This window comes from Talpa europaea (assembly GCF_964194135.1).
Source record: "Talpa europaea genome assembly, chromosome: 11".
Taxonomy (NCBI): Eukaryota; Metazoa; Chordata; class Mammalia; order Eulipotyphla; family Talpidae; genus Talpa; species Talpa europaea.
The window spans coordinates 84,486,710-84,622,288 of record NC_140078.1 but is presented as its reverse complement, the minus strand read 5'-3'; the positions used below and the strand labels follow the sequence as shown (position 1 = coordinate 84,622,288).

Here is a 135,579-nt window from a genome sequence, read left to right as displayed (position 1 = left end):
GGTGAAGTAACTGCCCAAGTTAAAGCCGGCAGAAAGTTAGCTCTGTGCGAGCAGAGCTATATTTAGCTCATCATTGGGTCCCCGACTCATCATTACATGGAAGTTGCTCAATAAGTACTGGCTATTGAAAGAAGAGTAGCTAGATTAGCAATCAAATCAACCCCTGACTCTGAAACCTAAAGAAGTCCAATCCATTAGTGAACAATAGACCTGCTCTACACATTTACTTCACTGTTCTATTCAGCATTACTTCTCCAGCTCAGAGTTACGTTCCAATGGAAAACACTTTGGAAGGCTAAACTGTGGCTGAGCCTTTTAAGAACTCACAGGGCAACCAGGTTAATAAGGATTGCAAGTCTTAAAAGAAGCGAAAAAAAAAATCATTTAAAATATCTTTGATTTTAAAATAATACACCAAGTACAACATTTTAAAGACACTGAATAGAATTTCATAAATCTTAGATTAGTAATTATTACTGAAAATGTTAATTTAGTATTTCTTACTTGAAATAACATTTTACTGCTTATAGTCAGTTACTGTTAAAAATATTCTGACTGAATAAATCCTGTCCACTTGGTTGAGTTTTAAGATATTATAAACCAGCTGAATCCATGTTTCATTATGCCTACTGTTCTCTAAAGTGTCTGCTCTCCCTTTTCTGGATTAATCAATACTTGTAAAGTTCTGCTTTATTTCAGATAACATGAATTTAGGGTTTTGTGCATTTTTCTAGGTCTAGTCTTCTATCATTGTATTTTTGCTTTTCTGATTTTATAACTGAAAATTTACAGTTGCTTTCTTTTTCCTTTTTTAAAAAAAGATTTATTTATTTATTTATTTATACAAGCACCGGGTATAGTCAGAAGCGCGGGAGGGTGAGAGAATTCACCAGAGCCAGAGCGGGGAACAGAACAGACAGACTTGACGAAGCACACTGCTGAGGGGAGCAGTGGGCATGGCAGGAGAGGTCTGTCTCCTAATAATGGAGAAAGAATTTAAGTTTTTTCCTTACAGGGGTTTGCTTTTCCTATCTGGATTCAGTATATTCCAAAATAATAGCAAACTCCACTTATAATACTGCTATTTAAAGTCCATGTATTTCCTTTTCAAAAAGGAAGTATGGGTTAGTCCTATACTGTAAACTACCAGTAATTATATGTAAGTCCACAGAAGACTCTTTCACAGACATATGTGAATAGCAGAATAGGTAAACAGTAGATAGCCATTAAGTGGTCCGATGCAGTTTTTGAAAGAAGATTAAAAAAAGGTAAAATTGTGCCTATCTTAGCTAATTTATATCCTAATACCCAAGTGAACAAGACTTATCCAGCTAGAATATTTTTCTAAATATGGCTAAAAAAACAAGAAATAAGCCTAACCTGCCGTACACAGTCAAAACAGATGTCCCAAAGTTTATACAGTTCAAGAACCAAGCCTTATGATTTTGCTTTTTACTACCTCAGCTGTATCACTTTCTATTCATTCATTTTTATCATGAAAGTCATTACTCAGCAAGGAAAATTCATTGTGGGAAGAATATTTACATAACATTTGTAAAATCACAACCAAGTGAACGAAATTATTTAGTATTATATTAGTGTTTTATAAATAACATACTACTTAATTCTCATAACTGCCTACAGGCAGAAAGTCTTCATCATACCCATTTCACAGACAAGAAAATTAGGAAAGGTTAAGTTTAGCCAAGACTAGGTAATGATTACATAGTACAAATGGTTGGGTATCAAAGCTTGAGTACTTTTTCTCCCCAAAGAATCTTTTACACACTGAAAATTCATCAAAAATTATAAAACTAGGAACCCCTTAGATGAAAGGGAGTATTCAGAAATAACAATGTCAAATTTTACACAATATACTAATCAGTCACCTAAGACAAAATAAGTACTCAGACTGGCTTATGTATTTATATTAGCTCTCCATAATTATGTAACAGCCATAGCTCTAATGATAAAAGAGAAAATCCACTAACGTCAGAGCCATAATTTAAAAATAACTAGCATTTAAATTTGTTGTAAAATTAAAATTTTAGTGTCTGTGCTTACAAAATAAATATGAATTATGCATTAGAAATGTTAATTTTTATATTAATACTCTGTACAAAGTAGACTTCCAGAGATTAAAAACTGCAGGGTTAGAAAAAAAAAGATCATAGAGAGGTACCAAATAATACAGTGCCAATTATATTGATCAGAATAATGAAAGGAAAACTGCTGGCAAAGTAACAAAGTAGCCTTCGGTTTTATTGTGTATGCAATTTACCTTTCCTCAACCTTATTTCTATAAAGCGAGCTGCAGTAGTCGGCTTTACAGTAAATTAAAATTTAGTTATATAGTTTTGTTGTAATGCAAATGTTTCTTCATAGGTACCAAAGTATTTGGCCTCAGAAGTTTGATATTCTGGATAAATGATAAAAGCCTGACTGGCTTTTATCAACAAACTACATGAAACTGGTTTTATTATTTTAATATTGGCAAAAACATACTCTACTGTCTCTAACTTCATTTACCGTAACTTAAAATAACAAACTTTTGTTTACATTGTCTTTAAAAAATGAGTACCTTGAATGAAATATTTCTAAGATTAGAACTGTCAAAACACTAGACAATATTTTAAATAGTCTGGCAGGAATAACATTTGTTTTTAAAACCTAACAAATGTCAAGACTATCCAAAGACATAACTAAGTGGGGTTCTTTCAATTAAGAAAATCATTCTACGGGGACATGCCACAGAAGAAATCGTTTTCAAGAATATTCTAAGAAACGGGAGATGACCTAGAGTTGTATTTGACAAAGGTGTGAATCATTGTCATAAAGCCCGTGATGGCAGAAAGGGGCTTGTTCTGAATAAGACACCTGTTTCACCTTCATGGTTCTGAAAGAATTTCAGGAACTGATGACAAAAGGCCAACACAAGACTAAATATTATAAAAGATGCTCCTATTGCTCAGGAATTGCAAAGGCTTGGGGAGCTGTGAACCAGGCAACATTCTTAAAGGCCAAATACATATGAGAAATAGGTTCTGTTCATCTGGATGACCTCAGACTACTGAGCGTAGGATAGTGACATAAAGAAAAATTCCATCACACAAGCTTACCTGTTTTTTCATTATGTTCTACCTTTACTGTTTTAACATGTTGCTGACAGACTCCTTACCAGCAAAAAGATTATAACTCTGAAGGCTCAAATGATGGCTAGCATTTTTTAGCAATAAAGTATTTTTAATTACAATATGTAAATTATTTTAGACAAAATGCTAACACATTTAATAGGTTATAGTCTAAATAATTTTTTATATGAAAAAAATTGTGTGCCTGGCTTTATTGCATTATTACCTTTATTGCAGTAATCAGGAACAGAACCCACAATATTTGAGATGTGCCTTATTAATCAGAATTATTTAAAAGATCTTAAATTTCCATCTTTGGTACAATCAACATTGAGAGGACCCTAAGCTGAGATATGCTATATACTGGAGTATGAGATACTAGGAAACATAGGAGTATATTTTGCCATCAAGTTAGTATTTTTCTAGGAATAGGTATGATTGTGCTGTCATATTTTATCTTCATAATGTCTATGAGTTATAGATCAATTACCATAGGCCAGTGAATAATGCTTCCCAATGTGTTAACTAATTTATAAGCAAAATCTTAAAAAATTAAACACCTTATCTACAGCTGTGTAAGTAATGATGAACAAAGTTGGAATATGAACCCAGATAACTTGCCTTCTGTATTTTGTGCTCTATCTTCTAAAGACAACAGAATTCTAATTTTCCCAAGAAGAATAGGGATAAGGCAGAACTCACTGGTAGAACATGGCCCTGAGAATCAGAAACAGGTATTCCAGTCTATAATGTGCCACCTTAACTATTGATTAGTTTACCTCTGTGTGTAAAATTTTCCATCAATAAATCGAAAAGGTTGAAAACATCACCAGGATGCCATCTTCCTAAATTATGAGGTTATAATTTTAATCTCAAAACACAGTGGCAACTTAAACCGAAAAAAGGGAATTGATATTTTTGCCAGGAACTAAGTAAGAGTACATACATTATTAGAAGTCCATACCAAACTTGGCTAGACAGGTATCTCCCAGCATAAATGAGGAAACTTATAGCTCAGATGTGTGTGGTAAAATCTGTCTATAATCGCACTAGTAGGATGTAAGACATCTAGGGTTTGAATCAGACATACTTGGTAGGCTAATTCTGCATTGCTTCATGATCATCTTTCTACTTCTGTAAAACTATTACTGTACTCATTTCATAAAATCAGTCAAGATACTATGAAGCAAGGATGACATCTTATGGAGGTCGACAGACCAACATTTACTCCTCTTTCACTATTTTTAATAAAATAATTAAGAGCAGGCACAATGTAACTTGTTTAAAGAAAGGGTCATCAGTGCCTTTTCCCCCCAAGATACTGTCACTGAGCCTCAGGAGAGCAATACCTGATAATTTAGTGACTGCCCAAAACGTATTCAGTATTAGAATACGGTATGAAAAACTCGATGTTCATTGTTTTATGGTCCTTCTGAGTATAGAAATCAGTTTGGATGGCTTCTTCAGGGTTGGCATGGTTCTTTTTTTTTTTTTTTTTTAATTTTTTTTTTTTTTTATAGAGGCATGTTTATTTATTTATTTATTTGTTTGTTTGTTTTGTTTATACATGCACTGGGTACAGTCAGAAGCACGGGAGGGTGAGAGAATTCACCAGAGCCAGAGCGGGGAGCAGAACAGGCAGAAGGACCGAAGGACACTGCTGAGGGGAGCAGCGGGTGGCAGGAGAGGTCTGCGCACCATGTGGGACCCTCCTCCGGTGGCCGGGGAGCAGCCGGGGATCGAACCGGTGCCGCTGAGGCTGCGGGCAGCTTCGCAACCCAGCGCTCAACCGCTGCGCCACCAGGGAGGCCCGGTTGGCATGGTTCTTATGAAGAGCAGTCTAGTGCTTGTTATTCCTTTTCATAAAGCAAAGCATTTCAATGTAACTGGGAGCCTTTTATACACAAAGTGTTACTGGTATCATCAGTAATTATTTCCTAATAGTGACAAGACAACTGCACTTCAATGCAAAAGTACCCTAAGAATTTTTTTTTAACATTACAATGGCTGTGTTACTTCCTGGATTATGAAAAAACTTCATAATTGTAACTATGTTCTGTGTTGGTAATTAATATTTACTCACTCTTCATGGCATGCCAGGCAGTGTGCTTTGCCTTTTAGAAAAGCTATCTCATTTGCTCCTCATAACAACACATTAAATCTACATAAGAACACTAAGGTAAGCAAAAATTTCCTCATATCACAGGTGGGGCAACTAAGGCTAGCAAACTTGGTGCCTTGGAGAAAGCATTGCTCCCATTTTTGAGAGGAGAGAAATGAAGATTTAGTCTCTTTAGACAGTGTTATGTGAAAATGTGGAAACTCAGCAGTCATACTGATTGTTAATATTCTGACTTGATCCAATGCCTTTCCCATTATACTGTACCAACATTTTAATATTAAAACTTCACATTTCTATATAGTTTCCCTTTACAAACATTAAAATTTAGTAATGACTGAGGAATGCAACATTCCTAATTTACAGATGTCTGGAGTGATCACGAGTTAGGTGACTAGACAGGATTTGCTTTGAGAACCGGAACTTAACGATGGCTCGAGATCTTGCTCAATCCAATTTAAAATTCCAACAGTGAAAAAGAAACTTCTGTGATTCTGAGGCAAGGGTCCATTTCGATGCTAGGCCATCCTGGATCGTTTGTGCATATTTCCAACACCCTGGAGTATTTTATCACCCATGTAAGATTCCACTTGCAGTTTTCGTGAGCTTTTTCTACCCCTTGGAGTACTTGACTTGAGTTCCTGCAGGTTCTAAACCTACCTTGCAGAGAGTAGCCACTAGACCAACGATCAAAAAAATCACAAGATCACACAGGTTAAACACTGGAGAAATGAAGGATACCTGCTGTTCGCACCCGATAACGCACGGAGCTCGGCTTAAGTCCACTGCTCGGATAACCCAAGAAAGCAGAAATAACATCACGTTCCCTCTTTCGTTTCCGATATAAATGCCGTCTCAGTGAATGAAAGTGAAAGCGCCCCAGTCAATGAGGGAAGAAAATGAGCAACAGGGAGAAGAGAAGTGAAGCCTCCCCGCCCCCTCCATGGGCCGGGACGGCCGGGGCGGGGGTCACAGGGCAAAGGCCGCCCCGGGTGGGCCTCCCTCCAGCCGGCGGGAGCGCGGGTCTGTGGGCAAAAACGACGCGTCTCCTCGGGTCAGCAACAGCAGCGACGGCTGGTCCCAGCCCTGCCCGCACCCCCAGACCAGCCCAAGCGACTCACCCCGAAGACGGGCTCCGTAGGGCCGCCCCCCAGACCGCCGAGTTTCGGTTCCCCAGTGTTTGCAAACGCACGGAAAACAAACCGGGTCGCCAGGGGTCACCACGGGCTTCCGGTTTCCTCGAAGACGCCGCCGCGGCCCCAGCGCCCGCAGCCGCTCCGGGGACGGCGCGGAGGGATTCCCATTTCCTTCGCCTCGGCCACGCCGGGAACGGCGCGGCCCTGCCAGTTAGCGGAGGCCCAGAAAGTTCGGGAAGGAAGGGCGAGCGGTCGCCGGCGAAGGCCGGTTACCCAACAACACGCGCGCGGCGGCCGGGCCCGCCCGCCCGCGCCGGCCTAGTCCGCAGCCGGGCGCGTCGCGCGCCTCGACGGCGCGGCGGACCCGAAATTCCGCCGCCGCCGCCGGCGAGCGGACTTCCGCTGCCCGCGAGCTCGACGTCCGGGCGGTGCGAGCAACCGGAAGTCAGGCCCCAGGAAGCGGGGGGGGCGCTCGGGAAGGCGCCGCTTGGGTGAGAGAAGGTGCGCGCCACGTACTACGTGTCCCGTGAGCCTCCGCGGCAGGACGGGGCGGGGCCTCGGCGACGCCGGGAGGCGGAGGCGGCGCTGGGTAAGAGCGTTAACCCTTCCCGGCGTGTGGGCCGGCGGCCTTGCTCCGGGCTGACCTCGGGCGCGTCCTTGTCATTCAGCTTCGGGTCGGCGTCCCCGCGCCTGCGGGGGGCGTGCTGGCTGGGACCCGTGGCGCCCTTGCGGGCCTGCGGCGCGGTGGTCTCACGGAGCTGGGAACCGGGGAGGGTGCGCCTCTAGCCCCGCCCCTGCCAGGTGTTCGGTTCTCCCGGGCGGACCGTTAGGTGAGCGTTGGAGACGCGAGCTCGGCGAGTGGCCTCAGGTCCCGTGGTCGTTAGTACGCTGCTCTCTCCAAACATGTGAGATCTGTAGAATCCAGGGCAGAGCTTTGGGATTTGGAGGTTGTAACCGGTCGCCTGGGAATTGCTACCTCGGTTATTCCCAGGTGACAGGTATCCCTGAGCTAATTCAATTTGTTGCCGTCTCTAGGATCGCAAACGGGGTAGCCCCGCAAACTCTAGGACGAGTTTTGGCTCAGGGAATACAGGAAAACAACAACAACAACAACACGGTAATTATGGAGAATTCATCACTAACCACCAATTAGCAGTAATGACCCCCATCTTTTTGCGTTGTATTTTGTTAACCAAGGCCTTAAGTACTACTTAAAGTGGTTTTACTTATATTGGGAGATGTTTTCGCCTCGTGTTTTAATTTATAAGCCCAACTTGGTGGACTCAACCCAAGAGTTTGAAGTGTTTTTATTGTTCAGCCTCTCTTTTTGGTTGAGATTTAAGCCAATGAAATCTTGTTGTATGCTACCACGTCGATGATCTTTGAAGGACATCATGGTAAGATTGACTAATCACAGATGATCAAATACTGCCTGGTTCCACTTATATGAGGTATCTACAAAAATGAAGCTCATATGATGGTTGTTGCTGACAGTTGAGAGGAAAATGGGGAGTTGCTATTCAGTAGATTCAGTGTTTTAATGGTGAACTATGAAAAATTTTTGAGGATCTGCACAACAGTGTGCACATAGTTAACATTGTATCCTACACTTAAAATTTGAGTGGAAATTTCGTGTAGCCTGAAAGATGACAGCAGAGTGAAGACACCAGCTCACCTCCGTTTACAGACAAATTCAACTTTTGATGACATGAATGATTATTGAATACATCAAGAGCAATAGCACAACAGAAAGGGAGAGGAAAAATTAAACCGTTTAGAATGATACGGGGGCAATACAACTCACGAGAGGAAAGGGCACTTGCCATCAGGATCCTCTCTGCTGTTAACACACACACACACACACACACACACACACACACCACCCCACCCCACCCCCGCATTGGGGATATAAAAGCCAGAAGTTCCACTCGAGAAAAGGGTGCATAGACTTGTGCAGCACAGAGGGTTCACCACTGGAGAACTATAGGAGTAAGGGTGCTGAGTGGTGAATACCAGCTTAACTTGTCCCCCTCAAATTAGAATAGATGAAAGTGATCTAGTGGAAGAGCAAGATCAGCCAGATCAGGTCACCTGCATTTCCTCATAGAAGAGGCTATTATTTGCACACCTTGGCTGTGATATGTGAAAATACTTCCCTACTGCCACTAGAACCAAACCAAGACAGTAATTGAATGTTCTTGTTAATCAAAGATTGAAACACCTAAATGGTAACAAGAGGCACAAGGAACCCAGGGTAAGACTCCATGATCAAAAAAACAGAGAAAACCATTACTGACTTGTGACCCAATCTCAACTGTCATCACCACATACCACTCCATGTTGCTTAGTCACAGCCTGGAGATCAAGGGTGGCAGGAGAGTGTTCATGACATTTTGGAGTAGGAGTGGGCTTTGGGGAGGGAATCACTGTGGAACCCCACCACACAATTTGGGTACCTGCAACACTTAAAACTAGGAAGCTTGAACCTTTGATGCTTACTGGAGGTAACCTTTCTGTACCCTCGTTCCCTGGTTTCTTCCTACATATTACCCCTTCCTGGCACCAGTAATCTGGCAATCTGAACAGATGCAAAGGCATCAGTCTATGAAATAATAAACATGTAAAGAAGGGTAGAAAACCTGGGATTATGCCCAATAAAACCAATGTATCAAGATAAGAAAACCCCCTGATGCAACCCACAGAAACTAGAAGTGAAGAGACAGAAAAACACCACAGATGTTGGAGGAAGCAAAAATCTGAGTGATGACTCAATCCAGCAAAAGTAGAATATACCTGATGACTTTAAATAACAGTTCTACCTATGCTTGCTGAGTTAAAAACAATGGGTGATAAAACAACACAATATAGAGAAAATATGAGACTTGCAATACCTAAATATACTATAGACAAATTTAAAAATACAATAAAAGCCCTCAGTAGTATACAACAGCAGGTAATGGAGAGAAACTGCAAGCTTGAAGGCACAGTGGCAAGAGAACACACAAATAGAACAACATGTAGAAAAATATTTAAAAAATGAACACTATGAACTCTTTGGGGAAACCTAGAAAGAAATAACACCTGGGTCGTGGGGGTTCCAGAAGGAGAAGAGTAAGACCCAGGCATGGAAAATTTGATTAAAGGATTTATGAGAACTGTTTAACCATCTTGATGTGGAAAATGAAGCAGATGTCCTGATCCAAGAAACCCAGAGTTCCAAAGTAATGTCAGAATGTCATACTCTAAGACACATTATTATTAGTATCATACCTTTAAAGTTAACATTCAATTTTAGTATATGTGCTGCCGAAGCGAGCACAAAAGTTAACATTCAAGACAGGAGTAAGGAACTTCACTGAAAAGCAAAAGTTAAAAATAAACTCATGCTATGCCAGACATGAAAGAAGTACTAAAGGGGTTATTAATGAGAGGGGGAGGGAGGGGGGGAGAGAGAGAGAGAGAGAGATATCTTAATAGAAATGAGAGAGGAGAAATTACCACAGATAATATAGATATGTAGAAGACCATAACAAATCACTGTGAACAGCTGTACAATAAGAAATTTAATAGCCTTAAAGAAATCGACAAATTTCTAGAATAAGTTTACCAAGACTAAGTCAGAAAGAAATAGAAAAGTTGACTAAACCTAACACAATCAGAAATTAAAACAGTGATCAAAAATCTTTCCCAAACAAAAGCTCATACAGTTCTATCAAATATTTAAAGACTGTGTGTCCCTTCTGTTTAAATATTGCTAAAAATCCAAGAGAATGCTCCCTAACACACTTAATAATGTCAAAATTATCCTAATACCAATGCTAGATAAAGTCAGCACGAGAAAATTACAGCCCAATATCCCTGATGAATATTGAGGTGACATTTTTCAACAAAATACTAGCAAATCGAATTGAACACTACATTTCAGGGATTATACATTATGATCAAGTGGGATTTATCCCAGGAATGTAAGAATGGTTGATAAACATGCCAATGTAACACATCAACAAAAGACAAAAATCATATTGAAATATCAATAGATGCAAAGAAAGCATTTAATAAGATTCAGCACCCATTTATGATTAAAAAGTCCAAACAAGACAGAATAGAAGGCATCTACCTCAACATATAGAGGTAATATATCACAAAACCACAACTGGTGTAATACTGAATGGTAAGAAACTCAAAGCTTTTCCTTTAAGATCAGGGAAAAGAAAAGGATATGCACTGTCACCACCACCTTAGTTTAATATGGTAGAGGTTTCAGCTAGAACAGTCAAAACAGGAAATGAAAAGAATCCAGGTTGGAAAAGAAGAGATGAAGCTACCCATATTTGCAGGTGATACGATACTACATATAAAAAGCCCTAAAGTTTTCACCAAAAAGCTATTAGAATAAATGAATAGAGCAAAATGACAGGTTACAAAATCAGCATATAAAATATATTGCATTTTTATATATCAATCATGAATGAGAAGAAAAAGAAATTAAGATAAATTCATTCACAGTCACATCAAAAAGAACCAAATACTGGGAATAAGGTGAAGGACTTACTCAATGAAAACTACCAGACTATTAAAACTTCATGACATAAGGAAATGGAAAGATATTCCATACTCCTGAATGGGGAGAATTAATATAGTTGAAATGACTATCAAAAGCAGTACATAAATTTAGCACATCCCCATTAATAACCCAAAAATATTCTTTTAAAAATTGAAAAAGATACCTTAAAATTCGTAATGCACCATAAAAGGTTTTATTTTGCTTTTAAAGTAACCCTGAGAAGGAAAGAAAAATGGAGACAACCTATCACCCTTAAAGTATACGCTAAAGCAACAGTAATTGAAACAATATGGTGCTGGCATAAAAATATACACAGGATCAATGGAACAGAATCGAAAGTCCAGAATAAATTCATGTATATTTGTGTGTGTGTGTATGTATATATATATATATATATATATATATAATCTCAATACTTAACCCTTTGCACTCCGAACCATTCTGGACATTGGCTCCCAGCTACTCGACACTACTTTGTGGCAGAAACGTGCATTTACAGACCCTCATATTATTTAGTATAATTTTGGAACCAAGTAACGTATTATACTGATATTGGACTTATATGAATTGGGTGACATCGAGGAATGTATATTTGCAAAAAAAACACAATATTTTATTGTTTATAATTTTGTACTGTATGATAAGTTTTTTAACACTCCCCAATATGCGTAAACAATATCACTATCACTGCTGTCGTTTTGTTCTACAGTTAGTCTTTCTAACGTGTCTGTATAGAGGTCTATCTGGAGCTCATCTTCACTACTACTTGTGTCATGAGAGTCATTCGTGGTTGGACGCTTTGCCATTGTTCTAATAAAATATGAATAAATGCATGGGTTGAAAATTTCTAATTGTTATTACTAACTGACAAAATGATATTTACCAAAATAGCTTTCACCAAACAATTTATTCACTAAGAAAAGAATCACTTTTCCGATTTTCTCCTCGTTAGATCTATGTGCACTGCTCGAAGCTTCAAACCAAAATGAGCTCAGCTTTGAAAATCTCTTCCTCCAGATGTAGACTTGTTTATTTGTAATTATATATCTCACTATACAGTGCGCGCTATGTTCGAAAACCGACCTTTCTTCTACAAACTCCCCTTATCGCTCTTTTCAAGTGGCATCGGGAAGTGCTCGGACTGTCGTGAGCAAGCATCTCACGTTCTCGTCCGACACAAAACCCGCTAACATTTCTTGTATATATCTTAGTAATTTTACGATATTTTGATTTAATTTCTTGTGCCATTTCAAGATAAAACTTCAGGGAAACATGCATGTCTCAAAAAGTTGCGTTGAAATAACTCAATTCCCCATAATCACTAATAAATTGCAATGTCCCCTGAGAGGGGACATCCGAGTGATTATGCTAGAATTCCGATGTGCCCTGAGAGGGGACAGCGGAGTGCAAAGGGTTAATTCATCATAAAGCAAAGGAGACTAACAAATGCTGCTAGGAAGACTAGATGCCCACTTGTAAAAGAAAGAATGAAGTTGGATCATTAATTTCATACACAAAAATAAATTCTAAATGGTTTAAAGTCTTAGATATAACATACTTAGATTAACAACAACAGGATACAGTAATAAGATTGTATAGAAGAAAACATGATACATTTTATGACATCAATGGTAAAGATGTTTTTGGAGACTGGACTTCTACAGTAAGGGAAATAAAAGCAAAGGTGAACAATTGGAATATCTTCAAATTAAAAAGTTTTGACACAATGACAGAAAATACTAATAGGTTAAAAAGACATACTAACTAGTAGAAAATATTTACACTCTATACAACTGACACTTTACACAACTCAGTCTTAAGGAGAGATGAAATGTTACCATTCACAGCAAACTGGAAGGAGTTCAGGGAAATTGCATATAGAAAAGCAAATCAGAATGGCAAAACAAATACTGGACATTATAAGGGTCATTTCTTACTGCATTGAGCCCTTAGTCGTAATGTTATCTCTTATTTTATGGAACTCTTTTATCTGATATCAATTTAGTTTTTCTTATTTTATAAAACTTTTGATTGTTGTTTTTATGCTTGTCTTCCATCCTTTAAGTCCGTGCTTGTCTTCATTGATAAGATGGGTTTCCTAATAAACAGCGGGATATTGAACTTTGTTTTGAAATCCATTATATCAATATTTAAGGTGATTATTGAGACAGAAGTCCTCTGCTGTTTTGTTATTTTTTTGTTTTGTAGTTAGCTTTTTTTTTTTTTTTTTGATATCTTCCTTTTGTGTTTTGTTTAGGTTTTATTTCCGTTGCCTTATGTGTTTCTTCTAATGATTTTTGTTTGGATGTTCTGCTGACCTTACTTAGTATGTGATGGACTATTTCTATGTGGTCCATTGGACATGTGGTCTCATTGTTATGTTCCTCTTCTTCCTCTGTGTTGTATTATTTAGGTGTCTGTTAACACTGTATTTGTTGTTCTGTTCTTTGTAATAAAACCCCTTTAGCACTTCTTTTCATGTGGGACTTGGTGTTGATAAATTCTTGGAGTTTTTACTTTTCACTGTAGTGCCTTACTACCCTTCCTTCTGTTTTGAATGTTAGTCTTGCAGGGTAAAGTCTTGGAGGCTGGAAAACATTTTTTTTGAGTTCTTTAAGTATCTCCTGCCATTCCCTTTCCGCCTGAAAAGTTTCCAGTGAAAAGGTCACAGACAATCTAGTTGGTGTTCTCTTATAGGTTGCTCTTTTTCCTCTCGATAGTTTTAGTATTCTGTTGTCATTGATTTTCAACAATTTAATTAGAATGTGTTTTGGAGTGTGTCTGCTTAGTAGTATTTTGTTGGGCACTCTTTGGGCCTCTTTGATCATGATGTCTGGTTTGTTTCCCAGATTGAGATGGTTCTCAGCAATTATTTCTTTAAATAAATGTCCTATGTCTTTGTCTTTTTCCTCTTCTGCTGCTACCCCAATGACATGGATGTTATTTATCTTAGGTTATCTCAAAGGACTCTTAGATGGTTTTCTTTTTTTTTAATTCTTTTTTTTCTTTGTTCTATTTATGTGTTCTCCCATGTTGTGCTTTCAAGCTTATTAATTCTCTCTATCACTTGCATTTTTCTGCCATCGAGGCTCTCTGTTGTATTTGTAAATTGTAGATACATTAGTTTTAATTATAAAAATCTCACATTAACTCATTTTTTTTGTGCACCTGTTTTAAACGCAGCAGCATCCCCTAAACTCATCAGGCACCTTCTGCAGTGTTGCTAGATTGTCTTCTCTACAGGCCCTTTGCCCCAGCATTTGTGATATGTTTCTTTGTCTTTCCGTTTTTAGTTTTTATGGGTTGTGTTAGGATAGATGTTCAGGCTGTTGACTTTTCACCTGCACAGGCTGCCGGAGAACTGGTACTGCCAAGGGTCAACAGGTAGAAAGGATCCAGGGCAGTAGGGCACCAAAGGATCGCCTCCAGGGAGCCTCAAATAGTCAGGCTTCCAACTGTGCTACATTACCAGGGTCGGGGAGCCTTCCCTGGGCCAATTCCTGGGCCTAACTGTCTCATGTAGTGTCGTGCCACAACCTATCACCTGTTTTGAGCACTAGATAGAGCGGGATTACAGTTGAGACAGGGTCTCAAGCTGGGAATGACTTAGTTTTCTAGTACAGAGCCTTTCCCTGGGAGCTTGCACCTATTGTTAAGATCCAGATGCTTCAACTGTAGTTAGTGAAAGCATTCAGTTGTCTTGGTTGTGGCTTTGGGTGGGGGTAAGACGGATTTTTGAATATCACAGCCTGAGGCTATACATCATAGCCTCTTCTTTGAGGCCACAAAGGTAATTAAGCTGTTTGTGCTCCAACTGTTCTGTACTGGGAACCTCAGACTTAAACCTGCACATCTCTTTGTCCTGCTCCTATAGTTCCCAATAGTACACCTTCTGTCCTGGATACCAACTCTGTGCACCCCCATCTTATCCACCATGGTGTTGGGTCTCCAAAGTCGCCAATGTGGATTCGTGCCCTTGAATCAGCTGCTGTAGGTGGGCCTTACATAACAGCTGCCCCTCCCTCAAAGAAAACTGCCCTAGTGGGATTGCAAATACTAAAGAGTCTCTGAAGAGCATCACAGTAGGCTCCCAGATGTGTGTTAAATTGGAAGCCCAACCCACTGGGGACTTTGAGTTTGCTGCTTCTGCTCTGGGTCCTGACATGTTAGCACAGTGAGTCCGCAAGAACCCTTTAAGGACTGTCTCTTAGTTTTCTGGGACTTTGACGGTCTTATGGGCATAGGCCTGTTGGATTTCAAAACTAGTGTCTTGGCAACCCATCTCTTAGGTGGAAGTCTTAAAAGTTGGCCCACCATATATGGAGTTCAAATCCTTTGTTGCTCACAAAGAACAAATGTGAACATTTTTCCATGTCATTAAATCTGTATACTACTTAAGCTTAGGCATGATTTTAGTTTTGAAGCTGAAATTGTATTCTTTATTTACTCCTTAATTATATACTTAAATAGTTTAATGAAATTCAACGTAAAGTTCATAATATTTTTCCAATATTCTGGTGACTCCAATATTGGAGTCGTTAGATGACATTTGTTTGAATTTTATTAATGATTGTTTTAGAGAACTTTAGTTGTTTCTTTGTAGGGTGTAAGAATCCAAGTTATTTCTGTTCTCAACATGTCATGTTTAATTTGCAAATTTAGGTGTTGAAGAAGCATGCTCAGAGTTTTGCATTATGCAATTTAAAATTAACTCCATATTCACATTCTCACTTTAAAATGACTTAATGATAGATGCCGCTTCTTAATATTTGTGTACTGATTCTTGAAATTTTGTAATCACTGGAATCCAGAGTAAGAAAGTTATTGCTCTATTTATTAGAATTATGGCATTTATTTCTATAATGAGGAAAGTAAATGACAGTGTATAAATCATTTTAATAAGTTGAAATTCTATAATTATATTAATTTGAGATTATATTTTCATATCTGGTGGCTTAAAGGAAAGATCACTTTAATTGAAGACTATTTTTCTATAACATTAGTGGGAAAAAAATTACCTTTAAGCAAGTCAGCTGTGTGACTTCCATTCAACATAGCTTAAATAATGGCCAATTGAGAATGAGTACATATGGGAAGAAATAACTAAACTGGTCTAAAAAATTAAGACTCTCATTGTTCGATCTCTGACTATGATTCTTTTCCACTAATGACATTATTGTATTTGATAGGCTGTCTAAAGAACTTAATTTTAGTTATTCTTGTTGGAGTTTCCTATAAGTCTAAATATATTGAATCAGTTGTGTAACCCATAATCACCCAGAATATATCTTAAAGCATATATATATATATATATATATGTATATATAACTAAGGTATGGAATTAGCATTTAGCACAGTTTGTTAGATTTCTAACTATTTGTTTACTGTTCCTTTGAACAGTTTTAAAGCTGCAGAATATAGTTGCTGCAAAGATATCTTTCAATAGGCCAATAAACATTTTTTAAAGTTATACCGTCATTTTTGACTTTGGATGAAACCCATGAGTTAGCATCATTTTTAAAACAAAGGGAAAATATTAAGTATCTTGGAGCTGTGGTAGATACTATGCAGTGTATCTGGACAAGAAACTCTCCCTGCAGTCATTACCTGTCACATTAACCTTATGTCTTTCCTTCAAATAGGCCAAATCCTATCCGCCTCCACACCCCATCCCACCTTTCAGGGCTTTTTGGGGGCTGACAGTGTCTTTAATTTTTAAGTCTTGACTCAAGTGTCATCTTTCCCTATATACCTACTTTGACCCTCTCTTCACGTCTCCCATCAGATATATCTTCCTATCAGAACATACTACTTATTTCCCTTCAGTGTTTATCAGCATCTGAAATTATATGATGTTTATTTGTTGGTTTGCTTTTATCTGCTGTACACCTTCCTTCTTAATGGAAAGTTAACTTAAACTTGTGTCTGTTTTTATTCATTGCTGTTTCCTAGCACTTGGAACTTTTGTGCAACAAGACAAGTGCACAGTTAATATCTTTTGAGAAAATGGGTGATTGAATAACTGGGGGAACATTTATGTTCCCTCAAAATGCCAAGTTTGAGGAACTGCATATTTACAGAAGACCCGATCTCTTTTGTTCAAAGGATTATGTATTTTTAGATTAAATGTAATTTTCTTGAAAAATCTTAAGATACTGCGTATTTCATAGGAAAGCTGAATGCTGCTGTAATACTCTTAAATCCTTAAATCTCCTTTTAATCAATTAAATTAAGGCACTTTGAGAGGACAGAGATAAGATTAATGGTATGGTAACCTTACATAGTTTTAGTCCTTTTTATTGAGAAGCAGTGGTTGAGGGATTTTTCAAAGATGACTCACTGTACTCGTTTTCTCACTGTAATAATTCAATCATGTGACTTGCCACTAGATGTATTCAGCAATTTTGAATTAATGTTTTGCCCAGGTACTGCATACTCGAACTTTACTACTAAAATATTAATCAGGGCACACTAAATACCTTGAAGGAGGAAGTAATTCCTAAATATACAAAGAAGTAACTTGACTGCATGTTGCATCCTGTGACACCTTCCTCTATGTTAATATTTGATAAGGTGTTTAACTGACATGGGAATTTTAGACCAAAACCAAATCTTCTATTTAAAAAAAACCATACATCTCTAGTTTTTTTTTTTTTTTTTTCACTCAGCATAATCCTCTCAGTGACCACCCACATTGTTGTGAAAGGCAAGATTCCATCTCTCATTTAGGGCTGAAGAGTTCTCGATTACATATATATCTACTACATCTTTATCCACATTTTCTTTATCTAATCATCTATCAGTGGGCACTTAAGCTATACCCATGTCTTGGCTATTATAAATAAAGCTGCAATGACCACAGGTGTGCACGTATTTTTTCTAATTAGCATCTTCACCATCTTAACATAAATACCCAGAAGTGGAATAGGTGGATTATATGGCATTAATAGTAATGAGTTTTTGAGGAATCTCCTGTTTTGTGGTGGTCTCAACCTATCTTGCTTTCAGTGTTTTATTAATGCATTCCAGCATCATGTTTTTTTTCTTTAATAATAGCAAAATGTTATAATTAGTCTTTTCCTGTGGTTTATTTAAAACAGAAAGAAAAAACCCTAAACTAAGTGAAAAAATTGTAAGAGAAAAGAATACTTAGTAAGTTTTTAGGATTACTATGGTATAATAACAGAAAATACTAAAAGTAGTTTTTAGAGGAAAATATGTCACCAATTTGCTTATTTAAAAAAAAATGTGTGGGCTCACCAAAAGTAAGATTCCACACAATCCATGGCAAAATAGCATAAAATGGAACTAGAAGCTCACAGTGAATGCCTGCTGAAAGCATCTGCGTGTTCAAAGCCTGTGGAAAAAAACCAGTTCTTGACCATTCAACTACTAACAAATAACATGGTAATGAACATATATCCAAACTGCCTCTGGAATATGGTTTAAAATAAATTTACATATGACCTCCATTAAAAACATAAATCTGTTCATTTTCATTAGAATGCCAAGCCAAGAAGTAGTGTCCCAAAAGAGAAAATTTGGGGGCATAAAAATTTTAGAGACGATTTTAGTACAGTGAGATAACCAAATTCAACCTGGTATGATATGAACAGAATAGCTAACAATAGCATGTAAGTAAGAGCATCTGTTTACATTGAATGTGGACCTACAAACTTATAATGCGAAATGAAATGTTAAGATGTAGAATACTTAAAAATAAGAGAGACATAATCTTCACTTTCTTTTTTTTTTTCTATTCCAGTTCTTAATTTTATTTATTTATTTTTTTAATAAATTTTATTGTTATATTCCCCATACAATTGCAGCCCCCCATTCTGACCCCAATCCCTCCCCTCCCACCCCCGCCCCCCTAATAGTGTCTCTGGTTCATAGTTTTTTGTTGATTTTGATTTTCACTTTCTTATAGTTATTCATTTTCCTGGTCCCTTATTTAAGTTTTCTAGATTCCTGCTATGAGTGAGACCATCCGGTATTTTTCTTTTTCTTTTTGGCTTATTTCGCTGAGCATGATCCCTTCCAGCGCCATCCATGTTGCAGCAAATTGCATGTGTTTATCTTTTTTGAATGCTGAGTAATATTCCATGGTATATATGTACCACATCTTCTTGATCCAGTCATCTATTTTTGGGCATTTGGGTTGTTTCCAAAGCTTAGCTATTGTAAACAGTGCTGCTATAAACATAGGGGTGCAGGTGTTCTTTGGAATTGATGTTTCTGTGTCCTTTGGGTAAATACCTAGGAGTGGAATTGCTGGATCATATGGAAGCTCTATGTTTAGTAGGTCCAGAAATCTCCACACAGCTCTCCACAGTGGTTGGACCAGTTTGCACTCCCACCAACAGTGCAGAAGAGTTCCTTTTTCTCCACAACCTCGCCAACATTTGCTGTTGCTAGTTTTTTTTAATATGTGCCATTCTCACTGGTGTAAGATGGTATCTCATGGTAGTTTTGATTTGCATTTCCCTGATGACAAGTGATGTTGAACATTTTTTCATATGCCTGTTGGCCATTTGCATTTCCTCTTCAGAGAAGTTTCTTTTAAGCTCTTCTGCCCATTTTTTGACTGGATTATTTTCTTTGTTGTTGTTGAGTCTCATCAGCTCTTTGCAGATTTTTGTGATCAGTCCTTTATCATTAGTGTTGGGTGCAAAAATGTTCTCCCAGTTGGTGGGGTTTCTCTTTGTTTTTGTTATTGTCTCTTTTGCTGTGCAAAAGCTCTTTAATTTGATGTAGTCCCAGCTGTTTATCTTTGCCTTCACTATCACTGCTTTGGGTGATGTGTCTGTAAAGATGTCTTTGATGTGCAAATCACGTAGTGTTTCGCCTATATTTCCTTCTATATATTTTATGGTTTCAGGTCTTATGTCTAGTTCTTTAATCCATTTTGAGTTGATTTTTGTGTATGGTGTGAGGTGGTGGTCAAGCTTCATTCTTTTGCATGTAGCGACCCAGTTTTCCCAGCACCATTTATTGAACAAACTTTCTTTGCTCCAATGCATATTCTTTGCTCCTTTGTCAAAGATTAGTTGACCATAAATCTGTGGGTTTATTTCTGGATTTTCTATTCGATTCCATTGGTCTGTATGTCTGTTCTTGTTCCAATACCATGCAGTTTTGATGATTATGGCTTTGTAGTATAGTTTGAAGTCTGGGAGTCTGATGCCTCCATTCCCTTCTTTTTTTTTCAGGAGAGCTTTGGCTATTCGGGGTTTTTTGTGATTCCATATGCATTTCATCAATAATTGTTCTATTTCTTTGAAGAATGACATTGAAATTTTGATTGGAATAGCATTGAATCTGTATATTGCTTTTGGAAGGATGGCCATTTTAATAATGTTTATTCTTCCAATCCATGAGCAGGGGATGTCTCTCCATTTCTTTGTGTCTTCTTCTATTTCTTTTAACAGTGTTTTATAGTTTTCTTTGTATAGGTCCTTTACCTCTTTTGTTAGATTTATTCCCAAATATTTGATTTTTTTTGTTTCAATAACAAAAGGGCATACATCTCTAGTTTAAAGGAGCTTATATGAAAGGTACCAAAGCATTACATATAGTAGCTATTTTGTTTAAAGATTTTCTCTATGCATATAAATAAATTGATATAAATATATAGATATATGATCCAGCAATTGCACCCCTAGATAACTACCTGAAGAATACAAAAATCACTAATGACCCTTGTGTTTTACTTTATTATTTCAACCAATCTCTCTCTTGGTTGTCACAGACCCACCCTGTGAGTGTTATCTGACATTGGTAGGTTTAGTACAAACTCCTTGGTAGTATAGAAGTTTCTTCTGTGCATGTTTTGTACTGTGGCTTGCGTCTCTTCATTTCCATCTGTCATCTTTCATGGAAGGAGTCCATATAGTTTCAGAAGCCTGGGAATACTGCTTTAAGATAATATAGATATAGATATACATATATACATATATATGTATACATATATATATACATATATACATACATATATCTTCTTGGAGACATCGGGATGTACTCTTCTGTAATTTCTTGGCACTTAGTGGGATGAGGAAGCTCTAGCATGAATTTAGTCATCTATTTAAGATAGCCGGTCTTCAAGATAGCCACATTTTAAAATTTAATATATTTTTTAAATATTTATTTTATTTATTTTATACAAGAACCCCAGGGTACAGGCCAGATGTGCGGGAGAGTGAAAAGATTCACCAGAGACAGAGTGGGGAACAGAACAGGCAGACTGACGAAATACACTGCTGAGGGGAGCAGCGGGCACGACAGGAGAGGTTTGCAGCTCCATGTGGGACCCTCGCCATGTGGGATCGAACCAGTACTGCAGAGGCTGCGGACAGCTTCACAGCGTGGTGCCCAACCACCTGTGCCACTGGGGTGGCCCCCCCAAAAAATTGATATATTTTTAATATAATTTCAGATTTAGAAAAAATTTAACAGTAGAATAATTTATACTTATTCTGCACCCAGATTTCCCAAATATTAACATTTTATTACATTTGTTTTATATAGCTACAAAAGATGTGGATAATTACATACACACACACACACACACACACACACACACACATAAGTAAGTTGTAGTTGGTAGTACTAAAAATGCAGAATAGGGAACTCCAAAAAACTCATCCCACTAAAGCAGTGAGTAAAGTGGCAAAACTGTTAGTTTTTTGAATGCTGTTATACAATTTTGGAATAAAAACTTGGCAATACCATGGCCTCCCTGGTGGCGCAAGGGGTTAAGCACCACAGTATGAAGCAATCCGCAGCCTCTGCAGCACAAGTTCGATCCCCGGCCAGCCAGGGAGAACTCACATGGCAAAGTGATCCTCCCCTGTCTCGCCCGCTGCTCTCCTTAGCAGAGTATTTCAGTCAGTTCCCCGCTCTGTCTTTGGTGAATCCTCTCACCCCCCACATCTCTGGCCTGTGCCCCAGCTCTTGTATGCATGGATAAATAAATCTTAAAAAAAAAAAAACAAAACAAAACAACAAAACTTGTCAATACCTACAAAAGTGCTTAGTAAAAAAAGAAACTTCTAAATTTCAGTAAATGAGCTTTATGACATTTGTACTTACCTATTATTTTGGTCATGGTTCTCTAAGGAAACAACCCAACAGGATGTATATTCATGGAAAAAGGGCAATTTAAGGAATTGCCTCATATGATTGTGGGGTCTCAACCAGTCCAAAATCTGATGCACTAGACAAACAGGTTGGCGATGCAGAGAAGAGTTATAGTTGAAGAGCAAAGATCATAAACTGTCAAAATTCGTTTTGCTTTAGGGAGGTCAGTCTTTGTTCTATTAAGGCCTTCACCTGATAGTATGATGCCCTCCCACATTACAGAGGGTAATATGTTTTACTCAAAGTCAATTAAATTATCTGTTAATTTCATTCAAAAAACAATTTCACAGAAACAGCTAGAATAATATTTCACCAAATATCTGGGAACCATGGCTCAGTCAAGTTGATACATAAAATTAGCCATCATACCCACCTACTATGCCCATTCCCCAGTACACAAGAAACCATGGGAACAGCCACTTGCATTCCTAGTGCAGCTTTTGCTGGTGGTAAAGGGGTTGAATGCACATAACGATACAATATTTACAAAGAATAAGCAGTAAACATGATCCTTTTCTACCACCTGACACTTCAGTGTGATTTCCAAAAACAAATTATGTTTATTATTAAATGGCCATAAATGTAGTTACCATCAGTGACTTACTTTTGATGAAATAGTATTACCATACCATACTATTACTACTTTTTTTTTTTTAAAGATTTATTTATTTGTACAAGAACCGAGCTACAGGCCAGATGTGTGGGAGGGTGAGAGGATTCACCAGAGACAGAGGAGGGAACAGAACAGGTAGACTGACTGAAATACACTGCTGAGGGGAGCAGCGGGTGATACAGGAGAGGTCTGCCGCACCATGTGAGTATCTCTGCAGCCAGCTGGGATTAAACCCGCACTGCAGAGGCTGAGGGACAGCTTCACAGTGCTGCACTCAACTGCCTGTACCACCAGGGAGGCTCTACTATTACTACTTTAAAGGCCCTTGTTGCATATACAAAATATTCTTCTCAAAGTTTCTACCAATTTATACTATTATCAATCGTTTGTGGGAATTTGAAATAATCCTTTACCATTTTGAAATGACAGATATTATATGATTTTAAACTTCATTAGATTGCTATGCAACTATTTCACATTCATCCCATTAGTACCCCTATCTCTGTTTGCTATTGTAGTCCTTACCTCTCATCTCTGTATTGTGATTTTTTCATTATGTGACCTTCATAAGAATAAAAAATTTGAAGTGTGAGAGTACTGGGGGAATTGCCAAACTTGAATGTCCATAGTACAAAAGCATTTTTATTCCTGTTGTGTTCTCAATTATATATGTGTGTGTGTGTACATATGTGTATATATTTAATTCACCTTTACAACATCTCTACAATATAATTTAACCTCCTTAGAGGTTAAATGACTTTCCCAAATGTTATACAATCAGTGCTTGGTAGATTCTATACTCTTCTTAGACTTTCTGACTTTATATGATAATTCATATCTGCTATAATTAATTGTATTGAAGATAGTAGTAAAAACATCATTCATGAAAGGTGATGAAAGATATACTAAGGTTTCTAGAAGGGGATCATAGGCAATAAAGAGCACATTAAGGTGATTAAGAGATGTTAGTGATTGACAGGAAATATACCTTTTAGACTGATAATATTGCCAAGTTCAGGGAGTTTATATATGTACCAAAGATATCATAAACACTAACAACCAGCACATACTGCAAAGCAAGTATGGTTTAGTAAGTCTCAAAACTGTTTTGACTAGCCATGTAGATGAGTGAAAAGGTAGCTAGTGAAATTGGACTCTGAGATGTGGTTAAAAAGAACATAATAGAGGAGCTGATAATCGATGGGGGAAGAATAGAGGATTTTTGAGGAAGAACAGCTAGAATGGACATATCGTAAAATGTTAAAGCAGGACGACATTTTAGAGATCATTTATCTCTACTCTCCACACACTACAGATAAGAACAGAGGCCTTCTTAAGAATACACAGCTAGAAAGCTGCATTACCAAGATTAGAAACCATGTTTTTATTCTAAATCTAGATCTTTTTCTACTCTCTTGAATATGAAATTTTAAACCATAGCAATAAAGTTATTAATCACTTCAAGTTCTCTTTGGAAGTAGATAGGTCCATTGTGTAGTCTTATAATCATTGATAAGTTAGATATGATCTAGAAAATGGAAATGATGAAAACTGAAAGTATAATGTTGAAATGTGTCAACTCTGAAGATGGTAATACAGATAATATTACTTTTAACAAGCTAGAAGAATTGTACCATGTTGAGTAGCCTGTGGTTAGAAACAGATATGCTTCCTATAATAAACAATGTTACAGAATGAAAGAATAATGATAAAATTTTTTTGTTTGGAAGAACAATCATTATTTTTCTCATTCACATAAAAACAGTTTCTATTGTAAGTAGTCATTTTATCTTCATGCCTGTTTTGTATGTATTTATTCACAGTGTCTCATTAAATTCTGATATTATATAGAACTCCTTGGCTATGTTGTAACTTTACCATGTGGGATACATCAGTCACAAAATACATATACATTATAATAAAAATTGATGCTTCACAATAATTCATATTGGCTATATTCCATCTTAAAGACCTTTGTTCTGTTGTACAATAAAACTATGTAATATTTCTATAGAAGAACTGATCTAATTTTAAGACTCTGCCATAACATTTTAAAATAACAGTCATGATTTCATACAGAAATCTTGTTAGAATTATATACAATCCACATGGACTTTTCTTATTTTCTTTAGCTCATGAATAAATACCTATAATATTTGTACTGTTTTATGTTGTTTAGAACTGTTTAGTGGGGTTCTGTAGACATTGGTGGTCTCTTTAATTTTACTAATAATGCTTTGTAATGTGTTGCTATAAATAAAAATGTGTTCACTAATTCATTTCCCATCTGTTAGGATATTTATCTAGTTATGGATGTTCCAAAGAAATATAGGCAAAATGGAACAAAATTAGGGCAGTCATATGGAAAATTACTGCATGTCAAACACAATTTAGACATTTGTGGGTCAATACACAGAGAACAATGTTTCCATCATCAACTCATTTTTGCTGAGATACAAAAATAATGTCCCTGCCCTCAGAAAGCTTACAGTCTAGTTTCCCACCACTGCAAAGTAGGTAGTGTTTAGTACTATGATATGAGGCAGACTGTTGTAAATACTGGAAGTTAAGAGAATTTAAAGGTCAAGCAAGGTGAAATTGCTACTGCTTGGCTATATCCAGGAAGACATCTTGAAAGATGTGGTATTTGAGGTGGACTGTTGAAGTAGGCAATTTGTGCATTATGAAAGAATAGGAAGGTAAACGTGAGCAAAGACAGAACACACTGGATGTGTTTGCAAATATCAAATAATTTAAATTGATAGCTTGAAATACTAATAGAAGAATACTAACAGCCATTTAATAAGCAACTGCTGTGTGCTGTGCTGTGCTGTGCATCATGCTACATTGCTTATATGCCTCATTATATGAAACTTTTAGACCATAAGGTACGTGCTAGTGTTATTGCCACTTTCCAGATGAAAAGATTTTGCACAAAGCCATTCGGTAATTAACATGATGTTCTTAGCTCTTAATCTAGTTCTGCCAGTCATAAAACTCATGCTCTTGACCACTACACTACAGAGTTATATTGTAGAGATTTCAAATACAGAAGAGGGGAACTTATTTTCAATTATGTTGGCAATGGAAAGTGATATTTTTAAGGGGTTATACAGTTGACTTGATATTAGTGAATTGAAAGAATGTGGGCAGAGAAATTAGACTAATGGCTAGTAGGCTATTTAAATTGAAAACATGAGGAAATAGATATCTTCAAATGTGACCCTGGGAGACATTTGAGCCTAAGTAAGAGTAATGGGGATTAAAACCATTTTGAAGGAAAAAAAATCAAGTTCGTCCAAGTTCTGAGTGCTTGAGGAACTTACAGGTAACAATGTCAAAATTATTTGGAATGTTGGTGTGAAGGAAACAACTTGAGATGGAAAATTGTCATTCTATGTTATTTTCCAAACTTAATTTTTAAATTTTCTCAGTTCTCTGGATCTGTATGTTAGCTAAGTTTTGAAATAAAATTGAATGCAGAATTGGCTAAAGCAAATCTTATGGTTAGCATAGGTTTGCACTTGTCAGTATTTTTATAAATTAAAGTGCGGACTATTTAGACATAATTTTATAGGATTGCCTTCAAAGACTCTAGCACTCTCCTGACCGCATTCTTTTTCTCCTCTTAACTTACATCTTCTGTATGTGACGGTAATTTTGAAAACCAACAAAGTGTTGGAGAAAAAGTAATAGAAATAATGAGAATCTGGCTTGAAAAGAATAAGTATGTTATAATCTGTATTATATATTCTATTAGCTTGGATAAACTGTGTCAAATCTGAAATACCAAGAGGTTTAAGTTAGATGCAATTGAGAATGAGTATCACTATTTAAGTAATAATGACATTTTCTTAGTGTTAATTTATCTTCTCAGTATTATCCACTATGAAACCCAACTTCCGAAGAATATCTAAAAACTTTATCTACCATTTAAAAGTAATCTTTTAATCCCCTTAACATTTTATAATAGGCTATCATAGTGGATTTTCCTAAGCTTTCCGCGATGTGCTGCCATAAACTTTGAGTGCTTTCTCCTTTATCACAGCCTGATGGTTGCAAGACAAACAAAATCCTAGGTATTGAGTGACAGATAATTCTTTCACATTTTTTACTCTCTAATTATTTGCATTAATAAATTATCTTCAATATGTTGTTTCATTGTAGAAATATTTTATGAAGACTAGTTCCATCTAGATAATATAATCTATAAATCCTATTTAAATTCCACTCAGTACATTATTATATGATGAAATAAAAGAAACAATATGATAAACAGTGCTATCATGAATATATTTTTGGTCTTTGTATTTGTAGTTTGACCTCAAATTATTTTCTATAGATTCATTCGCATGAGTCTGATTAAGAGGTCAAAAACTGTGAACTATGGTTATTGAAGTATGTTGACAGATTTTTTTTTTCAAGCAGTTTTTTGTGGCTCTGGGAAGGTATGTAACAAGAGAGTTCCAAATATATGATTAACCCACTGCTTCTGTGAACAGTGATTTTTACTTTAATAGTGATATTTATTAACTTATAAATATAGTATATTGTAGTCTGCCATTTAAAATAGGTTTTAATTTGCAAAATAAGTTGCTAATTATTATTTTTTTATTTTTATTAGTTAAATTAATTACTAATTATGATTTAGTATACACATAACTGAATTTGAAGGTGAAAGTTGGGGGGATAAACCATGCCTTTCTAACTTTTAATATGTCTAAAATTTTCATAATGAAAAAGCTCTAAGAAAGGTTTTCCAAATCACTTGAATGAAATAATGGATAAAAGGCAAACTTATATAAACAAAAGATTCCTTTAATTATTTGATACAAATTTCAAATTTTCATATGGTAAAATATATTCTTGCATTTGATTTCCGTATATTTAGGAAAATGATCATCAAGTCATGCAGTATCTCTATCTCTGTCTCTATCTCTCTCTATTGCTATCCTAGAGGCAGTAAGATCTGCCTAGTTGGTAAGATCACAGAACTTGGAACCAAATTGTCTGCATTTCAGTGCAGACAATTTCAGCTTTCCCATATACTATCTTTGAGTACTTAAGCAAGTTATTTTTCTCAGCCTCAGTTTTCTCTCTAAAAATGATCTAGTATACTTAGGTTGTTGGGAAGATTATACAAACGGTGTGCTTAAGGCACTGGGAATAATACCTGGCTCATAGTAAACATTTCAATAAGGCTTAGACAAAAAAATTGACTACCAGATATGTGTAATGTAGTAGATTAATAGCATTGTAATTTACCTCTACTACTCTTCTGCTCTTTCATACTTTTATTATTTTTAATTTTGCATCATTTTAAGCCTGGATTGATTGATACTTTTTTTTTTGTTCTTTTGTTTCTGGGTAGGTCTAATCATAACATGTTAAATGTGTACAGTGTTTATAGAATAGAAAGTGGGCATATAATGTTTCAAGGAGTTATTTCTTGTATTTTCATTTGAACTCTCCCTACTTGTATTCTTGAATCCTTATTCTTTTATTTTCCAGATTGAATGCATTTGTGGAAAAGAAAATTTGGGATGGTAAGAAAATAATAGAATATTATAACACTGCAATGGATTCCTCAGTGGAAAACAACATGTATGTGAACAAAGTGTGGGTTCAGTGTGAGGATGAAAGTTGTCTGAAATGGAGATTGTTGTCAAGTGAGGATGCAGGAAAAGTTGATCACAATGAACCTTGGTACTGCTTCATGAACACTGATTCAAGATATAATGAGTGTTCTATCTCTGAAGAAGACTTTCCTGAAGAGTCTCAGTTTCATCAGAGTGGATTTAAGATTGTCTATTCACAGCTCCCTCTTGGAAGCCTGGTTTTGGTAAAACTACAGAATTGGCCAAGGTAAGATTTTTGTTATTTTGTAATAAACTATTGTATAGTCTTGCTGAGTTTTAAATCTTAAAAACTTTCAAAGAATCAGCATTTCTCTGTTTGTCTAATTTCTTAATTATTGACTTCAGACCTCATTCTTTTTTTTTAAATTAAGATTTATTTATTTATTTATACAAGCACTGGATACAGTCAGAAGTGCGGGAGGGTGAGAGAATTCACCAGAGTGGGGAGCAGAGCAGGCAGACTGACGAAGTACACTGCTGAGGGGAGCAATGGGCACAGCAGGAGAGGTCTGCGTGCCATGTGGGACCCTTGCGGTGGCTGGGGATCAAACCTTTGGTGCAGAGGCTGCAGGCAACTTCGCAGCCCACTGCTCAATCGCTGCGCCACCAGGGAGGCCCCGGACCTCATTCTTTTCTCCATTTAATTAGGTTTAGTTATATTTCTGGTTTCTAAAATTGGAAATTTAGCTGCTTCAAATCCTTGTTCTTCTTGATGTAAGTAATTAAAGCAGTGCATTCCTCTCTAAGCACTACTTTAGCAATAGCCTACAAATTTTGGTATGTTTTGTTTTATAATCATTCTGTTTGAAATATTCACTAATATTGTTGGTGATTTCCTCTTTGAAATGGGCTATTAAAAGTGTACTTGAAATTACAAAATTTGGGGGTATTTTTAAATTTCTTTTTAGCTTCTAATTTGAATTTATTATAGTCGGTTTCATAAAGTCTTATTTTATGGCCCATCATGGTCTATTTTGGAAAGAATGCGTACTTTGTAGTTGTTGCCTAGTTGTCTAAAAGACATTTTCTTTTTAAATTTTTGTATGTTTATTATAATATATCTCAGTATTTCCCCTTTGGGGTTGATTTCTACCATTATGCAGTGTGTACTTTTAGTATACAAATGAGAGGGTTTTTTTTAATTAAAAATTTAAAAGTCATAAACAATTTAACCTGTTTTGATTTTCTCATTTTGGGACTTCTTTTATCACTTAAGATGGATCATTTTTGGTTATCTTTGATAATATTTTTTGTCAGCTGTTTTTGTATATTTTAATTTAATTGTTTTCCTTTTCCTTTTATTATTTCTGAAGTTACTACCAGTTGGGCTTGTGTTTTTCTTGTGTTCCTTCCAGTTTAGTCTTTATTGAAAAAATTAAAAATTCTTCCCTGAGCTTTACCTTCATTCTTTTCAGATTTTCATTTTCTCCGATTATCTATTTTTCAGCTTTTTCTAATTCTAATTTATTTTTTCCCCCATGATCTACATATTTTCTTTATTTATCTTAGCTCAACTTGATATCTCAGATACAGCTCCGACCTCTTTTAAAGGGATGCCTTCTGGCATACTTTAACTTTTCATATAGGGATATTTTTCATTTTTATCATAATGACTTAATATTTGATTCTACTATGATTCTTCTTGTGTGCACACATAAAATGAGAATTTTTTTTCTTTGAGGAAAGGAAAAACAGTCAAAATATTTTTTTTTCAGTCGCTTTTCTTTCTGTTGTTCAGATGGATCATTTCTATTGTCCTATCAGTAAGTTCATTGATGATTTGTCATAATCATTCTGCTGTTGAGACTCGTTAAACTTTTTTTTGATTATTGTGTTTTTAGTTCTGATATTTACATTTGGTTCTTTATATCTTCTATTTATTTACCAAACCTTTAACTTTTTACCTTTTGTATTTTTTTAAAATATATTTTAGTAGGCTGTTTCTGCTGCCCCACTAGAAGGATTTGAGGGTGGATAGATACCTCTTGGTTCCTACCAGGTCAGAGTGGAAGTCCAAGTTCTACACTCAGCCTTACCTGATTCCCTGGGTAGGGAATGGTTCTTGAGACCCTCTGATCAGTATTGAAAAGAGGGCTCCACAGACAGCAGTGAGGGCAGGAAAGGAGTCAGAGTTTATTGAATAGCAAAAGAGTAAGACAGAAAACTCTGGGGAGACCTCTCCGGGCATAAGAGAGGCTCTCTGAGGTGCTGGCGCTAATGCCTATGTATGTTTTAGGAATACGCATTTTACAAAGCTTTCTCATGAATATGAAAATTAATTTAAAGAACATTTATTTGCATTAACATACTGTAATCCAAACAGTTTGATAATAAAATATGCCTTTTTAGATATGGTATATAAATTTCCTTTTTAATAATACTTTAGTAATACTAAAAAGCAATACTTTTTAAATATAGTATTTAAATTTGTAAATTAAGTTCCTCCTAGGTAATTTTTTATTTAAACTATTATTCGATTATTGCATTTTGTTTCTTAAACAATATATTTAAAATGTATATGTGGATGGAAAACTTGTCTTACCGTCAGTCTCTGCTCTTGGGTCCTTTCCAGTGATTTCTTGGAACTATAATCTTTAGTTATTGGTGATGATTCCCACTCATGTATTTTGTTTTCCACAGGCAAAGAATAAAGCCCAAGTAAATTCTGATTCCCTTTTAAACACCCAAACTAAAATTTGAAAGCATCAGTCATGTACTTCTCACTGGGGATAAATCCATGGCAACTGAAATCATGCTTAAGCTTCAGTATGTATTGAGTGCCATAGCACTACACTATCTTGTTAAACCACTGGCTAGAAAACATGTAAGACATCTGTTTCTTCATGATTTTTTTGCCTTTCCTTTGAAGTTACTTTTTTGCCAAAAATCCCCTTACTTCCCCAGTAGATTTCAACACCTGGTATTTATTTGACCGTATTGTATTTATACATTTTACCTTTCAGCACCCACAGATTCTAAAATCAATTTTATGCTTTCCTCATAATTCCAATGCCATTCCATTGACATACTTCTACTCTGTCTTTCCATCTTTAATACCCTACATAACATTTCAGAATTTCTTAATATGCAAGTGAAAAATCGAGATGTGTAAGTGCACAATGTGCTATCACCATTGACAGTTTGGAACTCAAATTGAGGTCAGAGTGAGGGTAAAAAATGGACATCAGCTTCTTCAATCATAACAAGTCAGAGAAGATGATAGATGCAGCAGCTGGAGAGAAGTAATCATGTTTTCTGTATCTATTGCCTCTGCTCAGCTTTTCCTGCTGTTTCATATATTCCTTTTTAGCTGGGATATACAGATTAGGAGTCAGACAATTCCTCTGCACTGCCTGAAGAAACACTAAAGTGCTCCAGTTATTTGAATATTTGACAGTACTTTTCATAATTCATCTAAATCAGCATCAATATTTTCTACAGTATAATATGTTTTAAATGAAGAACAGAACTTTTTTATTGGCATGAAATTTTTTTTAGGCACCATCTCTATCATTATTTATATTTTATAGAGTAATAATTTAAATGTAATACTCTTGGGCCCAATAGATTTGATGTAAAAAGTAGTTATATTAGTATTTATGTCTGAAAAGTAGACACACATCTTATACATAATAACCACAAAATCTCTCTTTCATGCATTAAGTGTTAGAAATCCTAAGACTGTTTTGTGCTGAACAGAGCAGGTGCTACATATAATTTGATGTTGCTTGGCAATAATCCTTTTTAAAATTGCTGGGAGGTGCAAATTGCCTTGTATTAAACATGAGCTCCATATATTATACAAAGGTTTAAAGAAATAAAATTTAACAATTATGGTTTTGATACTTTTAAAATAGTTGTTATTCAGATTGAAGATTTCCAATAAATTGGTCTCCTTTGCAACTGCCACTCATTCTTAGATGTTTACCTATTGAAGTTTTTTACTTTAGTGAATTCCTTCAGAATGTATATTTCCAATGTAGGTTTAAATGATAAACTCCACTTAATATTACTGTACAGACCAATAAGAGTCACCAAATAGTAATGATACTGTGATGGGAAGCTGAAAATAACCACATAGTCTTCCTCATTTAGGTCTGAACCCCAATTTAATTTTCTGTTGTAACTTCCAATTCATCTAAAGAATTTGTTGTTTGGGGTTCCAGGTAGTATGAGTCAATGATACAAGATGATATAAGACTGCCCTCTTCTCCCTTTCCCCTAACAAGAGAGGTCCAGGAACCATAGGACTATGCTCAGCATCTAGGGAGCAATCAGACCCCTGCTCCATTCTCAGACCCCTGCTCCACCATCCCTAGGGACTAGTGCACTCACGCCATCACTTCCTGGCAGCTATATGTGGGACTTGGCAACTTTTCTGGAATCACGTTTTTTAATACTAAGCATGAAATATTTTTATTAGTTTTTTTGTTTATCATGTAAAAACTTTTTAATGGTTCATTAGGATAGAAGCATTTCTATATTTATGACTTTTAATATCAACTGATAATTGAATAAAAGATTAATAATATATAAATTCAAGCAATTTATGGATTTTATATTTTCATGATTTCATATTCTTTATATCATGGCTTCTTTTAGTTTTTAAAATTATCTGAATACTTTGCCTAGTTTCTAAATAATTACCTAAATGAGGAGAAAAATATTTTTGTGTCAAAATATTTTTGTGTCATTCTTTCGACTTCTCAATTTTACCAGTTATCTTAACATGTCTATAGTTAATTATTTTGCTAGAGCAGCCATAACAAAATATCCCAGATTGGAGTAGCTTAAAAACAACAGAAATTTTTTTTGTTCTTACAGTTTTGTGGACTAAAAGCCTTGAGATCAAGGTATCAGCAGAGTTGACTTCTTCTGAGGCCTCTCCCTGTCTTACAGATAGTGTCTCTCTTTGTGACTTCAGGTGGTCTTGCCTCTGTGTCTGTGTGTCTAATCTCTTATTAAAGAGATTAGGGCCTGCCTTTAACTTAATTACTTCCTTAAAGACCCTATCTTCAAATAGAGGCATAGTCTGAGTTACTGGGGTATAGGACTTCAACAGATAAGTTTGGGGGATGGGAACACAATTCCATACATAACAATGACACTTTACAATAGTTTACTTTGTCAAAAGGTGTAAAGTGTGTGTTCCTTTGAATGGTGAGCAGCCAGAGTTACTAAGAACCCTAGACAGCTGTTTGAGGCATTTTGTTTAGTAGAAGGCAGAACTATTCTGGATCTCCTAATTGGAACCTCACTGTCACTCTTCAATGTTGCAAACTGTTACAGCTGTTGACAGTTGTACATATTTTTTAATGTTTGGGCATATTAGATACACATATTTTGGATTTTGATCTATAAAATTCTGCCAGATTCCCAGTGTCCTTAGTCATAGCTTTGTGACCTTATTTGCTACCTCCCTTCTTCCTGCTTTATTCTCTGCAATAGTAGGTCAGATTCTAGAGAGATTAGTAAAATATTTAGAACTTAGTCAATATATATAGTATATTTTTGCCAAATGGAAAAATAAAACATATCAAGGAATTTCTGTAGTTTTATGACTAGAAAAAACGTATCACTGAAGATTTTTTTTTCTCTGTAAAAATCCATTTTATTTCTACTATTGAGAATTCTACACAGTTTGGTCACCTGTCAAAGTAGCAGATAGCATAGAACTGCTGGGCCCTATTTCCACTTTTCCCACCATGATTATAATCTGTAGATTATTGCAGTCTGATATACCGGTGCTCCATTGGCTGTCCTGCCTCTGGATATGCCAGCCCTTTCCTACCCTGTCAGAAGTCTTGTCATGGGTTAACATTTTAGTAATTAAGCATTCAGACTGATTCGAGTTGATTCGATCCGCCATGATTCTAATAAGTTTTTTTTCCTTGTATCTTTCCTATCAGTTATACTTAAATGTCACTTATTGACCCTGGAGATCATTCTTTTGTCTTGCAGTTCTTTTTTTTTTTTTTTTTTTGTGGGACCCTAGCCAGCGGCAGGGGAACGAACCAGCGCTGCAGAGGCTGACGGGCAGCTTCGCAGCCCAGCGCTCAACTGCTGAGCCACCAGGGGAGGCCCTGTCTTGCAGTTCTTTCTTATAGCTTATGTATATCTTAAACTTGTGAGTTTTTCAAAGCTTTCTGTATCTACAAAGATATAACTGATTATTTGTATTAAATGAACATCCTACTTGTAAATGATACAAATATGAATATGTTTGTTTTTTAAAAAGTTACTAAAATGCAAAGGAGAGAGTTTAACATTATTGTGACAAATGTATTGTCTACCTGTTTTAAAGCTTCAAAATAATTAAAGGTATTTTCTTTTCAAAGTTGGCCAGGGATACTATGCCCTGATCCTTTTAAAGGGAAATATGTGACCTATGACCTGGATGGAAATGTTGAAGAATATCACATAGAATTCTTGGGTGATCCCCGTTCACAATCATGGATAGGTGCAACGTTTGTTGGACATTACAGTATCACATTTAAGGTAGGTACAGTAACATTGCAATTTATTCTTCTTCCATTTTTTTAAAATTATGATCACTTTTGTCTCCAACCCTAAAATATATGGTTATTTAACTTTATATTATATAAATAAAGTAGCATGTACTATTTATACTCAATATTCCTGTTTTTTAAACCATTCCTTATATCCCTTTGACCCTTCCCATCCTTCTTAATGTCAAAATTCTCAATTTGTTAGTGTCAGCTAGAATCATCTACTTATGTAAATGTCAAATATTTTGTCTTTGTCATTCTGACCTGCTTTATTATGTGCAGTTGCCCAAATTCCTTCCATTTTGTTATAAATGGCAACTTTGTATCTTTCCTTATGGCTGAATAGTGTTCTATTATGTGTATATAACCACATCTTGATCTAATCTGCTGTCACTGGACTTTCAGGTTATTTCCAGATCCTAGAGATTGTAAATAATGCTGTAGTAAACATTGTAGGGCACATAAACTTTTGAGTTGATAGTTTCATAGTCTTCAGATAAACACTCAAGATTGGGATTTCTGAGTCATATGGTATTTCCATTTTTAGTTTTTTTTTTTTTTTTTTTAAGATAACTCCTGATCATTTTCCAAAGTGGCTGCACCTGATTGAGTTCCCATCAATAGTGTAATAGGGTTCCTCTTTTTCTGTATCCTTTCCAGCACTTGTTGTTGGGGTCTTTTTAATATGTGTAGTTTTCATGGGGTGAGATAATACCTCATTGTAGTTTTAACCTGTATCTCTCTTATTAAAAGTATCTATTGGTCTTCTTGATATCTTCTCTGATAAATTGCCTTTTTAGCTCTACTGCCCATTTACTAATTGGATTATTAATTTTTAATTGTTAAATTGTTTTGTATATCTTGTCACTGTGAAGTGTGAACATATTCTCCCATTCAATAAGTTGCCTTTTTGTTTTTAAAGATTTATTTATTTATGCATACAAGTACGGGGGTACAGGCAGAGGTGCGAGGGCTGAGAGGATTCACCAGAGACAGAGGGGAACAGAACAGACAAATTGACTGAAATACACTGCTGAGGGGAGCAGCAGGCTAGTTGGGAGAGGCCTGCTGCACCATGTGAGTTGATCTCTGGCCAGGGATCGAACTCGTGCTGCAGTGGCTGCAGTAAGCTTCATAGGTTGCATCTTAACCCCTTGCACCACCAGGGAGGCCCCAATAAGTTGCCTTTTTTAAAGTCTACTTATATTTTCTGTCACTATGTAGAAACTTTTTAATTTGAAGTCATCCCAACTGTACATTTTTGCTTTTATTTCCTTTGCCATAGAGGTCAAGTCTCCAAAAACATCCTTATCATTGATTTAAAAAATGGATTGTCAATGTTGTCTTCTACATATTTACATTGCAGGTCATATAGCTAAGTCTCCAATTCATTTAGAGTTTATTTTTGTATGTGGAGTTAAGAGAGTAATCCAACTTCATTCTTTTGCATGTATCCATCCAGTTTTCCTGGCACCATTTGTAAAGCAACTTTCCTTTCCCTGCTGTATGGTTCTGGCTCCTTTATCATGAATTAAGTGTTGACATTTACTTGGATAAAATAAATATGGACTTATTTCTGGGATTTTGATTTTATTCTATTGATCCCTGTTCTCTTTTTATTCTAATATCACTTTTTTAAAAAAAAAATATTTATTTATTTATTTATACAAGCACTGATACAGTCAGAAGCGTGAGAGGGTGAGAGAATTCATCAGAGGCAGAGGAGAGAGCAGAGCAGACAGACTGACAAAGTACACTGCTGAGGGGAGCAGTGGGCGGCAGGAGAGGTCTGCACGCCATGTGGAACCCTCACCTGGTGGCCGGGGATCGAACCAGTGCTGTAGAGACTGCGGGCAGCTTCGCAACCCAGCGCTCAACCGCTAAGCCACCAGGGAGGCCCTAATATCGCATTGTTTTAATTACTGTTTAAAGTCAGGTAATGGAGTGCCTCCATTTCTTTTCAGGATTGCTTTAGCTATTTGAGGCCTTTTTGATTCCTTATAAATTTTAATATTTTACATTCAATTTTTTGGACACTAGTATTTTGATGGGAATACATTAGGTTTATATATAGCTATTTGTAGAACAGTTATTTTAACTATATTGATTCTCCCCGTCCATGAGCATGGGATGTCTTTCCATCTTCTATGGCATGATCTAAATTGTTAACTACGTCTTGTGATTTTCATTGTTAAGTCTTTCACCTCCTTGGTTAGGTAATTCCTAGGTATTTGCTTCATTTTGAAGCAGTTGTTAATGGAATTATTTTCTTAATTTCTTTTTCTTCTCATTCACTGCATCTAAAACTGTAACAGGATTTTGTATGTTGATTTTGTAACCTGCCACTTTGCTCTATTCATGTATTGTTTCTAGTCGCTTTTTAGTGTGGAGTCTTTAGGATTTACCACATACACATACACACACACACACATATGATCTCAGCAATTATTTCTTTAATATTACTGTGCCTTTCTTTTCTTCTTATGGAACACCCATGATACAGATGATATTTCTCTTTAGGTTATTACAGAACCTCCTTACACTGTTTGCGATTTTTGAAATTATTGTTTCTCTTTTGTTCTATTTGTGTGTTCTCTGCCACTGTACTTTCAAGCTCACTGATTTTTTTTTTCATTAACTTGGCAAGCATGGTTATAACTGCTATCTTGAACTCCTCATCGGACATATTCCACAGTTGTACTGGATTGAGACTTTTTTCAGGTTTCTTTTCCTCCAGAAATTGTGGTATGTTTCGCTTTCTCTTCTTTTGTAGTTTCTATGGATAGTAAAAGGGAGTTGCCTTTTCTTACTTTGATAAATTGACATTATACCCCTGCTAGGTTTTTTGCCCAGCTTGTTTAAATGCTTTTGTACCTATTGAAATGACCAGGGTGCTGGTGCCAGCAAGGGGTAATAATAGATAGGAAGGACCAGCTGCCATTAATAGTTCATTGTGGGAGGTAATCCTCAAGTATACTACCCTAACCAAGGGGCTATTGGTTTTTTATAGGGAGGCTTTCATTCCAGAGAAGCAGGGAGGCTATGGGAGTTATTTAGGGAGGGTGTTGGTTCTGGAATTTGTTGTGCATTTGTAGACACACAGGAGCCATGACCAATTTAACTAAATAGCCTGGGTTTCATCATCTGTGTAAAGGCTTACTGATTTCCTGAAGAACAAATTAGTCCTTATCTCACAGCTGCGCATTCTTTGGTACACAAACAGAAAGGGAGGTTAATGTGTGTCCAGAGGATTGACAGTCTGAGGCTTTGTTGGGGTGTATAGATTAACCCAGGATGTGCTGGGTTAGTGTTGGGCTCAGTTTCACTAGACACCATATGACTGAATGTCTAGTGAGGATCAAGGGTTCAAACTTCCTACAGCGCTGTGGCTACCCAAATTTTGTGGTTGTGATCATATTAATCCTTTCCCTATGTCAAATCTTTGGCCAAAATGTCTTATATATTCTCATACCAGTGTTGAAAAATTGATGTGGTATTGAGTGATTACTATACTTGAGATAAAGTAACAAGCCATTAATTATTCACTTTGCTTTTTGAATATTTAGTCGTAGTCTGGGGTGCTTGTTCCTGTTATTAAGATCCAGGTGCTCAACTCTGATTCGTGTAAGTATTTAGTTGTCTTTGTCTTGGACCTGGGTAAGCATAAGGCAGGTGTTTCACATATCACAGCCTCAGGATGCAAATAATAGTATTGTCTATAAGGAGACACAGGTGTTCTTATATTCTCTCCCACAGGTTCAGGCTCCAACTGTTCTAGTATAGGAGTCTCAAACTCAAGCACTCTGTATCCTTACTGCAGTAGTCCTCCAGTGGTGCACCCTCTTTCATGCAGGCCAATTTGGGTGTCCCTTTCTCCAATACAGTGTGCCTAGTTTTTTTGTTTTTTTTTTAACTGCTGGTGCGTGTGTGCCCTTGAGTTAACAGCATGGCTGCTCCATATAACAGCCACTCCTTTCTCTGTGGGTTGTATGCCCTAGTATTGCTCAAAATACAGTTTAACTACAGTTTTCCCTGCCAATTCTGCTCAGCATTCTCCTGATGTGTGCAGTAGTCAAGCTTTCAGGGGTGTTGATTTGTTTTGTTATGATTTGGTTGTGAACCTGCGGAGGAGGTGAGTCTAGTGTCTTCACTCTGCCACCATCTTGCCAGACTCTCAAATGTCTTTTTAAAGCAGTTTTTAAAAGGAAATAGAGATATAAAATTAGCTGTGGGATAATTTTTAAATTTATTTTTCTAAAGGCAACACAGTATAATTCAACTGAGGACTGTTCATACCAATTTTAAGATCACCACATGACAATTTTTTAATTCTCTTGAGAAGACTCTAAAATGGTAGCCCTCACTCACAGAGAAAATTAATTATAGAATTCAAGCAGATTTTCAAATTTCAAACAGAATATTTCATTACAAAATCTTCAGTATGCTTTTGACTCCTTAAATTCCTTCAACTTTAAATCACATACTACAGTTGATGAATAGCCTGGACTCTTAGGCTGATGAGACTAGGTGAACTAGATGATCCATACCACTTTCCAAAATGGCTTCATCAATTCACATTCCTACCAATCTTGTATAAGGGTTCCTCTTTCTCCAGATACTTGCTAAGATCTGCTGTTAGTAGATTTTTTTAAACCATTCTCACAAGTGTTGGATGATATCTCACTGTGATTTTGATTTGCATTTCCCTAATAAGAAGTGATGATGAACATTTTTCATATATCTAACCTAATATTAATCAGTGCCATTGAATACAAGCTTAAGGTAATTCTTGTCATTTAATATTATGCATAATTTGCAGATATTGTTGATAAAGCTGATGTGTGATTTGAACTTAATATTTATAGTATGTTTATTTTATTGGTTGTATGGAGTCATTATAATTTTTTTGGACATAAGTAACGTACCCCAACCAATATTGCTTGGTCTATAATTTTCTGGTTCTTTCAATTGCGAGGAAAAAGCAGGTAGTTCACCCCTGATTCTATGATGTTCCTATAGTATAGATTTTTGTCTATTATGTGAATGGATTTGTTTTTCTTCTTTATTTTAATAGTCAACCTACTACTATATGTAGGATATTTCTGTAGCTATGCAACTGTATCTTGGGGTAGATAATCATTTGGATCTTTATCCATTGTATTATGGAGTCGCCTATATTTTCTAAGGGAAATGGAAAGGAAACAATACCATATTGTTAAACTTGAGTTTTACAACTCTGATAATTCTGTTTCCTAATTGTGGTGGTCATTAATACAGTTAACCAAAACTTTTCCGGTCTCTGTCTTCCTGTTGCAAAGTACAATTACACATTTGTCATGCTTGGTGTAGGTGTGGGGGTGCAGTGAGTTGTGAATGAAAGTGATGACTATCTAGGCAACTATGTTCACTCTAACATCCTTAAATATTCTCTCTTTCTCTGTGGCACTGTAACTGGTAATGTTTGAAATTTGGTTTAATACTTTCTCAGACCGGATCATGGAGTGATGCAACACAGTACTGCCCCCCTCCCTTGCCAATAGGTGACAGATATGCAGTGTAACAAAATATAAATCCCTGAGATCATTCTAACACATGCACTAATGATCGATAGCACAGTGAGTACAGTTTTTTGTAACCTGCATCTTTGAAGGATCATTGCTGTAATCTGAGTGCTTTTCAGAATATGGCCAAATGACTAAGATCACATTATGCAGTAACTCTAGTCTGTAAATAGAAATAACATAACTTGTTATTCTACAGTAACTTATCAAATAAATTGATTCATTTTCTGTATAATGATAAATATATCAGTAGAAATTATCAACTGAAGCTTGATACATTGAATATAAACTTGGCTAGTAAATATCCTCCAGCAGAGGACTCTAATATCTGCAAGCACTGTGATGAATCCAGTAGCTGCAAATAGTAGAGTCCACAAATAGTAATCATGTGTTTGCAATCGTATATATGTCACAACTGTAGGGCAAGGATTTGGTAGATTCTTTTCATATAATACTTCAAAGTCTCATAGTTCTCCCATATGAGATCAATTTACTTGTGCATAAACAGTGATCTAATTTATTCTTGTATGTTTTCTGCATTTGTACCTACAAAATGAGGACATTTTCATCTTTTAATTCTAATATACATGTTGAATGATGGCAGTCTCTGGTAAATTTTCTCTTTATTTCTTGCTTAATGGGCTACATTGGAGGACAAACATCTAAGCAGAACTCTGTATATTTTGAAATTACATTTTCATTAGTCATTTGACAAGTGATCTGGATTAACATCTATTTAAGCAAGTATTTTGCTTATGAGATTCATTGAGATACAGATTCTCAGAATGCAGCCTGTAATAAGGATTCACAAATTATGTTATAACTAGATCATCAGGCAACATTGCTCTTAGAGTAATGTAGTGAAACTGGATACAAATATATTGAGGCAACTCAGTAGGAAAATCTTACATTTTTCTTGCACCATGATCCTGCTAGCAAATAATTACCAACTATATAATTATCAACTCTAGTATTTTTTTAATCATATGCTTGGTATAAAATTGGCTGTAATTTTGTAATTGGATTAAGATTTTTGTTTGTTATCTAGCATCTTTTAGGTTTTTTGTGCTTTATCTATTAATTTTTATTTATTTATTTTTTTGAACAATATTTGCTTCCCCCCACCCATTCAGGTTGAGTCCCCATAGAATTTCCTTCCCCAAAGCACCCCTGCACCATCACCACAGTCTCCTGTTCGCTTCCCTTCCTCCCTCTGATCCCTCTCCCTCATCTTCCCTTGCAGTATGTCTCTGTGTCTCTGATTTGTAATTGTCTGTTTTTGCTTTGTTGTGTTTTGTACTGTTATTTTTTTTTTTTTTACACTGATGTCTTATTTGGTTCCGATATTTTTCTTTTTCCTTCTGGCTTATTTCACTGAGCATAATTCTTTCTAGCTCCTTCCATGTTGCTGCAAATGGCATGAGTTTATCTTTTTTGATTGCTGAATAATATTCCATTGTGTATATATACCACATCTTCTTGATCCAGTCATCTATTTTTGGGCATTTGGGTTGTTTTCAGGTTTTACCTATTGTAAATAGTGCTGCCATAAACATTGGTGTACAGGTGTTCTTTTGAATCAATGTTTTTGTGTCCTTTGGGTAGATCCCTAGTAGTGGAATTGCCGGGTCATAAGGTAGCTTCATTTTTAGTAGACTGAGGAACCTCCAGACAGCTTTCCATAGTAGTTGGACCAGTTTGCACTCCCACCAGCAATGTAGGAGAGTTCCTTTTTCACTACATCCTTGCCAAATTTGTTGTTGCTTTTTTTTTTTTTGATATGTACCATTCTTACTGGTGTAACATGGTATCTCAGTGTGGTTTTGATTTGCATTTCCCTGATTATAAGGGATGTTGAACATTTTTTCATATGCCTTTTGGCCATTTGCATTTCCTCTTTGGAGAAATGTCTTTTAAGTTCTTCTCCCCATTTCTTGACTGGATTGTTTATTTTGTTTTTGTTGAGCCGAGGGTGCGAGGGTGCGTTCTTTGTATATCTTTGTGATCGGTCTCTTATCAGTTGAATGGAGTGCAAAGATTTTTTCCCAATCAGTGGGCTGTCTCTCTGTTTTGGTTAATGTCTCTTTGGCTGTACAGAGCTTTTCAGTTGGATATAATCCCTGGTGTTTATCTTTGCCTTCACTATCACTGCTTTGGGTGATGAGTCTTTGAAGATGTTATTGCGATGTATGTCCTGCAGTGTTTTCCCTGTATTTTCTTCTATATATTTTATGGTTTCAGGCCTATGTCCAGTTCTTTTATCCATTTTGAGTTGATTTTTGTGCACAGTGAGAGTTAGTGGTCTAGTTTCATTTTTTTTTCATGTGGAGGTCCAGTTTTCCCAGCACGATTTATTGAACAAACTGTCTGTGTTCCAAAGGAGCAAGGAATATGCAATGGAACATGGACAATTTGTTCAGTAAATGGTGCTGGGAAAAGTGGACCTCCACATGCAAGAAAATGAAAATCTTTCAGATTTTAACCTGGAGAAAGGTGAAGATAGTTAGAACATATTTCTGTCACTGTGAATGTCTATTTTTGTGAATAATCTGCAAAGAAAACTTTTGTAGTAATGTGTATTAGGAAAAGAATAAAATCCTAGGGTTCAAAAGGCAGGCTCCAGCACAACCCTTTTTGGGTTTGAAGGTTGACTCTGTTACTTACTAAGTGGTTGACCTCAGACAATCACTTACCCTTCACAGCTTTTACAAGCTTCATTTAGAAATGGAAGTTTTAATAATGATTGCTCATAAATTGTCATAGGGGTTAAGTGAGGTAATACATATATTTAGCATACTTTTTGTATAGTATTGTAGGTCCTTAATAAACATTAGTTCATGTTATTAGGTATAAATGCAGATGAAATAATCAGTTAAATTATTAATTTCCTTTGTCTGTTAGCTCACTTTTACAGGATCCCAGAAAAAGCTACCAGGAACAATAAATAAGGTGGAAAATAACTTCTTTTCTTTTGACTAACTGCATACATGAACAAATGGCATCATTTTATTATTTTTGTCTCAGCTGAGATAGTGTTCTCAGAAATTGAGAGAAATAGAACTAATTGATTGTCTTATCTTTTGATTCTTCAATACATGGTTGAAAGAGGTTGATGCGGCAGCGACAGTGCTTTTCTAGTTTAATGTAAACAGAAGTGCTGAGAACTGTTGAAAGCAGAAGTTAGAGCCATCTTAATTTGACTCCTTGGTGAATGAATAGTCACCAATATCAGCAATGCCCCAAGAGTACTTTGTATTTGTTTGATAGAATTTCGAAGGAGAATAAGAAATATTATCTTTCATGTTCTTTGCAACTGAATAAAACCAGTTCCTTTCCCTATCTCTATTCTGCTTCTTCACATTTATGTATGTTGACCTTGCTGCTCCACATGAATTCTCGAAATCATCTTTGCCATCTACTAACTTCATATTTTAGGAATTTGGATAACTTTGAACTTGTACTAAAGTTAAAAGTCAAAATCCAAATATATGCCCAACTTTACTCAGTATATAAAGGAGGGGACAGGTGGCTACTTTCCATTATCAAATACATGAAAAATGTATTATGTACCAACCAGATTCCTCATATTGACTCTTAGTGGAATAGCAATATTCTTTTCTAAGAAATTCCAATATATAACTTTCTCAATTTTCTGTTAAAGAAACCAGAATCAAATCCCCATTTTTAAGGCAAAATATAACACTCACTAAATTGCCTTCAGAGTCATATCATACCTTAAGAGAAAAGATGTATTTAGTAAGTCTTGTATGTTGTGTTTCTTAACTTAGTAAATAGTTGTTAAGAATAACTTTTTTGTACATTCTTTTACTAGGAAATGGGAAAATATAAAACTTATAGTCATGTATTAAATCTACAATTCATATACTAACTGCTTTTCATTAATTTTCCCCCTCTTTTTTCTATTTTAAGTGTCTGCTAGCCAAAAGCCAGGACTAATCTGTCACTCAGGCAAATGCCATCATTCCTGAGCCCTATACAATACTGATTAAAGTAACCTGAACAAATGTATCAGAAATATCACTTACTTACAATTTTGCTTAGCTCATAGAATGAGTACTGATTTTATACTTACCTATCCTCTTTTTCTAGATCTCCTTCCTGCTCTATGAGTCTATCATTAAACAAAATCTGAGCATCTATCTGCAATAAATATAGCTCTTGTTTTCCCCAAACCACATATTCCATTAAAAAAAAAAAAGAAAATGTGGAATACAAAATAGCCAAATATTTTAACTTTCTTTCAGGTTCACATCTTTCTATACTTTAAAAAAAAATACTGTTGCTTAAAATCTTTTAGGCTAATCCTGACTTTTTTTAAGGCTGATGGCAAATGAACACATGCTTATTTCATGGTTGATTCAAACCCATATATTTTTCCTAGTTCTGTTTAAAACCCCTAGCTGAAGCAGGCAGCCTGCTTAGAGCAGTGGGAGATACCAGCACGTCTTAAAAATTATGTGTTGACTCAGCACTCATTTGGTGCCCATACTTTATTTCATGAATATATACTAATGCTTCTTGATCATTCTACATATTCAGGTTTACAACTCCTTGCTTACTGTAGACTTAATGATATGTTCAGTATTGCCACATTTTATTTGTAAATAGAACTCCCATGGAAATAGAATACTACAGTCAACTCCTTCCTATAGTGAATAGAGTTCCTACCTCATTTTCTTTGACTATAGAAATCAAATGATAAATGTTTATATTCTGGTCATTTATGACATTGATCACTGACATTTAAAAAATATTTTTACATTTAAAAAATATGTTTTATATAATCTGTCTCCTGTGATCTTCATTCATTGTTAAGAAAATTTAGGTTTAGAGTAAGTGACTTGCCTGAGGTCACACAGTAGCAGAACTGGAACTCACACCCAGGTCCTCTGATTACACACTCCTGGCTGTTACATTATCTGTTGATCTACTTGAAATCTATATCGGATCATCTGCTTCCAATGTTCATAGACATACCAAATTTATAATAAGCAATCTTTTTGTATACTAGAGAATTTCAAAGTCCTTTTTATTGATGTCCTGTTGTTAATTCAGCTAACTTGATTAATTAACTTAACCTTTAATCAGGACTTCTCAAAGTTGGACACAGATGTGAAAGCTCTTCATGTTTAGTTCATTGATTCCTAAATCCTCATGGCTATCATTAAAACCTAGGATTTGTTAAGATTCCCTTGTAACCTTAACAATAACTGCTTGTTATTAATATAAATGTTGGCATTATGATGCCAGGATTTTGTTTTTTGTTTTATTCTACTGTTCCTAATCATGCTCATCATCACATTCTCTCCCACAGAGCTCTTCAAAAACATGTATTTCTATAAACAAAGCACACAGACAAATATAACACCATAAAAATAATCTTAGGCTCTAAGAACAAAGTGATTGTTCTATAGGGGGAGGGGGAGAAGCAGGGTAGAAGGTAGAGAGCACCAATTTGATAGTAGGAAGTGGTAGTAGAACTTTGATGGTAGGTGCAGTATGGCATAAACATATATGGAGGTGTGTGCTGTACTCCAGGAACATACGGTTTTGTAGCTCAATAATAATTAAACAAATCAGAAGTGCCTCAGGAAATTAAAACAAATTAAAAAAAAAAGGTATATATTCATTCCTAAACCTCCATCCAAGGGTGTATTCTGGGACTCAGTTTAGTTCCTCACTGAACTTAAGAGTCACTATATAGCAACTATTTACTTGTAAATACCTACTTTCTCTTTGTTTAATGAAATTGATGTATTATTTTTATCATGCTTATTTTGTGGAATATGTGAATGTCTTTCTGAGTTTGTGGTGCTAAGGAAGCCAGACAAATATTCAGCAAAATTGGCATGTTAGACTACCCTGTCCCATTATATAGTTTCTCTCTTTGTTATTAACTGATTTTCTTCGTATTGTAACTGCTGGAGCCCTATCTCTTTCTTCTCTCAAAATTTGATTTCAGGTCCATCACACCAAGTAATTGATGTATAGGTTATATAAAGATTGTTCTCTAAAGGATGTCAGTCTAGATAATAACCCAGGCTAGGGCTCCTTTAAAGCCAACCAACCAGCTACAGCCTGTTCCATCCTGATAGGAAAAGAACTTTAGATATTTAAATTACTTAGCAGATATATATTAAAGTCTGAATTAATGATACACTAATTGCCTGTGATTTGCTGACTTATCCTTTGTTGCTATTCTATCTTAAACTGCTTGACTTCTACTCTCCCTCCAAGGAGTACTTAGTGCCTATATTAGTGATCCCAATATTACAAGTCAACTAATGAATCATATTATAAAGATTTGGCTCTCAGATTTCCTTATTTTTCTTTTTTTTAAACCTAATTTTCCCCAAAATACTCATTGTATTCATTCCCAGTATTATCTGTCTGACAAAGTATTAGTCTGATATAAAGGATCAAGCTAAACCAAGCTAGAACTTTTTGTGGTCAGCTTAACTGCTTCACACTTTCTGGGGGTGTGGGGAATGAGGAGGTTCTAAATTATATTAACCTTAAAATTCTGTCATAATCCCTACTTATGACTATGGAAACTTAAGCAGAGTAGGCAATAAGTTATGTATTTAGAAGCAGTATTTGCTTCAAGTGTTCAATAATTTGAATAAGCTGTATATATTATCCAGAGTTGAGTATGAAAATAATGTGGACTTGTGCTAAAGAAGGCAGGTGAGACGGGAGGCAGATATGTCCTAGAAGCCAAGAACAGTGTGTGGCACATACAGGTGTCATGTGACTATCTTCTAGTTTGCATCAAAGGAACAGAAATACTCTGTCTAGATTACTGGTAGCTGTTGCAGAAATCCAATTTAAGGAAGACAAGATATCCTTGTGATTAACTTTCTACTGAATCGCTTTAAGTGAAAACTATCTGCCCAACAGAGGAGAGGAGAAGAGCGATAACTTTAGCATGAGAGTAAATAGAATGATGCATCAGTGTGATACATGGTTAGAGTCAGTGAGATCTACATCATGTTTGAATGTATAAATAGCAGCAATTGACATAAAGCACCAGGCAGAGTACTTTATAATAGGTAGTAGTGTAGATCCTCAAACATTATTGAAGATGCATTCCAAAGGAAAATTGTTTTGCATTTCTTTGGATTATGAAATCTGTGATTTATAGTCCCATGTTTCTAAAGGCATATTATGTAAAAAATAACTTAAAGTAATGATCAGTATTTGAAGTTATTTCAAAGAATTTATGAAGCTCAATAAATCTAAGTACTTATGATTCTGGTTTTCAAGATTTTTTTTTTAATTTTTTTAAAAAATATTTATTTATTTATTATTACAAGCACTGGGTACAGTCAGAAGCGCGGGAGGGTGAGAGAATTCACCAGAGCCAGAGCGGGGAGCAGAGCAGGCAGAAAGACAGAAGTACACTGCTGAGGGGAGCAGCGGGCGGCAGGAGAGGTCTGAGTGCAATGTGGGACCCTCGCCAGCGGCCGGGGATACGAACCGGTGCTGTAGAGGCTGTGGGCAGCTTCACAGCCCAGCGCTCAACCGCTGTGCCACCAGGGTAGGCCCTGGTTTTTAAGATTTTTAATATATGTTCAACATTGTGTTCCAAGACAAATTTTCTGAATTGTAAGTACTTATATTGCAATTAAATTTAATATTAACATAATCAAAATTTGAATTGAAAATTTTGTATTATAGATGCTGTCATTATAGTTACTGTATTATGATGCTCTACCGTCCCCCTAATAGGTGATATTGAGAAATAGTTGATTGAATCACTTTAGTTTTAAAATTAAATACATTTTTTATATAACATTTAAAGCAATTGAATTTAGACATATTTTTTAAGAGGAAAATGCTGCTAATATCAGGATAAATGGTGGTGACCATAACATTTTCTAGATTTGAATCCCATATAAAGAGTAAAGTTCTTTATTATCTTAGAATTAATATCACTATATCATAATACAAGATAATAGTATTTATAATTCTCTTTAGCTTTTCTTGGGGTTGTCATATAATCCAGCTTTAAAATATAGAGGTCTTTCATATTCATCTCTAATTTCTTGATTGGGTCTTACCCATTCCATGCCAAACAATAGAAATGTCTATTTATAGTAGTCAGTGAATTTTGTCTGAAGTTCTATAATTATTTGTGACTATTATGGCCTCAGAAGTCAACAAAGCAGAAAAAATCCAAGTGCTTCTTTTTTTTTTTAAAGATTTATTTATTTATTTATTTATACAAGCACTGGGCACAGTCAGAAGTGCAGGAGGGTGAGAGAATTCACCAGAGCCAGAGCGGGGAGCGGAGCAGGCAGAAGGACCGAAGTACACTGCTGAGGGGAGCAGAGGGCGGCAGGAGAGGTCTGCACGCCATTTGGGATCCTCCTCTGGTGGCCGGGGAGCAGCCGGGATCAACCTGCGCTGCAGAGGCTGCGGGCAGCTTCACAACCCAGCGCTCCACCACTGTGCCACCGGGGAAGCCCTCAAGTGCTTTTTGAACTGAGTTCTTACCCCTAAGAATAGATCAGAGATGTTATTCATGTAACCATATGGGCTGGAGAGAGTGATGTGCCCTCATTCTTCAATACAATACCATATATACCTTTCTAATTTATGTGAAACCCCTCAAATGATTGAAGTGAAATTTTTTATCATCCTGGTTGGATGAGAATGGTCGTACTCAGTTTTATTTAGCAAAAATAAGATAATGTGACATTGCTTACACATTCAAGTTGAGGAGTAAGATTTATTCAGGTACAACCACAAGTTATACCTTAATTCTTATGTGGAGAAGCAATCCTAAAATACAATGAAACAGATGCCTGATTGCTTATTTCCCTACACTGGCCTTACCTGTTGGACAAACTCACATTATTCTTTTCCTTGAAGTTGCCATTTCATGTTAGTATGTGGTGATATTACACACTTTATTCAGTGAGTCAAAAATTACTGAGAATGGATAATCAATTTCCTCCTTAAACCCTGGGAAAGGGAAAATGATATTAAGACTTTCACTTTATCGGTAATTTCTGGTTCAGACAAAAATCATATAATAATCATTTATCAACTTTTCAAATGCGGACACAGGAATTTTCTCAGATTGTAGGACGCTATGTTTCCTTGACTAACAATCTGTTTAGTCTCAAACCTCATCCTTACTCAGAATGTTCACGTTTGTTCATTTATCAAGAATAATTTTACTGACCCACAAATTTTTATTTACACATAAATTTTAGACTGCAGTTTTTTTCTCTTTCTGTAACATTTATTTTCCTTCCACTTTAATAAAACTGAGAAATTTCAAGTTGCCAAACTAATGTAAATATGAGGGACAAAATATTGCTTCTTGGGATCAGAGAATTAGCTAGAATTTGATGCCAGCCCTTTTTTAGTCTCATCTGAGTCTCATTTGTTCATAATCCTTAAAAATTTGTTTAAGAGCCACCTTGGTCATCATCTTACATTTGAATGTCTGTTACATACTGCTTGAGCTTGAATTCTATTTTGAGTAGTATTTAGTTTAAAACTTTCTTTACTAAATTGGAAGTTATCTATTTGACCTCAGCTGGAAAGGTAAGTGTAAATGTTTTCATGCCTTCAAAAGATAACTTTTGTTTAAAAGAAAGAATTTTTGCCTTTGTTTGGGCTTGTTCAAGACAGCATTGTTTCCTTTGCTAACTTTTTTTCCACGATGTAAACCTTCGGATTGAACATTTATCTCACTAAATACTAAAATATTTTAAAGTTTAACTTAATCACAGTGTTATTACTATCATTCATTCAAGCATAATGTTCATTCAGCCTTCACAAACTTTGTCCTAGTGCATGGAATGAATCTATTATGTTTGGCAAAATGCTGAGTCTTTCTTTCTTGTCAATCAAGAAATCTTTTTTTGGCAGATTCCAGTTGCAAGACTATGATAATGTTTATGAAGGCAATTACAAACACCTTTTTGATAGCTTCTGAAGAAGAATTCAATTTAAATAAATAAAAATCATTGAAAAATACACACACACTCATTCAACTGAAAGTTTTCTTTTAGTTAGGGGAAAAACTGATTGCTTAGGTGGGGAAATTTAGATTTTAAAAAATATGCTGCATTGGTTGAGCGCCGGGTTGCGAAGCTGCCTGCAGCCTCTGCAGCGCCGGTTCGATCCCCGGCTGCTCCCCGGCCACCGGAGGAGGGTCCCACATGGCGTGCAGACCTCTCCTGCCGCCCGCTGCTCCCCTCAGCAGTGTACTTCCGTCCTTCTGCCTATTCTGCTCCCCGCTCTGGCTCTGGTGAATTCTCTCACCCTCCTGCGCTTCTGACTGTACCCAGTGCATGTATAAACAAAAACAAACAAACAAACAGATACATAAATAAATAAACATGCCTCTATTAAAAAAAATATGCTGCATTGCTGCTGTTGTTCAATATTGTTCTAGTAAAATTGGCTAACATAATTATCCAAAGAAGTACACATACTAGAAAGGAAAAAGAAAAATCTTAAATTATCAGCATTAATAGATGATTACTTACCCAGAAAGCCAGGGAACTCAAATTTGAAAAACATAAATAATGGAAAAACTATTACAAGCAATAAGAATATTCAACTATGTGTAAAAATTTAAAATTACTATATAAAAGTATAACAAGTTTGAAAATATGAAAGGCTAAAAATTTCCATTTATTATAACAGTAAAACATATATAAAACATTGGATTGAGTTTAAGAAGCACGTACAAGATGTGTATAAATATTACTTTAAAATGCTACTAAGGGACAGAAAATAAAACCTGAGTCGATGAAAAGATATGATCTTCTTGGTTTGGAAGATTTTATATGGAAAGATGTCATTTCTCTCTATTAATTTAATGCCACCTCAATTAAAATATATATCCTGAAATTTGTAGGAAAAGTAAGTATAGAAGAGGAATCAGGCCTAGAAAATATTAATTATACAGTAAAGCTCCAGTAAGTAAAATAGTTTGGCTCAGTAATTTGACAGGTTAACAGGACAATATAGAGAGTATAAAAGGAAAAGCAAAAGTACTTGGTAATATAGTTAATAATTATTAAAGGAAAGTTGTATTGTTTAGTAAATTGGGTACAAATGGCATGCATGCTACTAAGGAAAAAAGATGAAGTGGAGATGTACCTTACATCTCACATTCAGTTTATTTCTGGAAGGATAAAAGATTCAATTGAACAAAAAAAGAAAATGCAGCTATAATAAAAGATAAATTATAAATAGGAGAAGATATTTTCAACACATAACAAAGAGCAACTTTTTGATATATAAAAATCTTTTACAGATCAATAGGGAAATGAATAAAATAAATATTAACACATGACTCAGTTATTCCATAGAAAATAAAATATAAATGAACTAAAATGTGGAAAAATGATGAGTAATTTCTAGGGATCTAATGTATAGCAGGGTGACTAATAATTAAAAATACTATATTATATACGTGGAAGTTGCTTAGAGTAGATTATAAATGTCTTCAACACACACAAGTCAATTATGTGAGTTAGTTGACATATCAATTAGCCCTATAATGGTAATATTTCACAATGTTTACGTGTATCAGGTCACTCATGCTGTACTTCTTAAATGTGCACAATGGTATATACTAGTATCTCCTACAATTGGGGAAAAATAGAAAAAGTTGCTTGCAATTACTGAATTTAATAAATGGAAATAATAAAAAAGAAATATTTCCCCCTTAAATATATTGGCAAGTTTGGTAGCAGAAATGTTCCCTGGGGTGTGAGGAAGCATATTATTTCTGGTATTGAAAACTGTGACCACCTCATTCAAGAGTAATTGTACAGTAGCTTCCAAAATTTTAAGTGTATAAATATTAAGCCTGGTAATGCAATGTCTAGGAAATTATCCTTCAGTCCATTTTCATATGGACATAATGACAAGTAGAGAAAAATCTTTATGGCAGCATTATTTCAAGGTGCATAATATTGGAAACAACCTGAATGTCCATCACTAGAGCGAGCCTTCCTTTGTGAAATAAATAATGCTACATAATAATGCTACATAATGAATGTTTATGTGAATATACATTCATCTATTGTCTCATTTTCTTGGTTTTCTCATACAGTTTCTTGGCTTTAAATACAAGATGTGTGTGATTTATTCCTGAATTCTATCAGCATTTCAGTTTTCTCTCCTGAATTCCCTTACCCAACTGCTGCTGGGTGTAGCCATTATGAAGTCTTAACAGATATCTCATACTCAACATGTCTGTACTCTGATATTCCCCGCCAAATCTCACTTCCTTGACAGTAAACTCCATCCTTTTGCCCACTCAATCCAAAACCCTGGAGTCACCTTCTTTCTCTCACAAGTAACTTTAAGTTGGTCAGGATTTTTTTTTGTTCTCTCTTCAAATTATATCCAGAATCCACCAATTTTCACCACAGTGACTGCTGTTAGTTATTCTGCTCCACATCACTGTCATTTCTACCAGGGTTTTGTTTTTTGCCATGGACTATCGTCCTATATCTAACTTACCTTTGTATGTTTTGTTCTCATCACAGTAACCAGAATGATTTTCATATTTTTTTCATTATATTTTAATTTGTGATTGACGTTATTTTTATTAGGATATATTTGACATATAACATTAGGTTCAGTTGTATAATACATTGATTCAACATATGTACATATTTTAAGATGATCACCAAAATAAAACATTACATGAAATCAAATATTCTTCTTCAGCTCTGCAGTGGCTCCTGTTTCACTCAGTGTAAAGCCAAAATTCCTACATTAATGACTTGTAAGGATTTACATGATCTGGTCTTTGTTAATTTTCTGATATCATTCCCTATTATTCTCCTTTTTCCTTATTCAGCCCCAGCCACAAATGGCTTCTTTGACACATCTTGAATACACTTGTAATCTCCTACCTTAGAGTATTTTCCTCTGCCTGGAATGCTCTTTCCTTGAATATCTACATAACTCTCTGACCTCCTTTAGATCTTTGCTCACTTATCACCTTTTCAAGGTAAGACTATTACCCTAACTTCCTTATTGCCTTACCTTTTCGTTATTGCATAGTACTTAATGATCTCTAGAATGTACTGTATCCTTTCCTCATTTATTATACTAAATAAGATTGTCTGTTTCACTGGTTAGAATGTAAGCTTTGTCTGTTTTCTTCTAATGATAGTATCCCAAGGATTTAGAATGTTGACTCAATAAATAAATGAGGCAATCTAAAAGACAAATAGGAAAACTGTAATTATTCATTGCATTCTATAAAAATAGATAAATTTATGTAAATCATGTAAATGCTCCTAGATGCATCCAGTCCCTGTGGAAATCTATGAAAAATATCTTTGGGAGAAGTAATTCCAGGGATAGGTAGGAACGCACATTTAATACTTTCAGAATTTGCACATAATACTTTTTTTTTTTTTAAGATTTATTTATTTGTGCATACAAGAACTGGAGTGTAGGCCAGAGTTAGGGGTGAGAGGATTCGCCAGAGACAGAGTAGGGAGAAGAAAGGGAGGATCTACTCCCCAGAAATACACCGCTGAGGGGAGTAGCGGGTGAGACAGGAGAGGCTGCTGCGCCATGTGGGTCAGCTCCCTGCCCTGGGATCCAACTCATGCTGCAGTGGCTAGTGATAGCTTGATAGCGCTGAGACTTTAACCCTGTCCTACCTGGGAGGCCCATGCACATATTACTTTTTAAAGAAAAGTATAGTTAAAAAATATAATGTATAGCCGAACCTAATTCTGTAAGTGCCAAAATTCCTTATAAAATAATCTTTATTTTTTGTTACTTAGAAGCTGTTTAATTACATTACCACTAGGTGGCACATACTTACTGATAAATTCTTAAGAACTAGAACTCAGATTTTTAAAAAAGTTTTCCAGTCCCTCAGACTCACCAAAGTTTACTTTAGCTCTATATTGCATTTATTTTTCTTAATAAATTCCGAACTTTAACTTTTAATGCTGTATTAGATTTTGGACAATTTTTCACTATCAATTTTATTAAATATTTGAGTTGCAGAAAATATCTTAAATCTGCAAATGCTAAATTTGCAAATATTCTTAAAATAGTTCAAATATACGATGTTTATAAAACTATATTTGTCTTCTTTTCAACTTTTTTTCTCATGAAATAACTTAATGAATGAGATATACAGATTTTGTGTACAAAAGTAGATTTTTATTTGATTATTGCATCATTGTTTTTATACCAAATAAATCATATACAATTCTTTCCACCTCTCCACCCTTAGGACTATATGTAATTTAGCAACCATTTCCTGAATGCTTATATAAAATGCATTGAGAATTGGTAAATAGGTGCTGGGGATGCATTATTTGTCAGTGAATAAAGAATCTGATCATTTGTTGCTTAACTTTCAGAACCCCACAATTTTGCTATATTTTAGAATAATAAGAATGAAATAACAATCAGATAGCAGAGTCTAAAATATATTGTATACTGCTTAAATTAGATTTAGTTCCAGACAATGACTAAATCAAGTGGATATTAAAACAAAATTATATATTAAAAATAAACTTTTTATCTGTAATTCTATACAGCCAGGAAAATGCAAGAATAAAAAGAAAAAGTGGTATGAAAGTGCACTACAAGAAGCCTGCCTTCTCCATGGATATTCTCATGAGCAAAGATTGGAAATGTGCTGCCTATTAAAACATGGTATATTCACTTTTTATTCTTTACAACCCCAAATCAGGATTTATTCAGATGTATGCTTTCAAAAATGTGTTCACACATACATAAATTGCTTTCTTTCTCTTTATAGGAAGAGTAGGTCTTTGTTTGCTGAAAAATCATTTTTGATGGATTACTAGCATGCATTTTGCCCACTGAAACTATTTTCAATGACTAAACATACATTCCACTTAAATGTAGGGATTTTAATTAGTGTTTCTGTCATCTGCTTTGCTGTTAGAATATCTGCATAGGTCCTCTTTTGTATTTCCAAGCACATATTTCAAAATCAGAAGACATGGCTTTAAAATATAATCCTGGGGTAAAAACTTCACTTGGATAGGCTATGCTATTTCATAATAAAGTATTTTTCAAAATGTTTTATTTTTAAATAAATTCAAATAAGGGATGAAAATAATCCAATTATTTTTAATTAGGTGAGAAAATGTTAATGTTTGAAGACATTTTCAAAGTTCTTGAAACACAAATATTGTGCTTTTTAGAGACCTTTTTAAATGAGTTCATAAAGATGATAGTATTATTTTTATATCTAAGAAAAATGTCACAAAATTGATTTTCAGTAAACTTAAATGTTTTAAAATATTTCTGCTTAGAAATATCATAATGCTTTTTTACTTTCTGATGCCTCTTCTCACTTACCACTTTTAAGTTCTAAAACAGAGTGTTCTATGGGAGACCTGGCTGACTGAATTTTAAAATGACTGATTTTTTTTTCCTTTGGAAAAGTTTAATACATATATTTTAAAACTTATACATGAAAACATTTTCTTAGAGGTCAAGTTTAAATATTAACTCAGCCACCTAAGTTTAGATTTTAAAGTAAGCAGGTAGGTTTAAAAGGAGTATAAAATGAATGACAACTATACTACTATGGTTTACTCTGAGTCCAGGAAAAGAGACATTTATTAGTACAAATGTGATTTTATTCCTTGTGCTGAAAATATAATGTCTCTGTTTATTAGCAATAAAGGTTGAACTTACTCTATTGTCATAAATACAATTTTATGTCTTGCATGGACTTATAGTATATTTCTCATATTTAACCAAAATAAACTTTGAAATACTGTGTTTTTAAGACATTAATATTTGAAGTAATATAGTCATTTACTTTTTAAAGTTACATTACAGCCATTTTACATGAGCAGTAGAACTAAGTCTGCTCAATAAGGAACTAAGTCTTTGCCATTATTTGCACCAGTGTTTGTATCCTGGTCCTTTGGATCCTTGCTTTTCCAGAGATTGTGGAGAGGGTTTACTTCTGATAGGCCTTGTAGCAACAAATCATTTACTTGCTGAAAATCTGATGCTTTGTGCATGTAAAATTTGATGTAAGTCAGCCTGATTATAGAGAACCATACACCTGACAGACTTATTTTGTCCCTGAAGTAGCCAAAATTCAGGGGCATGAATAACTTCTAGGAGTTCCATCTCTGACATAACAGACTCTCACTATTCACTCTTCACTGTTTCCAGAATAGACAATTTAATCCTTGTATCTGCTTAGTTCCCAGGATGATTCTGGCATGTATGTATTCAGCCTCTCACTTAATCCAAAAGCAGTTTTGAGAAATAATTTGCCATTATTCAGATACTTTACAAGGTGAGTAATTTAGACCATTTAACCCCAGCAACTTTCAGGATTTCTTCATCCCCAAAATAATTTTGTTAACTTTTTGTAGCCTGACTTTTTATTTCTTCTCAATCTGTACCTTTCATTTTGTTTTTTATGTTACTGCATTAACTGGGAGTTCTAATATGATGTTGAAAAGAGTAGTGAAGAAGGATTATCTTTGACTTACTCCCCTCCTCTTAATGAAAAGCTTCCAATTTCTTAACTATTTTGTTGCAGGTTTTTTTGTAGATTTCCCCATATCAAGTTGAAGAAGTTTCTTTCTATTCCTAGTTTGCTGAATGGGTGATGGATTTTGTCAAGCACTTTACCTATTGATATGATGGTGTGACTTCTCTTTCTTCTAATTGTTACTGAAGTACCATACTGTAGTGACAGCATAGGGTCCACCCTCACCCTTCACATTTAGTCTGTTGATTTTGAGTGTTGAAGTGGACAGGGCCAGTGTACCTAGGATACAACACTAAATATTTCATTTTACTCTTTTTTTTTTTTTTAAAAGATTGATTTATTTATTTAACAAGCACTGGGTACAGTCAGAAGCACAGGAGGGTGAGAGAATTCACCAGAGCCAGAGCTGGGAGCAGAACAAGCAAACTGACGAAATACACTGCTGAGGGGAGCAGCGGGCGCAGCGGGAGAGGTCTGCGCGCCATGTGGGACCCTCACCAGCGGCCGGGGATGGAACCGGCGCTGCAGAGGCTGAGGACAGCTTTGCAGCACAGTGCTCAACCGCTGCGCCACTGGGGAGACCCCATTTTACTCTATTTTAGCTTGCATAATTTCTGAGGGGAATTTGGATGAAATTTTAATTTTTGCTCCTTTATAAGGTAAAGTGTTTACCCCACCCCTCTGGGCTTCTTTTCAAGATTTATTTATCACTGATTTTCTACATCTTAAATATGAGATGTTTAGGTATAGTTTTTATTGGCATTTATCCTACTTGGTGTTTTCTGAGCCTCCTGAGTCAGTGATTTGGTGTTTGACATTAACTGATGGGAAATGCTCTGTTATTATTGCTTCAAATATTTCTTCTTTTCCATTTTCTCTTCCTTTTCATTTTAGAATTCTCTTTACACATATGTTAGACCTTTGTAGTTGTCCCATAAATCTTGGATATTCTTTTCTTTTTTTTTCAGCCTTTTATCTCTTTGCTTTTTTAATTTTAGAACTTTCTATTGTTATATCCTAAGTTCCAGAGATTCTTTGCTCATCTGTGTATACTAATGAGTCCATGGAAGGCGTTCTTTATTTATGTTACAATGTTTTTGATTTCTAACATTTCTTTTTTACTAATTCCTAGAATTTCCATCTCACTGTTTATGTTACTCATCTGTTCTTGCATAGTGTTTACTTTTAACTTTAGAGACCTCAGTATACTAATCATAGTTGTCTCAAGTTTACTATCTGGTAATTTCAACATCTCTGATATCTGGGTCTGCTTCTGATGCTTATTCTGTCTTCTAATTGTGTGTTTTTGTTGTTGTTGCTTACCTTTTAGTAGGCCTTGTAATTTTTTGTGGAAAGATGAACAGGATGAACTAGGTAAAAGGAACATATGGCAAATTGGCCTTCAGTAGTGTAGTGAAAGGTCGTGGGTACCTAGGGCATCACTCTATAATCCTACAATTAGACCTTAGCCCTGGACTTTGAAATTCACAATTGCTTTTCCTCCCTACCCAGCCCCCTCATCTCTTAGGAGGAACATATAGCTAAATGAGGCTGGTGTTGGATATTTCCCCTCCCACACATGGAACACTAAGCCCGCCTGAATTTGGGTATTTCTCTTCCACCAAGTTTGTTAGGCTCTGAAAACAAAACACAATAAAAAAACCAATTGACTAGGCTATGGTAAAATAGTTTCCCTTGAGGGCAGCTCTTATTAAGAAGAACTGAATGTTCTGATATGTTCTAATGTATTTCAAAATGGTGACATTTTTCCTCATAATATTAGAAGGGCAAGAGATTTTTCTCCGATCTTCACTGTGGCAGTCTTATTAGAGCTTCTAGAGGTATACTCACAAAAGTGTGTCTCCCACTCCCATGACTGTGTCCCTCTAGAGTTTTTTTTTTTTTTTTTTTTTTAATTAATAAATTTTATTTTTATATTCCCCATACAATTGCAATCCCCCCATTCTGACCCCAATCCCTCCCCTCCCGCCCCCCACCCCCCAAAAAGTGTCTCTGGTTCATAGTTTTTGTTGATTTTGATTTTCACTTTCTTACAGTTATTCATTTTCCTGGTCCTTTATTTAAGTTTTCTAGATCCCTGCTATGAGTGAGACCATCCGGTATTTTTCTTTTTCTTTTTGGCTTATTTCACTGAGCATGATCCCTTCCAGCGTCATCCATGTTGCTGCAAATTGCATGTGTTTATCTTTTTTGAATGCTGAGTAATATTCCATGGTATATATGTACCACATCTTCTTGATCCAGTCATCTATTTTTGGGCATTTGGGCTGTTTCCAAAGCTTAGCTATTGTAAACAGTGCTGCTATAAACATAGGGGTGCAGGTGTTCTTTGGAATTGATGTTTCTGTGTTCTTTGGGTAAATACCTAGGAGTGGAATTGCTGGATCCTGTGGAAGCTCTATGTTTAGTAGGACCAGAAATCTCCACACAGCTCTCCATAGTGGTTGGACCAGTTTGCACTCCCACCAACAGTGCAGAAGAGTTCCTTTTTCTCCACAACCTCGCCAACATTTGTTGTTGCTAGTTTTTTTAATATGTGCCATTCTCACTGGTGTAAGATGGTATCTCATGGTAGTTTTGATTTGCATTTCCCTGATTGCAAGTGATGTTGAACATTTTTTCATATGCCTGTTGGCCATTCGCATTTCCTCTTCAGAGAAGTTTCTTTTTAGTTCCTCTGTCCATTTTTTGACTGGATTATTTTCTTTGTTGTTGTTGAGTCTCATCAGCTCTTTGCAGATTTTTGTGATCAGTCCTTTATCATTAGTGTTGTGTGCAAAAATGTTCTCCCAGTTGGTGGGGTTTCTCTTTGTTTTTGTTATTGTCTCTTTTGCTGTGCAGAAGCTCTTTAATTTGATGTAGTCCCAACTGTTGATCTTTGCCTTCACTATCACTGCTTTGGGTGATGTGTCTGTAAAGATGTCTTTGATATGCAAATCACGTAGTGTTTCGCCTATATTTCCTTCTATGTATTTTATGGTTTCAGGTCTTATGTCTAGTTCTTTAATCCATTTTGAGTTGATTTTTGTATATGGTGTGAGGTAGTGGTCAAGCTTCATTCTTTTGCATGTAGCGACCCAGTTTTCCCAGCACCATTTATTGAACAAACTTTCTTTGCTCCAATGCATATTCTTTGCTCCTTTGTCAAAGATTAGTTGACCATAAATCTGTGGGTTTATTTCTGGATTTTCTATTCGATTCCATTGGTCTGTATGTCTGTTCTTGTTCCAATACCATGCAGTTTTGATGATTATGGCTTTGTAGTAGAGTTTGAAGTCTGGGAGTGTGATGCCTCCATTCCCTTCTTTTTTTTTCAGGAGCGCTTTGGCTATTCGGGGTTTTTTGTGATTCCATATGAATTTCATCAATAATTGTTCTATTTCTTTGAAGAATAACATTGAAATTTTGATTGGAATAGCATTGAATCTGTATATTGCTTTTGGTAGGATGGCCATTTTAATAATGTTTATTCTCCCAATCCATGAGCAGGGGATGTCTTTCCATTTCTTTGTGTCTTCTTCTATTTCTTTTAACAGTGTTTTATAGTTTTCTTTGTATAGGTCCTTTACCTCTTTTGTTAGATTTATTCCCAAATATTTGATTTTTTTTGTTTCAATAATAAAAGGGATGGTTTTTTTGATTTCTTCTTCTTCAGATTTATTGTTTGTATATAGGAAGGCTACTGACTTTTGCGTGTTGATTTTGTATCCTGCCACTTTACTGAACTGATTGATGAGTTGAATTAGTTTTTCTGTGGAGTTTTTGGGGTTCTCTATGTATATTATCATATCATCTGCAAAGAGTGATATTTTGACTTCTTCTTTTCCTATTTGTATTCCTTGGATGTCTTTCTCTTGTCTTATTGCTCTGGCTAGGACTTCCAGTATTATATTGAAAAGCAGTGGTGAAAGTGGACATCCTTGTCTTGTTCCAGATCTTAATGGAATTGCTTTCAGCTTTTCACCATTGAGAATGATACTGGCTGTTGGCTTGTCATATATGGCCTTTATGATGTTGAGGTACGTTCCTTGTATCCCAAGAATTTCAAGGGCTTTTATCATGAATGGGTGTTGCACTTTGTCGAAAGCTTTCTCAGCATCTATTGATATTATCATATGGTTTTTATATTTCTTTTTGTTGATGTGTTGGATAACGTTGATTGATTTTCGGATGTTAAACCATCCTTGTGTCCCTGGAATGAATCCTACTTGGTCGTGGTGAATTACCTTATGGATACACTGTTGGATTCTGATAGCTAAAATTTTATTGAGGATTTTTGCATCAGTGTTCATTAGGGAGATTGGCCTATAGTTTTCTTTTTTTGTGTTGTCCTTGTTCGGTTTTGGTATTAGTGTAATGTTGGCTTCATAGAACGTGTTAGGTATTATACCTTCCTTCTCAATTTTTTGGAAGAGTTTGTGAAGGATAGGTACCAATTCGTCTCTGAATGTTTGGTAGAATTCATTTGTAAATCCATCAGGTCCTGGGCTTTTGTTTTTGGGGAGGTTTTTGATTACCATTTCAATTTCGCTAATTGTAATTGGTCTGTTTAGGTGTTCTATTTCTTCTTTATCTAGCTTTGGGTGATTGTAGAGTTGTAAGAATTTGTCCATCTCCTCTAGATTGTTAAACTTGTTTCCATATAACTGTTCATAGTAGTTATTAATAATTCTTTTGATTTCTGCTGTGTCTGTTGTGATTTCTCCTCTTTCATTTATTATCCTATTTATTTGTGCTTTCTCCCTTTTTGCCCTTGTGAGCCTGGCAAGGGGTTTATCTATTTTATTTATTTTTTCGAAGAACCAGCTCTTGGTTTCATTGATCTTTTGGATTGTTTTTTTAGTTTCGATTTCATTTATTTCTGCTTTGGTTTTTATTATTTCTTTTCTTCTACTGGTTTTGGGGCTTTTTTGTTGTTCTTTTTCTAGATCTTTGAGTTTCGAGATTAGGTTGTTTCTTTGAGTTCTTTCTTGTTTCTTGATGTGAGCATCTATTGCTATATATTTTCCTCTTATTACTGCTTTTGCTGCATCCCATACATTTAGGAAATTTGTGTCCTCCTTGTCATTCAATTCAAAGAATTTTTTAATTTCTTCTTTTTTTTTTTTTTTTTTTTTTTTTTATTTTTTTTATAGAGGCATGCTTTATTTGTTTGCTGGTTTGTTTGTTTTGTTTTGTTTATACATGCACTGGGTACAGTCAGAAGCGCGGGAGGGCGAGAGAATTCACCAGAGCCAGAGCAGGGAGCAGAGCAGGCAGAAGGACCGAAGTACACTGCTGAGGGGAGCAGCGGGCGGCAGGAGAGGTCTGCGCGCCATGTGGGACCCTCCTCCGGTGGCCTGGGAGCAGCCGGGGATCGAACCGGCGCCGCAGAGGCCGCGGGCAGCTTCGCAACCCAGCGCCCAACCGCTGCGCCACCGGGGAGGCCCTTAATTTCTTCTTTTATCTCCTCGTTAGTCCAGTGGACTTCCAGTAGTGTGGGTTTCAATCTCCACGAGGTAGGAGAATACCTTGCCTTCTCTTTATGGTTTATTTCTAGTTTGATGCCTTCATGGTCAGAAAAGATGGTTGGTATGATTTCAATCTTGGTGTATCTGTTGATGTTTGTCTTGTGCCCCAGTATATGATCGATCCTAGAGAATGATCCGTGTGCGCTTGAGAAAAATGTATACTCAGATTTTTTTGGGTTTAGTGTTCTATATATGTCTGTTAAGCCTAAGCACTCTAGATCCTTATTTAGAGCTTTAGTGTCTTTATTTATTTTTTGTCTTGTTGATCTATCCATTGTTGATAGTGGTGTGTTGAAGTCTCCCACTACGTATGTGTTTTCTCTGATGTCTGTTTTCAGAGATGCCAATAGTTGTCTGATATATTTTGGTGCTCCTTCGTTTGGTGAATATATGTTAATGAGTGTTATTTCTTCTTGAAGTATTATCCCCTTGATCATAATGTAATGACCACTGGGGTCTCTTTTTATCTTTTTAAGTTTGAAATCTGTTTTATCTGATATGAGTATAGCTGTTCCTGCCTTCTTTTTTGGTCCATTTGCTTGTAGAATTGTTTTCCATCCTTTAACTTTGAGTCTATTTTTATCTTTTGCAGCTAAATGTGTTTCCTGGAGACAGCAAAAGGTTGGGTTTTGTTTCTTAATCCAGCCTGCAACTCTGTGTCTTTTTATTGGAGAGTTTAGTCCATTTACATTTAGAGTTAGTATTGATATGTTAGCATCTGTATTTGCCATTGTGTTTGTCTTTCCTTTGATTTTATTTATTTATTCTTTTAATAACTTTCTTTGGCCTTCTTTTGTTGTTATTCGTCCCTCTGAGGTTCTGGCTTTAGGACTCCTTGTAGTATTTTTTGGAGTGGGGGTTTAGTCGCAATGAAATTCCGGAGTTTCTGTTTGTCTGGGAAGGTCCATATTCTTTCTTCAAAGAGGAAGGAGAGCTTTGCGGGATAGAGTATTCTTGGTTGGCATCTGTTTTCTTGGAGTCTGTTGACTATGTCCCTCCACTCTCTCCTTGCCCGTAGTGTTTCTTCAGAGAAGTCTGATGTCAGTCTGATCGGTTTCCCTTTGAATGTTATCTGTTTCTTCCCTCTTGTTAGTTTCATTATTTTTTCTTTGTCTTGGATTCTTGGGAGCTTTACTATTATGTGTCTTGCTGTATTTTTCCTTTTGTCATGGAAGTTTGGTGTTCTTCTTGCTTCTTGTATATCAATTTTCAGATCCTTCTTAGCGTTTGGGAAGTTCTCTTCAATTATATCCATGAATATTTTCTCTGTTCCTACATCTCTCTCCTCTCCTTCTGGGATTCCTATAACTCTTATATTTCCTTTCCTCATGGAGTCAGATAGTTCCCGAAGTCTTTCTTCGGTCTTTTTCCTTCGTACTTCTCCTTCTTTTTCTGTTTTTGTTCTTTTTATTTCTGTGTCTTCAAGAGTACTTATTCGTTCTTCCATTTCATCTATTCTGCTTTCACTGCTTTTCCCAGAGTTCTTTAGCGTCTCCATTAATTCTTTGATCTCCTGCATTTCTTTTACTTCCCTCTTTAGGGACTCAATTTCATTCTTCTGGTCATTAATTATTTTCCCCTTATCATTGTTTTCCTTTATGACTTCTGTCAGTTTTTTAATCACAGCAATTTTAAATTCTCTATCTGGAAGGCTCAGAAGTTCTTCCAAGTTACTGTCGTTGCAATCTGGTAGATGGTTTTCTTTTTGTGGTGTGCTATTTTGCTGAGGAGTTGCTGGGTTGCATGTTGTTTTTCTACTCCCTACTGCCTGTTTTCTAATTTGCCGTATTCCTTGTGACACTGTGTTGCTGGTACTGGCCGGCATCTTGGGCGACCTTCCCAGCTCACCACTGGCTCCTCTGGGGAACTTCTGCTGGGTTCACAAGTCTCCAGCAAAGACAGGTCCCTGCTCTGTCTCCTCGGTGAGCCTTCTGCTGGGTTCACACAGTCTCCAGCAAGAAGGGTCCCTGCTGCAAAATGCCAGTGCCGGGGACGCGCTCCCCTGCACACCCGGTCTGCCCCAGCGGTGGGTGCTGCTCCCCTCTGGGCTGGAACTGCAGGCTAGAAGGTGCCCGGTGTGGGCAAGCCTCCCAGCTTAACCTCTGTCTCCTCGGTGAGCCTTCTGCTGGGTTCACACAGTCTCCAGCAAGAAGGGTCCCTGCTGCAAAATGCCGGTGCCGGCGACGCGCTCCCCTGCACGCCCGGTCTGCCCCAGCGGTGGGTGCTGCTCCCCTCTGGGCTGGAACTGCAGGCTAGAAGGTGCCCGGTGTGGGCAAGCCTCCCAGCTTAACCTCTGTCTCCTCGGTGAGCCTTTTGCTGGTTCACACAGTCTCCAGCAAGAAAGGTCCTGCTGCAAAATGGCGATGCGGGAACGAGCTCCCCTGCACGCCCGGTCTGCCCCAGCGGTGGGTGCTGCTCCCCTCTGGGCTGGAACTGCAGGCTAGAAGGTGCCCGGTGTGGGCAAGCCTCCCAGCTTAACCTCTGTCTCCTCGGTGAGCCTTCTGCTGGGTTCACTCAGTCTCCAGCAAGAAGGGTCCCTGCTGCAAAATGCCGGTGCCGGCGACGCGCTCCCATGCACGCCCGGTCTGCCCCAGCGGTGGGTGCTGCTCCCCTCTGGGCTGGAACTGCAGGCTAGAAGGCGCCCAGCATGGGCAAGCCTCCCAGCTTACCTCTGTCTCCTCGGTGAGCCTTCTGCTGGTTCACACAGTCTCCAGCAAGAAAGGTCCTGCTGCAAAATGGCGATGCGGGAACGAGCTCCCCTGCACGCCCGGTCTGCCCCAGCGGTGGGTGCTGCTCCCCTCTGGGCTGGAACTGCAGGCTAGAAGGCGCCCAGCATGGGCAAGCCTCCCAGCTTACCTCTGTCTCCTTGGTGAGCCTTCTGCTGGTTCACACAGTCTCCAGCAAGAAAGGTCCTGCTGCAAAATGGCGATGCGGGAACGAGCTCCCCTGCACGCCCGGTCTGCCCCAGCGGTGGGTGCTGCTCCCCTCTGGGCTGGAACTGCAGGCTAGAAGGCGCCCAGCATGGGCAAGCCTCCCAGCTTACCTCTGTCTCCTTGGTGAGCCTTCTGCTGGTTCACACAGTCTCCAGCAAGAAAGGTCCTGCTGCAAAATGGCGATGCGGGAACGAGCTCCCCTGCACGCCCGGTCTGCCCCAGCGGTGGGTGCTGCTCCCCTCTGGGCTGGAACTGCAGGCTAGAAGGCGCCCAGCATGGGCAAGCCTCCCAGCTTACCTCTGTCTCCTTGGTGAGCCTTCTGCTGGTTCACACAGTCTCCAGCAAGAAAGGTCCTGCTGCAAAATGGCGATGCGGGAACGAGCTCCCCTGCACGCCCGGTCTGCCCCAGCGGTGGGTGCTGCTCCCCTCTGGGCTCCCCTCTAGAGTTTTTAACTCTCAGGCTTGCTCATACTGAAGCTCCAGAAGCGCATTAATTACAGTTCATTTTTCCTACCCTGGCACTGGTTCTAGGGAAGGTTTGTGCTCCCGTAAGTTGTGATTGTTTTTATTTGCCTGTCTGGCTCTCAAAATTTTGGGGCAGTGATTTGCTCTGTGACCTCAGTTCTCTGAGGGATCTAAGAAGAGTTATTGATTTTCTGTTTATTCAGCTTCTTACTTGTTCGGACAGAGTGGACAAAATTCTAAAATTTTCACGTCTTCTGCCTTTTTAAGAAAATGCTCTCAGTTACATTTAAAGAAAAGCATGCAGTTTTTCTGAGGGCATGAAGGGACAAACTTTAAAAAAATTATTTGAAGAAGAGAAGTCATTGGTTTATGTTATTATTTGTACTCATCTCTAATATGGTTGTAAATAAAATACATCTGTTATGGGTCATAAGGCATGACCTCCTTTATTCATTTGAAACTTATTCATTATCTGCCTGCAGCTCCTCCTTTACACTCTTAAGAATATGATATGGCTGAAGAGCTAAAGAGGAGTAAAGGCCCTTTTAATTATCCAGATCTACATTTCCTGTTAACTGCTTTTCACTCTGTATGTGAGGGTCCTACATGCAGAGATTTCTGAAGGGAGGAAATTAAACCTTTCTCACTAGGGGAAATTCAGCAGTTAGAAAGTGGTTAATGTTGCTGAAGTCAAGCGTAGACCTACTATTATTAATAGGGAAATTGCTAGTGATTTTAATTTTTTTTTAAGTATTATGTCAGAATTTCCCTTTGGAATTTGAAAATCAGAGTGATTGTTGCCACTCCCTAAACATTCATTGGGAGATAGTTCTGCAATTTTCGAACATGAAAACTTTCTTGAATAACAGTTTGAATGTTTTCGTTCCCAGTTCATTTCCCTACTGAAAAGTTGACATAAGAATGTTGGGATTTAATACTGAATAGTATCGGGTATTTTAAACTCTTTCAAAGTAAAAAGAATGAAGTGATTTTGAGGAAAAACATCAAATTTCTATTTACTGCTCAATGAATAGTCAGGATGTATTGTATCCAATTTGAGTTTTTGAGCTTCTTTTTGTACAGTTTTAACTATTAGTTAAAATTGATTGTTCATTACAAATGTTATTATTACAGGTCTTCAAAAGAACAAGGAGAATACAGCAAAGCTTATGCTATCGTGTAATTACTATTAGATTTCACTCGGTCCTTTTATAGGTCTAAAATGCATTATGGGGCTTCAATGATCTTTTTTATTTATCTTGAAATATTTTGCTGTTTTATCATTATTCATCACTTATTTACAACTATGTTAAAAAGACTAAAATAATAAATAGAAAAATTATGGGATCATTTAAAAAGATAATACAATGGTGAAATTTATCATCACTAAACTATTCTCCCATTGGCTAAGGTATCTCTCTTTCTTTCTCTTTCATACACATACCCTTCTCCCCAAATATCCTTATTAGCTCAAATGGTAGAGAACATCATTATTATCTCCTAAACATTGTTCTAGGAGCTTCATTTATGTAGATTATATTATTTTAATCTCACAATATACTAATAAAGTATTATTATTCCTGGTTCATAAATAAACTAAGGATGTGAGAACATATATTGTTTTATATCTTATGTTCCTAGTTTATAACTATTGCCATATAAATGTAGTATGTGCTTTTATACAATGAATTACATTGATTTGTTTACATAAAAATATTTTTTTTGCTCCAGTCATAGTTTTGAATAAAACACATGTGCATTTATAAATTAAAAATAATATTGAACACCTAATGCATGTAAAACATGATCCCTGCTTTTGAGGCACATTCTAGTCTTTCAGAGTACTCAGACATATGTAGACTAACCATAATATAAGGAAGTTCTGTGACCTGAGAGGAAAATGGATTTGTAAAAGAAGTTGGTATTTTTCCTATTTGGAGCAGTCAGCTGAGATGACAGATGATCTTACCCATTCATAATGGAGAGAAAGTGTATTCCAGAAGAAAGGATTATTTCAAGAATACAACTGAAAATAGAAGACAGTTTATATGTGGCCAGATAATTATAAGTATAAATAAAATCTACTGTGGATTTCCAAGTTTTATGCTAATAACTTTTTTCTACTGAAAAATTTGCTATTAGATACTAGGCATTTATTTGCTAATATTCATGGATATTTATTCTGTTTGTTTTATATGTTCATTGTGAATTATAGTCCTATATTTATAAATTGTACTTCTTTGTATTTTTCTTTCATTTTAAATATAACCCTAAAACTTTATTTTTAATGTCCATGCTTCATTGCCATATTAGTTTATAAAACATATTTATGAATAAATATATCCATATTATCTATCCAGTTATCTAAATGAATAATTTTTAAAATGCCTTGCTTATCATGCCAAAATTTTTTCCTGATGCACATGCTTTTAAGCATACATACCAAAGAACACATACAAAACTAATTTTTTTTTAAGATTTTATTTTATTTATACAAGAACCGGGGTACAGGCCAGAGGTGCGGGAGGGTAAGAGGATTCACCAGAGACAGAGCGGGGAACAGAACAGGCAGACTGACCGAAATACACTGCTGAGGGGAGCAGCGGGTGAGACAGGAGAGGTCTGCTCGCCATGTGGGTTGCTCCGAAGCTGGCGGGGATCGAACATGCACTGCAGAGGCTGCGGACAGCTTCACAGCACTGTGCTCAACTGCCTGCGCCACCAGAGAGACCCAAAAAACTAATTTTCTATATTATATTTGATTGATAATTATTCTGGCTTTAGGAGGAGTACAATAAGAAAAATCCTCATTCTTACTGATTCTTTCTGTGAGGCACTGCTTGGCAGCTCAGAGAAAGGGAAGTGGCAGACATCCTGGAAAGATTAGGGTCTTGCAGTCACGTGGGTCTGGCTCCACAGCATGATCTCAGGCAAGGTATTTAACTTGTCTTAGTCTAAACTTCCTCAGCTGTGAAGTGGGAATGGATTACATACATTGCAGGAATTTCATGAGGACTAAGTATCTGTTTATATAAAGTTTTTATCCCACATCTGGCACATAGTAGCTGTGCAAGTGGAGGTTACTGGGATTTAATTCTTGATTCTGTATAGTCCAAAGCATACAAGCTGACCAGACCCTGATATAGGTATGTGTTGCTTAACAACATAAATTAGTTGACAGAGAACATATATACCAGTGGTAGGTGTGTGTTGAACTGTACCATCTAGCTTTGTGTAATCACTCTCCATGACTGCAAGTGACTAAAGGACAAAATAACCTAAAAATGCATCTTTCAGAATGTATCCATGTCATTAAGAGATGCATGACTGTAATCATATATACTAGATGCTAATTTTACATCCAGCCAGACAGTAAGATTTAAGGGAGGCAGGCTTGTCAGATTAGTATATGAATCCCTGGGTTGGATTGGATTACTCTCTAACCAACTCTGGAAAGTTCACTTTATTTGCATTTTGGTCAAAATAACCTCTGGAAACACATATCAGAGTATAAGAAAATAATAATTGTGTAATTTAGCACTTATTTGAACAGGAGTATAGGCATTTTTGAAGCAGCCATGCTTTATTATTTTGCAGATGAATCCAAAGCAGATGCCGAAGTTGGTGCAGTGGCCAAGAAAAGGGTAAGCTCATGCTTAATTATATAAAATATACAGACTTCAAATTCCACTTGATTAATACTATTTTAAAAGAAAATGAAATTAATATTTAAAACATAAATGACAATTTTTGTCTAAGTGTTACTGAGTATATATGTTTCCATTTTAGGTTGATACTAGAAATTTCATATTTGTGATTATATATATCAGTGTGTTATAGAATTACCAATAGAAATTAAAACAATAGAAAATCTCAAGTTAAAAAAAGATGGTTTTTATATAATTATAATATATATTATGTATCTTCTACATGCTCTTATATGTTAATTTAATTTTTTATAAATTATGTTATTGTATTGGAAAATTTTAATAATTAAAACTCAAGTCTAATGTGTACTTTACCTTAAAGTTAAGAACAATGTCAGCACTTGAATGCATTTGCTAAACCTAGGATCCTTTTAATGAAATTTTGTAAAGGTGACAGCATTTTGAAAGAATTTTAAAATTTTAACACATTTTTCTATAGACTGCATGCAGGGAGATATTGAACTCCACTTGCAGAAAAAATTATGATAATATTATAGCATGAACCTTCAGATTTTCCTCAAATGGCAATATTATTAACAGGATACTACTGACAAAAAGTCCATGCTTAGAACAAATTCTTCTGAACAAATAATATGTTGTTGTCTTAAGAAAAAAAATTGTGATTGAAAGGAAAACCTACTCTGTGATATTTCATGTGTGGAGTGGCAGGGTTGGTGCACTAGGGACCCGGGGAGGTTGAGTAGTTACCTGGGGGAACATAAAAGAGATTTGGGGGACTCTCCGACCGGCAGAGAGGAGGAAAACAACAAACCAAAACGGCCAACAAGAACAAACGACTTAGCAAGCGGGACTGTGAGTGGAAAGGAACTATTGCAGCCACCACACCCTGTGAACGGGAGCTGAGGCGAACCCTGCAGGATTCGCCGCGGCGGTGAGCGAACGGCTCCGTGCGCAATTAGAGAAGAACAAAGACCCCGGGAGACGCGCACACAGCCCGAGCTGCCAGTAAGCGTGCGTGGAAAAGCAGCGCGCTGGGCGCGCTTGAAAAGCAAGTGCAGACCTGGATCGCGGCTGCCCAGGTCCCCGCGCCTGCGACCTAGGCTTGCGGGGAGACGCGCGGAGGTCCTCACTGAGGTGAAGGTCCCTCCCTGAGTAAGCAGGAACCAGGCGCCCAGGCACGGGAGCGGTGCAAAAGGCGCCATTCCCGCGCCACTGAACTGGGCTACAGCCCGCGTCCTGGAACCGAGGGCTTTGAACTGAGACCCAGGGCACGAAAATTCGGGGCGTGGGTTCTCCACGACGGTGGGGCACAAGGCAGACACAGCACCCCAAATCTGTTGAGGTGTACCCTACCATTCCCGCTCTGTTCCCTGTCCCACGGGGTGGGGGGAGGCGAAAAACAGCCCCCCAAGGACAATAGGAGAGATCTCTGGCGCCACCTAGCGACCAGGAAAAAAAAGTCACTAACACCCCATAGAACAGGAAATTTCTTAAGACTGCTTGAAAAGGACAGAAGGCTTCTGGAGGACCCAGTGGCCAGCCGGGAAGTTAGCCCACGCCAGGCCCCTTCCGACCAGCAGTCTGAGCCCACAGAGGGAGCAGGCACCCACGTCCGGGGCAGACCGGGTGCGCAGAAGAGTGTGCCTGAAACCGGAGGTGCAGGGACTGCATCCCGCTTCGCCATTTTAGAACAGGGACATTTCTTCAGTAAAAACTGCCTAAAACCAGCAGAAAGCTCCCCCAGAAGACAGAGATGGCTCCTGGAGGAGCCAGAGGGGAGCAGAGAAGTTCACCCAAGATGTCAGTCAGTCCGAGCAACACAGTGTCCCAACGCATACGACAAATTAGAAAACAGACAGTAGGGAGTAGAAGAACCACACGCAACCTAACAACTCCTCAGGAAAGAAGCACACCACAAAAAGAAAACCACTCCCCAGATTGCAGCGACAGCAACTTGGAAGAACTTCTGAGCCTTCCAGAAAGAGAATTTAAAATTGCCATGATTAAAAAAGTGATAGATCAGAAGAAGGAAATTGAGTCCCTAAAGAGGGAAGTAAAAGAAATGCAGGAGATCAAAGAATTAATGGAGGAACTAAAGAACTCTGGGAAAAGCAATGAAAGCAGAATAGGTGAAATGGAAGAGCGAATAAGTACTCTTGAAGACACAGAAATAAAAAGAACCAAAACAGAAAAGGAAAGAGAAGTACGAAGGAAAAAGAATGAAGAAAGACTTCGGGAACTATCTGACTCCATGAGGAAAGGAAATATAAGAGTTATAGGAATTCCAGAAGGAGAGGAGAGAGATGTAGGAACAGAGAAAATATTCATGGATATAATTGAAGAGAACTTCCCAAATGCGAAGAAGGAGCTGAAAATTGATATACAAGAAGCAAGAAGAACACCAAACTTCCACGACGAAAGGAAAAACACAGCAAGACACATAATAGTAAAGCTCCCAAGAATCCAGGACAAGGAAAAAATAATGAAGCTGACAAGAGGGAAGAAACAGATAACATTCAAAGGAAAACCAATCAGGCTGACATCAGACTTCTCTGAAGAAACACTATGGGCAAGGAGAGAGTGGAGGGACATAGTCAACAGACTCCAAGAAAACAGATGCCAACCAAGAATACTCTATCCCGCAAAGCTCTCTTTCCTCCATGAAGAAAGAATATGGACCTTCCCAGACAAAGAGAAACTCCGGAATTTCATTACGACTAAACCCCCACTCCAAAAAATTCTACAAGGAATCCTAAAGCCAGAACCTCAGAGGGATGAATAACAACGAAAGAAGACCAAAAAAAAAAAAAAAGTTATTAAAAGAATAAATAAATAAAATCAAAGGAAAGACAAACATAATGGCAAATACAGATGCTAACATATCAATATTAACTCTAAATGTAAATGGACTAAACTCTTCAATAAAAAGACACAGAGTTGCAGCCTGGATTAAGAAACAAAACCCAACCTTTTGCTGTCTCCAGGAAACACATTTAGCTACAAAAGATAAAAATAGGCTCAAAGTCAAAGGATGGAAAACAATCCTACAAGCAAATGGGCCAAAAAAGAAAGCAGGAACAGCTATACTTATATCAGATAAAACAGACTTCAAACTCAAAAAAATAAAAAGAGACCCCAATGGCCACTACATTATGATTAAGGGGACAATACTTCAAGAAGAAATAACACTCATTAACATATACTCACCAAACGAAAGAGCACCAAAATATATCAGACAACTGTTGTCCTCTCTAAAAACAGACATCAGAGAAAACACATACGTAGTGGGAGACTTCAACACACCACTATCAACAATGGATAGATCAACAAAACAAAAAATAAGTAAAGAAACTAAAGCTCTAAATAAGGACCTAGAGCATTTGGGCTTAACAGACATCTATAGAACACTAAACCCAAAAAAAAAAACGGAGTACACATTTTTCTTAAGCGCACATGGATCATTCTCCAGGATCGATCACATACTGGGGCACAAGACAAACATCAACAGATACACCAAGATTGAAATCATACCAACCATCTTTTCTGACCACGAAGGCATCAAACTAGAAATAAATCATAAAAAGAAGGCAAGGAACTATCCTACCTCATGGAGATTAAAAGCCACACTACTGGAAGACCACTGGACTAACGAGGAGATCAAAGAAGAAATTAAAAAATTCTTTGAATTGAATGACAAGGAGGACACCAATATCCTAAATGTATGGGATGCAGCAAAAGCAGTAATAAGAGGAAAATATATAGCAATAGAAGCTCACATCAAGAAACAAGAAAGAACTCAAAGAAACAACCTAATCTCGAAGCTCAAAGATCTAGAAAAAGAACAACAAAAAAACCCCAAAACCAGTAGAAGAAAAGAAATAATAAAAACCAAAGCAGAAATAAATGAAATTGAAACTAAAAAAACAATCCAAAAGATCAATGAAACCAAGAGCTGGTTCTTTGAAAAAATCAATAAAATAGACAAACCCCTAGCCAGGCTCACAAAGGAAAAAAGGGAGAAAGCACAAATACACAGGATCATAAATGAAAGAGGATAAATCACAATGGACACAGCAGAAATCAAAAGAATAATCAGTAACTACTATGAACGGTTATATGGAAACAAGTTCAACAATCTAGAGGAGATGGACAAATTCCTACAACTCTACAATCACCCAAAGCTAGATAAAGAAGAAATAGAACACCTAAACAGACCAATTACAAGCAGCGAAATTGAAATGGTAATCAAAAACCTCCCCAAAAACAAAAGCCCAGGACCTGATGGATTTACAAATGAATTCTACCAAACATTCAGAGACGAATTAGTGCCTATCCTTCACAAACTCTTCCAAAAAATTGAGAAGGAAGGGACAATACCAAACACGTTCTATGAAGCCAATATTACACTAATACCAAAACCGAACAAGGACAACACAAAAAAGGAAAACTATAGGCCAATCTCCATAATGAACACTGATGCAAAAATCCTCAATAAAATTTTAGCTATCAGAATCCAACAATGTATCCATAAGATAATTCACCACGACCAAGTTGGATTCATTCCAGGGGCACAAGGATGGTTTAACATCCGAAAATCAATCAACGTTATCCAACACATCAACAAAAAGAAATATAAAAACCATATGATAATATCAATAGATGCTGAGAAAGCTTTCGACAAAGTGCAACACCCATTCATGATAAAAGCCCTTGAAATTCTTGGGATACAAGGAACATACCTCAACATCATAAAGGCCATCTATGACAAGCCAACAGCCAGTATCATTCTCAATGGTGAAAAGCTGAAAGCAATTCCATTAAGATCTGGAACAAGACAAGGATGTCCACTCTCACCACTGCTTTTCAATATAATACTGGAAGTCCTAGCCAGAGCAATAAGACAAGAGAAAGACATCCAAGGAATCCAAATAGGAAAAGAAGAAGTCAAACTATCACTATTTGCAGATGATATGATAATATACATAGAGAACCCCAAAATCTCCACAGAAAAACTAGTTCAACTCATCAATCAATTCAGTGAAGTGGCAGGATAGAAAATCAACACGCAAAAGTCAGTAGCCTTCCTATACACAAACAATAAATCTGAAGAAGAAGAAATCAAAAAAACCATCCCTTTCATTATCGAAACAAAAAAAATCAAATATTTGGGAATAAATCTAACAAAAGAGGTAAAGGACCTATACAAAGAAAACTATAAAACACTGTTAAAAGAAATAGAAGAAGACACAAAGAAATGGAAAGACATCCCCTGCTCATGGATTGGAAGAATAAACATTATTAAAATGGCCATCCTACCAAAAGCAATATACAGATTCAATGCTATTCCAATCAAAATCTCAATGGCATTCTTCAAAGAAATAGGACAATTATTGATGAAATTCATATGGAATCACCAAAAACCCCGAATAGCCAAAGCTCCACTGAAAAAAAAAGAAGGAAATGGAGGCATCACACTCCCAGACTTCAAACTATACTACAAAGCCATAATCATCAAAACTGCATGGTATTGGAACAAGAACAGACATACAGACCAATGGAATCGAATAGAAAATCCAGAAATAAACCCACAGATTTATGGTCAACTAATCTTTGACAAAGGAGCAAAGACTATGCATTGGAGCAAAGAAAGTTTGTTCAATAAATGGTGCTGGGAAAACTGGGTCGCTACATGCAAAAGAATGAAGCTTGACCACTACCTCACACCATACACAAAAATCAACTCAAAATGTATTAAAGAACTAGACATAAGACCTGAAACCATAAAATACATAGAAGGAAATATAGGCGAAACACTACGGGATTTGCACATCAAAGACATCTTTACAGACACATCACCCAAAGCAGTGATAGTGAAGACAAAGATAAACAGCTGGGACTACATCAAATTAAAGAGCTTCTGCACAGCAAAAGAGACAATAACAAAAACAAAGAGAAACCCCACCAACTGGGAGAACATTTTTGCACCCAACACTAATGATAAAGGACTGATCACAAAAATCTGCAAAGAGCTGATGAGACTCAGCAACAACAAAGAAAATAATCCAGTCAAAAAATGTGCAGAAGAGCTAAAAAGAAACTTCTCTGAAGAGGAAATGCAAATGGCCAATAGGCATATGAAAAAATGTTCAACATCACTTGTAATCAGGGAAATCAAATCAAAACTACCATGAGATACCATCTCACACCAGTGAGAATGGCACATATTAAAAAAACTAGCAACAACAAATGTTGGCGAGGGTGTGGAGAAAAAGGAACTCTTCTGCACTGTTGGTGGGAGTGCAAACTGGTCCAACCACTATGGAGAGCTGTGTGGAGATTTCTGGACCTACTAAACATAGAGCTTCCATATGATCCAGCAATTCCACTCCTAGGTATTTACCCAAAGGACACAGAAACATCAATTCCAAAGAGCACCTGCACCCCTATGTTTATAGCAGCACTGTTTACAATAGCTAAGCTTTGGAAACAACCCAAATGCCCAAAAATAGATGACTGGATCAAGAAGATGTGGTACATATATACCATGGAATATTACTCAGCATTCAAAAAAGATAAACACATGCAATTTGCTGCAACATGGATGGCGCTGGAAGGGATCATGCTCAGCGAAATAAGCCAAAAAGAAAAAGAAAAATACCGGATGGTCTCACTCATAGCAGGAATCTAGAGAACTTAAATAAGGGACCAGGAAAATGAATATAAGAAAGTGAAAATCAAAATCAACAGAAAACTATGAACCAGAGACACTTTTTGGGGGGTGGGGGGCGGGAGGGGAAGGATTGGGGTCAGAATGGGGCGTTTGCAATTGTATGGGGGAATATAAAAATAAAATTTATTATTTAAAAAAAAAGTGATTTGGGCACAAGCTTATGGATGAACAAGCAATGAAGTGGCAACATTTTGGTATTCTGAATATGTACATTGTGTGAGTCCTTTTAAAATCAGACTTTGTTGTATTCTTTTGCTTTTTGACTTACTAAAGGGATCTGGACTTTTCACTGGCTAAGTAATATTGATATGCCTTTGCAGAAAGGAATTCAATATCACAGAGGACAAGGTTGCCCTTTGAAAAAGAAAGTAAATAGGACTGTGTGTATGTCAAAAGTTTTGGACAGGAGGAAGATATGAGGTAGCACAGTGTTGGTAATGTGGATGGAATTGTTTATTTCAGGCTCTGCTGAAGGAAATATAAAATAAAAGTTTTAAGTGTAATAACTAACATTTCTATATATTGCTTTATTTTTACCAGCAATTCAGAGTGAAGGCAGTATTGTCCCTCAGATAGTGCTATTCACAGTGTTCATGGACCAGAGTTGGTCTGTGAATTATTTGTTGTTTATATGCCATGGAGAAATACAAAAAATGAGAGTAACCATTTACAATCTTTTATAGTAATTTGACAGGGTAATTTTTAATCTGTTGAATATAAAAATAAAATGGTCCTTGTACTTTGTATGTCTTTTTCTTTTATTTCATTTTTTTCTTAGTGGCTATATTTTGTAAGAGTATTGATTTTGGACAGATGTAATGGGGGAAAGCTGGTACTATATCACAAATAGTTTGAAAGACACTGTCATTTGACATAGTTCAGGAATTTGTGGGAGTGTTTGGGTTGTAGTAATTCTGAAGGCATTTTTATTCAACAAAGAACTAAGAACATGAGATGTTCTGCATTGCACGGAAGAAAACTGTATAACAAGAGCTGTCTAATATTTGGCATGAATTTTGAATGCCCTGCTGGACTCAACAAACTACAAATATAATTGTATAGTGATTTAATACACAATAATACTGAAACATAACATGTTAGGCAGAAGGCCAAGGAATTTAGAAGGCTTATTATGGAGAGGGAAGCTGAAATGGAATAAATACACTGTTCTTGATATCACTGAATAATTTACTTATTCTCTACTCAATATATTACAACATTTTCAACTATGTATTTAACTGTAAAGATAGAATTACAATTACTAAGAAACAACAGCAAACATTTACAAATATGTAACAAAAGATGTCATATGCCTTTTAAGTCTTAAATGAAATATTACTAAATGAACAAATACATGAAATGTATTTACCTCACTGAATTAAAAAATAAACATTAAATATATTGGCACCCTTTATATTTTTAAATAGTTTATAATGAGAAGAAATTATAAAAATTACATATTGAAGTTATTTTTGAATAGTGTTTTGTTCAGTAGGTTGTATTTGAATAGTCTCACTCTAATACTGTACCCCATAGTCTATCTGAAAATTCTTTATTACATCTTATATTACTGTTTCTTTTTTTCATTTTCTTATCAAGATACTATTCTCTGATTTTTGTTCTTCAATCATCCCGTATCTTAGCACTGAGAATTTATTTCCTCAGAGGGAATTATTTGCCAAGTCCATTTGAGAGAATATAATACTTCAGCAATCTATAATTTATTTTGGAATATTATCTCCATTTTAATGAATTTATTTTTACTCATCATACATAAATAACTGATTTGTTACTACTTAACCTAGAAGTAGTTTCTATTCTTTTGTCTACCCCTGCTTCTCTTGGTACACTTTCCTACAGCTCCTATACACAATGACTGTGACCACCTTAGTTTAAGCTTATATAAATTTCATCTTATATCCAAACTTTTTTTTAATGTTAGATAACTAAAATTTTTTTATTGATTATGTCTCGACTCCAAATACTATTTTGTCAGTCCCTTGATAACTCTTGATGTGTTATGACAACCCTTAGGGTGTGGTCATCATTATAAGGTCAAAAGTTTATTTTTTTTAAAGAAAATTTTATTTATGCCTACAAGAACTGGGGTCTAAGACAGAGAACGGGGCGGGGAGGGCGTTATTAAGAGGATTCACTGGAGACAGAGTGGGATGCAGAACGGGGGGATTTACTGAAATACACTGCTGAGGGGAGCGGCAGATGAAACAGGAATGGTCTGTGCTATGTGGGTCAGCTCCCTGGCCAGGGATTGAACTGGTGCTCTAGTAGTGGCTGCAGATAGCTTCATAGTGCTGAGACTTCACCCCTTGGCCACCAGGGGGCCCCCAGTATCAAAAGTTCTACTATCACATCCACAGAGGTAAAAGAGGGAAAGAAGTACAAATACTTTGATAATTTATTGAAAAAGAAAATGCGAATTTTAAACTGCACATGTCACTTTATTCACATTCACTAGCCAAAATTTAATAACCTGCTCATACCCAGTAGCAAGTTGGGTACTGAGACAAGATCCACTTCTAACTGAGCCAATGAGGAGGGAGAATTCTAAAAGGGATTGCTACAATAGGGTTTAAGCTTGTTAAAAGGCAGAAAAGGAGCCTAGATTCTGGGTTAAAGTTAGTGATTTAAGAGTTTTATTTCGGGCCTCCCCGGTGGCGCAGTGGTTGAGCGCTGGGTTGCGAAGCTGCCCGCAGTCTATGCCGCGCCGGTTCCATCCCCGGTTGCTCCCCGGCCACCAGAGGAGGGTCACGCATGGCGCGCAGACCTTCCCTGCCGCCCGCTGCTCCCCTCAGCAGTGTACTTCGGTCCTTCTGCCTGCTCTGCTCCCTGCTCTGGCTCTGGTGGGTTCTCTCACCCTGCCGTGCTTCTGACTGTACCCAGTGCTTGTATTTATAAACAAACAAACAAATAAATAAATAAATCTTTTAAAAAAAAAGAGTTTTATTTCAAGATAGAGAATAGCATGCTTCAAAAATGTGTTATATATACCATGGAATATTACTCAGCATTCAAAAAAGATAAACACATGCAATTTGCAGCAACATGGATGGCGCTGGAAGGGATCATGCTCAGCGAAATAAGCCAGAAAGAAAAAGAAAAATACCGGATGGTCTCACTCATAGCAGGAATCTAGAAAACTTAAATAAGGGACCAGGAAAATGAATAACTATAAGAAAGTGAAAATCAAAATCAACAAAAAACTATGAACCAGAGACACTTTTGGGGGGGTGGGGGGCAGGAGGGAAGGGATTGGGGTCAGAATGGGGGGGCTGCAATTGTATGGGGAATATAAAAATAAAATTTATTATTTAAAAAAAATGTGTTATAAAAAGGGGTCACTAGATCTGAAAAACATTAACACAGACTCTCCATTTGACCCTCGCAATTTCCAGTTGGAAATAGGTCTTACCATTGTCGTTATTACAGAGACTGACCCAGAGTTGTCAAGTGACTGACAAAATAATATTAGAGCCAGGGTATGGATCCATTTCTGGTGGTCCACAGTACCACAACTTCCATTTCCAGTTCTTTGACTTTCTAAATCAGATACTGAATTACTTACTAGTATATAAATCATGTGTTATGTTTGATTCTTCAATAATTTTGAACTTAATGCTTATGAATGGATACATTTTAAAACAATTCTTCATCTGTATATTGCTTTCATTACAAAGCATTTTCACAAACATTGTTTTTCACTTCAGACCCTTGGGCAAAAGGCAGAACATGATAACACAGTGCATGCTCTGAAAGGGATTTGGCCATTGCTGTGCATCGAGTGTGCAAAAGAAGCACACTCTTCTTCTCTAATAAAATTTTAGGAAAAGAGAGTCTTACTGGATTTATGCAAATAAAAACACTGACATGGGAAATATGAATACTTACTAAAAGTAAACATTTTTGGTGTGTCAGAGAAAGAGAAAGCAAATGTTTAGTTATGTTCATAAAATCTTGTAATTTACAACTGCTATAGATCATAGCTCAAAAATAGAGATGTTTTCTAATAAAAGTAAAACAAAATATTTCAAACAGACAGTTAAAATGATATTCGTCCACCATAGTTCCTTAGTCTGAGTTTTCCTTAGGTCCCATTAAGGATTGGCAAGCTAGGCCCATAATACAGTTTAAGTGTTAATTTCATTTAATAAGATAGATTTTATTCTTCTGTGTATTTTGGATCTGTGGATACTAAACAGAATATTTTTAAATACTGTTTTATAAAAAAATATAGATCAACAAAGGAAAGCTGTTGATGTGAAAGCAAAAGATAATAATTGTGTGATGTATTAGTGCCTATAAAGTGCCAAGAACTACACATGTTATTTCATGTAATTCCAGCAACAATTGGGTGATACATTCATTATTGTCTCTGGTTTATGAATAAAGATTATAGTCATTGGGATGGTCACCACTGCCTTAAACACAGTGTAAACGTGGATGATAAAAGGGAATAATTATTTCTCCAGCCCTTTATCCAGGCTAATCTAAGTAGTCTAAATTGTATTTATTTATATAAACAAATGTGCATATGTACATGCATAAATACTTTGTGGTTATTTTGTTTTTACAACAATAAGATAAGTTATTCCATGGATTTAACTACCTAGATTACTATATGCTGATCTGTTTTTAACATCTTCATAGCATACTATATCAGCTATATCACTTTTAGTTAACTAGCTTTATGTTGATGAATCTGTGGGTGTTTTTATGTTGTTTGTGTTTTGCTGATGCCTTAATATATATCCTTGTGTGTGTGTTTATGTGTGTGTGTGTGTATATATATATATCTCCTCACATTTTTGCTGTTCTACAGGATTGAATCCCAAAGTAGGATTGCTAGATCAAAGCTGGTAACAGTGTCACCAATGTCTCTTGAATCATGAAAACACCTTGAGGAATGAGTTGTTAAAGTTATGTGGAAAGATGTAGATTGTCTCTACGACCCTTCCTGCTTTAATATTCCAGGAACTATAAAATATTTTTAGTAGCTGAATAAATACTTTCAGAATGTCAAAGGACTTGTGCAGGTCAGAGTAAATATCTGAGTCAATTAGCTCTAGAAATAAATTTAAAAAATAAGGAAAGAATGAAAATAATGTACAAGGAAGACAAGTGGATTAGCTGATGGTGTGGCCTATTGTTTATTCTGAAAGACATTTGAATATGTATATGCTTAGGAAAAGCATATTGTGCAGGAGAGAGTATAAACTTATGAATGAGTCAAATCTGCCTTCAGGATCTTGTTCTGCTATGTAGTTGTTGTATAACCATAGGCAAGTTAACACCTCTGTACCTCATTCAATTAATTTCTAAAGAATAATAATAATAATGACATTTTATAATTGTTATAAAGGTTAATGTGAAAAGAAATTATCATAGCATATAGTTACTATATTTTAGCATGCACTTGTTTAATAAATGCTAGTACTTTTCCCCTTGGGAGGAGATAGGAAGTAAGGATTTAAATCAGGCTTGTAATAACATCACTGTTCCATTAAATAATTGTCTTTTGTTCGTCTCACATTTTGATTATGATTTAATTTTTTTTTAAGATTTATTTATTTATTTATTTATACAAGCACTGGGTACAGTCAGAAGCACGGGAGGGTGAGAGAATTCACCAGAGCCAGAGCGGGGAGCAGAGCAGGCAGAAGGACCGAAGTACACTGCTGAAGGGAGCAGGGGGCAGCAGGAGAGGTCTGCGTGCCATGTGGGACCCTCCTCATGTGGCCGGGGAGCAGCCAGGGATCGAACTGGCGCTGCAGAGGCTGCGGGCAGCTTCGTAACCCAGCGCTCAACCACTGCACCACCGGGGAGGCCCTATGATTTAATTTTTTAAAGTAGTAATGCTATAGCTGGAAAACATAATTTTTCAGATCACCTAAATGCTTCACATTAATTAAGCCAATTTTTATTAAATGATGCATTTATTTAGTCATTTCTATATACATATACATGCATATATGTGTATATGTGTATATATATGTACATGTATACACATACATTTTTATATATATTTATAATACAATTTATTTATAATACAATTTATTTATTTGCATTGCTTTATTCATAGAGTAAAGTGCCATTAATGTAATGTTTTCATTTATATAGTACATCAAACTTTTTCCCTAGTGTTTGTGATTTTTTTTTTATAGAGGCATTTTTATTTATTTATTTGTTTGTTTGTTTGTTTATACATGCACTGGGTACAGTCAGAAGCGCAGGAGGGTGAGAGAATTCACCAGAGCCAGAGTGGGGAGCAGAGCAGGCAGAAGGACCGAAGTACACTGCTGAGGGGAGCAGCGGGCGGCAGGAGAGGTCTGCGTGCCATGTGGGACCCTCCTCAGGAGGCCGGGGAGCAGCCCGGGATCGAACCAGCGCCTCAGAGGCTGCGGGCAGCAGCTTCGCAACCCAGCGCTCAACCGCTGCGCCACCGGGGAGGCCCTATTTTTATTATTTTTAAGATATTTTAAAATTAGGTAGAATTTGAGAAAAATTACAGATATAAGACATCACTAGTTTTAATTTCATATTCGTAAGAGGAAATATTTTTAATAGTTTTACATTTTTTTCTGTGTATGTATCAATATGTACAAACAAATAATTATACTTTTGGGCCTCTCTGGTGGCGCAGCAGTTGAGCGCTGGGCTGTGAAGCTGCTTGCAGCCTCTTGCAGCACTGGTTCGATCCCCGGCTGCCGGCGAAGGTCCCACATGGCGCGCAGACCTCTACTGCCTTGCCTGCTGCTCCCCTGCTCTGCTCCCTGCTCTGGCTCTGGTGAATTCTCTCACCCTCCCGCGCTTCTGACTGTACCCAGTGCTTGCATAAATAATAAATAAATAAATAAATAAATAAATAAATAAATCTTTAAAAAAAAATTATACTTTATTAACAAAAATAGAATCAACTGAACTCTGCTTTTCTCTCATTATTTTGGATATTTTTTCAAATCAAAGATTTACCTAATCGTATGTGGCTGTATAATACTCATTTTATGAAAGTGTCCTAACTTATTGAATATGCTCCTCAGGATTATTCTGAATTTGCAAAACTACAAATAACAATGCAGCAAAATCATTGTATTCAAATATCTTTAAACATTTGTGTAAATATTTCTAAAGGAAAAGTTAGTAGACATGACTTGTTCCTCCAAAGAACAAACACATTTAAAATTTTGCAAAATAGCTAAACATGTTCCACCAAAACAACTAACTAAATAAAAAAATCACCAAACGTTATTGTACCTACACAGTATCGTCATTTGTTTAAGGGACTGTCCAAACTGCCTTAACTTGCCAATTTTAGTTGTTACCCGTCTTTTTTCTTTATAATTTGTTTTGCTTTATTTTAAATATAAAACAAATACATTAATGTTAGGGGGAGAAATCAAGGAAAACAAAAGTGTATAAATTGGAAAGTTCAAATCATTCTCCCTGTCACCCAACCTCCAATATTTCACTGTATTCAAATATAGAAATAAGCATCAAAATAAATACATTTTAATACATTTCTGTAAAGATAGCAGCAAAGTAATTACTAGAAGAAGAATTGCTGGAGTAAAAGCTGTGGGTTCTTAAAAAAAATCTGATCAACAAGAAAAATTAAGAAATTGTTTTGGATTGAAATAAACTAAGGTGGCGTAGCAACCAAATTGAATGTGAGATCCTGGCTTGAAATCCTGAAACAGTAAAAGGACATCAGTGGAAAAAATGGTGAAATTTGAATTAGGTCTCTAGTTTAGTTAATAGTGTTCTATACATGTTAATTCCCTGGTTTGATTATTATATTATGATTATGTCAAGGTTAGTATTAGGGAAAGCTGAGTAAAAGAAGTAGGGGAACTCTTGTGCTATTTACTGTCTCTATTATTTTCTGTATGAAGGAAGTTATTTCAAAATAAAATTTAAAAAGTTTAGTCAAATACTAGCAAGTTTCTCTGCAAAACACTTATATCTGAATACACTTATCAATGTGTATTGATTTTCCCACTATCTTGCCAGCTTTAGATACCATTAATCTTTGCATATTTGCCAAAATTTACGAGGGAATAGATACATCATTACTCTTTAATTTGATGGAACTTTTTATTACTTAGTGAGGTTCAGCATTTTTTATCTATTTTTGGACATTATATTTCTTCTGAAAAAGTATGTATTCATACCCTGCCCATTTCTTTAATGGTTATTTTTTTTTTTTGGATTGATTTGTAAGGTTCCCTCTTTAGTTACTACTATTTTTTCAATATATTGCAAACATTTTTTCCAGTTTTCATTTAAAATATTTTGTAGCTCTTTTGGTATACTTATATAGTGATTTTTTTTTTCTTTTAGGGCTTTAATGGCAATGCTTTAAAGACTTTTCATTAATATAGAATGTTTATAGAATGAAATAAGACCAGTAGCTTACAACATATACAAAAATTAACTCTAATTGGATTAAAGACTTTGATGTAAGACCGAAACTATAAAATACATAGACAAAAACATGTAAAACACCCCAAGGCATTGGCTTCACTGGTATCTTTGTGGATTCATCTCCAACTGCAAGAGAAACAAGAGAATATAAACATATGTGAGTATATCAAACTAAAAGAGCTTCTGTATGATAAAAGAAAATGTCATTAAAACAAAGACACCTACTGAATGGGAGTAAATATTTGTACATCATACATCTGACAAAGGGCTGATATCCAAAATCTACAGAGAACTCATACATATCAACAAAATGAAAACAAAGAATCAAATCAAAATGTGGGCAGAAAAGCTAAGTAGGCACCTCTCCAAAAAAGACTCTAAATGACCAACAGACGTATGAGAAAAATGTTCATCATCTCATACTAGGAGGGAAATACAAATCAAAGTCACAATGAGATACCATCTAAGGCCTGTGAAAATGTCCCATATCAAAAAGGCCAGAAACGGGGCCTCCCTGATGGCACAAGGGGATAAGCACAGCACTGTGAAACTATCTGCAAGCTCTACAGCATGAGTTTGATCCCTGGCAAGCCAAGGAGCAAACCACATGGCGTGGCAGGCCTCTCATCTCGCCCGCTGCTCCCCTCAGCAGTATATTTTAGTCAGTCTGCCTGTTTTGTTCCCGACTCTGTCTTTGGTGAATCCTCTCACCACCCTCCCACACACACACCTTTGGCCTGTACCCCAGCTCTTGTATGCATACATAAATAAATCTTAAAAAAAAAAAAAAAAGACCAGAAACAACATGTTGGCGAAGAGTGAAGAAAAAGGAACCCTTGCATCTTGGTGGGAATGTAGACTGTTCCAGCACCTGTGGAAGACCTTGAAAGTTTTGGAAACTCTTCAAAATATATCTACCACATGATACAATTCCACTCCTAGGTACTTATCTGAAGACTGCAAAAACACTAATTCAAAGAGATATATACACTCCTGTGTTCATTGCAGTGCTATTTACAGTAGCCAAGTTATGGAAACAACCTAGGACAGATGAGTGGACTGGGAATTTATGGTATGTATACACAATGGAATACTATTCAGCTACAAAAAAGGATGAACTCTTACCATAGGTAACAACATGGATGGATCTGGAGTGAATGACACTATACATTCATTTATATGTGGAATGTAGATAAGCAAAACAAAGGGTCAGACAAATAAACCGGTAATAATCCCCAGAAATATGACTGTAGAATTGATGCTACCAGAGGAAGAGGAAGGTGGGGGGAGGGGATGAAGAATTGGGTATGGATGGAGCTCAATAGACAATGGTGGAGGATGATGTGTGCCTTGGTCATGGGGTGTGGTGTGGTAACATACTTCTGAAGAGGTGGGATCCTGTACCTCTGAATCATACAGTGTTGTAAACCGATGTCACCTCAATAAAAAAGAAATATGTTTATGATTTGTTTATTGTTTCTTTTATTGCTACTGGTAATACTTGAATGGAAATCTTCATGAGTATAGATTCCTCTCCTGTCACATGTTTTGGATGGTTTCCTTAGAATAATTCCCAGTAGAAGGATTAGTGGAAAAGGGATAGAAACTTAAAGTGAATTTGTTATACACTTAGCAGTAGTGCATGCAAATGTCACAATCTTCCACAGGTATTATAGTAACAGTACTCTTGCCAGTTTACATATCATACTTTGTTGTTTTAATCTGCATTTCTTTGGCTTGAGGCAAATTGTGTATGGGTTCTTAATATTATATATGCTCTGTATTATAATAATAATAATAATAATACATTAATTTTTTGTCATAGTTTGATGCCGCGGACCAGCACAGCAGTAGACGATGAGGCCACCTCAGGGCTGAGAGAAGCGTGCAGGGTGGTCAGGGCGTCGGCGAAAGAAATGACACACAGACACACTTCAAGAGTGAAAATCTGAGTGTAATTTTCTTTAAGTTTGTGACTAGTATATATATGTTTTCTAAAAGCACAGGAATGAATATCAAAGAAATTAGCTTGCTTGCTGGCTCAGTCTATCACTATCAGGGAGGTGATCTACATAACAAGCAATGACCATTATAGAAGAAAGGAGGAAGTTTAGAAAGACAGATAAGGGATTAAAGTTTGTAGTTCTAGGAAGAGGGGATAAGATTTTTAGCATTCTTGTAGTGGTTCTTGGTGGTCGTTGTCTTTTGATAAGCTTCTGCCTTTGCAGGGAACTTCCACTGCACTTTCTGTGCTTCAGGCTGTTCCCCCCCCCCCCCTCGCGTGCTGGTTGCCCAGCGGGATCTAGGGACCGTGGCGAAAGCCATTCCTAAAGATCACTGCGGGGGGAGGTGCAGCAGGTAGGGTTTTGCTGTTCTCCCCCTGCGCGCTGGTTGCCCAGCCAGACCTAGGGACGGTTAGCCCTAAAGGTCACTGCAGGGGGAGGTGCAGCAGTTTGATATGCTTTCAATGTATCATTTTCTATATTTTCCCCCTCAGAAGATGAAAGATAAATACTTGCTTGTGGTCACATATACATTTATGAGCTTTTTAATTTATTTCATTATTTTTAATAGCACAAACTTCTTCATAGCTAATAGTGTAGAGGAGTAAGAGGGAGGACATCTAGAGATAGACTGTTGAGGTGTCTGTCATGTACTAGCTCTATCCCTTGCTAGTAGTGTGAACTTAAGTTAGCTGCTTAACTCTCTAACCTCTCATTTTCTTCCTGTTAGGTGGGAAGAATGAAAGTATTATAAAATAAGGATTGCTCTGAAGAACTATGTAAAGCATAGAACTTAGGAAACTTCAAAAATATTAACTATTATTATGGGAGTATGGATTTATTTTTAAAGGTGGTACAAGGATTGGGTATAAAAGAATATATGTAACTTTCAAATGATGGAGTGATGGAGTTCAAGACATGTTACCCCGCAATATGGCATGTATGCATATGGAATATTTCAAGCTGAGGGAATTTGTGAAACAGCAAGTACAGGAAGGATTTGCTGACCTATCCCTGAAGCAGGTCACAAGAACTTCATGTAAGAGGTGTCATCCATATACTCAGAGGAAGGGAGACTTCTCTTCAAAGAAGAAACACTAAGAGGAATCTGGAATAAAGGAACAGACCTGCTGTTTGCCAGTTTACTACACTTAGTTCATACCCTTTCATGTTGCCTCACATTTCCTCATTTCCTCACAACTTTTCGTTCTTTGTTAAATCTAGCATTTACGTCTCTCAGGTTGTCTTTGGCCTTCACTTCCTGATGAAGGCTCCTGTCTCACATAAATCTCATATTAAATAAATTTCTGTGCTTTTCTCTTCTGAATCTGTCTATTGTTATAGGGGGCCCAAGTAAGAACTTAGAAGGATAAAAGAAGATACTTTTCCTCCCCTACTATCAGGATATTTGTTGACTAATAAATAATCTTTTCCTTACTAATTGTTTTGAATCTTATTTGTAATATTTAATGTGGGCCTCCCCGGTGGCGCAGTGGTTGAGCGCTGGGTTGCGAAGCTGCCCGCGGCCTCGGCGGCGTTGGTTTGATCCCCGGCTGCTCCCCGGCCACCGGAGGAGGGTCCCGCATGGCGCGCAGACCTCTCCTGCCACCCACTGCTCCCCTCAGCAGTGTGCACTTTGGTCCTTCTGGCTGCTCTGCTCCCCGCTCTGGCTCTGGTGAATTCTCTCACCCACCCGCGCTTCTGACTGTACCCAGTGTTTGTATAAACAAAACAAACAAACAAATAAATAAAACATGCCTCTATAAAAAAATAATAATAATAAAAATAATATATTTAATGTACCTTTTTCATAATTTAACACAGCATTTAACATGTCAAAAAGATCTCTTTGTTTTCTGTTCCTGTGTCTGGTCTTAAAATGACTACCAAATAGCTTTTTTTTTTTTTTTTTTAAGATTTATTTATGAACCGGGGTACTGGCGTGTGAGGGTGAGAGGATTCACCAGAGACAGAGTGGGGAACAAAACAGGCAGACTGACAAAATACACTGCTGAGGGAGTAGTGGGCAAGACAGGAGAGGTCTCCTGCACCATGTGGGATTCTCGCCGGCGGGGATGGAACCCGCACTGCAGAGGCTGCGGACAGCTTCACAGTGCGACACTCAACCACCTGCGCCACCAGGGAAGCCCAGTTGCTTTAATTTTTTAACTTTAATGTGTGGATTGGTGATCCTTCATTACCCTTTGTATGTATATATGCAAATATACATTTTACAATTTTTAGTATATTATGATGTTTTGATATTTTTGAAAATCTGGCTGGAGAGGGACTGTCTCTCTCTGGGCTAGCCAATTCTTAGAGATAGAAAAAGGCACATCTTTCAAATGAAAATCAACAAATCCCAAACCCATATCCCCCAACCATCTTATCCAGCTCTCAAACACCAAGTCATTATTTCTCCAGCCCTAAATTGTCTCAGGGCCAGATACAGGCAACTGGAGACCACTCTATAAACCAGAGCCCTCCAGAACTGTTGAAATGAGCCAGTTCTAAACTTTTTACCCTACTCTATTTGTATTCCCATGGAAACCTCAGTAAAGACACAATTTAAATAGTTTTAACACACAGGTCACTTTATTATTAGTCAAGTCCCAAGAAATATTCTGTTAAGATAATGATTGTATGTGGAAAATCCATGTGCTAATCAGAGAAATTACATGTTTATAATTACTAAATGCACCCATGTGGAAACTTAACATTTCCTTATTAATTTTTCTTTAGTTTTTTCTATGTAGAATTTTATGTGTTTACGTAGAATTTTACATGTTTATAATTTAGGCTATCCAATATATTACGACTAATTTTAAAAGGATCTCTTTTTCATTTTGTTTTCTAAAATTTTTTGGTTTCTATAGAGAAATTATGTGTATATCTGCATTCTTCCCCTAACACTTTACTTTTATTAGTACCAATTGTTTACTTACACTGCATTCAAAGGCAACATTAGTCACCCTTCTCTTGATTTATACACGTATGAATGAGAAATTTTGGTTCTTGCATTTCCTGGTGAAAAAATATTTTTCCCCAAAATTGTTACAGAAGCTCTACATAATAAGCAGGAAATTTTCACTAGCCTTATTGCAGCATAAGCTGCTTGTATTTTATGTCTAGCTGTCTGGATACTTGTGTTAGCTAATAAGCTAGTTAATAATATGGAATTCATGTATTGCAACTCACTTGGTTCACTTAGCTGTATGTGCATTTTCCCCCACAGATAAAGGTTATGATAGATCCCTACTGCTGGCTCCTAGCTCCAGGCAGAGAGAAAACCCTGAAAAGAATATAAGTAGAGGAACCCTTGGGAAATGTCACTGTTAGGCTTCAAAGCCTTTTTAAGTTTCCTTTCAGGGGTCTCCCTGGTGGTGCACAGGGTTAAGATGCAGCACTATGAAACTGTCCACAGCCACTGCAGCACAAGTTGGATCCCCAGCCAGAGAGGTGACCCACATGGTGCAGCAGACCTCTCTTGTCTCGCCCACTGCACCCCTCAGCAGTGTATTTCAGTCAATCTGTATTTCAGTCATTTTTCAAAATGTTAGTAATTAGTTATATTTAATTGTGTGATCCTTTTAATTCTTTTATGTAGTTGAAATTTAAATACAGTGAAATGCACAGATCTTCAGTGTAATTTCTTGAGTTTTCTCATACACCCAGTAACTACCATCCCTCATCAAAATAGATTTTCAACCCCTCAAAAAAGCTTTTTTTTTTTTTAAAGATTTATTTATTTATGCATACAAGAGCTGGGGTACAGGCCAAAGGTGCAAGGGGTGAGAGGATCCACCAGAGACAGAGTGGGAACAGCACAGGCAGACTGACTGAAATACACTGCTAAGGGGAGCAGCGGGCGAGACAGGAGAGGTCTGCCATGCCATGTGGGTTTCTCCCCGGCTGGCCGGGGATGGAACTTGTGCTACAGAGGCTGTGGATTGCTTCACAGTGCAGTGCTTAACCCCTTGCGTCACTAGGGAGGCCCTCAAAAAAGTTTTCTAATCTAAATTTTAAAATGTAAACACACTATGACGTGCATTTGCATTCTCAAATACATATAAATATAAACTACTATAGAAAATTGTCCATTTATTACTTTCAATCATCAGTGGAAACCTTAACATAGGAAGTTTTCTTTATACTAACTTCAATTAACTTGTGCTTAAAATCTGCAGAGGAAATCTGTACAACTGCAAAGTAGAAACGGCCTTCTAGGGGAGTGATTTTTAACTAGGATTCTGTAGTAACTTAGTAACTAAACCAGCTTGATTAGGTTGCAATTTATAGAAACTCTATAGGATAACTATTTGAAGTAAAATATGAAAATTAGACTAAATGGATTTGTCTCAGAGAACCAAAGCCTTTCTATACCATTGATGAGAGCAAGTGAAGATGCCTTGATGCAGAGAACCTATTTTCTGCTGTGAATAGTTACAGTTGCTCTTCAAATTTAAATTCTACTTTTGGACTGTACACTGACTAACTTTTTTTTTTTTTTAATTTCACTTTCAGTTCATGGATGTGACTTAAATGATCTTCTAGAGTTCCAATCAGATGGGCAATAGGAGTGGGAGGAGCTAGGGAGAAGAGCAGAAATGTACACCGGGGTGTGTGGGTAGCAGAGTTGAAAACTGTTTTTCCTTTCCTCAAGATTAACAAGTTTCCAAGAGTGAGGCCATGCTATTCTTCCAAGTTCACAGGGCTTGTAGTGGGAAAGATGTTCATAACAGTTGGCTAAAAAGGGAAGCTTTTCTTCACAGGACTACTGGGCTGCCTGTGGTTGCCTGGTTGCAGTTTTTGAGGGGGTGCTGCAGAGGTGGAAGTGGAGAGGGGTTTTGGTGGTGCCTTCCTAAACCAGTGATTCGTCCCAGTGCAGAGCTTTATCTAAGAAAGTGAATGATTCAGTGATGCAGATTAGGTGCTTGCTAAATGAAAATTCATGTTTATCAGTAATTTTCTCCCTACTTTAAGAAGTGTTTTCATTTCTGATTACTGAAAAGCAAACAAGTATCATATTTGAATGTCACCATTTATAATAATAGATGTTTTGTGTTAATTTTTATATCTATATTTGTAATTCCAATTTAAAAATTCACTCAGCATAGTCATTTTTTGGAATTTGAGTTTAGTTATATTTAAAATCTGATGTTACTGATTCCAGACATTCAAAACTTTCCAACCAAAACTCTCCATGTTTTCTATGTTGCACTTTAATTTTATGTCAGAAGACAATAAGAAGAATTCTACAAAATGTAATTGCTTTCTTGTAAAAGATAAAAACCTTTTTGAGTGCCAGTTATCATATGAAGTTTCCAGGTGATATCTTTTGTTATTTGGTACTAAAAATTGTGATATGCAGCTTTATTCAATTTATTTTGCTCACTTTTTTCATTACAAGTATAATCCTTTCTCTGTGATCCAGAGAAACTTAAGTCATATCTCCCAAATCAAGCTACATACAAAATGAATCTGAGTTTGTTTTAAAGTTTGGATTATTTCTTATTCACCATTACTTTCCTCATATCATACCATTGAGAGCAAAAACATTATTACTGGTTGATGCTGAATAGTACTTAATATGACATACAGTAGAAATTTGAATAATGAGTATGTATTTTATAGATTGTCACTATTGCACCAGACATTAAATGATTTTTCCATGCCTAATAGTAATAACTACTCCTTTCCTATTCACAAAAAGGAAGGTGTTATCACTGGAAAAAACACAATGCAAGTGAAAATTAGTGGAATTTAATTATATTAAAATTAATCTATAATTTAATATTTATAAACATTTGGTTTCTTCCTATAAGTCTTTTGACTTTCCATTTATGTCAGACCTATAAGTTACTAATTTTTAATTCTTTTAAATTATGATGACTCTGAGGTTTTATTTATCTTTATTTTATGTTTTGTTTTAAATATATTCACTTTATTCCAAAAAAATAATTTGCTATTTTGTGAATGAGTGTATTGGGTACACATCTTACATCTGTACTCGCACACATACTGGGAATCATAGTCACCCATATACAGCAAAGGAAGGTGTATATTCCACATCCTTCCATGAATCTAATTGCAAGCATTCTTTTTCAACCTCAGAAATCATCATAGTTGATAAAGACTTGAATCCAGGTGAAATTTTTAAAAATTTTGAATTGTGAAAATTTAAAAAATTTTTTGAATTGTGCTACTATGTAGGGTCTGCCTATTCCTGTGTAGAAGAGAGATCTTTGCATTATGTGCAAGGTAAATATTCAGAACATTTGACAGTAACCTGCAGGTTAAAGAATCAGGCTAGTTATACTTACTATTGAAGTCAATGGCAAGAAAAATGGTAAACCAGATAATGAAGCTCTCAGCATTCATTCTTTGTCCAGAAAAAAAAAATGTAACTAACATGGAGTGTTCTATGTGCATCAACTTTTTGGAATATAATCAAAATTTGTGGATATTAGAAAGTCTTCCTTAGAAACCTTATCTTCTCCCAACAGTCTTCTTGCTAAAAATCCAGTGACTTTAGAAAAACATATGCACAAATAGGAAATGTTTTCAGTAGTCTTGGATTTTTTGACAGTCTCTAATTTGAGGCCAAATGATCTAACTTACTGGCTTCTTTCAATAGACAAACAACTGTGCCATAAATTCTGCTTTTTGTGGTGTTTTTCCCTTCTTGGACACTTGTTTCAATTAGCCCTAGTATTATTCTTAGGCTCCGTATAGATATGAGTGAAATCCCTCCTGAATTTCTGTGTTCTATCCCTGGGATTGATAAAGACAATTTAAAAAACTAAGTGTAAGACTAAAAATGAAGTACATAACCTTAGAGTTCCTTGAAGCGTGCTATAAGTTGTCTTCAGCCAGGATTGGGAAGTTATAATGAAGGTCTTTCATGCCTTATATTTATGGTGGTCCACTGGTCAACTTCTGTTTTTAGGAAAAGTAGTCCCCTTGACTGAACTCACTGCCTGAATACAGACTCCAGTGTTTTCTCTGGTAATCTCCTCAGAGCAGAGAAACCCACAGTGCTTTAGTGTGAACTTACAGTGGCTGAAGAGATAGTGCAGGGGACAAAAGGGTATCTAGGCCCCATATTTCCAGAGACTAATCTCTGATATTGTCTGAATTTCACAGGAATACTGAACTCTGCTCAACATTAACTAGACTGAAGCATGTGGTAGTTGATTGATATTTATGAAAGAAATACTAGATTTGTATCCTCTCTGATAAAATCATGTTTAATATAGAGCTAGAAAATGATTATTTTAAACCTTTTCTTTTTTCAAAGAAGTGTTAAAAGCAGGCCTCCCCGGTGGCACAGCGGTTGAGCGCTGGGTTGCGAAGCTGACCACAGCCTCTGTAGCGCCAGTTCGATCCCTGGCTGCTCCCCGGCCACCAGAGGAGGGTCCCACATGGCGCGCAGACCTCTCCTGCCGCCCGCTGCTCCCCTCAGCAGTGTCCTTCTGTCCTTCTGCCTGCTCTGCTCCCCGCTCTGGCTCTGGTGAATACTCTCACCCTCCCGCTCTTCTGACTGTACCCAGTGCTTACATAAATAAATCTTTAAAAAAAAAAAAGTGGTAAAAGCAATCATTATCTAGGCCCAGATATTCAATTATTTGTACTCTCCAAATATTTACATGAAGCAATAACCATTATTTACAATGCTGCATGAAACTAATTTTCATCCTTATTCCAAGCATATTTTCCCAAGAGATATCCAAAGGGAAATGAGGATATTGGTTTTTCCTCCTGTGTGATAACTTTTGACATGGAATTTGTGTATATTATCAAGGCACAGAAATTTTTGGAAGTCCTGTCAAAGTAGGCAGTGCTTTTGTGATTGTTGACTGACAATCTTGAAAGTAGTTAAAAACACAGTTATATCTTCAATGAGCATTAAAAAAAAATCAGAATTTTATGTTCTCATACTTACTACAGCAAACAAACTTATTATTCTTGTTAAAAATAAAAACATTTTCATTTATTTATTTTTTAAGATTTTTTTTTATTTATACAAGAACTGGGGTACCGGCTAGAGGTGCAGCGGCAGGGTGTGGTGGTGGTGGGGGGAGAGAATTCACCAGAGACAGATGGGGAGCAGAACAGGCAGACTGACTGAACCACACTGCTGAGGGGAGCAGCGGGCGAGTCAGGAGCGGTCTGCCATACCATGTGAGGGTCTCCCCAGCTGGCCGGGAATCAAACTTGCCCTGCAAAGGCTGTCCACAGCCTCACAGTGCTGTGCTCAACCCGCTGTGCCAGTGGGGAGGCCCACATTTTCATTTATATGAATTGTGACTTAAGGAAATGGGCAATGTCAAATCAGTTTATGTTGATTATATGAATCTGGAATAAAAACAGTTCTTAAGGTTTTTCTGACCTTTGCAATGAAAGAAATTCTACCATCTGCCATTCCAGTGAGCAATCCTAATTGTCATTAAATATATAAAAATTTATATATATTTTAATAAATGAAAGTCACTCTTATACATGTAAATCTTTATTTTTTATATCTTAACAAGAAAGATTTGATGCTTGCTTTGGTTTCTTTTAAAAAAAAAAGATACATATATAGCATTATATCTGTGTGGACACACATGGCTTTGACCAGCGCCTGGAAAACTTATGTTTGCTTAAGAGTCTTCTGACTTAGCCATTTTTAGCATTATTTAATAAAAAAGAAGACCCCCAAAAGCAGAATGGCCATTTAATAATAAAATATTTTAGTAAGGATATACTTTATACCAATCTCTAGTAGATAATAGAATTGTCAAGTGACTTACTGGTAGTCATACAACTAGTAAGGGCCAGAGTTTGCATTCAAATCCTGATCTTATCATTCCAATTCTTCTTCATCACATCTTACTTTGTCAAAGACTTGGAGCACAGCACATTGTGGCAAATATTGACAAGTTCATTTTAACCTCTATGGACTATTTAACAAAGTAGAAAAATAACTTATTGTCTCTAACATAAATCTCCTGAATTTATAGTAGCTGTTTCACAATATTTCTTTTCATACCTATAAAATAAATTGTACTTTGTTACTTTAATCTTATTCCCTTTTAAAGCCCTTTTACTTCATATGCAAATATGCATATAACAAGCTAAATTTTTTTTTTTTTAAGATTTATTTATTTATTTATACAAGCACTGGGTACAGTCAGAAGCGCGGGAGGGTGAGAGAATTCACCAGAGCCAGAGCAGGGAGAACAGGCAGACAGACGAAATACACTGCCGAGGGGAGCAGCGGGCGGCAGGAGAGGTCTGTGCGCCCTGTGGGGCCCTTGCCTGGTGGCTGGGGATGGAACTGGTGCTGCAGAGGTTGCGGGCAGCTTCACAAGCTAGTGCTCATCTGCTGCGCCACCGGGGAGGCCCACTTAAGCTAAAATTTAATAACAAGATAAAATAATAGCTTTACATGCTCTACAGAAGGAGATCAGCATTTGAGACTATGATATGCCTGTGTATTTTACATATATTTTATGTACCATATTTTTATATACCACACACATACACAGTACTGAAAAAATATTTTAATATTGCCTTTAGGTTAAAGACCACAAAAAGAGGAACACTTAGTCTTTACATCATATTAATATGAATTCCCTGAGTGTTTTACACAACCTTCCTTGAATGATTATTAAGGTATTTAAGTTGTTTAATAATGCTTTGAGTGTTATTAAATTCAGCCTTCTTCTCATTATAGTTAATGCTTTTGAATGTACAATGTGACTAGCACTCTGTTAGGTGCTAAATATTTACAATATTGAAAAAATTTTACCTACTCTTGTAGTCTAGAGGCTTGATTCAAGATGATTAAAATCAACATCAGTGAAACAAGAAATTACTGACTTTAGCAGATTAAATTAAGAAGAAATGAAACAAAAGAACTTAACATTTGGAAGTTACATTGAGGTTCATTCAGTCTTAGACACTGCGGATTAAGTTTATAATTTTTTAAAATGTCTAAATCTACAACAATGACATCCAGAATTGACAGTTACAGTAATACCATTTTTTATTATGATGGTATTTGTGTTAATCCTGAATTTTTCTCAACATTTATTCATTAATTTATTCCACAAACACTTCATGTGCTCCTGTAGCGTACAAGGTATGGCATGAAGAAGGTATATTAACCAGTTAAAACTTTGATTTAAATGATGTAGATCATAACGCATTGTGGAAAGGTTCATGGGAGATGGAATAATACATATGTGAATTGGTTGCAAATTTTAGTCATTTGGGGGGTTTTGATTTTTTACTTTATTATATTTTAATCAATGAATGGGTCTGTAAGATAGATGTTGTTTTAACATTTGTTTTAACTTTCTTTTTGACCCAATGGGTGATCAAATTTGTAAATGTTTCAGACTTGAAAACAGTATGAATTCTTTAATTCTTCAGTGTTGAGTTTGATAGTGTTTATTAGATTGTTCATTATTTGTGTTAATTGAACTCTATTTCTTTACAAACTTTTGTGTTCTCTTTACTATTTTTTAATGAAAAGTGAATTAAAATATCCCATTTTAAACTCACCAGTTTCTACATGTAATTCTGCCTGTTTTCACTTTGTATGTTTTCAGGTTAAGATTTTAGATATAATCAGGTTTAGGATTATACTTTCTGGATGAATTATTTCTCTTGGAATTAAATAATAATGACTTTTTGTTTCTGATCATGCTGTTTGTTTATTATTATTATTATTATTATTTAAATTTATACCATAGGTTTTTTATTTTTTTTAATTAAAGATTTATTTATTTATACAAACACTGGGTACAGTCAGAAGCACGGGAGGGTGAGAGAATTCACCAGAGCCAGAGCAGGGAGCACAGCAGGCAGAAGGACTGAAGTACACTGCTGAGGGGAGAAGCGGGCTGCAGGAGAGGTCTGCACACCATTGTGGGACCCTCCTCCAGTGGCCGGGGAGCAGCCAGGGATCGAACCCGTGCTGCAGAGGCTGCGGACAGCTTCGCAACCCAGCACTCAACCACTGCGCCACCGGGGAGGCCCTGCTGTTTGTTTTTGCCTTCACATCATTTTTTAAACTGAAATATTGCTACATTGGTTATAGTCATTGTTACTGTTCCTTTTGTTAATAATCATTGGTGTAATATAGCCTATTTCCTTACTCTTCGTTCTAAGTGATTACATTCATAAAAATATACTTTTATAGAGATAAGATATCCACTAATTCACTTTTTTAAAGTATACAATTCAATGGCTTTTAGTTTATTCACATATGCTGCCAATAATACTAATTTTAAAACATATTTTCATTATCCCAAAATGAAACCCCATATCCATTAGCAATCACTGCCCACTTCTTCCCCCTCACCAATCTCTGGCAATGACAAATCTGCTGCTCTCTCTCTTTGGATTTGTATTTTCTGGACATTTTAGATAAATGGATCATACATGTCTTTTATTTCTGACTTTTATCACTGATTTCATTTTTTTACATTCATACATCATAACAATTTCAAGATTCATCCTGAATTTGATTTTTAATCAAATCAAATTTTAACTTGAAGTTGTAGTTTGTTTCAGTACTTCATTTTTTTAAAGGCTGAATAACATTCCATTATATATATACCACATATCACATAATATGTAATCTACCCATTGATGGACATTTGAGTTGCTGCTACTTTTTTATTAGTATGACTAATGCTGTTATGAACATTCATGTTCAGTTTCTTATGGGGTGAAATGTTTTCATTGCTGAATCATGGTAAATCTACATCTAATGTTTTGAGACTACCATTTTTACATATTCACCAGCAATGTATGAAGGTTCCAGTTTTTCTATATCACTTATCTTGTCTTTTCTCAGACATTAAAAACCACAAACCCAAGGTCTTTTGATCTTATCCTGGTATAAATTCCTTGTGGGCTTCATTCAACTATGGTTCCCACCGATATATCTTTGCATTCCACGTTTCTGGCCTCTGAATATTTCTTTTCCTTTCTTTAAAGGTCATATATGTGTTAAAACTTTGAAGTTGTTTTCACTTAGTATTTTTTTGTAGTTGAGAAAGTGAGGAAGGGGCCACGGAGACAAGAGATTTGTATTGGATCAGTCTGCCATTTAAAGTTGTGTAGATCACTGCAGTTGCAGTTACTATGAAGTGGGTGACTTAGAGGTACAGGTATTGCTTAGGTTAGAGGCCAGAGTTTCTCTTCTGGGCTAAATTTCTCAGCCTACATAGCACCCATTATTATATAGTCCCTTGTGAACTAATTCATCTTTATTTTTGTTGTGATTTTACAGATGCAAGTTTCTAAAAATAATACTGAAAAGAGAAACCCCAAATTTAGAAAAAGGAAAAGGTATGCATTTTTAAATTAAAAAGTTTTATGATAAAATTTAAATATATATGTGTGTATCATTATGAAAGCAAATCTTTTTTTATTTTGCTCATCTAAGAAACATTATATTTTAAAATTTCCAAAAGGATTTAGTAAAGTGATAGGTAGTAGTGTTAGAACTGTGGAGAATGTTTTCTGTTTATACAAATTTATTGAACCAGAACTATCAAAGATTAGTATCAGGTGATCAAACAGATGAAAAGCAGGTTTCTAGTTTAAAAATAGGTAATGCAAACTAGCAGACTTCATACTAAACTAATAAGCCACTGATGATAAGTTTAATGTTTATCATTGAACCTGCCATGTACTTTATTTTTTTAATCAATGGTGATTTGTGCTGGGTTAAAAGGATTCCTATTCAAAGACAAAGATTGACCCTAATACACAGATTTTCTCTTCTTCTTTGTACTTTTTCAAAAGATGAATAATTAAATTTTTAAAAGGGACTTTCACTGTCTTATCTCAGTTACACTTCACAGTAACTTCATCAAATTGGCAGGGGTTGTGTCATAATTATCTCCAATTAAAAGATGAAGAATATGTGGCCTAGAGAAGTTAAGTGGCTTTTTCAAGATCTTATAGTTAGAAAATTTATTTGAAAACATGTATTCTGACTAAATAAGAAAGAGTGTAACGGAAAAAGCATGGATTTTTCAGTCTGTTAAAGTTTACTTTTGTCATGATCTACCATTTATCTATGTTGTCAAATTTTCTAGTTTATCAGAGCCTCAGTTTCTTTATAAACCATTACTCAGTAGGTTTTTTGGGAAAGGATTGTATGAAAAAGTCCATGTAAGGTACTTGGTAGATAGTTAGTGCTTTTCACTCAGTGAAGAACTTAAATCAATTTATTCCCCTTTGGTTTTTTCATGATACCATGCTGTCCTACTTACTTTATGAAACAACCAATAAAAAGTACCCTAAGATAAGAAATATATATTCCTACACTGCAATTACTGATGAATATACATGAATGGTCATTTAAATATACGTGATTGATCTTTTGAAACTAATCTGTCATTCTTTTTCTAGGAAAACCATTTTAAAATCCTCTTTTGAAAATGTTTGTTCAGATGATGCTTTATCAAAGGAAAACATGGGTATGTGAAGGCCTGCTTTTAGTTGTTTCCCTTATATTTAATCTCACCAAATATCGTTGTAATCATTTGATAGGGGGAAAATGCTGTTTTACATATATATTTATATAGATATATGAGAAGCATAGTGGGTAATTTTGGGTATTGATTTATATATCAATGTTTTTCAAAATTGTCTTTCATTTCTATTTCCTTGAATTAAATTTTCTCTGTCTTTACAATATATTTAATTTTTTTTAGATAAAGCTCCAGCAATTGTGGGAGAAAACATAAGCATCAGTACATTTCAATTCAGACTGCTCCACTCCAAATTTATTGGGGTCCTAGTGTGCAAAAGAGAGAAAGAAGAACAGTAGCCTGGGGCTTCCCACTGAATTAATTGCCATTGGTATTAGAACACAGTAGGGTGAATATGGGATGCAGGGAATAGGTTTTCATTTTCAAAAGCAATGTACTGATAATGTACTCTTCCTAGATTATCATTTGTCTTAAAAAGCAGGCAAAGATTTATTTGCAAGATGGAACTTTGGCATCAATGCAAAGAGATTTTAAAGCCCATTAAATCCCAAGAAGTATTTGCGCCATATTCCCACTTCCGGGTAGACATTCCATATCCTCTGGTACTGCATTTCAATTGATGTAATAAGTCATTAATTTATAGTGTCATACATGAAAGGAAAGCAGACAGAGGAAGGATGGAGTAGTTATTTAGAAAAAAGAAAACCATTTGCTCCTCTCCTAAACCACTGTAAAATTCTGTTGCTTCTCTTTTTTTAAACACATTCTGCTAATTAAGTTTCCTTTTCTTGGCTATTTTTCCCTTTGCCTCACATAATCATTTCAAATATGCCTGTGAAAAGGCAAAAGTCAGTTTATCCCTGCACAGACTTCCCACTAGGAGCCCTAGCACTGCAGTTTAAGGTTCCAGTGTTAGAATCATTGTTTCTTTCAACTCACATAGACTACTACAGAGGAAATCTTTTGCAGCAAGGATTCTAACACAGGAAATGACTCTTAGGTATAAATAAGTGACTGTATCTTAGTAGTTATCCATGAAGCCACACATCCTGTATGGCTCTAGAAACACTTCAGTAGTCAATTGTTAAAATACTTAACCAAATCTGTGTTTTGCTGCATCTCATTTTGAACAGTTACAGAGCAGATATATCTAGTCTACTGTGTTCTTTGCAAGAACCGGGAACATTCTGAAAAAGTGGTTCTTTTGTAATAGTTTAAGTGTCCTTAATATTTTATGTCCTACCCAAATTTCTTTGGATTTCTTGATCCAACTCTAAAATATTTAGTTTCTACTTTTTAAAAAAATTATTATTTTTATTTATTTATGCATACAAGAACTAGAGTGTAGGCCAGAAGTGTAGGTGTTGAGAGGATTCACCAGGGCAGAATGTGGAGCAGAATAGGCAGATCTACTGAAATACACTGCTGAGGGGAGCAGTGGGCAAGATAGGAGAGGTCTGCTGTGCCATGTGGGTCAGTTCCCTGGCCAGGGGATCAAATTCAAGCCACTGTGGCTGGAGATAGCTTGTTAGCCCTGAGACTTTAACCCCTGCACCATCAGGGAGGCCCATATTTAGTTTCTTCTTAAAGTAGAATCAATTCTAGATTAACTATAGAGGGAAATTATAGCATCTTCTTCTTGAATCTCTGCCATAATTTTTGTACCCTTTTTCCTTACTTGTAGGTGCTAAATAAAGTCTCCTATTAGTATGCTAACTTTACTGTCTACCATTTCTTTTTGGATTTTATGATTGTTTCTTTCTCTTTCTCTCTCTCTCTTTATATGTTGCTTAGAGATCAGGAGGAGAGCTAATTAAGTGCAGCTACTTTACCTCTCCCAGTAACAGATTACTCATCTGAAATAAAGAGAGGCTGTAGAAGCTTTCTAATCCAAAAAGGAAAGAACCTGTTTTTGCAAATTAATAGAAAAGCTGAGGAATCATTGAATAATTAAAACTGTATGCTGATTACTATAAAAAGATTTAATCTAAGAAATAACATTTTGAAGTATGTTTGCATTTGAGGAAAAATTGCAATCAGGAATATAATTTATATTTATTATACCTATAACTCATTTTTTTTTTTGGTGTTTAGGGACATCTATGATGATAAAATAATAGCAATAATAATGATAACAAACACCTGTAACAACAATAACTATCTTCACGGTTCAAAAAACTTCACATATATGATTTTATTTTAATCTTACAAGAGCCCTATGAGGTATATATGGGAGATATTATTATATCTCCCATTTTTCAGTGGGAAATTGAGGCACTTCAGAGGTCTAAGGTCACATAGCTTTTAAAAATTAATAAAGTGTTTGTTTATTTCCTTAGTTCCTTTGAGTACCAGGAAGCTGAAAACTAAATTTATGGGGGTTTTGGTATAGCACTGCTCGTTGGTCTAATCTTGTTAAAAATGCAATTATTATCCTTTGAATCCCCCTTAATGAATTGATTTTGATTTCTTTAATCTCTGAGTCTTTCTCATTAGTTTTATTTTGTTACTATTTTCTGTTGGTAAATACCTCATTTCTTAGAGTGGACAATACATAAAAGTTTGAATAAATAAAAGACATATTACTCATAACCAACCACATGGATTAACATTCATTAATAAACTAGCAGAGTATGTGTCCGTCAGTCACCTGAGTTAGGTTACCTTGGAGGAGGATGGCTAATGTAGGCAAGAACTGGGTTATGGGCTGAGTCCTAGAAAGGGCATGAAGGTCTTGAGTCCAGGGTCAGGAAGTAGAAAGGTGACAGGGAGAAAGGTGATAGCCCACTACTCAAGAGAAACTTTGCCCACCTACCCTTGGTTTGCAGTTACCTTTACTCTCTAGACTATAGGGGGGAGGGGAAGTTAGCCTCATGCTCCTCTCCTCAGATGCATCTTCTTCCTCTTTTTTTCTGTCCAGGAATAGAACTCCCCTTCTAAAGTATTTCAATCTGTATTTTCCCCATCTCTGAGTTTAAATTGTGAGCACAGAGAAATGGTTGTGATTACTATATAACAGAATGCCAAGTGTTTTTTCCTCATTCTCTATTAGAAGGCCTTCGAAATTTCAACATGAAATGGCTTAAAAACTTATTTTAAATGACTTTTTCAGCATCAGCTTTGAGTTAATCCATCCAGTAGATTATATAAAGGGAGAAACAACTTCTCTACACATTTAATAAAGAAGTAAGATTGAATAAAACTTCATAAACATACTTTTGAAAGCTTTAAAAATAATGGCGGATTTATTGAGACAAATAGTTATTCTCTGAAATGGAAAAACAACATTGATTTATTTTAAAAGCTACATATGGACTTCAGTGTGAGTGATCCTCCTCTTCTCCCCTTCAAAAAAAAAAAAAAACCCAACTTTTTCTGAGTGATAGAGCAGCTGTAATGCTACCACTTTACTCTCAACAACAAATTGAAACAAGTCAGGGAAACTACAGGATAATCAGTATTGATAGAAGATGATTGGTCATGCAATCAGCAAAGGCATTCATGCTGTCTCTATCTTTGGAGGATATCAATGACCAATTTTGATAACCTAGTTTGTAGATTATAGTAACTGCTCTTTCTTGAGAATTATTTTTGAACTCTATGCGTTTACAACATAGAAATACCCATTTAGAAAAGCAAACCTCCTATTGCTTTGGAAGTAGAATTTGGCACCAAGCAAGTTGGTGTTATGAACCTGGTTGATTTATGAATTCACCCATTACTTTGTCTGCCCTTTGATGAAAAAGCAGTATATATATATTTTTCAGATCACTTGAAAATGGAGAACCTACAATGCCATTTGGCAATGACATTCATTATCAAAAACTGATTGTATTTTAGCCTAGTCTTAGAAATATAAAGGTATTTGTGTGCCATTTTCCATTTGCAGTATAGCTCCATATTCATCTTCTCAACAGTGCTTTAAATGTCAATGTCAATTTCTGTAGACTCATTGTAAAGTAGAAAAGCACACTATTTGTGAGTGAGACTGGGGAATCAGTGTGAAGAAAACTGCAAGTAGTTGTCTGTTACGTAATAGGCTACTAAATGAGAAATCTGTCCTAGCAGAGGTTAACTTCATTAACAAAATTGCTTCAAGAAAAATATACATTCCTCCAGAAAATCCTGAGTCATTAGATATGGGCTTGCATGCATAGTTTTAATAAACTCTTCAAGTGATTCCTATACCCACTAGAATTCAAATGCCACTGTTCTAGAATGTAAGAGTTCATACTCTGTGTTCTGAGGCTTTAGCAATTACCATAAAACACAGATGTATGTGGAATACAACTAATACACCAATTACAGTTTTTGCAAAAATTATAGTTTTTGTTTATTAAGTATAAGAACTGGTTCTAAGGTGGGGAATGTCATAAAAAAAGATTTCAAACTGTTTTGAGAGAAGTTTTTCATAGAGAGAAACTAAGATTGACTAGAGAGATGGCCAGAAGTCTCATTGGTCTGTGTCTATTCTCTTCAATCCCTGGCCCATAGTAGGCCCACAATAAATGTCTGTTAATTGTATATGTAAATACTTGGGACAAGTAAAAATTGACAGAAAAATCATTTTTATAAACAAAGTTGTTATTTAGTACTGAAGCAATAACCAAAGAAAAACTTTCTTGTAACCTCCCATTACTTTATAGAACACTATTATTTAATAAATGTTTAGCAGAATTTTTGTTTTATTAATTTTAATCAAATTTTTTGAGATAATGTTGATTTATAACATTGCTTTAGGGGTGTGGGTTTACACCTGTTCAAATGTATATATTCACATCACATCCACCACTTAAACACCAGTAATCCTCATTATAGTCCATTGGGTCACCCACCCCTACCTATGTCCCCTTATAACAGAATTTTTTAATTTCCTTTTATTAAGTAATAGGTAAGAGAAAATTATCAACAAAGAAGGTAATAAGAATGTAGAAAAGAATATTAATTCTTTTGAACTGGAGGGAACAGAGAATAAAACTTTTTTGCATTAATAATGTTTTTACCTTTAACACTTAGTTTACAAGTGAGTGTTCTTGGATATGTTCATGTTAGTGGATGTACACAGCATATTCACTCTTGCTAAACATTATTGGTCAGAACAATTTTAAATATGTTCCACAATTAAATAAAAAATTAGTATTATTACTAAAAGTATCTTGTTTCCATATTCATTAATATTTCAACTCTAAAGAATATGTCCTACTTGACTTTCTTTTCATATTCTGTGAACTTTCAATTGCTTTACTTAGTGTGATTTTGGTGACCTGCCAATGAATGGCATGTAATAGGAGGTGCTATACCAGATTTTTGAAACCAGAATGGAAGATGGTAGGGCATATATTTGTGGCCTTTCTCATTGAATCATGCTGTCTTTGGAAGGACTTTTCAGATGCTACATCTGTCTGTATTAGGATAGCAGGCCTTTCCTTGATCTTTCCTTCATCAAGCACCTATAGCAAATGAAAATATTTGTTTTATAGAATTGGGAACTCAGTTGCATATTGTTAGTCAGTAGTTGAGTCTATGGGGTTATAATAGCCATTTATTTCTTTGGCAGGGGAGATTATTTTATTTTATTTTTTAAGATTTATTTATTTATTTTATTTATACAAGCACTGGGTACAGTCAGAAGGCGGGAGGGTGAGAGAATTTACCAGAGCCAGAGCGGGGAGCAGAGCAGGCAGAAGGACCGAAGTACACTGCTGAGGGGAGCAGGGGGCAGCAGGAGAGGTCTGCGTGCCATGTGGGACCCTCCTCCCGTGGCCGGGGAGCAGCCGGGGATCGAACCGGCGCTGCAGAGGCTGCGGGCAGCTTCGCAACCCAGCGCTCAACCGCTGCGCCACCGGGGAGGCCCAGGGGGAGATTATTTTATCTCAGCAAATCTTGTGAATTACCAGATTTTTTGTATACTTAGATATTTATGTCACAGTAGCACAAACAGTACCCTGACTTCCTAAGTATGTGATAATTTTTAAAAAATCCCTTTGTGCAATTAAGATGTGTTGATATTTGGTATAAGAATAGACTATCATGTATTTAGCCACTTATTTACAAAGTTACCAGTCTTAAACATATAGTTTTAGTAGTTTATAGCTGGGATTGGCAAATTTTGACTCACAGTATACCAATCACTGCCTGTTATTGTAAATAAAGTTTTAGTGGAACGTAGCCGCTCTCATTTTTTTATATATATGCCTAAGGTTTCCTGCTAACAGAAGAACTGAGTAGTGGTGACAGAGAATTTCCGGGCCACAAAGTCTGAAATATTTACTCTCTGGCCCTCTATAGAAAAGATTTTCTGACCCCTGGTCTATAAAGAACATAATTTGATATCCTTGGAGTCTGATTTTTTAAAAATTCACAAAAATATCTAGTCAGTTTTTGATATTTCAGGCATACTTGAATGGTCAATATATAGAGGGAATGTCTCCTACATTTTTCAAGGTCCACATGGAAATCCATAATTTTGCACCAAACAGAGGCTGTTGAAAATTATATGAATTTTTCCCCAAAATATTTAGCTTTTATCTTACAACATTTAGAAGATGTCTTTTTTCTAGGTGGTTCACATTATGAATTAGATTAAAATAATTAAGATGTAGTATTTTTACACTGTATTAATGATGTCTCTTTAGTTGTCTCTGAGACAGAAATTTTACTTAAAGAGCTGGAACAAATGCTACAGCAAGCATTAGAGCCCACAACACCTGATGAGTCTGAAGAGGAATGTGAAGAGGAAATAAACATGGAAGAAAAGGTAGTATTGATAGTCATTATCAGGCCTAAATAGAAACTTCAAGTTCTTCAAATGACAGAAATTGTTCCTGAATATACATTTTAATTATATGGAAAACTTATTTCACTTCTGAAACTTTAGCCTTGATTATCATGAGATAAATAAAGTAGTAGCCTGTTAGAAATTAGAATGCATTTATCAGTTTTTGAAAATATACCTGTGTTTGAGCAAAGGCGTTTCTTGGTTTTTTGTTTGTTTGTTTTGTTTTGTATTTTAAGATCCTTGAAGTTGAAATGAAGAAAGACCAAGGGAGGCTCACTGTGGTTATTGGGATGTCACTGCAGGTAGACCTCTTTCCTGCTGCCTGTCTTTACAGCTGAGAGAAAGGGCCAGATTAAGAGCAGTTTGTGGGAAAAGCTGCTTTGTCTGGTTCATGCACAGGAATAAATTCTGTAGGACCAAACCTCATTATTAACATATTGGAGGTAGAATTTGTCATGGGAGTATGTTTCACCATTCTTACCAAGTTTTGTTCTTTTTGTTTTTCTTTTGACTAACTGCTGAGTTGAGGAAATATATACTTTCCTTATTCAGTACTTACATATGACAACATCAATTTTGATTTGGCTGATAAATTACTCAGCACATCAGCTCCACATCTCTGCACATCAAATGGTGTGGTATCCTATGAGCTGGTCACTCATGGGCAACTGTGACCTATTTGTTATCCACAAATCACAGCAGAGCATTCCTTGACTACCTACAGACAATAGCCCGTATCATGAAGCAGGCCCCAGGGGACCTAGGCCACCATTGACCCTGATTATATGACTAACTCCTTGATGGCATCAGGATAACTCTGCCTGTGACAACATCAATACACACACTTTATTGAAGCGAATGTCACTTGGCATATGGTCACAATGTCCCCTTCTCTGTTCCTTGTAAAACTTTGTCCCCCATTCCAGTCCTGACCTCCAGACCTTGTACTACCATAGTCGCCTGATCCGCTATTACGAGCCTGTGCCTTTTCAAAAATGCCCAAGAACTTCTGCTCGAATAGCAGAGTCTTGCCTTGCAAACCTGCCCCACGATTGTTGTGTTCCTCATCACATTTCCAGCCACAAAGCAGCAACAAAGTTCCTGTCACAACAAAATGGGAATTCAAAATCCAGGTCATTAAAACCAGTTGGTAGGAACAACAAAATGGTAGGTATGAGACAAATAAGTCTTAAGCAGATACTCACACATGGTGGTACAGCTGTTCCCTAAATAGATCAAGAGAAAAATGGCAACCAGCAGTCATATATCCTTAAAGGTCCAGCCAGTCATGCACTCATTCACCCAGATTATATCATAGGCCTGGAGTCAAGGGAGCAGGGAGGTTTGGAGCACTGGCTGGAATATAATGCCTGTGTCCCGATCTTGCTGCTGCCACTGAGGACTTGTGTAACTTGGCAAAGTTGCTTATCACTTGCTTCAGAGGATTGTTTTGAGGGCTCAATAAGACAAACCAGAACTGTTTTGTGTAGTAACTGACAGCTGAGGTTAACTATTATAGAAGAGAATTGACAATGGCAGTCCCTGGAGAAAATAAATACAAAGATATTCTTACTTTAACTCTTCCTGCGTTCTTACTTTGAGAAGCTACTTATTGCCAAGTCTGTCTGTTTTCAGATGAGGAAAAAGGTGGATTTATAAATGAGACAGTTGTTACACACTTTGTCAGAGAGTGTGCAGGATTGCTTTTAGAATGTAATCTCAATCGCGTGATTTCATTCAGAACTTCAATAAGAATAGAAAGATGATTCTTAAACACCACTTTTATTGAGTTGGAAATCAAGAAAATGCACAACATTTACAGTTAAGGATCTCAATGTATTAGAAGAAAATAAAAAGTTGAGAGCTCTGAGTTGAAAAACATGATAGTTTTTTTAATCAGCACCATTGACACCAGCTTGTACCTCAATTTGCATGGACCTGGTAAATGCAATTTTTCCAGAACTCCTGTTGTTTTAAAAAACCTGTTTTATAAATAAAGATCTTGTCTTTTATAGAACAAGATCTATAGACATATATCTTATATACATATAGTTAATATACAGTTATTCTTTTCTAGCAATTGCATGTTTTGTTTGAACACCATATGGTTTTGTGCAATGTTTTTTCAGTTGTTGCAGTTTGTCTTTTCAAAAATACAGCCAGGTTGATTTTTATAGAGGTGTCCTGGAGCTTTTACAGCCACAGAATTGGCTTCTATTTTACCATTATAACTAGTAACATTATAGAACAGAAAATTACTTCTGATTTTTATTTCTTGAGGTAAAATACATAGTTTTAATACATCACCAGGAAGGAGCTTGCCTTTTGTTTCAGATTCTTGTAATATTTTACACTTTCAAAAGGCATTTACGAATTGTAAAAATTAACCATTTTAACTTGCTGGCAGGCAGGTGAGTGCCTCCTGCTGACTGGTTCATAAGCCACTGCACACTGAGCTTTATAAGTCTGGCATTCACACCAGGTTCAGGATATTTAGAGCCCTGTTCGTTTTAAAATGAAGAGAATAGCAGTGAAACCAACTATCAAAGCTGGAGTAATTTCTAGTTTAAAAGTAAAAAAATGATTGCCTCAGGAATTTTTTTCCCCTTTTCTTTTTTTCTAGTTAGTAGGAAAAATTGACATGCTTCTAAAGTTAACTCCACTAAAAACTGAAGATGTGTTTTGTTTGTAGGAGAAAGTGTTCTAATATAACTAAACACACTGAAAACCTCACCTGGTAGTTTTAAAGTACTGAGCGTGTTTATTTGCTGAGCAGATATTGTTTGACCTATTTTCAAAATTGTAGTTTTGATGATGTTGTCATCATTTATGTTACATAGGCGGTTTCCAGTTGATTACCCTCAAGCATTTAGACTAGTGTAGAAGAGTAGCAACATTAAAAAAAAAAACATAAACACATGAATAATGAGAGTTTATTTATATTTGTTATGGAAATACTTTATGAGATTTTTATTTTCGGTAAAGTCACCATCTTAATTTTGTTCTTCTTTACCTCTATGAATACTGAATGACATACCTTGATGTTGCAAGCAATGGGAGAGAATTAATTTCAGATTTTTATAAAATGAATAATTCACAAACTAGATAATGCATACGCAAATAAGATAATTCATGGAATTATTGGTAGGTACATTTTTGATGAGTGAAAATACTTGTATAAACTACATGTATATTCTTTTTGTTCATGTGAAATTAACGCCATCTTTAATGAAACTAGAAATTTGCATTATTTTTACCAGTGTCCTTCCCCACTAAGCGGGAGTAAGCTATTATTATTCATATGCAAAGCAGATATTTATAAGAAGATGATTATAGAAAATGTTACTAAGACAGTTTTAAATTATATTCTCTATGAAATTAATTTTGGGAATAAATATTGAAAAGTCACAGAATTAAATGATCACATTTTTCCAAAGCATAAAATTAAAATGAAGAATGGGTACAGTAGGAAAACAGAGATAGGACCACAATAATAAGTTACTTTTATAAAAACACGTTATTATATATTATGCTTTATATAGGGATCATTATTTGACCAACAGCCTAACAGAAAACTCTTTATAATTGCTGTGTTTAAAGAGTTAGTGACTATGTTTTGTTCAAAATAAGTAAGACTGGTCTTCAAGTAAGTTTGATATAGTTCTGATGTTTCGCATGGTTATTTTCACAGTTATCTAAATGCACTCCTGAAGCTCCTGTAGGCAGCCCATTTGGAAACCACTATGAAGAGGACTATCTTGTAATTGATGGGATAAAATTAAAAGCTGGAGAATGTATTGAAAATATAACTGATAAGTTTAAAGAAATAGATGCTTTGATGTCTGAAATTTAGATGTCTATAGATATTTTCAAAAGTTAATTATAATACCTGTACATCTTCATATTTTTCCAAAGTCAAAAACTTAAAATTTTTTAGTGAAAGAGGTTATATCTGTATATATACCAAAGTTGATATTTATAATAACTTTCTACTTTGTATTTTAAGGATATCTATTGTTTTGGAAGCTAATCAAATGATATTGATGTTAGTGTTAAAAAAGTTAGAATTGAAGAAATCCTGACATTTGCAATTGTTGACGTTTTAATGGTTTGTGAAATTTACTGCACAAACACATGCTTTACAATGATTACTTCTTAGACCCTTTATTAAAATGTAGCTAACTATTAAAATGGCTACCGGGCTATAATAATTCTTAGAGATAATTCAGATCTAATATACCTAGAGAATGTGTATTTGTAGTGGAATTAAGCTATTACAACATAAAAGGAAACAATAAAAATGGGTTGTATAACAGAGTTGGAGCTTTTCTTAAAAAACTAAAATGTCAATTACATTATTATATTGGAACCAATTATTTCAACCACAGTCCTCAAAACTGACTCATTAATAGAGTCTGTGCAGACCTTTGTAAGATCAGAATTCTGAACCTTTCCTCACAGAATCAGTATCTTTGAAGGTGATGATACGAAAATGAAATTAAAAATATTTAGAGATAAGTTAAACACATGCACTATAAAAATTCCAAATATAGAAAAATAAAAAGTATATCATGCAATAATACCATTCCCTAAGTTCTCCCCTAAAACTCCGTTGCTTATGGATTCTCACCAGTAGTTTTAGTGGATGTTTTTAAAGAAGGGAAGTTGGAACAATGAAACGTTTATTTGGGGCCTGAGGACAGCATCCCAGGGGACAAGAGCCCATGATGTCCTTGTAATAGTGTTCCCAGCTGCCTGGAGATGGCATGGGGTGGGGATGTAAGTAGAGAAAAGGCTGAATAGTCTAATTCAGATCTCCAAGGCAAGCCAGGTTAGAAGTCAGTCAAGTTCCCACTGGTACAGTGACATGCACATTGGGTGGCGGTATCCCAGCAGTATTTGGTTGAGTGGTGTGTGGCAGCCAGCTTGGTCAAGTTTCTTCCTGGAGGTGGGTTTGTCTGGGTGGCCTCCCCACTCTGTTGACTTTTACCCAAATTCAAAGGGCTCCATTTTCTTTTCTTTTTTTTTCTCATCTTTTCTCTTCTTAATATTTCTTGCCAGTGTCCTCTAGATCTTGTTTTATGCACATCAAAATGTTCATTCATTCACACCCATTTCTAATTCCAATTCTGGCTTTCTTTATTTCCATCTCTCTCCCTGGGGACTGGTGTTGGGGAGGAAGCCCTCCAGGCATGTAATAACAAAAACCAAAGTTTGAAGAGAAGGAAAAATTAGAAGAAATAGCATTTGGGGCCTTCTGTTAGTTTAGTGTGCTGATGAGAAGACAGACCAAGTAGAAAAAAAGGGCTGTATACCGAGCATAGGGGCAGAGTTAAAGATGACTAAGCAGTGGGTTCTCTTGAAATTTCAGAAAGATCACACCAGCAGCAGTACAGAGAATGGTGTGAGGGAGAATAATACTGAAGTCATGGGACCAATTAGGAGATTTCTTCAAAAATTCACTGTGTATTATGAGAGCCTGAATTATGGTGGTGCTGTGATGGAAACAAGTGGGTACATTCAAGGTAAATTAATACGAATAGATTATTAGGATTTGGAGATTACATATAGGGATAAGACAAAGGAAAAAAGTCAGGGACAACTCTAGGTTTCTGGTATTCACAATGCTGTTCACTGAGGTAGGAATATATACAGACTAGAAATGTGGTGTAAATACCAAATTTGGGCCACACCGTGTGAGTACAACAGAGATTCTAAGCTGTTCATGTTTTGACAAAGCCTGCATTCTTTTTTTTTTTTTTAATTTATACAAGCACTGGGTACAGTCAGAAGCGCGGGAGGGTGAGAGAATTCACCAGAGCCAGAGGGGAGAGCAGAGCAGGTAGACTGACGAAGTACACTGCTAAGGGGAGCAGCGGGCAGCAGGAAAGGTCTGCGCGCCATGTGGGACCCTCGCCGGGGGCTGGGGATCGAACCGGCATTGCAGAGGCTGCGGGCAGCTTTGCAACCCAGCGCTCAACTGCTGTGCCACCGGGGAGGCCCAACAAAGCCTGCATTTTAATACCACTCTAAGAACCAGGAATAGTCCCTCAACACATGCTTAAATTCAAAGTGGTATAAGACAATGAAGGCTAGGTTTCCTCTTGTTTTCTTCCAGCTGAATTTACTCCACAGAAAAACTCTTCCTCTTTTTCTTGGCAGTATGATTTTATATTTACAACTCAGGAGATGTCTAAAGATGTAATTGATCCCATTTTTTTGGTTACTGCTTAAAGAATCAATTATAAGAATGACTACAGTTATTTTTGAAAGACTTTATCCACAATTCAACATTTACTCTAACCACCTATCTAGCATGTCAGTTAGATCACTTGCAGCTAATTTCTGTTGGTGGAATAGCCAGTGCTCATGAAAGTCAGATTCCATAGGTTTTATCATGTTTGGGATCACTAGAGTGCTAACTTTCATAAGCAGGAAGGTTTTACTTAGAATGCATGCCAAATGCATATAAACACAATATAAGTTTATTGGGAGAATCCACATTAGAAGCATACAGTTCAATTGGCAGAAAAAGGGAAAGTAATGAACCTCTTGGCAAAGCTCAGGAGACTCGCACACAGAGTGGGTAGGGCCAACTCTAGTGTGTTACTGGCACCCGTCAATCTGCAGCCACTGGGGTAGGGGGTACACCACTTCACAGAGCTAGAGTCCCTGGTGGCTCTTGGCAGACCTGGGAGGTTTCAGAACTGTGAGCATGGAGTCTATAAGCATCTAAAATTGCTTCAAATTCAGTGCCTATATTTACACCACTTTTCAGACCACCTGTTAATTTTAATTCAGGTAGAGCCTCTCTGCACAGCCAGGTTTTTATCTGTTCTTGCCTTTCACATGTCTGTTTATAAGTGTCTTCATAAACAAAATGATTGCTTTTTAATTGATAACTTTAAGAGTTTATCTCAGTTGCCCCCCTGTCTCCATCAGTCACGATCATCACAAAGTCAATTAACATGACATTTCTACAGGATCATTACAATATCAATATGTGACAGCAAGATACTGAAATTTTTGGACTGCATTCATCTCAGCTGTGTATTGAGTTGAAGTCTGGAATTTCCACTGAAGTCTTTGTGCCTTTGAGCGGCTCAAAATGATTCTGAGAACAATGACTCAAGTTGACTTTATCTGCAGAGGACTGTGATTATTGTTGGCTCAGAGCATTTATCTTTGACTGTCCTGCCAGGCCTCTCCCCCGGCTGATGGACTAACATACTCCTTTCAGTAGAACCTAAGGTGACACACCTCCTTTGGGGACTGGGACATGGACTGTGTGATTAGCCGATTTCCAGGGCAGCCTAGAGATTGGTGGCATTCTATATTTATACAGAAAGCCTCTTACTAGACCCAAAGTAGAACATCATAAGGGAAGTATATCTGTTCACCAAGAGAAATTGAATTTTAAGCACTGTAGTTATTCCAATTTTGGTTTGTGAGATAAGGCAATATGTCAGGGCCTTCTGGCCAAGTATTTCAGTTGAAATAAAAGCCCCTCTCTTTGCAATTTGAGAAATGGCTGACATCCTCTTCAGAAAGAGCCAGGTCAAGCCCTCCTAGTCTGCAGCCTCCATAATTTATGGAAGATCTGGAAGTATTGGAATGTAAGTGTCTAGTGAGAGCTGCAAACCCTAGAAGGTTGAGCACCGGCCAAACCTGCCTTGTTACCCAGTATTCCAGGAAGTCCTGGTCCATTTGCCCCCTTCTAGAAGTTGAATTTATGCAGAGATTCTGAGGGATAAGCGAGTGAACTCTCCCTTTATGGCGAGAAAAATGTATACTTTTGATGGGTTAGTCTCTTGTCACTAGTGGAAAATGCACACACATTCTTGTAGTGTTTATATGTCTACTACAGTCTTCAACTTCTTAGCTCTGCAAAGGTGGGTAATGGGCCACAGACAGTTAATTCTTCCAGTAATAAATTGAGGCACTATTGTTACACTCTGTAAATTGGTCTAGAGTCTGTGGAAAATTGGGTGTTAGATCTTTCTGGAAGAACTTTTCATTCATAAACTTGAGGTGCTCTCTATAGTGCTTTTGACAGAACCAAATCATTCTACCAGCAAATAGTAGTGTTCTCCAGAATCTTCCAATCCATAGACTATTTACCCAAGGCACTGGAAGAGACAAAGGTGAGATATCAAAAATCCTAGAAATAGCCAAATCCTGCTGTGCCATTTCTTCTCTCTATAATAGGGGGTCAAGAGGAGATTTAGACATAGTGCAATGAAAAATTCTAAGTACTTCTGTAGTACTCTTGATGCCTCTCAAGCAATGTGAGTTCTAGAAAAGTTGATTCATATAGATAAATTAGACCTTAAGGTCCAAGTGGAACATTACATACTTACAAATCTAAATACTGGGATTTTTCTACCCACTAATTGGTTACATGAGTATAATAAGCACCCAGTAGTGAGCAACATAATCAAATAAAATGGCATACGGAGAGGGGAAATTTTTTTTTAAATATGTATAGTAAGGTCCTAAATGCATATAGAATCTTTTAGAAGAAGAGAGCTGTTATTTTTTTTTTTTTAAATAAAAAGGTCTAAAAAAGGTGTTGGCAAGCAGCCTCAAGTTAAGAAAATAAAACTGTTGGGTTAGAAAATAAAACTGTTTCTTATCAGCCTCTTCAGACAGGAAAAGGTTCTACAATTAAGATACAGTTTGCAGACAAAGATCAAGTCCAAGGCAGAGTTGTTTGATTATAACAGATAAGACAAAGACCAGCTCCAGGTGGCTTGCAGGAGCCTCCGGGAAAAGGTCTGATATAGGGGGGGTGATAATGCTGGAAAATATTACCAGATGACTTTTAGTAGATATTTAAACTGCACAAAAGCTCACACTCCTATAAAACTTAAAGTTTTATAAGATGGTACTTGAGGTCCCAACCTGGATAGAGAAGTGTGTCTTGAAAAACAAAATGTGATTTTGACACATTAATGAGCTGGAATCACATACATAGAAAATCCACTAAGTTTGTAGAGAAAGTGATATTGCCAACCTGAACTAAAAGAGTCTGAAATTATGAGAAAGTAAGAGACCACCGACTCCCTGACTTTCTGTAGATAGGGAAAACTTCTTAGCCACCAAAAAATAGGTGTAAGTTTCAATGGCCTCCTCAGAAGCAAATGAGGAAGATGATGGAAAAGTCTGTCTCTGAGGACAGAACCAGGATCTGCAGAGAATGCAGACAGGATCTCCCCTCCTAAACACACATCCCTACCCTGCCTTCCCTTCTCTTAGGAACAAGAGACATTTCCTACCCCCATCGCATGGAAACTTGGCTAATTTGCCTGTAGGGATTTCAGAATTACTAAGGACCAACCTTCCTGTTGTTAAATGGGCTGTTGACTGTGATTATCCTGCCCATTTTATACCACTATATATTGTGTAGGGCGAGGATGGGCCAGTAATTTGTCTTCTCAGTTCATGGGTCCAGTTCACATCTAGATGAGATCTAGATGGATCACACAGTGATTGTGTATAACTTCTGGTTGTCTGTTGATCAGGATGGTGATGGTTTTCATAGTGGAGGGATGTGAGAACATGGGATGTGAGAACAAGGGAAGTGAAATGTAGTTGATTGAATGATTAGCCCCAGTTCTTGGTGTCCTCCGGCTCTGCATCACTGTCATGGCCCTGTCAGAGAGCACATCACTACATTTGGACCCTGGCATTGTTGGCCTCTTGCTCTGATCATTAAAGTGGGGGCTGAGCTGATGGTGGCAATTTTTAGGGAAGAACTTGAGTGTTTTCTTTTTTCCCTCTTGTACTTATGCCATTGCACTGAGAAGAACACACCCCAGCAAATCCTCTGGTTGAGGGTGATTGAAGAACCAAGAAGACTCAGACCAACAGACCTGCACAATGAAGCAGAGCTGCCCCTGTAAATCCACAGAATAAAGGATTGCTGATTTAACCCACTGAGCTTTGGGGTGGTTTGTTACACAGCATTATTGTAGCAGTAGTGAACTGATAGACACTTGGCTTTTTGGTTTTAGGAACAATTTCACAAACCAAATGTGGTGGCAGGTTTTCATTTGGTTCTGACTCTGGAATACAATTATAATCTAAATGTTTCTGGCCCTTCAGTGTTAGCTGGAGGCCTTTTGCTCAGTAAAATCCTCAACTTTGTCTGGATTGAGCCCAGAATGGCTGCTCAACTGGTGGGGCACAGCCCATTCCCTTTCCAGCCGACAGTGTTGCAGTGTTGAGTTTTAATGTAAACTGCTTCATGTTGCTCTATCAAGGAGGCTCTGTGTGTGTGTGTGTGTGTGTGTGTGTAATAAACACCAAATGCCATCAACATATCACTAAGGGTTCATAGGAGAGGGTCCCTTCTCCCTTTTAAGTATTTTTAGACCATAATAATCACACAATAGAGAGAGAGCAGACAACCATGCTGGTGGAATGTCTCATTTGACAAAAGCGTGCATGTATTTCTATCTTCTGTTCCTCATAACTTCCTTAGCAACTGTATCATATGATTTGACTTCCAGAATCTTACTTTGAGTCCAGATCTAACCTACTCATTTTTATTAAATCATATAGCCAGTGAAAGGAAGCATCAAAATTTGAGCATATTTTTGTCAGACTCCAGGTCTCATACTCTTAATTATTGTCTATATTTTTTAATAATTTGGTTACTAGCTAGGTGGTGACCCTCTAGTTTCCTCATATGGAAAATGGGGCTGGACCTGTCCAAAGCATTGTGAGTAATAAATGAGATATTTTCTGTGCAAGTACTTTGTATACCAGCTTCATCTTCTGTTTATCCTTTCAGGAAGAAACTGAGTTTGTGTTTAAATACATTGCAATTAATTACTGAGATAAAATGTAACTATTTTTTAAATGATCACTTTAAACCTTACTCTTATAGTACTCCATCTATTAGGCATCAATATTAGAGTTCCTTTTTTTAATCTTTTCTAAAATTAACTTTGAAACCATTTCTAGCAGCAGTATGCGCTCTCTGATGGGTAAGTTAATAGCAAGGTCTGTCTTTAAGGGACATCTCATGGTTGAATTTTAGAAATTACTTTAAATCATCTTGCTTTCTTTAAAGGCATTCTGCTCAAAAAGGAAAGGGAGGAATCCTTAATATTGTTGGGTAGTGGCAGGATGCTGTGTCATTTGGATGCATCCAGTACACGCATGCCTGCCTTCCCTGGGAGTCTGTGTTGGCTTAAGCATGCCCTCCTCCAGCAAGTTGGAATTTGGGACCTTGGAATTTGATTCCAAAGATCTTTTGAAAGCCAGGAAACACACCCAAAAATTTGCTCCGAATTAATCTATTTTAGGGGTGGCACTTCTTTTTTGTGAATGCAATTAAATTGTATACGTTTAAAATATCACAAAACAAACCTTGAAATTGGCAGAGGGAAAGGAACAGCAGACGATAAATGTGAATGTGGCCATGTCCTCTCATGTGGAGCGTACAACCTAGTGATGAAAGAATGTAAGCAAATATAGGAGATCCTCGAAGCAGAACGTACATTTGAAAACTGAAAACCAAAGGGCATTCTTGTCCCAGAGAGCTGATTTCAAAATTCTTCAATGTGATGTTTTCAGGTTCTGGTGTCTTCCCCCCGAGACGTGACCACTTCTGAGTCCAAAGTCAGCAGATTGCTTTTGGCCTGGGCTGCCAACAGCCGTTCATGGAGGGAATTAAGTCCAAACCACCCCCTTCCCAGTCCCTTTGTTCCTTTGTGAACTGAGAGGCCAGTGACAATGACAGTGATACCAGATCACTGGGATTCAGAGCTTGCACCAGCACAGTTGTGTCATACCTCAGGCTCTCCTTACAAGCCCCACCATTTTCCTCTCCACCTGCTGTTTAGTTTGCTGGTTGCAGGCCATCACGTCCTGTTCCTCCATAACCACCCCCACTATGGATGAAGCCCGGGTGTGGGGAGTATATATATAGGAGAGAAGTTGCAAGGGACTGTCATAGGTAATGGTTCTAAGTGAGCCAGTGAACTCTTGGCGTGTCTTCACCACAGATGGGCAGGGACGTGGCTCTTCAGGGTCGGGAGATGGTGAAGCAGCCTCCAGCTCCTGCCCACAGCCCTCCCCTCTCCCATGGATGTCTGGCCCCTTGTGGCAGCACCAGAGCTGGATATCGCCATTAGCCACTTGACCTATGAAAGTCTGACTTCTTCCAAGAGTTAGAGTGTGAGCACACAGTGATGTGTGCAAGGATAGATTATTTGGAAATCAGAGTCCAACTTTAGGAGATTATTTGTTCATTACTCATGTGTTAGGTGCTAGGGCGGAGATGGGAAAGTGAAGGAGAGTGAGATGAATTCTGACCACAAGAACAGCTGCATGGAGACCTTTCATTCACTCCTTTTAATGCTTTAAGACCAGCACAACACACTGGGTGGGCACTGAGTCACATAATGATGCACAAAACACACATGACTTCTCTCCCTGGGGAGCCAATACTGATGTTGGGCAGTAGCCTTAGCCTCCCTGTACCTCACTTTCCTTATATGAAAATTGGGATGACGGCGGTGATGATAACAGAAAATGCTTCTCTCCAGAGCCCTCGAACAGAGTGAAATGAGTTAATACACATAAACCACTTAGCAAAGTGCATGCATGTTGCTTGTGGTGTAACCATTACTGTGTTTACAGTCTAGCTGGGGAGAGACACCAGCGAAGTAAGCCCAGAATTGGAAGGCAGGAAAATGGGCTGGCTGGAGAGCATGACAGTCACTGGCTGAACAAAGCACAAAGGTGGAAAAAGGCAGGAATGGCAAAGCTAGCCAGCCCAGTGTAGGGGAGAGGAGTGGCCTGGGCTCTCTCCCGCCTCCCCCTGCCAGCCTCTGCGGCCTCCACTGCAGCTTTGCTTTCTTCCCAGGTTTCATCACCCACACGTGATCACGGTGTTGTAAAAAGCACTTGTGAGCATGAGCACGGGCACACGCACCTGTAAGTACAGACACCTGGGGGGAGAGATGAGGGAGATCGTTGTGAGAGAGGGAAGCCGGGGAAGGAGCGTGGAGATCGCGGGCGTTGCTACTTGCCTCTCAGGACCCCCTGCCTCTCTCATTCCTGGCCTCCCTGCCTGCTGCTTGGCCTGTGTCCGGTTCCCTGCTTCAGCGTCGAAGGCCCATCACCTCTACCTAAGGCCCCAGGATTTATTCATCTGTTTGCCCGAATCCACAACGAAGCTGTGTGACCTGCCCGCCCCGGTCCTGGGACCGGTTGCTGCAAATCCAGGTAACCAGCGTGCAGGCGTGCAGGGTGTGATGGGGACACTGCTGGGAATTAAGGCCCGGCCAGGCAGGCTGGGCCTTGCTGAAGGAGAGCTTTGTGTATCACGCCCAGGGCGGATGAGCGCTTCATCCAGCAGGGGCCCGGCTTGTGTGGGAAGCAGAGAACGCCAGACTCGCCTGCTGGCTGGGAATCAGGCCACTCTGCGATTTGCATCTGAGGAAGGTTGGGTGGCGGGCAGACATGACTATGCCAACCTGTGCCCTTCTGTCTGAGGAGATCCGTGCCCTGATGTTAGCTCAGATTGTCAGCTTCCACAGCGAGCGCCTTAGGGTTGCCAGCAGGCAGCCCGGGCCCGAAGGTGAGGCGTCTCCACCAAGTCTCAGTAAACTCCCGGCTGCCTGGGAATAATGCGCCACAGCTGCACACTTTCAACTGGCCCAGGGTCTCTGGCTGTCAGAAAGGTTACAGGTACATACTTTCCTTTGTCCTCCATGGACGCTTAATTTCATTTTCTTCTGTTCAAGTCAACTTACAGACCTCCTTGCTTCCAGTTCATCGGGCGGCTTGAACAGCCTCTGGTCAAGAACACATATACCATGGAATATTACTCAGCATTCAAAAAAGATAAACACATGCCATTTGCAGCAACATGGATGGCGCTGGAAGGGATCATGCTCAGCGAAATAAGCCAAAAAGAAAAAGAAAAATACCGGATGGTCTCACTCATAGCAGGAATCTAGAAAACTTAAATAAGGGACCAGGAAAATGAATAACTATAAGAAAGTGAAAATCAAAATCAACAAAAAACTATGAACCAGAGACACTTTTAGGGGGGCGGGGGTGGGAGGGGAGGGATTGGGGTCAGAATGGGGGGGCTGCAATTGTATGGGGAATATAACAATAAAATTTATTAAAAAAAAAAAAAAAGAACACATGATAGTGCTCGCAGAATCGTGTGGAGGACAAACTCATGCATTTCTAACCAACTCCAGCAATTGAAAGCTCTTTGGTGCTGGAGCATATTAATATAACTGTTGGAATCTCTCCGAGAGCGGTCTCTGTGCAGAGAGGAATTCCCAGGACCTCAGTGTGAGTTCCAGGAGATGGGGACTTCGTGTCCCTCCACTTCGTGACTCCCCCAGACCACAGCATAGCGCCTTGTCCAGGTTAGAGCATCGGTTCTACTTTATAGAACCATCTGCCATTCTGGCCTGTTCAGAAACGTTTCTGACAATACCTTTGGTAGGAACCTAGGGTGGTGGTTGCGTTTTTCTTCCGGTTCCCCCAGTCTCTGACAACAAACATACACTCTGTTAGCTCCCTATTGCTATGATAACGCAGGGTAGTGGGTAGCCAGAAAAAAGTAGTGGCAAACCAAGCACATTTTGAAATTTGGGCGCCGGAAAGGTTCAGCCGGCTGGGTTACTTTCTGCTGGCTTCACTGTGGCTGGCTGCAGACCTGTTAGATCTTGCTAGGCTCGGTCACCTATGGGGCACCAGCTGTCAGGTGACCTAGGACAGCCTCAGGTGCGGAAATGAGGTAACTCAGTTTGCTTCATGTGCCAACTTCCCACAACGTGGCCCCTCGGGATGTCCCCACGGAGATAGGACAGGAGCCACGGTAAGCACTGGCACGCCAGTGGTTTCCAAGCCTCTGCTGCCATCTTGTTGGCTACCACCCCGTTGGCCAAAACAAATCACAAGAGTGACATCAGAGTAGGGTGGGGCAATGCCAAAGAACAGGGATGCAGGGAAGGAAGGGGCTTGACTGCAAGTATCTAATAACACATGTTCCTTGAAAGGGAAGAGCAAGTTTCAGAAGAAAATGCAAATCACTTGCAATCCTACCAACCACACATAAATCATTATTGACATTTAAAGACATCTTTACAACCTCATTTCTAGGTAAAGGCATACTTTTAAAAGCACATGAGCTACCAATTGTAAATACCAATCATAACTTTCTTAACTATATATTGTGGACATGTTTCTATCCTATAAACTATTGTTCTACAATGTGTTTTTAATAATTGCTTAGTGTTTCATGGTAATCTGTCCATATCATAAAAACCTTTCTTGATGGACATTTAACTTGCTTCCATGTTTTCGCAATTATAAACCACTCTGCCGTGAACATCCTTATCATTTCACCTTTGTGTATATTCATATTTTTGCTCAAGTCTTTCCTAGAAGAAGAATTAATAAATCAGAGTGTCCGCACAGTTGTAACACTTTTTATGTCCACCATTTATTATCTTCCACCAGGAGTCTTTGAGTGTCTGTTTCTCTGCTAGATTGTGGTTTGGTTTCTACTTGAATTTTATGCTATTTATAGCAGTGCATTGGATTAATCTCTGTCTTAGAGAACATTGACTAAGTGACTGTATGAGATAGTAGTTTTTTCCCTAATTCCTCAGAGAGGGATGAAAATTAGCATTAACATAGGTCATAGAGTGGGGCTTTAAAGTGACTGAGATAAGAATAATAAATCAGGCAATTGACAGGGAGAAAAATTGTTAAAAGAAACTGGTCATTTGACTTAGAGGCTAACTGTTTAGTCAAAAATTGTTGTCACTGGTACTCCTAGCGAGCTACTGGCCTGAAAAAATTTTTTTTAGTTTTGATGGACTGATTAAATATCTAGGAGGTTATATTCTAATTTGGGCAGGGGTGGGAGAGTAGAGGTGTTTCAGATTTTAAGGTCAGTTTGTACTGCTTGCTTTTGTTAAGGTGATTAAATGGTTACCCTTGATAGTTGTATATATATTTTTTTGATGTCAGATTACTTTTCTGATTATTTCCAAAATCTACCTTTCTTGTATTTAACTGAAATTGCTTATAATGAGAGCATGAAGACGATTTTTTCCACGTTTATTTGGTCTATTTGTAGTTTCTGCTTTTAGTGCCGACAGAAAATCTTGCTTTGGATGATGGTTCTTGCCCTCTGCTAAAAATATTTAAATTCATTCAAAATCATTATTACTACAAAATTTTGACTTTATACACAATGGACTATAGGACCCCTTTCCTGGGGGTTGGGCTTTACTCATAATCCCTTAACCAAGCACATCAAGCAAAGACCAATATGTGTTTATAAAGATTTATGCAAGTAGTAATTATTTAGTAAATAATAAACAATTTAGTAAATAATAAATTAATAAACATGAATTGTTTTATGAATAATTTCTCATAAGTAGTGGTTTACTTATTTAATAAATCCTTATTTAACCAATGAATATTAGTGAATGACTAAATGGAGTTTATGTTATGAAAATATGTGGAACAAAAATGCCTGCTCAAACAAACATCAAATTTGTCATCTAACAGCTTTTCCAACTACATAAGCTCAAGTTTCTTAACTAATTGAACTGTGACTGTTTTCATAATTAGCACTTACTTTATACATGGTATCCAGTCTCCAAGATTATTCTCACATGGTGCTCACACATGCTGAATAGGGCTGGCCCACGTAGCCATAACAGAGATGATCTTCAAGGTCACAAGAGCTTCAAGTCACAGAAGGTCAGAAAAGACACTGTCACTTCTCCCATTTTGCTCTCAGCTGGACCATACATTTGTAAGAACCCAGCTGCATATCATGAGGACACTCACTTGGGTGGTCCTACGGTGAGGTCCATGTGCTGAGAAACAAGCTTCCTGCCAATTACCAACACTAACTTGACAGCCTTTGAGCAAGCTCTTTGGGAAGTGATTCTCTAGCACCCATTCAACCTTCATCTCTAGGCTGATACCTTGACTGCAACCTCAGGAGAGACCCTGAGCCAGAGCTCCCCAACCAAAGATCCCTGAGATAATCAATGTTCATCGTTTTAATGCTACTAATCAATATTTGGGTATAATATGTTTCACAGCAATAGATAGCTGATATAATGTGTAACAGGTTTGTTTCACCAAACAGATTTTATAACCACTTTAAAGAACCATGTTCTCATTCTTCACATGTCTTACATGTTATTGAGTTAATATTAGTCTCAAAAGTGACATTAATGCTCTCCAGTGACTTTCTAATCAAGTCAACAAATATTTAATGCCCTCCAGTCCCTCTTCTAAGAGCCAAGGAAAGTGTTAAATAAAAAGGGACAAGTAAGTGCTCGTGGATAAGACATATAAATATGGGTCAGTTCAATAAAGACGTGAAGCTAAGGGAAAAAAAGAAAACAAAGATGGGGGATGCTATTTTATATATTTGATGTAGGAAACATCAGGAACAACTTTTTCAGAAAAGACATTTCTCAGAGCTGTTCATATATCTGGCACAGAGCATTGCAGGCACAAGTTCAAGGACCAGGACATGGGGGGGGAAATGTGGCATATTCAGTAAGGCCAATCAGGCTAAGATTGAGTTCACTATTTGTTGGGGCTTTCTCTAGTAGTTTATTGATTTTCTCACAAGACTGACTTTTCATTGAAAACCCTCTAGCTGGCTTATAGCCCCCTTCTCTGAATTTGAACAGCGTCCACTTTAAACAAAGCTGTTTATGTAAATTAGTCATAAAGTGAAACAACAAACCCAACAAATGAGTCACAATAGGCTTTTTTTTTTTTTTTGGTAGCAGAATGAAGAATTAGAAAATTCACCGATTGCAATGTTTCTTTCATTACTTCTGTGACTTGAAGCTTTCTGACTTCATTAAAGCCATTAGTGGCCACCAATAAATTATATAGGTCGCAACACGAGTATGTTTGAATGTTTCTGACATCCCAAGGAAATAATCAGGCTTAATCAATATATATTTATCAAGACATAAGGTCTTGAATCGACAAGTAATTAGCTCTTCCAAGAGGAGAACAAATAAAATTCTATTTCTTGAATGTTCTGTCATTCTGTGCTGTGGATTTCACCACTTTCCTCCTCTTGCTGAAAGAACACATGTCACAATGAATCGAATGATCACTGAGTAATGAGTTCTGTTCTGATTACAGCATGTTGGTGATCATAAATAAGTGAAATTGTGTTTGCCTTTCATAGATAGACCTCTGAATTTTTAAATCTCACATTTCACCTCAGATAAACAAGTTTATCCTTATTTTAACAAGTAAACATCATCTGAGGAGCGTAATGTAGAACTTAAATTCACATTTAACATTTTAAATTGCCATGTAAACGAGTGCTCCTACATGGCTCTCCTAGGGCAACAGCTGGTGTTCTCTCTTATAAAGCTGACTGGTTCTCCTTTTTGCTTTCTCCCTTTTATAAATATGATCTTGACTAATTAATTATTTTATTGGAGCTTCCATTCAGGAGAGTAGATTCAGAGTGAGGTATACATAGGGGAAAAGGGGAGTGAGATAGTTTTAAAAAATCAAAGAGAGGAAGCCAGATTGACAGAGAGATGTAAAGACAGAAAAATTCTGTAGCATAGCATGGTACGTGCGTGTGTGTGTGTGTGTGTGTGTGTGTGTGTATGGGGGAAAGAGAATGGAGACATCACCACTGAGAGAAAGGGCAACTAAAGACTAGGATTTGTTTGTAGTAGATTCTATTATTTTTCAAAAGATTAATACTAAAAAAAGTAATTGTTTTTCCTCTTAAGTAAAAATAAGAGGCCATTCTTATTATAAGAGGCAAAATTCTGGAAATAACTAAAAGGAAATGTAGTTAATTAATAGTTTACTGAGAAACCTACTACCGTACATTTGTAACAAAGCAAATTAATTTAAAATATTTGAGGACCGGGCATATAGTATAATTTATAATTAATTTTTCTCAGCTCTAAATGTGTATACAATATAGCATAGGTTATGAAAAAAATGAGCTCCTTAAATCTCTAAAGGATTTTTTATTAGCCTGGTCATGCATAGGCAAAGGTTTTTGCTTTTTTTAATCTTTCTTTGTGCTTATTTAATTAATATGAATTGTTTAAAACATTGAGATACTGGGTTATGATAACAATTTACCTCCTTCCTCCAATTAACTTTGATGGAAAGCAAGCAAATGAACTTGCAAAATGAATAGAAATTTTAATCTTTCATACAAATTATTTCTCAGGAATTCTAATGCCAATGATTTTATAAAATTGGCATAAATGTAAATATATGCTGAAGTCTATTCATGTTAAATTACTATTGGAATTAAGGACATTCAAATAAATTTTTTCTATTGACAGAATTTCTAGAAATTGTTTCTCTACGTAGCAAGAATTCAATATTCATTCTCTGGAGAAATGATTAGTGGCAGTTTTTAAAGAGAATTCGAGGATAATTTTTTTGAAAAGAACATATCCAGCAATGCTGCAAAGCTTTTAAGTAAAACAACAAACAAGCAAACAAACAAAACAAAGCAGTAAATCCTGATAACTATTTCCCCCAAGGACTCCTTCCTTGTGAAAACTCTGTTTCAAGGGACACTTAATCTGTGTGTTCCTGATTCATTTATACACCTCAGAGCCGTTTCAAACACCAACACATCTTATGAACCTTTTTATAAGTCTTTTCAAAGATATTTTTATTTGAACTAGAAAGTCATGTTTTGTTGGCACTAAATGGAGCTTGGGGTGCGAGAGAAAAAGTTGGTTGGAGCCCACAGAGTTCAAGTGACTCTAAACAAGGTCAAAGCCATTCTTCCAGCCTCAAATGAGATTGAAATAAAGAATAGAAGTGTTCACTGTGTGACTGCCTGTGTGAGCCAAAGATTTAAAAAAACAGCAAAAGGTTCTCTGAAACCATTAAATATCTAAGATCTTAAATTCGACACAAACCACAAACTAAAATAATTGGGATTTCTTGAACTTCATCTATATACATACATACATGTGTGTAAATCTGGAGACAAATTTCTTTGGCTTGTGTTTTGTTTTGGCTTGTGTATGGCTGACCACCCTAGTTGCAGCTTTCCCCAGAACCAGAGATTTGGGCTCAGGGGTTCATTTGGCAGGTGACGGTGGCAACATGCATAGGGGTGTGGGGAAGTGACACAGGGCCTCTGAAGATGTGTGATCAGCAGGTACCTCCATGGCAAGGGGTACTCCGTCCTGCTGGGGGCATTTTGGAGGCCAGCATGGGACACACTCCTCAGACTTACCCACTCAGGGGCTGAGGAAACTGGGATGTTTCTATCCCAGTGCCCCCTGGCCAGTGGTTAAGGACTAGTCCTGGAGCATGGTGATTCCCCACGCGTCTGGCCTGCTTCTGGTCAAAGCAAAACAGACTGAGTTGGTCAGGACCGAGGTGCCATGTGGGTCACAGCCAACTTCTACTACCTTGACACAGATTCTTTTTCATTTGGGAATAACTGTAGAAGGTTTTTGGCAGAGAATCAAGCCAAGCTCTAGCTAATCGAGTTTGTTAAGATCAATTTTTCAAACAAAAGGCTATCTATGATTGTAGTAATTGGCAGTGTGGGGACCTTCATCACCCAGAGTTTAAAAGCCAAACTAAATGTGTTTTGCCTTTGATATTCCACTTTCCTTTCCATGATTGATTTCAGCTATGTTTATTAAACACTTACTATATGCCTGGCCCTGTGTTAGGTGCATAAGCTTGTAATAGAACATTTAATCCCCACAGTGACTCATTGAGATAGGCACTACTATTATTTTTATTTTATAGATGAGGAAACTGCTACACAAAAAAGATGTTGTAGCCAAGCAGGAGTTCAAATTCAGTCTGGCTCCAGAGCTGTGATCTTCTGCACTACATACACTGGCTCTCTAGAGAATCCAGTGGACATGATTTAACCATTCTTTTTTTCTTCTTTTTGTTTTTATTTTCTAAAATTTTTCTTACATCATTGTTCATTTTTGTACAATATTTAATTTCTCCCCTCAGGTGTAACACCCATAATTCTCCCAGCACCACATCACCCATGAACCATCACCATGATCCCTGGTGCTCTTCCCTCCCATTTATATCCCTCTTTCTCTCCCTCCCCAGTTGGATGCCGCAGATCTATGGTTTGCCTGAGAGTTTTGTCTCTTTCCAGACCCTTTGTTGAGTTCCCCTACATTCCTCCTGTAAGTTAAGCCATCTGATACTTTTCTTTTTCTTCTGACTTATTTCACTGAGCATAACCCCTTCTGGCTCCATCCATGTTCATTCTGCTTTTCTTCTCTGGTATCTGAGGTGGTGGTGATTCCTAACTGTATAACAGCTGTGCATAGAGATGGATGCAGAACCCCGTGTCCTGCCATGTTTACTTCACAAATGCACACGCTGAGGTTCCAGAAGCTACATGGTTTGTGTTGTAGTTAGCTCATGCTGGGAGGTGGTTATGAGGGACAAATTACCCCCCAGTGGCTTAAAACAACAATCATGTATCATTCTAATGCACACATTTATGGGTTCTTTAAAAGCCACTGGGCTCTCCCATGCATCTGGTCTCATCAGCGGCGGCTTTATCCATGTCTCGTGTCCATCCATGCCACAGAAGACTAGCGCGGGTGCATTCTTCTCTGGGTGCAAGCGCAGGAGAGCAAGTGGAAACACAAATGTTTCTCGCAGCCTAGGCTCACAACTAGCACACTTTTTTTTTTTTTTAAAAAAAAAGATTTATTTATGCATGCAAGAGCTGGGGTACAGGCCAGAGGCGCAGGGCTGGGGGTTGGTGAGAGGATCCACCAGAGACACAGTGGGGAACAGAACAGGCAGACTGACTGAAACACACTGCTGAGGGGAGCAGCGGGAGAGGAGAGGTCTGCTTTGCCATGTGGGCTGCTCATGCTGCAGAGGCTACGGTTTGCTTCATAGTGCGGTGCTTAACCCCTTGCGCCACCAGGGAGGCCCACAACTGGCACACTGTTATTCCCACCTTTCTTTTTGGCCAAAACAAGTTTCATGGCTCAGTACAGACATGAAGGTGGGGGGAATAGGCTCTAATTCTTTAGTGAGAGAAATGACAAATTCATATGACACTGAGAGACGTAACGCTGCGAGGCCTTTCGTGCCTTGCACTGAGCTGCTCGGGTAGAGAACTTGGTTATGTTGTTGACCCCACCCCCTTTCACACATCCATTCCTTTGCCCCATCTCAGAAGCAACGAGCAGGGAGCACATTGGAGATGCTCTCCCAGCTCAGCCCATAGCATTGCCAAAGGGTTGAGATTCACAGGGCCCCATTTTAAGACCCAATTTTCATTGACCACAGGAATTGTAGGGGAAGCAAAAGGAAATGAACTGAACTCTGATTTGTTTATCCTGGCAGTCTGTTGTGATAATGGGTCTCTGGTATTCCAGGGCATCCCACAACTTATGCTTGGAGTTCAGATTTTATTCAGATCCCCAAACTGCTATAATTCCACTGAAGATTCTGCCTGACATCTTCCATGGGGAAGTTCATTCCACAGGACATTCCATAAATGCTGCCTACTTCCAAATTGGGCTTTTATAGCCTCCCCCTGTATTGCCATGTATTAAAACTTGAGTGATGGAGGTTTCACAGAAATCACTAGTAGTCTTAGATTTCTTAATTCTTTGGTGGTGATCCTAGTGCTGGGTAGTTTTCTTCTTAGTGCAAAGCACTGATGATGCCTTTATGGTTCAAAATATTTCAAGAACCAGCATTTACGTTCTAGTATAAATTGTACATCTTAAGCTGACCTATGTTTTTTTCCCTAACTCTCCTTGTATTTTTCTGTAAGCCTGTTTTCCCTCCAAATGTTAGCTCTACTTGTTTCTCAAGTGCTACTTGAACTTTAGCATACAAATCTATATTTTATTTTCAATTTTACCGTCCACCTTTAGCTGAGACTTAACTCTCGTTGCTTATACACAAAAGCACCTTAACAATACATTAGCTCAAGAAATGGTGCAAAGAAACACCAGAATTGCTTAATCAACATGGCAGCTCTATCTGCAAAAGTTAAAAAAAAAAAAAGCCAAAGTAGTCTTGGCTGTATTAGCAGCATCGGCCAATTACGGAATCTGCTACAATAAATGGCCAAGGTTATGGCACCCATAAAGTTTAATTTGCATTCTGAATATTACGATGTGTTCACTGAGAATGCAAAGCAGACCCTGCAGGATGTGAGCAGCGAAATTACAGAGCATTTCAGGATTTCTTTGGTTCATGCAAAGGCAGGAGAGAATGGCTTGCTGGTGTGTGGTCAGCATCAACCTTTGCCTCCTTCAATAGGACATACGGAGCATCAAAGCAGATGGTCCTTCTGGGCTACCCTTGGAGGAGACAGAATCACCAGATGGTCTGATGTAAATTGCGACTGGGTCGCACTGCAGCCAATCGGATTATCTGGGTCATTTTGGGGATTAATGTAGGTGGCCAGAAGATTGATTAGGTTGCCATGATTGGAACCTGCTGGTAAGAGGATGAAAATGATTTAGCCAATTGTGCCAAATGTGTGTTGTTCCAAGGCACCTAGTGGGAAGCTGAGATGGCGTTCTGCAGAGACTCTGAAATTAGATGAGGAGAGGATCTTACTGCTGGAGAATAAAAACATATAGGAGATTATATTTGCAGATCGACACAATGTATAGGAACCCCACTACTATGGGGGAAACAGTTCTAAGCTCGTAAATTGCCCCAGGGCTTCCTCACACTTATCATGCCTGTGTCAGCGGGCAGAGAAGGGAGGCCAGCACGTAGCCTGCTGCCTAGGGCATGGCCACCATTTCATAACCTGCTCTCCCAGGAGTAAGTGAATGGGTTATTTTATATAGACTCTGACTAGCTCTATACTTGTGTGTTGCCTATATCTTGGGCCCTCCGGGACTAACCAGAGTTATTCATCAAGTTGGTTTTGTGTAGCTGAAAGCTACATGGCAGGATTGAGTAATCAACAGAGAATGGACGTTTGCATTAGAAAGCCTGAATTCCATCCAGGCCCTTTCCTTGATAGCTTTATTTCTATGGGCCTCAGTTTTCTCCTCTTTAAAACAGGGATTGAAATTGTGATGCATCTACCTCCTGGGGTTTTTGTGCAGTGCAAGGTAGCATGTGTGATAGTGCTTTGTCAAATACAGGGAACCGGTAGTTTGTATGATCATTGCCATATACAGTCAGCAATCCTAGCTAGAATTCGCAGGGACCATATATTTCTTCCCATCATATTCTAGCTTCCTGATTCATGATAACATTTGTTTATCTGCTACTGAAAAGATTAGTTACTTTGAGCTTATGCCTTGATGCTCTTTCTGTTTCCTCATTAAAAAAAAAAAATGGGGCCTCCCTGGTGGCACAAGAGGTTAAGCACAGCACTATGAAGCATCAGCAGCCACTGCAGCATGAGTTTGATGCCCGGCCGGCCAGGGAGCTGACCCACATGGTACAGCAGACCTCTCCTGTCTTGCCCACTGCTCCCCTCAGCAGTGTATTTTAGTAGACCCACCTGTTCTGCTCCCCACTCTGTCTCTGGTGGATCCTTTCACCCCACCAACACCTCTGGCCTATACCACAGTTCTTGTATGCATAAATAAAAATAAATCTTAAAAAATAAATAAAATTTTTAAAAAGTGACTCTAATGCACAGGGTTTTGCTAAGGAATAGCTAATGAATTACAGATTCTGTAAGTGCCAAGCAATGACAACGGGCTGCTCTCAGGGGCCCAGGATCATTGAATTCCACCACATCCATCTCTTCCATTTTCTTTTCAGCTTGGCATTTAACGCCACACTTGTTGACATCCTGGTCTCATCTGCAGAGAGTGGTGTAATACAAGTTAACACTTTTGTCATTATCCATTGAGCTGATTTTGAGATTCCTAAGAAGGTTTCAAAGCAAGATCAGCTGGATCCAGTCACAGACGATATTCCAGTTGAAACATGCTCTTTTGAAATGGCTAACATGTCTACATCTGTGTCTACATTAAAATTCATCATCTAAGGCAGCACTCTCCAATTTTGGGGAGATGTCCAAGCCAGAGGCAATATTTCCACAGCATCTATTTCCATGTCCCTGCTCAGATGACTGTGCTCTTTACATTTCCATTTATTCATATCCTATCTGCCTTTCAAGGTCCGTTCTGTTTTCCTCTTGTCTTCCTTGTGCCTACTGTGAATACTGCTTTGACCTTTGTCTTCCCTAAAGTAAGAGAATGATAGAAATCTGAGGTTGGAATGGACCTAAGGATCCTCTAGACTCAAACACTCCAGGTACTTGTGTCTATGGCAACTAGTTATTCGACCTGGTATTGAACCAACTGTTATGTCCTACTTCTTGTCTTCGAGTTAAGAGAGATGGTTATGATTATCTTATACTTGGTTTTCAGTCCTCAGTGATTAGTCACAGATTGTTCCTTCTTGATATCCTTCAACCCTTAACACTGTGTTATGTGTTTGCATCGGTTATGCTTGCCTTGGGCTGCACGTAACTGAAATTTAATGAAGCTGACTTAAACATATACAGACCTGTCTTCTCCCAAGTAGGTAAGAACTCACAGCAGTGAGCCATAGCTCTTGTAGGTTTGGTGGGTCAGTGACACTGGGGTAGGCAAAATCTTTCCCACAGATCTCTCTCTTTTTTTTTTAATAGAGGCATGTTTTATTTATTTATTTGTTTGTTTGTTTATACATGCATTGGGTACAGTCAGAAGCGCGGGGGGGTGAGAGAATTCACCAGAGCCAGAGCAGGGAGCAGAGCAGGCAGAAGGATCGAAGTACACTGCTGAGGGGAGCAGCGGGCGGCAGGAGAGGTCTGCGCGCCATGCGGGACCCTCCTCCCATGGCCGGTTGCAGCCGGGGATCGAACCTGTGCCGCAGAGGCTGCGGGCAGCTTTGCAACCCAGCGCTCAACCACTGCGCCACCGGGGAGGCCTCCCACAGATCTCTTTGCTGCAGTAAATGTCAAATGACACCATGATCACATTCAAGGCAGGAAGAGGGTAGCTGCAGCTGTAATGTAACTTTTATCAGAACAATAGCTTCTTTAAAAAATTTTCCATTGGCTTTGTTTTTTGTTTTTTGTTTTTTTATAGAGGCATGTTTTATTTATTTATTTGTTTGTTTGTTGTGTTTATGCAAGCACTGGGTACAGTCAGAAACGTGGGAGGGTGAGAGAATTCACCAGGGCCAGAGCGGGGAGCAGAGCAGGCAGAAGGATCGAAGTACACTGCTGAGGGGAGCAGCGGGCGGCAGGAGAGGTCTGCACGCCATGTGGGACCTTCCTCCGGTGGCCGGGGAGCAGCCGGGGATCGAACCTGTGCCGCAGAGGCTGCGGGCAGCTTGGCAACCCAACGCTCAACTGCTGCGCCACCAGGGAGGCCCTGGCTTTATGTTTTAATCTCATTGGCTTAAGTGATCACTACCCCCTTGTAGTTGCAACACCAGCTGGAAAAACTGAACATGGGGCTTTTCACTCTGGCATATACTAATAATGAACGACCTCCTGAGGCTAGGCTTATTTCTCTCCCTACATATTAGGGCACTGATAGCCAGGAAGAGAGGGAGAATGACTTTTAGGAGGGCTGTTGTCATAGGCTATATTCCTCCAGAAGGTGATCATGATATGTGGTTGCAAACAAAAAAGGTTCATTTAGAAGATGATCCCAGAAAGCATGAGTAGGAAAGTTGGAAAGTGAGAAATAGAAGCAAAGGCAACCAATGCAGCATATACTAAGGGCAAAGTTAGTAATACTGGTGCTCAGTCCTACCCAGAACCTGGATGAGATAGCCAAGAACATATCTCAGAACTGCCCCTTCTGAGAGGCACAGAAGCTGGGGCATTTCTCCACCTGCTACCTCCATCACTGGTTGAGGGCTGCTCCCAAGGACAGGAGCTATCCAGAACTGCTGCTCCATGCATGGCTAGGCATCTCTCTTGAGCAGAGAGTGGGGTGCTTGAAATAAGAAGTCATCCGAGTTCTTGGGAATGAGTGCGTGCCCATGGATGTGGACAGGGTCTGCTAAATTACCGTCAGGGCCTGGCCCAGTACGTAGGAGATGTTCAACAAATACATTAATTCAGTGAATGCTTCCTGAGTACCTATTACTTGCCACGTGTCCAGCAAGATATGTGCTAATCGTTTTATTCTTAGAGGATTTTCTTGCTATAAACAAAAACAAAACAAAGGGCATTTGTACCCAGATCTCGATAAACTGTAAAATGTACTTTCCTGGTAACTGTGACCTTCCCCCTTCCCTATTCAATATTGGCATGTAAACTTCTTGTTCCTATCAAAGGACTCAGTCAGTCCTAGAACATCCTGTCACCGCACATAGTGCAGTTCTTAGGAAACAAGCTGTTTTATTTAATGAAATGTTTAGCATTTCAGAGTTCGACTTTGTCCTTAAGAGAAGACATTTACTAAATAGTCCATTAGTTGCTTGAAAGAATGAATACTCCTTTCCCTTCTTCCAGAGTGGTGATTTACTGCCGGAAGCTATCTGGCATTATAACCATTGTTCTTTTCTGTTAATAATTAAAATCAGGAAGTGACTGTCATGAATGTAGGTCTTGGCTTCAGTCCTCCCTAAGGAGTCATTCTTAGGTACCAATGACAGCAGGAAGAATGTAAGCATCCTACCATTTTGGCCAGTTTTGCTCCAGTGTGAGGTTCTCCTGTTCCTACTAGATGAGTCTTATGCCAGTGCCGTGACTGTTTTGTTTTCAACTTCTTCTGCTTCCCTCGTCCCTGGCTCTTGATACGTCCCTACCCTCCTTGATATGCTGCAGTGGGTACCACAGTGGGCCTGATGCCTCTCTGGCATCTATTTCACCCCTTCTCTATTGTACAGCATGAGTTGGATGGGATTGATCACATCCCCAAATCCATGGAAAGGATGTATTGGCTTCCATCAGTCATATTTTTTTCTATTTTCCTGGTCATGGTGATCAGCTTATAGGAGGGTAGGTGACATAATTTAGTCTAGTGTCTGTGTAGCCAGCCTGGGGTCAAAGATGGCACAATAAAGAAAGATCCAAGATAATAATAGTGAAATAAAGCCAGAGTCCAGTTCAATCTGTGTCAGAAATTATATTTTTCTAGATATTTTTGTCCATGAGCCAATAAATCCCCTTTGTTGGAAGGTTTTTTTTTTGTGTGTTGTTGTTGTTGCTTACATCCTCAAACATCTTTGCAGGAATAAATAGCCTGTACTCTGTTACTGTCTCCAGACTTAAATTGGTCCTCTGTTTCCCTCTGGATCATCTTTTGTTTCTTAGGTTCCAATTCTGGAATCCAGTCACCTGATACCCATGGCCCAGCCAATATTCTCTCAACATGAGACCAATACTTGACCATAGAAAAAGTCAGACATCCAGCTGACTAAGATCTTCTTAGATGTAGAAAATTACTATAAAACCTAGGATAATTATATCCTGCAGTCGTTCAATTATTAACTCTGAAATGATTGACTTCTTTTAAATACATGTTTATATATATTATATAAATTGTGAGGCAAGGAATGTTGAATATACATCTAGTTCTGGAAT

General features: G+C 37.2%; 1 protein-coding gene across 1 annotated transcript; it reads left to right on the top strand.

The window, feature by feature from the left end:
• Positions 1 to 28,265: 28,265 nt before the first annotated feature.
• ZCWPW2 (zinc finger CW-type and PWWP domain containing 2) lies at positions 28,266 to 110,853 on the top strand (the record flags this gene model as incomplete). The annotated part of the gene is made up of 8 exons (XM_084246563.1): positions 28,266 to 28,567; positions 34,680 to 34,839; positions 54,994 to 55,111; positions 69,475 to 69,521; positions 99,010 to 99,068; positions 100,140 to 100,207; positions 106,858 to 106,979; positions 110,692 to 110,853. Exons 1-8 carry the CDS (start codon positions 28,281 to 28,283, stop codon positions 110,851 to 110,853), a joined length of 1,023 nt encoding a protein of 340 aa, XP_084102689.1. The 5' UTR covers positions 28,266 to 28,280.
• Positions 110,854 to 135,579: the final 24,726 nt, after the last annotated feature.